Here is a 144,179-nt window from a genome sequence, read left to right on the forward strand (position 1 = left end):
AAGTCAAAAGAGTTGGTGAAAAATTAACTGCTAGTAATGCAAACTTTTTATAATTTTTTGTAATTTAAAAAAGCTCAAGCCTCAAAAAAGCTTATACGCTGGCCGCTTTGCACTGTTACCCCAGCGGTATATAATCGGAAATCTACTTTTTAGTTTTAACCGGTCATTCTTGAAAATTGGTCCATGTCTAATATTTTCCGTATCTTAAAGAGTTTAATATTTTTCGTAACGTTCCCTTGTCTTAAAGTCAGTTTACTTTGTAACAAAATTTTCATTTGAAATGTCTCTTCCCTAATGGGCTTAACTTACGCTTTCGCAATAATGTTAATTGTTACAACAAAAGTCTAGAAATAACAAGACATATTATTTTTATTTTTTGGTTTAAGGAAACGATTTAACTTCTCTTACATTCTTTGCCCATATCTATACATTCATCCGCCTGAACCCTTTTTAAGAGAGCTCTTCTAACAAAATTTTAATAATTCTAAGTCTAAATTAAAAAGTGAGGAAAAAAAATCATTTAATTTTAGTTTAAAAACAAATATAAGAAGCAGTTTCGAAAAAAAAAAGTAAAAACAGACTATTTCCGCTTTTGCAGTCTAAATTCTGAGTATATTTGCTAAAAGCAGTGTCAGTAACGTTAAAACGTTTGAAGTCATCCTTTCGTTTACTTTTCAAATTACTTCCCGCAAAACTTTCATTCAATACATAATCCCATTTCCTTTGTGAGATAAAGATAATGTTATAAATGGAAAAACTTCACAATAAGACCTCCCGAACTACAAAGTATTTAAAGGCATTACAAAAAATAGTTGTTATTGAAAAGAACTTGAAATATAGCATATTGAAAATGAGGTGAAAATTATTTTTTCTATCAAATATTTTAGAAGTGAAAAAGTTTTGAAAGATTTAAAAAGGCTGATAATAATTTTATGGAAATAGAGAAAATGAGAAAAATAGTATAAAATAGAAAAATTAAATTCGTTTTTTTATTGTCTTATTTTCGAATATTAAAAAATCAATAAATTTTTATCTTATTTTAACAGAATTGATGACAATTTATTGAAATGGAAAACACTCCGCTTAAGTAAATATAAAAATATGGAAAATATTGGTTTCAGCGATTTTTCACTAAAAAATAGTGATTTCTTATTTTAAATGGGGAATTTGGGTTAATTGATTTGTAAGGGGAATGATTGAGCACAAAATTATTAAAAATAAAATAAAGTTTTCGTTTCGTATACGGTTGTGTTTAAGTATTTTTATATTGCGAATTAAATTTACGTTTTGTTTGGTAAGTTTCCTTATACTGGCAATTAGTCAATTCGGGATTGCTGTAAAATTTTTCTTGCTTATAAATTGGTTTTACGTCTTCTTTTTCAATATGCACATATTTTTATTTATTTTTCTATTAATCGTTATTTTTTCACAATATTTAATACGCTGAACACTGGCGTCCCCGGCTCGCATAGATGGAGAACAAAGATGGGGACAGGTTTATCATGTGATATGAGTTTGAAATTTTGTTATAAAATTTTATGAATTCGAATTATTCTATTTGATATTGGCAATTGTGACAGTATTTTTGTGACGGTGTATTTGTGAAGTGTCAAAAGTAAACAACAAAAAAAGATCGCTCTTTATTAAAAAGAAATAAATAGACCCCTGTTCGGGAAACAATCAATGAAAAAACACATTGGTTTTGGTCTGGTTGAATACCGACTTCATCTTTGTTTTGTTTTTTTTATCGGTAATAGTTTTGGCATCGTTCAACATATTAGCATTTGGCACATTGCTTCCTTCTTCGGCATACTTTAATATTTCTCTTCCGCCTAGTTTCTTCGCTTTCTTTTTGAGTTGAAAAGTTCTTTTTTTGTCATTTATATAAATTATTGACATGCACTGATTATTGCTATCCTACAACTGCTTAAGAAAAATATGTAGATATGTTTTAAAAAATTTTACATAATTTTTAACAAACTTTCAGTTTCGCTTCATATTTTATTCGAACTATTGAAGTTTTGTAAATTCACAAAAGCATTGTGCTTCGATTTGAAAAACGATTAGAGAATTATAATACGTATTGATATTTTATTCTGACTACTTCTGAAGGTTATAATACGGGTTATAACTTTTATTTCTTTGCACATGCATATTATATATGCGATGCAACGTAATATTCGAGTCACATGTAAATTTTGTCCTGTCTATATGCAAACTCAATTTTATAAGAAAATTTTTCCAGATCACTATTGAGTGCAGCAATTACATATAAAATATTTTTATTAAGATTCGTCTGAGATAAATGCAGAGATAAAATGAACAAATAATAATGAAAAATATTGATGGACTGTTTTGCTTTTAAAAGAAAATTCAAATTTTTTCAGTTTTGTTGTATGTTGTTCGTTTGTACATGAGTATTTATGCATATCATTTCCTCTTCTTTTCTTTTTTTGATAAATTATTAATGTAAAAGACTTTATTCAACTTTGTCAAGCATAAATTCAAATATTTACATTAGAAAATGCTTCATCTATTTTTATAACACAATTTAAAAAATAATAAAATAGTTAAAAGAAAAATAAAATGAAAACCTCTACCACAATATTGACAAGATGTCCATATGTTTAAGGAGTTATGAGGTTATGATATTTATGAATTTTGTTATATGTAATATTTTAATTTTGCTTATACATACTTTGATGCAAGAAGATAACTTCTTTTTCAAAATAATTTGTTACAAAGGAAGAAAAAGAATAAATAAAATTTGTATTAGAGGATAAGCTTGTAAAGTAGCATATTTTTCTTAAATTATCGAAAACTTTTTTTTTATTTTACAAATATCTAATGTGGCTAGCATGTAATCGACCGCAAAGAGTATTTTCTGGTTTGGCGAAAGTGTTCCAAATTTTTGCTTTTAGTTAACAAAACTAGAAAAAGAAGAAATTAAATCTTAAGCTATCTGAATTTCTGGAAAAGGTCACAACTTGTTTCGGCAGCAAACAGAACACAAATATCAAATTTAAAGAAAATCTTCCATTTAGTTTCTAAGATATAGATAAGAATGTGAAATCGAGCCCTGGTAAAATTCTAATTTTCGCCCTGTGGCATTTCCAAAAAAATTAGAGTTCTTTGCTTTAACGCATTGAGTTAGAATATTAAATTTCAAGGAAATTAATTAGTTATTTTTTTTATATGCCAAAAAAGTGTTATTTCATTCGGTAATAGAAGACCAATTGGTGACACCTGATTTCTTTAAAAACATAGGTGACTTATCATAGTTAATATCTTGAATATTTTTTTAACAATGATCAAATATGTCCTGTCCACAGAGAGGTACAGTTCTCGAGATTTGATATATCCCAAAAATTGACCAAAACTTTAACATTATGAAAATAAACCCAGACATAAATTCTCACGAAAATCGATTTAGCTAAAATCGAGATACACGCGAGCACATGCAAATCTGCAGACCTATGTATATCTGGTTAAGAATAGTTTATTTACGCTTAGGTTACCTCTGTCTTCTTAAAAGTATGGCATACTTTTAGGGACTGAAACATGCATGAATATTTTGATTTCCACAATGTACTGCCAAACAAAAAAAATCTTAGAAATTTAAAAAAAAAAATTGTAACATTTACTTACATATATATCAGTTCACACTAGAAGAACTATAGGTATACATTCATAGTTATATTTTTAGTTTATTTTAATTATTTGATAAAAAAGGTAGGTGTGGGTAAGGGGAAAGAATTTTTCCATATAGACAGAATAGATCTATTAAGCACTTTTTCTTTTAAATTTTATAGCAAAAAAAAAACTGAATAAATTTGTTTTGGATCAAATTTTGATTTATTGGAACTACATTAAAAAGTTTATTAATATACAAAATATTAAAGGGCGTTGCGACGCTTCTGGTTAAAGCTTATAAAATTCGTGAAAATTCGTGAAAATTATTGATATGTTTCTACGTCATGGAAAATAAGGGCAATTAATAAATACTGGAACGACAGTAATGGTATCAACTAATTTTATTAATTGTTAATAGATACTAAAACCTAATTAACACTTTAAACTATCCTTTATTTTTAAAGTAAATTTCTATTATATGGGTAATCGTGTGAGTCTGAAATTAATTTGCATTTAACAAATTCGCAACAGCTAGGTAAATATTTTATTTCGTTAAAAAATTTCTCTCTCTCCTGGATTACTACTCTTCCCATCAATCACGTTTTTTCTTTGACACCTTTCATCGAACTTCTAAAACTTAATATTACAGTAACAATGTAAGTTAAATTGATTAGCAATTAAGTCCAATCTTCTTATTAAACCTATAAAGTTCGACGGGATCTGTTATATTTTTATGGTATGACCTATTGTGATATTATTAAGCTATCCCTTTAAATCCCATAGTTATGAAGTATAAAAGATATTAGAGAAAATTTTTTTCTACTTTCCGACTCTGATTTACTTAGTATTTTCAAAGTGATAATAAATTTATTGGTCCGCCAAGAGTTGATGTAAAATTAAAGTCTTCTTCCATAAAAATGTATAACAGCCATTTAACAAAATAAGCCTTGAAATTAAGGCTGAATTTTAGGCAAATTCACCAAATTGATATAAGGAATGATAAAATGAATAATGTATTCACTTAAATTCAGTGAAGTAATCCAGTATAGAAGCTTTGCTGGCAAACGAACAAACAGAAAAAATTAAACCAATAGCATACTTTGTCTAATAATTTTTTTGGAAAGAGATGAGCCAACTGATCACTTTATCCGATCAACAAACAGATGATTTGATTAAATAACAGTTTTATTAATTTTTTTTTACATTAATTTCAAAATTTATAATTTTGCTCGTCTTCTTCCATTTTTTTTTGTTTTTAAATTCTTTTTTTCTATTTACAATTAATTTAATTTTCTTTTAAGTTTCTACATGAATTAACAAGTTCAATTGAAAATTACAATATTTGTGATTTAAAATGAAATCTACAAAAAAAAAAAAAAAAAATGAACGAAAAAAAATTAATATGAAAATATCAGAAAAGTTAGAAAAAATGTTTACTATACCTGAATAAATGACGGAAAATTGTAATGGATTATGGTTGCAATAAGTGGGTGAATTTAAAAACATGATGTTCGTATTTATAGCAATGTGCTATGGTTATAAAAAAAAATATTTCATATTTAACAGGAGGGAGAAAAACAACGATGGGATCGGTTTTGAATTAACGTCATTATATTAAATTATTTGATGTTGTTTGTATTTCAAATCTCTTCAATAATCATCAGAAGAAAAGCATTGATTTTATTTATATTGTAACTATGCACAACCTTCTAAATATAAAACGTATAAACATGCACACATCCATACAACATGTGTTTTTGTGTATATTTTCATTTTTATAAAAAAAGTTTTTAAATTTTATTAAGATATTTTCATATTTTTCTTTTTTATTATTAAATAAAATGAAATTATATCGAAAACGAAACTAATCAACTGAATTTAATTTAATATTTTTATGGTTGAACAGATTTTGTTGCTTTAACAAACACAAAAACAAAAAAAGAAAATTTATATTTGTGCATGTATATGTAGATCTGTATAGTGTTATACATATAATACTTGCACATATTATAATTTATATACATGTATCCTTATAATATTAAAGGTAAATGGAATTATGGGTAATATTTTATGGTTTAATGGTTGAAAAAAAAAATGTTTTTTTTTTTTTCTTTGATTTATGCAAACAGTACGAAGAAGAAATTTTTTTTTTGAACATTTTTGGATTTCACTTAAAAATTAATTTATTAATCGGGCCATTGAAGTAGTTACCATTATAAAATTATTGTAATACATTTCTTATGATTTAGATATTTGTATGTGCTCAGACAAATATTCTTTAAGTTAAATAAAGTTATTAAATTTTGTTAAAAAAAATCATTGCAAATTATTGAAATAGAAGGTACAATTTATTTTTACCGACCGTATTGTGTAAACAATAGGTAGGTTATGTGATGGCAACAAATTTTGCATATCGAGTTTTCGGTGGGAACGTACTTCTCCATAGTAGGGAAGTGTAAATAAACTATTTTTAGCAACCTGTCGGTCTGTCGGTCTGTCGGTCTGTCGGTCTGTCGGTCTGTCAGTCTGTCGGTCTGTCCGTCTGTCGGTCTGTCGGTCTGTGTGTGCACGCGTGTATCTCAAGTTCGGCTGAACCGATTTTGATGAAATTTTATATGTAAGTTTATTTCCACCATGGCACGGATCGATCAACTTATGGTATATATCAGGCCTCGGGAACTGCACTTTTTAGCGGGCCTGTTTTACATTTTTGAGCATATTGAAGAACATATTCAACCGATTTACTTGAAATTTCATATATAATTTATGCTCTATTGGCGATGAAATCTCCTAACTTTTGGAAGAAATCAGGCGTCAGCAACTGGACGTTTACTACGGGCCAAATATACATTTTTGTGTATATAAAGAGAAATAATCAACCGATTTCATTGAAATTTAATATATGAATTCCTCGTATGAAAACTATGAACATATAAATTTTTTGGAAAGATCAGGGCTGGAAAACTGATTTGCGGGCCGATTTTACATTTTTCACCATTTTGAAGAAAATATTCAACCGATTTACTTGAAATTTCATATATGAGCTTTGTTTGACCGTCCGTGAAAATTCCTAGCTTTTGGAACAAATCAGGCATCGGCAACTGGACGTTTACTACGGGCCAAACATACATTTTTGTGTATATAAAGAGAAATAATCAACCGATTTCATTGAAAATTAATATTTGAATTCCTTGTATTAAAACAATGAACATGTAAATTTTTTGGAAAGATCAGGGCTCGAAAACTGATCTGCGGGCCGATTTTACATTTTTCACCATATATACGGAACGAATTGATGGAGTTTCTTGAAATTTGATATTTGAGTTCTGGTTGTTACCAAAACTAACTGGCGAGCATTTCAGGGAATTCGGGTAGCACAAAGCGAAACTCTACTAAGAGCGAAATTTACATTTTTCTAGGTATGTTAACTATAAGCTTACTAATATCCTAAAAATTGGAAAGAAGTATTTAACAGACATTTTTATAATATTCTGTAACACTTTCACTTAACTAGACAATGCACATTGCGGTCGGTTATGTGCTGACCACATCAGATTTTTTTTTTATGCTGGAAACTCTTAATTCATATCTTATATTAAAATTTTCTTTTTGTTATATTAATAGTTACTGTATACTATCAGTATCCTCATAAAACAGGGAAGCACGTGTATCTACAGCACGCTAACAATTAGCCATGCTATACGAAGGGCACTTATACTCGCAAGATTTCTCTTGCGTTAGATTAAAATCAAATTTGTTTTCAAAATGTATTTCGAAAAAAATTAGAAATGGATGGCTGAAAATTCAAATTCCTTCCGAAAATATTTCTTACCCCTTGGTTTACACAGGGTCATTTCACACGCCAATGGAATAAAATTTTTTTGAACTGAGAAATCACTGACCATTCAATGTCCATTTCCCTCAAGTTTCCTAATTAAAAAAAACTGCTTTAATTATAAATTTATATCACAATAATTCACATAATGTCGAATTTTGTATAAGGAGGTGTACTAATTTTTTTATGTAAATATACAAAAATATGTCCGTTTTATGATTATATGATTACTGTTATAATAGAATGATTACTAGCTGTTATAATAGAAGCTTTCTTTATAATAGAAGTTTGATTGAGCTCGTTGTGTCGAAAAATAGTAGCCCAAAATGAGTAACAACGAAATTTTGTTTAACCAATATATCTACTATAATTTAAGAAAATTATTTTACATTTAAAGCTTTAGTATTTATTTAGTATTAATTGAAAAATAAATTTATTTTTGAATAGTAAATTGCTAAAAAGTTGGATTTTTATAACTTTAAAAGAGTAAGAGGAGGTTGATGTTACAAAATTTTAATGTAGAGCAAATAATTTGTACTTCTTTTTTGCAAATTTTAAACACTTTACTTATTTTATTAAAGAAAAAATTTGATTTGTAATATGCTCTGCAATCATTGCACTCATGGATTCATGATTTTAACCCTGACCACGTTTTTGAAGTGAAAGTTATAGCTTGCATAATATATTACTGTATATAATTTTTTTTAGCAAAGGTCAAAATATCAATTAAATTATTGTGGTTTCCTAAAATATGACTCCTGTTTTTAAAGTTTTATCATCTCGGATAGTAGATATTAAAAGAATTCGAATTGCGTTTACGAGTACTACGACCCTATCGAAAATGATTTGATACCAAAATCAATAAAACATTTTAAAAGTCTGAACCTAAAAAAACCTCCTTTCAATGCTATTCTCATGCAACATTGACTAGAAACGGAGTTAATATATATATTGTAAAATGAGGTATGAGGAATTGCAACGATAATTTCGTTAATTGTAGATATTTCGTATTATAAAACAGTTTATGGCATAGAAACTCAAGTAACGGTTGTGACAGGCGTAACTATACATTTTATTGGTACACAATAGAGCAATGTTGGTCGAATAAATAAATCGTTGTTTCACCCTGAATGATTCCGACTACAGTATAAGTCCTACAATATGAATGAATTGCTCAAAAGAGTTCGAAATAACTTACCATTTTTGCACAAAATTTCGCGAAAATTTCACCATTTTCAGCGATACGGGATCATACTGTGCAAAAAAAAATCTAGAGGAAAACAATGAAGATATATTATTTGGTATGTAATCTACTACTATAATAGGAATTCAATTCTATAGTTATTCCTATAATAGGAACTATAATAGGAGATTGCGGAGTTTACGTTTAGTAATTTACTACAAAATACATTTTAGCATAAGTTGATTGTTTCTACACGTACATGATTTCAGTTTTCAATTCTATAGTTCACACATTCGTAAAACTAATTTTGCTTAAAATAAATAACACTCAACCTTTAGAAATTCTGTCTGCCACCAAAAATCTTCTTTTACATCTAAATTTAAATTAGGTTTTTTTCCGGTAAGAAAAAAATTTAAAAACCAAAATATAAAAAAATGAATTTTAACAAGTGTATAAAGTCAAACAAATCTGTCATGTTATTAACAGACTAAGTAAACCATAAGTAAGGGAAAGAGAAGGAAAATAAACTTGAGAATATTTATAAGCAATCACCTGATAGCACACATTTCTTTTGACTTCATCAATCACAAAAAGTTAACTTTTCAATCTTATAATCAATTCAAATTGGAATGACTAAATAAAATCGTTCAAAGTTATACATCTGTCACAAAATTTGATTTTATATTATTTTTACACTTTTTTTTTGCGAACATAAACTTTGCTAAATTATACACACGTAGATATTGTTTGTAGGAATGCATGTAACGAAACACATACGTACAATTTTTATTACCGACAGAAGGATAAAATTTTTCATTTTTATGCAGGGTTTCTGGTATAAAAGTATTCAAAAGTAACCATTCCATCCGCCATATCAAAACGAACGCATAATTTAAGAAGCTAAAATTTAGGAACTCCTTTAAGAACATCATTGTATATAATAGTTTTAAATTGGTTTGCGTACTCAATAGCGTAATATTGGCTGATTGTGGATTTTAAATAATATTTGTTACCTCAGTGTTTCCGACTATAGTATAAGTGCTATATTACGCATTATTTAATTTTTGCATTTTGAGTATCAGATCGCTAGGCAATTAACCGCGAAATGAAAACAATATTCCAATATAACACCAAAAATTAAACAAAATCCTGTGAATATTTGAGTATCAATCAAAATTGGTGCGTTTTGATATAAAATTTTATAAGAATCTGAAAGTTAGGAAGTCAAACATAGGTACTACTTTTTCTGAGACTTTTTAAGCAATATAAATTACCTATACAAATAATATGTATGTATGTAGATCAAAATAACTTTCTTATGCTCTTTGTTTTCCAATTGAACGCAAAAAATTTTCACTTTCAAATAATGTGAATAAGCTTTATTTTATCCCCACAATGTCGTTTTATACATACATATAAAGGAAAAAGTATATGAAAGAAATAATCTTGCAACATTAAAGAGATTACCAAAATGCCAAATGAAAAATAACTTTTCTTAACTATAAAAAGGTCTAAAATATTTTCTAAATTGGATATGTTTAAATGAATCGTGGGAGTCACATGTGCCATTGTATAGCTATTTATTTCCGTCTTCCTGGTTTATAATTTTAAAGAATGATTTTCTTGAGGAGTGTTTATTTATTATGTACTATCAAGTAAAACAAGAGTACACTGCTTTTTATTTACAGTTAGCATTGAGGTCTAAACTTTAGAAACTATGTTGAAATAATATTCACAAATTATGTAGCTAATCATAATTGATGTAAAACCTCTAATTGTACTTGATTTTGTATTGTATTGACGCCTAATGAGAATAAAATTTTAATTATATCTTTATTCTAATTCGCAAAACATATTAAAGTAATGCGGTAAACATTATCTAACTGAATAGTAGTCAATTTTGTAAAAAAACAGATTTTCAGTTGAGCAACAAGATTTTTCCTAGACAAACTATGTATGTTTTTCATAAACACATGAAAGCCTTAGAAATCAAAACCAAATAAGCATTAACTTATTTTCAAGCCAATGCTCATAACAGGACGACAACATATAAAACTAAGTAAACATAAATATTTTACGCGTGATAGGAATGAAACGGCAATCTAGTTCAATTCATTCAGAAATTATTTTGCCACATATTACAAAAGTACTTCAGACAAAGGTTTTTTGATGAAACTTATTAGATAGCTATCACTTGTAATATCACACATAAATTTAGATAGATTGTACAACCGGAAACATTTAGCACGATTCACGTACGTAGAGGCGATTTATGGAAAAAAAAATTGCTTTTAAGCATTTCAATTTTAAGATTTTCACATGGGTTTTTCCAAAAAAAAAAAAATATTTCTGTATCACCAATAAACGAAATTTCAATTAAGCACAGCTGCATGTATGCCTTTATGTATGATTTTTGGAAAAATGAACAATTTGTTTGTGAAAACAAAAAAAAAACATGTTGTTTCTGTAACAAAAAAAAAACAATGTTCTAATGCGTCGTTATCTTATCCTTTTTCAGCAAAACTTCAACGGAACTATGTATAGGCTATAAAAATTGATTTGTACGTGTATGTATTAATTTGTTGGATTTGCACCATGTAACAATATTTGCTTGCTTATATTATAATATTAACATTTATAATGTTCGTTTATAAACTATGGGCATGGCGGTTAATGTAGTTGGCATTGATATAGCTGCATACAATTTTTTCGGAAATTTTAATTAATCAATTGATATTTCAACTGCACACATTTCTAATCTCAGCATTCGCTTTATTGCCATATAAAAGTTGAACTTTCAGAACGAAAAATTGAATTTTTGCATTTGAACGCAGTTATCGTATTATAGAAGAAGGAATAAGGAAAACATAAATTTTGAATAAAGAAATTTAAAGTTGTATTTAACGAACTTTAGAAACTTTTTTTATGCAAAAACTTATCGAAAGTTAGAATTGATAATACAAAAGTGACAAAGTGTAAATTCCACAAAATACTTGAGTTACAAACATTCTTTAAAAATTACTGTCCTACTCGTTTTCTTACTTACACTAAGAAGAGAAACCATTCCAAATTAAATGGATTAAACAATAATGCATTATGAAACCAAATTATACATGTTGAACTTGTCAAAACTTATTGGTACTTACTACTATTCTTTTATGAAACTTTAATTTTTTAGCAAATAATTTTCATACATAAGAATTTTTACTTGTCATTGGTGCAGATTCCTGATATCTGACATAGTTCCCGATAGACTATGGAGATAATGACAATGTCAAGTGATTATTGAACCAACAGACGCTTAATTATTATCTAAAGAAGATTCTGCAGATGAAGTCTCAGGTAGTCCATTTAACTATATACACATGCATGTATAAGCAAAGCAATTCTGAATACTTTTGTATTTATTATGTTCTCTCAACAACTCAATTTGCCATTTTATATCTTATTAATGAATACGTCATAAAACGCTAAACCTAAATAGAAACCGTTTGCGACATAATGTTGTCAAAATAAAATTGTTTAATCCATTTATATTATAATGTACATTACCGAAATTGCGAACGCCAATGGCGTAGAATACAAATTTCCAATTCCAAGTGTGCTTTTTTGGAAGTAAAAGCATTTTGCACTTAATTTATTGCAACACTAAAAATGTGACAACCTTACCATGTGCTTAAGACTGTTTCATGTTTTGAATATGTCAATCTTTTTTTTCAACTTGTCATTTTCTTCTTCCTTTCATTTGAATACTACTTCATATACAGGCAGTGTTCCCACTCGGTAAAAACAAAATGTATCCGATTTTATCGAGAAATCGGATCCAAAAATGTATCCAAAATGTATCCAGCCACCTAAAGTAGAATTATTATACTAAATTGTCTTATTTTTTATAAATAAACTCATAATTAACATTAATTTGTTTTGTTCAACAGGTTGAGTTTTATTATTTATAGTAACTTTTTTAAGGAATCACTTACAACTTCTTGTGCGTATGTTCCGTAGCTGTAATGAACTATGCGGTAAAGATGATTCAACATGAAAACGGAAAAATTTCTAAAAAATATGTACAGTCAATGCATTTTCTATTACACCTAACTTACACCAAAATATTTCCGGTACGTTCATGTCTAAACGTTCCAAATTTAAAAACAAGAAGAGGCAGTACTCGTTTAATAAAGTATCTTTCCTACTTTCTTCTAATAAATTCAGAAATCTGCTTACAAAAATCAGCAAGTAACATTTTTTGAATATAAAGCAATTTCCCGATATAATATTAGCAGCATTTTAACAGTTTTGTAATATTTATTTAGTGTTTGAGAAATAAATGTATCCACAATTTAGCAAAATTTTCAAATGTAGCCAATTTTTCATTTTAGCACATTTAAGCATCTTTGCATCCAACCTAAATTTAAAGCAAAAAAGTATCCAAATGGATACAATTGTATCCAAGTGGGAAGCTGTTTCCAGGTTTTCTTCAAAAATAAATTCCTTTATATAAGTATGTGTGAAAATAAATGAAGTGCAATAATTTAAATTATGTGAAAAGCTCAAAATTCAATAAATAAAATGAGAAAAAAAATAGCAACAAAGTAGGCTAAATTGCATATTCACAAAACTCCCAAAATAAGTTTGCATATAAAAGGGATGAAACGTATGTATGGTTAACTAGAAAGAAGAAAGTAGAAAAAGAGGAACAGTGTAGAAACAAGGAATGCTGAAAATCAAAATAAAACACAGCGTCCGTTTTTATTTTTTTTAATGATATTTTATCACATTTATTGACTTTTTTATTTTCTCTCTCACTATCTCTCCCTATCTCACACACATAGTACAGTTTTTTGTTTTTTTGCATAATTAAAAGTTTCCTTTTCATACTTATAGTTTACGATTTTTAGTTCATTTCGCTTTTTTTCATAAAATTATATTTTAGTTAAATATAGAAAAATGGGTTTTTTTTTTAGTTTTTCTCTTATTTTTATATTGTTTTTTTTTTAATACTTGTTTCATACTTTTCTTATGTGATTGTCATACAAAACATTTCACATAAAATTTTATTTTATTTTTTTTTACAGAATTTCATACATTCACGCTTTTTAAATATTTTTAAATTTATTGCAAAGTTTTTTCCATTCTCACTTTTTCATTATCGTAAAATTTAGTATATTTTTAATATTTATATGAAAAAAAGGGATAATTGCCAAGTAATTTAATATTTTTAGTATAATCTATTTTTTTTATTAATTTTTTTTTTTATTTTTTTTTTTAATTTAAAATATATTGTTTATAGTACAAATCATTAAAGAAATTTCGGTTGCGGTTTCTTTCTAATTTTTTACCTTTATAGTTCAATTACATTTTTTGTTTTTAAATTAATTGCTTTTTTAAAATAACATGAATTTCTAGTTTATTTTTCAATTAAAAAGAAAAAAAAAAGCCACAAAAATTCATTTATATAAATATTACATTTATCTTATTCTATATAATTATGTTAACAGAATGTATAGACTTATTTATTTTGCAACCAACAGAAGTAAAATTTTGGGCGAAAAATTTCTCAATAACTGTGCTAATAAAATACAATAAGTCAAAAACACCTGCCGAAACAAAATATATATGTAATTATAGAAATTTATTACAACTTTGTAATTTGAACTAATTGCAAATAATTCAAGCTACGAGCTTGAAATTTACTAGATTAAATAATACGATGTTATGGGTTTCATAGGAAAATAAATTTGTGAAATTTTTAAAAATAACCAAAAAAAAATTAATTCCTTTTCGAGAATTGATTGCAAGTCTAATTATTTGGTTGTCATACCGCAATATTTTTAGCTTCATATGAAACTTCTAATTAATAACAATAGAGTAGAAAATTAATGAAATAACGAGTTTAAGTTAAATGAGGGCAATTTAATCAATGCGATTTCAATATAACACTTTATCCGAATAAATTATTTTGTGGATTCTTAAAGTTCTAGTTATAAGTACTTAAGAAAATTTTAAATAAAAATAATTATACAAAAATAATTCCATAATTCGATTGCCTCTTCAAGTTTTTATCAACATGGAAACGTTGTTTACGTAGAAATTGTTAAATAAAAGGCTTGGAAATTTAAAAACTAAAATATGCTTATATGTAGAGGTGTGCAATTGATAAATTAAATAAAACATAGTTTTATAATTGGATATTAGATTTTTTTTTAAATATTTTCGATATTGCAAATTCAGATGAAAAATACTGCTTTTACAATAGAAGAATGTCAGGAAATATTGCTTTTATCCATCTTTGTTTTTATTTTACGTCCGAAAGACTTGATGCTTAATAGAAGAAAAGGGAAATAAAATTCTTTTCAAATAAAAATCATTTTAATAATTTTGTTTAATTTTAAGATATTATAAAATATTAGAATAAAATAAAATTCTCTTTAAAATAAGGCGTTTTTTTATTAACAAACACCTAAATCAAGAGGAACACTTAAAAAATGTAAATGCTCAGTATTTCTTTCGATAATTGCGTACATGTGTTATACGAAATAAGTTAATCATCATTTGTAAATCTGAGGTGTGATTGATTAAGTAAAGTTTCCATGACTTCTAAAGTCCATTATGAAAAGTTTTAATACCGTCTAAACATGCCAATTTACTGCTATACTATCACTTTTTAAGTTTTAATGCTATGACCATATTTTAGAATGTAATTTTTCCAGGCCTTCTTAGTTCCAGTTTATTTTGGAGGTCAAATTTAAAATACCAACAACAATTCAATGAGAAGTAAATAAGTAACAAATTTAAATTCATTGTTTAATAAATTTAATTCAAGCTAGACCATATTTAATGAGATATTTGCACTTGTTTCTTACTTAAAAGCAATTGAATATTTAAAGGGCATTAAAATACGAAAGGCGGCGAGGCAGGGCTGCACAATAATCCTTAGAAGACACATGCGGCCTAGCAGTTTCAGGTTCCTCACCTCTGCAATATGTAATTTCTTAAAGGCTAAGCCCTCTTTAGTACAAATATTTTGAAGGCTAAATAATAATAATGTAAAATGTAAATTTGCATAATTATTTTCATTAAATTACCCTTTTTGCGCTCATTGTGAAAATTTTAATTCACAACTTAAAGCCGTTTTGATTTACTAAAATAAAAAATAATTAATTAGTTTCCATTTTTGAATCGCTTTCGATGGGAGACAATAAAAAAGTTTCAAGGTGTTTTGTTTTTCTATAAAATGGCTATATACTTATTTAGTTGCTGTTTCATTTTTAGTTTTAATTTCTAGTTTTTTTTTAACTTTATTATTAATTTCAGTAAAAATTTTTCTTAATTAATGCTAAAAAATACATCTACAATATTTACACTTAAAAACACAATGATTTTTTTTTTATTAAAATTTTTTTAAAATTAATTTTTTTTTATTTATTTTTACAATTATTTTAATTTTATATTTATTTTTTTTTTCATTGTATTGAATTTCTATTCTTGTGTACTCTAATATATTGCTATTCGAATAATAAGCGTTCGCGTGGGCTATCATCTTTTTTTTTTTTGATATTTTTAAAATTTATTTTTAAATTTTTTTTTTAATAAAAAAATATTGTTATAATATTGAAAATAAAAAAAATTACTTAATTAAATTATAAAAATATTTAAAACAAAAATTATTAATTTTTATAATATTATTTAAAAACTAAACTCATAAATTTTATAATACCTAAATTTTAAATTAAAAATAAATTTTTGTTTTATTTTTTCTTTTTATATTATACGCATATATAACAAGCCGTCGACTATATTTAATATTTAAATTGTATAATGTCATTATTATACTAATAAAATAAGAGTTTATTTATTTTAGGAGAGATATTCTCTCTCTCTCTCTGTCTCTCTCATGCCAAAAATTATAAATGTACATTAATGTGTTTTTAAAAATATTATGTATAATACAGAAGCAAAAATGTTTTTTGTATGTATGTATCTTTTATCATAACCAATGCCTCCTTACTGCAATCCACAAATATCTATTTTGGTATTTTGAAGCTATTTAAAGCACACAATTTTCGTTACTAACTGCCTATTATGTATGCAACATACTATTATGCAAATAAAATATTAGATAATCAAACATTTTTATGCCCGAGATACCTTTTCTTTGTTTAGTGCTGTTTTACAATTCATAGTGAGTTTTGCAATTGCCTTCTGAATTTAAAACTTGTTTAGGTTCATACTAATTGTGATACTAATATTCAATTTCACTTTTTCAACCACCGATATAAATTAGGCAATAACATAACTTTAAGATGCTTGGCCGAAAATTCTTTATTTTCTTCCTGCAGATATTTATGCGTCATTTCCAATAAAATGTACCTAGACGTAAAATTTTTCCTTGAAAATTTATTTTGGTTTGGCCGCTATTTATACAATTCTATTTATAATGGCGGATATTTGACTAGAAATAATTGTTGTAAAATAATTATAAGGATATTATATTTTTAGAAATTTTTATGAAATTTTTATTTCTATAATTATTTTAAAAACGTATTGAGATGTGCGTATATTGAACTTATTCTTGTCAATACAAATGTGGATAAAAATAAAATTAAGAAATAAGAAAAATATTGCGTACCATTAGACAGTAGTTGTCAAAATTTTACATAATTCAATCTTCACTTCAATCAATTGGGAAGTTACTTCCTTCATATTTAGAGTTGATTGGCTGGTTCTTGTTCTTGTATAACAATATTAAATATGCTTACAAATTTTTCCAAAATGAGTACTTTGAATTAAAACTTTTATCATTTTTTCATGTAAACAAACTGTTTGAATTGCGCATTTTAAGAACTCAAGTACCTATGGGTTTTATGTTTTGGACACTTATATTTTCTTAGCAAATATAATAGAAATTTTGTCAATAGAAGATTGCGTGCATCAACTGTGATTTGAATCATCCCCGGACTTTGAGTTTAACACAACTAGTAAAAAAGCATATCTTCTTTTGTTTAGAAATCGTCGACAAACTGCAATTTTGATCCATTAATCCAAAATCGCATAAGTTTAAAATTTTTGCATTTTCCTTTGGGTCTTCGTAATTTTTTTAGTTCCTGTCTAAAATTTTTTGACGAAAACTGTATGAAAATTTTATTCACACACCAACGATTTTGAAGTTAATCAATATAAAGACTGCGTATGTATAAAATTAAATAAGATAGCAAAAAACGGACAACATATTCGGAAAGATCATCCCAGACAACCTGTGACAATGTTCTTAATTAAGTCAAAAATCATGAAAGCGGCGAATAAATTGAAATTGCCCTCAAGTGGCATATATTCAATTTATTTAAATTTAATTATTATTTTATCATCTTGCATAAAAAGTTACAAAACAAAATAAATTTTTTTTTAATTCAAAATAATAGATGTATGTATATAACACTATGAGTATAGCTTGTTAACCCAATTTTGAAATTAATAGTGAAGATTCACATATTACTTACGTGAGTAATTCAATAGTTTTCAAAAAATACTTCCTGAATTAAAAAAGAAATTAAATAACATATATACCTACATTATGTAATTAAACATACATATATTTAATTACATAATGTAGGTATGTATGTTATTTCTACTATTTTCATTTTTTAGTTTCTGCAGTTATTCGTGTTTGTGACTCATGTAATAAAGAGGCACTGTTATAATGACATACATTGTACTGTATTACAATTATATACATATACATTTTTACATGTACATACATACATAAATGTATTTTGCATTGAAATATTTCTAACGGTAATTAATTACTAAAGTTCTGTGAAAATATTTTTTTGTTTGTATTTGTTTTCTGTTTTTTTTTTTCAATATTACTTTAATTAAAGTTCAAATATTTACAGAACAAAATTATTTTATTTCGCTATAAATAAAATTATTATTTTTACTTTATTGTTATTTATTATTGTTTAAAAGTTATAGATCATTTCTAATATACTTACATAGCTATACAATATTATAGTTTTTTTGTTTGTTTGTTTGTTTGGATGTATTTCATTTTTTATTATGCTTAACTGTTAAAATTTTTATAACTTTTATTTTATTTTTAAATATAAATTTTTTTTTTTATTTACATTTTGTTATTATCTTTATTATATTTTATCTATGCTATTTTTTATATACCTAAATACACTTTCACTATTTTAGACATATAGTTTAAGCTTATTTATAAATATATATTTATATATGTATATATATATTTTTTTTATTACATAAAAATGCTATCCAGTTATTGTTTGTTTTTTATATATATTTTTTAAATTGGAGTTGTTTTTGTAAGTTTTATTTCAAATATTTTTAAATTTTATTTGTTTTTACACCAGCAAATTTTATTTTTATTTTATTTTTTTTTTGTTTTTTCATTTTATTAATTTATTATTTCTACTTATATAGTTTTTTGACTTAATTTTCAATTAAATTTTAAATTTACAAAATTTACTTTTTATCATTATTACTTACTTATTTATATTATATACTTTTACTATATTGTAGCTTCGAAAATATAACGAAAGGGGAATATTTACAAAATATTTTAATAAAAAATATATAATTTATTAATATGTTGTATAAGAAAAAGGAAACTATAAAATATTTAACAGAAAGCACAACAAGAAGATAAACAAAATCAAAAACATCAAAAACTGTCAATAACGTAGTTGACAACAACGCTGAATCTGAATTTTTTATTAAAACTTTTATTAAATTTTATTAAACTTTTATTAAAATAATTTTATACTTTGAATGGATCATTACACGTTTCTCTAGGCGGAAATTTTTAACCATCATTTAACTTCTAAGTTGTCTGTTTACCCTATAGTTCACCTTATTTATGTTAACTCCAGTTAAAATTATATGACTTGAGTTAACATAAATAAAGTTGAGTTCAAGGCTTGAAATAAAAAACTTAATAATTTAGAAAATAAAATGTTTAGTAATTTAGTTGGAACAACCTAATGCCCCTTACTCTTCCATTATAAATATTAATTCCTAATTCTAATCCTAAATGTATGCAAAATTAATATGATATAATATAATATGTGAAGAATGTAATTTATCGGGTCCTGGCAATACTAGTGCTGCCAGGTGCAATCTGACACTTCCATTGGAAAGTTTGACATTTTTTAGGACAACTTCACTCAGAACGTTTTGTCATTCGATCAACTTGTTTCGACTTTTGGTGATGAAGCACCATCAAAAACCACTGTAAATCGCTGGTACCAAGAGTTTGGTTTCGGACGCCGTTCGCTCCAGGATGAATTTCGTGAAGGTCGGCCAATTTCGGTCGTTTTTCCGGAAACCATCGATGCTGTGCGCGAAATGATAATGATGGACCGGCATGTGACATACTGTGAGATTGAGGCATCCTTGGGCATTAGTTCCACCAGCGTACATAAGATATTGCATGAACATCTTACCGTGAAAAAGGTGTGTTGTCGATGGATCCCAAAAAATTTGACGATTGCACAAAAGAAGGCTCGTGTCGATTAGAGCAAAGAAATGTTGAAAAAATTCAATCGCGGTGCGTCAAAAGACGTTTATAAGATAGTCACAGGTGATGAATCATGTATCTATGCATATGAGCCCGAAACGTAACAATCGACCGTATGGGTGTTCCAAGACGAGCCAAATCCAACAAAAGTTGTTCGTGGAAGAAGCACATCGAAGCAAATGATCGCGTTTTTTTTTGGTATAACCGGTCATGTGGCCACAGTACCTTTAGTGGAACGTAGGACGGTCAATTCTGAATGGTACACCACCATCTGTTTGCCGAAAGTTTTCGAAGAAATAAGGAAAACAAACAAGCGCCGGCGAATCATTCTTCATCATGACAATGCAAGCTCTCACAAATCAGCTGAAACAATGGACTATTTGAGCACTCAAAATGTTGGGTCATCCGCCGTACAGTCCTGATTTAGCACCCAATGACTTCTTCTTATTCCCTCACATCAAAAAAAAAATGCGTGGACAACGATTTTCAACACCTGAAGAAGCAGTCGATGCGTTCAAAAACCATGTTTTGGAGGTGTCTCAATCGGAGTGGAAAAAGTGCTACGAAAATTGGTTTCAGCGCATGCAAAAGTGTATTGATCTTCATGGGGAATATTTTGAAAAACAATAAAACCATTTCCAATGATAAATGTTTGTTTTTTATTGCTAGACCCGAAATATAAATAGTGACCCTCGTAATACACATATTTCAAAAATATAACGCACATATTTTTATTTGTTCGCAAAAATTGCCCTTCTTCGTAAGCTATTAAATCAAATTGAAATTTTAATAAGAACCGCTAAATAATTTAAGAAAATCTGACGTCAGTAGCAAAAAATCGACAGAATATTTAAAGAATTGCATAATATCATGGAAATATCCCATAAACACTTATTCCCTAGAAGGTAAATTTGGCTAAAATTTCAAAATTCACGTAATTTGAAAAAATGTTTCATCTATTAACAAATCTAAGGAACAAATCAGCAAAATTTTTTGAATTTTAATATTTTTATTATATTTGTAAACGGAACTTAAAAAATTTAAGTAAACGAACGGAAGTTAAAGAACTATTTAGGGAAATTGGATCGCATAAGGTGAACCTATATTAAAAATCAAATTAACATAATTTTAGCTAATTCACCAAAACGCTATTATAAAGCATATACTCATAATCTCGCGCCAACGCTTTCGACAAACAAAGAAATTGGTTATGTGCTGACAGTATTGAATTTTTTCTTAAGACATTTCTCTATTTAATCTATCACTTTTATTTTGCCTTTATTAGTAAGCTTACATTGTTTTAAATGCTTTTTCTCATACTTTGATACAGTGAAAATATCTGCCTCAAAGTCTCATAAACATTTATATAGTAGAATATTTACGCGGAAACAAACTACATCAGTTGGTAGTCAATGTGCAATCTACAACTACCTCATTGACAGTTCAATGTTAAATACATACAGGATGTTCATATGACATATAAAAAAAAATAAATAAAAAAAATAAAAAGGACATAAAAATTTTATGAGATCTTTTTCAATAACTTCTTCATTTTTTTTTTAAATTAATTTTTTTACTTTTTAATAACAAATATAAAATTTGAGCTTTTCACTTTGTCGACTTAATGATTAATTAAAAAATGGGTGTAAAAAAAATGTTTTCTAAAAAATTTTTTGGTTTTTTCTTTTTTTTTTTTGTTGTGTTTACAAAAATTTCTAGCCTAAATACTCTTTTTAGTTTTTTTTTGTTTCAATTTAAATTTCCAAATCACTAAAATTAATTCAATTTTTTTTTTGTTTTTTTCCTTATTTTTTTCAATAAATTTTATTTTTTTTTTTTAATATATTTTTTTCTTTTTTTTAATTTTTTTTTTTAATAAAATGTGGAACGTGACATGTGCTCTTTTTTGGTGAAAAATTTTGAAAGTTTCGTTTTATTTTTCCTAAAAATTTACAATTTTTCGAATTTTGAAACAAAAAATTTTATTCTATAAGGATTAAAAAGGATATTAGAAGAACTGAAAGTATAACAAAGCTCAAATAAAATGAAATAATTTTGATTTTGTGAAATCTTCCTACACAAATTCTTATATAATTTAATTATTTTTTAGAATGTTTTAATATTAAAACAAATATTTGCAAAATATTGGCTATTTCGTTACGCAATTATTGAAGCAGATTTTTTTTATTTTTAAATTTTTGAGCTGATGTTTTTTTTTCGTAAAATAAACTTTTATACTTGCTATTTTACATTTTAAAATTTCGGTTCTATTTTACATTTTTAAAAAGTAACTTATTGGTTCTTAGTATTTGTAGTTTTTTTTTTGTTTTTTTTTTTTTTAATAATATTAATAGCATTTTTCATATTTTGTGGCTTAATTAAAACTCTGTTTTTTGTCTAGTATTACAATAATAATAAAAATTATAATAATAATAATAATTTGATAAAAGATAAATTAAAATATTGTCTTTGAAAAGCTAAAATGTCAGTCTTTTATCAAACGATGACTCGCCTGTAAAGGAAAAGAATACAATATAGAACTGGTTTTAAATTTAAAGTATGTTGGGTTTAAAATAATTTTAATATAAAAAATTTTGAATGCGAGAATTAGAAAAGATTCTTATGATAAGCAGTAATTGGTCTACTTTATACTCGTATTTTTGAAATGCAATATTACATGGCGCTTTAAAGGGGTCACAACAATTTTGTTAGAAATATAAAATTTCGAAAAGATTTATAAAATTTATATATTTTTTTTTTGAATTACAGCCTTTCGGAAGAAACTTCATTTTCCGAAAGTCAAGGAAATCCGGCAAGTTTGTTCAAGTTATGAGGAAACAAAAAGCTCTTTTTCGAATCACTTAATACCAGTTTGATTCGATGTTCCTGGAAATCTTATTTGTAAGTGACATAACAAATGTGTATTGCAATTCAAAAGATGGGCTGGTTTTTGCAACAAGAGTTTTTATATCACTAATTACAATCCGTTTTTTCAGCATACTTTAAAATAGGTACTAGAAAAATTTTTATAAGAACTTACCTTTAGGTCAGACTATTTTATCATCAATTATAACATCGTTTATGTGTTTGACACCTTTTTTGTCTTTTGCGTGACATTGCTGTGGAATAAATTAAGATTTTGTTGAATTTTCATTTTGTTTCGTTTGAGAAAAAAATATTTAAGATTAAACTAAAATGTTTTAATGATCTGATCTTTTGGTATCTAAACAACCTTGTGCGCATAAATTGTACATAAAACTAGCTTTTATCTAGCTGGTGCAAAAACAAAAATCAAATGAAAAAATCAATTACTTGGTAAACACTATATTTAATTAAAATTCGATAGTTGCAATATTAAAAATGCAACCATAAATACTAAATACAACTGACAACACATATACCTAAGTAGAATTCATCTAATTTTATTTTTGGCACCTTTGTAATTGTAAATTTTGCCGCAATAAATAAAGCATGAAAGAAATGTACTCGATAAAACCTATGGTTTCTAAAATGGTACATTTCGCTCTTATAATTTACGTCAAGAACCTGCATTTTTATTGTTATGGAAATATTTTTTTTACAATTGGATATAAATTTGCATAAATTTAGGGGCAGTCAGAAAGTAAAAATTTTTTAAAAATTAAACTTATATTTTAATTAAGCTAATTAATAAAAATTAACTTGTTTATCAATTAATTTAATTTAGGCACAAGGCTGCCCAAAAATCAGTTAATTAGGAATAGGAGTCCCTATACTTTCTCTTTAAAAGCGATGATTGAAGTTTTGAAAAATTTAAATAATAGTTCTTAAGGAAAAAAAAAATAAAATTTTCATATTTCTGAGTTTGCATAATTCATATACAAATTAGCTTCAATTTGAACGAAATAATTTGTCAATAACTAACAATATATTCACGATTCTAGGAGTTACAACTAGAATGTGAAGGAATGGTTATAATATCTACGCTACAGTATGCAGATCACAAATTAATTTTATATACGAGTATGAAGTGTTTTTACATGTACTGACTAAATGATTTTCCGTTCCATAGAATAAAAAAGCAAAAATATTTTAAAACTGCGACAGACAAAGATTAAGATCGCAGAATCAAATTTCAAGTTTTCACTTTGACTTAACAAAATAAAAAAAAAAACTGATAATATCGTCACTAATTACGCGAAAAAATTAAACACATGTGGAAGACTTATAGTACTGCAATATACGTATACGGGACTTTATATACGTAAATAATGTACTTAGACATACATAATACAGGTGTGGTTGTCTGTATATGTTTACATAATAAAATTTATGTATACGTATATTCGTTTAAAAACATTAATATTATTACTGTACTAACAACACTTCAACTGTCATTGCTACCTATTATTAAAATCATAGACCACTTCAAATTCAAAACAATAAATCACTTACCTCTTGTTTTTCCTGCCATTGTTTCATGGCTGATTTATATTTTTCAAATTCATTACACCAATGTGAATAAATTTTTTGGTAGTCATTCTTTTTAGTTGGCGGCGTACACCTAAATTGACATTGTCATTAAATCCATATATTCGCATTTAAGTCAATCCAGACACCCATACAAAATCAGAAAAGAAGAAAAATAAAAAATAATATTAGAACAATAACAATAACCGAACGTTGTGAAAATATGACAGAGGCATAAGCAAGTATGTGTATGCATTTAAATGTATAAAATATGTGTGAAATTTATGTATATAAGTAGTAATATAATAAATATTTTCGTATAATATTATTCACATATAAATTCATACAATATAGAAACATACTCGTTCAATATAAATAGAATTATTCTTTTATACTTTCGTATGTAGCACGAATGACAAGTTGCACAACTTGATATACAAATAATATTATTTCTATAAATGTTGTATGATTGTGCCTATAACATACATACATATATTTATTTTAATAGCACAGACATTATAATAAAATAAAAATAAAAAAAACAATAACAATAAAAAAATTTAAGTAGAATACCAAAAAAAAAAGAAAAAAAAAGACAAAAAAACAACGTCCTTAATTAAGGCATATCACATCAAGGATAATAACGTAGACTGGGAAGATATTGAAGTTGTTCTCCTTTTGCTTTAATTTTTTCTTTATTCCTATACAACATCTACCAAATATAGTCAGTGATACTCAATTCAGGAATACGAGACTTAAAATATTAAAGGAAAACGTTAATTTTTGTTCCCTTTATTTTCGTCAAGAAGATAAAAGTTAACTTGAGACATGACATACTAAATGATATTGAGAAGTAAATATACATAAGTGTATATACATATATAGAGTATATACACAACTAGTATCTTATACATAATTTTCTACATATTTGCACTGTGTGTTTATAATAACAACATAAAGTTGAAAGGGGTGATTGTGAACAATTTAGTTTGAAAAGAAAAATGCAATCACTAAATTAACCCAAATTTTTTTGTGTTATTTATAGAAAAGCACAAACTGTCGAACTTCTTCCTATGTTAATTATTCAATCAAGTATCTACTGGAACTATTTCGCTTTTTCATCTCACTCTGTATTCACTTTCAAATCAGAATTCTCGGTTTTTCTAATGGATATTTAATTTTTCTAATAAGATTGCTCATTTTTTCAATCGGATTTTTGCTTTTTTTCCCATGTAATCGACTGAGCGTCTCACCTTCAAAAACAAAGTGAATACATTTTATATATATTTTAGGAAAAAGCGAGATAAGCAATTCGGAATAATTTTTCTCACTTGAAAGTTGCATTATACAAGTATCATGATAGTTACTCACTTTCTTCTCACTTGTCGAGTGAAATAACAAGATATACGATCTGGCCATAAATATATTTTCTTACATTGCGATGCATTATTTTGCATGTTGGGTTCCCAACGGAAATGAATTAAAGAATCCCAAAACAAATCTGTGCTTTTTTATCACGGCAATTAACAAATAAATTACTTTTAGCTAAATTTTGATGTTTCGGTATGCTTGTATTTGATTTGAGTATCTTAATTTCGAACGAGCCGATTTTGTTGAAAAGTCGTTTGACCTTGAAGTAGATATTTTAGATCTTAAAGTAATAAATTTTAGGAAAATTTATTAAAAGGAGTTTAATCATTTTTTTGAATACGATTTGTGATAATACGACGAGTTAGTTAGCTTGTTCTATAGTTCAGAAATAATTAACAGATTCTCTTAAAATTTAAAACTATTGAACAAAACAAGGTACAAACAAATTTTTAACGAACATCAGAGCTGGGGATTTAAATCTTCGATTGCTGTCTTTAAAATTTATATTTAGAATTATGTAGTCCTAACTGGCTAATACAGCGCTACTTTTTACATTTTAAATTTTTGCTTCTTGTAGTAATCGCAATTATTTAAAAAAGAAAAGCTTTTTGGTTTTTTAGAAATTTCTGACGTAATGTTTACTAGGTACACATAGACACAAAACAAGATAGATAAAACGAAATCTTAGAAAAAACTCTGCTTTAAAACCCAAAAAAAAACCAAAAAAATTTAAAATCAAATAGAAGAATTTCTCCTCAAAAATTTTACCATAGTATAAGATTTTACATGTAATTCTTTAGACTATACACTTTCAGTTTTGAAGTTCTTTTGGAAAGAACGAATGAATTTCTTGAATAGGAAATCTTTTCTGGTGTAGGAGAACCTTCCTGTACAAGTATTTCTTTTAATATTTTTCATTTTGACCTTTTTTTTGAGAATTTTATTATAACTAGGAACATGAATGTTAAAAGTTACCCCATTTAAAAATTACTGTATTTTTTCTATGAATTTTTTTTTATCTTTTTGTCTTCGAAAATGTAACCTGTTTATGTTCAAGAATTTTTATAGCGTTCATATATGCACATACCCATATTATTATAGGGTACTTCTTAATTTTTTTTTTCTGTTGGTTTTTTTTTGCTTTTCCGTTTTCTCATGTATATTCTAAGTGTGTAATTAAACCATAATCCCAGCACCGATAAGATGACGCGCCTTATTTAAGAAACGAATAAATTTGTTATTATTCTTGGGTTTTTGTTTTTTTTTTTCAATATTTTCTTCATTTTGTTTTTTTGTAGCTTAAGGATATATAATAACAATATTGAAGGAATGTTTGGTAAATTAGAATATATATATACACATACAAAAGAATAGAAATCAAAAGTATTGGTATAAAAATGTCTTTTTAGATAAGAAATTGAAGTTATACACATATAAACATAGAGTATGTGTGTATGTATTTATAACTTATATATTTAATGTTTAATATATCCGAATTATGTACACAAATTTTATTCCTTCTTATTAATAAAAGATTCTTTTTTTTTCTTCTGTTTTGCTTTTGTTTTTTTTTTCCGTTTTGTAATAAAACCCACCTGTGAGCATCAACGTTAACACTGTAACTACATAAAAGTGTTCCATCCAAATAGCTATCATAACGTCCTGCATCTCCTTCATTTATTGAAATTACAACGAGGCCACCCTCAGATGTTTCTATATATTTTGATGGTGTATAGTTGATTTCGTATCTGTAAATAGAATATAAAGCACTTTTAGATCCTTTTTAACCATTATTTTTCTTTTTTTTTCTTGTTTTTTATTTTCATTTACATTTTTTTTTCTTTATTTGTTGTTTTTTGTTATTATTTTTGTGTTTTTATATATTTATTTTCTATTTCTTCCGCTTTTTATTTAATATTTTTTTCTTTTTGTTTCCTATCTTATATTTTTGTGATTTTAAGGATATATCAGGATAATATTAGATTATACAGTTTTAGATGGAAATTTTGATATTTTGGGAGCATGGATTTTCTTCTATTTAGAAAAAATCTAAAATTAAAATATAAGCATTTAAGAAAAAAACAAAAAAGTGTAAACAAAAAAAGACGTTTTTAGGAAAGAAGTTGTTGTGCAAAGAGTAAGAAAAACAAAAATAATCAAGAGAGAAACACGAAAGAGACGTAAAATCGTAATGGGTAGGTAGTATAAGAAAAATTTTTATGTTTTAAAGAAAACAAAATTTAGATTTCAATTTCTCTCTGTGAAAGATGAAGAGACGACGTTTTGAACAGTTAATTTTATATATAGTATACTAAATTATTGCTATATACACACAATGGATACATATTTATATAAATAATATTTGTATATCTATATAAAATGTAAACAATTTTACACGTACATAATATTCAAAAATGAAGTGAGAAATATAGTAGATATAGAGCCTAAAGAATAGAAAAATTATTATAGAAAAAAAAGAATAGAAGGAAAATAGTAAATAGGGAGAAGAAGACGGTGTTTACAAGGAAAATTTAACAATGAAAGAAAATTGTTTTTCATTAAAATAGGACATTTGTTGCGTTCACAAGCAGTTATTTTAAATGGTATTTTAAGCCAGAAGCTACAATATTATGATTGTGACGGTGGTATTAAATGAAGACAGTTCAATATATTTCATTTTGGTTCCCCCTCACTTCTACTTCACGGTTTTCTTCAAATTTTCATATTTTCATCCTTATTTTTCATTCGATTTTATTTTTATATATTTGTATCTTGATATTTTTTAAATATGACGCGCGATAGATTGAGTATTTCAATTTTTTTTATTAAATATTTTTTTTCTCCTTTTTTTCTTTAGTTTACGCTTATTTTGAATGTTTATGCTGCTTCCATTTAAATCCATAAAATGTATAAGAAAATTAAAATGTTTTCTTATTTTTTATTGTTTTTATAATTTTACCTTAAAAATTAATTTGATTTGTTTACTTTTATATACAGAAAAAGAAGCAGGTATTTTATGATGCTATCTATAAAATTGTAGGTACGTACATAAAGCTCTCATATATATGCAAGAGCTTTATAAAGTACGAGTATATACTATACACTTCACTTTGAATGCTTGGTAAGTTTTAAAGTTGCATAATACAGTCTTATGGTAAAATTATAAGAGTGTTATATAATATAACAGAAATATATGTAAATATATTTAGTACATAAATATAAGGATATAATAGTAAAAAAAATAAAATTAGAATGAGAAAATATTTTAATGTGTAATTAAAAGATTTTTGTCATTTTAAAAATTGTAGAAAGGATTAAGAGAAAAAATATAAAGTAAAATGCGATAGACAATATTGTACACACGAAAAGTACCATCATATTATTATATTATATAAAAGGTTAAAGAATTTGAAATTAAAATTCTAAGTTTTATGATACTTGTTATACGTTTTTATAGAGGAATTATGGTAAAATGAGGAAAAAAAAACAAAGTTTAGTAAAAATTTGGAATTTAAAGCATGAACTCTATATACCTAAGATTTTCACATAGAGATTGTATGATGTACATAGTATTTTAATTTCTAGATCATTGTTAAAGGAAATTAACAGAAATTGCTTTTATTATTTTAGCAAAAACAAAAAATTATTATAAAACAATGGAATTTTGGCAGTAAAATACGTCAAGTGCAATTTCCCTGATTCCTTATTTAAAAATAATATTCTAATAGCAAGGACATTTTACTTAAATTAATTTATAAATTTAATTATAAAAAATTAAAACCAGAAAGGTAGACGTATAATTTTAATTCGATTTTAAAAACCTGAAATCTTTAATACGATTTTTTTATGGCATAGTTTCGAATGTGAACAGAAAATTACAAAGTAGGGATGGCAAATAGAGGTTCTGCATACTTATGCAGTTAATGCTAAAATACGAATTATAAAAACTTTTCAGTTTAAATTGTGTTACCTGAATTTTTAAAGATCTTATTTTTTTCAAGTATATATTGAAAAATGTTGTTTACCACATTAAAATCGGGAATAATAATCTTTTGGTAAATACCACATTAAGATTCCTTAACATTTTTTGGTTGTTGAAATTGTGAATGGGGAATTTTGTTTTAAAAGCACTAAAGAAAGCAAAAAGGTCTTTTCGAAGTGGCATTGTATTTCAAGGGAAAGTATAATAAGGACTTAAATCAGGCCTAAATGAAATGAAAATATAAAATATTTATGGTAGATTCGGTCATGTTCTAATTAATTAAGCATAAATGAGTTCTCATTTATTGGAAGTATTAAACAATTGATTAGTTTGTGTGATTATTAGTGGTGTCCTATATTTTTTAAATGCTAAATCATAATTTTTCCATTCAAAAATTTTATTTTTTCTTACCTTCCTTTTTCAGCTGAATGATGAAACCATCTAATACTTTTTTGTCGCAATACTTCTGGTACACGAACAAAACATGATAAATGTAATGTTTGCCCATATGAGGCTGTTATTCTCTTTTTAAGGACACTTGTATCACATATGCCAGATGTTTCATTTCCAACATCCTGTATAATAAAAAAATTGTTGTCTTATTTTTTGTTTAATTATATAAAAAACAAAACAAAATTGTACATGTAAAATTAAATCAAGGTCATGTCAAAAACATTTTTATGTACACTGTACACATATCTACATCTAAATGAATGTATGTATATAATATTACGTTAATTGAAAAATGAATCATAATTTTGCTATTAAAAAGATTAATCTTAAAAATTGGTTAACATTAGGGGAGATAAAAAAAATCAATTGAATATTGTTCAGTTGGATAACGCTTTGTATCTTGTTTCAGATGATTTAATTTGTCTTACGGGTATAGATTCCTATACTTACTATTAGTGAAGACAAAAATATTGATCAACTTATTTTATTCGAACGCGAAAAATTACAAATCTTATTGAAAATGTCATAGAACTCATGCGAATATTAATTGTACATACAGGCAACATAAAAAAAAACATTAATCATATTTTTAAAGTTTATGATAAATCTCACCTGATATAAACCTAATTGAAATGGTTTACAAGCACCTGTATCTTTATCCCAACCACAATATGGATCTTGTATACAACGATAACAGCTATCATAACGGCGATTACACATTGCTAAATCAATTTGTTTGACACTATGATCCGTTGCTATATATAGACATCCTGTTTTCTTACTAATGCCCATTTCTCGTATTGGTTCATTTTTAGCTATATCCAATATATCCAATAAACTGGAGTGACGTTGACCAAATTTTGTATATTGTACAATTTTATATATGCTGCCAGTATTTGTACCAACAAAATACACTAAATATTCTTGATTTAATTTATCGATTCGAATCCTGTAAAATAAAAGTAAGAAAAAAAAAATGATTTTTCTTTTATTAACAAGTTTTAGATAAAAAAATGTTTTAACTTTTTTTTTTTTTGTCAACCTACAGAGTATACAGAAAATTATTCAAATGCTCAACATTTAAGAATGAATAAATAAAAACGAAATTCTATAGTGAGTTGCAAAAAAAATTTGACAGGAAATGACTTTGAATGATTTAGGTATCAGACCAAATTTTTAAAAATTATTTCTCATAAACAAATTTGGAATATTGTCTTGTTCTCCAGTTTGCAATCAAATATCTAATCGCATTACGTTTATACCATTTGAATTTTCAGATTTAATTTTGGATAATTGTAATTAATTTTAATTGAACTCTTAAATTAAATATGATTTCTACAGTGAAATTTACTTTTGACTTATTTTTTTAAAGAATTATTGAAAATCTCAATTGAATCAAACTCGAAGAAAGTATTAAATGGCATTTTATGCCGATTTACAAATTAAAGTGTGAAAGCAAGGAAAAATGACTGAATTTCTTCAGAAAGTCCCACATACCATGCAGTAAGTAAGTTAAAATCATCTCTATACTAAATTTACCAATTTCACCATAATGTAAACAAAGATAAACCATAATGTAAACAAAAAATAAAAATTTACAAATTATGCGATCGGCGCTTGCAAGAAACTTGTAGTTTGCAGGACCAACTCTTATTTTTTAATTTCACTTTAAGACCCAAATTTAAAATGTCTTTTAAAATTTTCATTCTCCTCTAAGGCCATTATTTGTATGCAAATTTTTTATGCTGCCCAACATGTTATAAAAATTAAAACTTCTATGATCTCTTATTGGGGGTTTTTTTATTTCAATTTAAAAGCAATAGGTTAATTTATAATTTGAAACAGATCTTTCAAAAAAAAAAAGGTTTAGATTAAAATATTCATGTTCATTACGATAATGCTACAAAACTCGCCTACATTATATATTAAAATATTAAGAGTTAGGGCAATATTCAGTTTAAATTTGAATTGTTACTTGTAACTTTCTTATTTCATCTCACTAAAGTGGAAGAAGATTGTATTTGATTTGAAATTTTATGGTTATAATAGATTTTCACAGCTAAGCCGCCTGTTATAGAACTATTATTGAAATGCTTCCTAAAAAAACGCGTTTCATTGAAGACTTAAGTTTTTGTCTGGAGAGGCGATTATAATGTTAGAAGAATAAATTATCTATGTGGAATACAAAAACTGATAAAAATGAACCAGTTTCTTTAATGGCAGCCGAAAATGGGAAAAAATGAAGTATGTGTTCTTGAAAACTATGGAAAATTATTGAACAAACTGCATTTTTTAGGAAAATATGAAAATTAACTTGTTTTTTAAATATTTGCAATAAAATTTAAGAACATATGGAACAATTTGCTCTTCAGAAATTATTTCATGATTAAGTCAACTCTTTAGTTAAATTTTATCGGAAGAAAATACAAAATATAAAATTTTTCGAAACTATTTAAATAACGGCTGTAGCTTCTGCCTAATTCGAAGAGCCGGAAGATGCTAATCTTTTAATTCACTTTTAATCAAATGAATTTTCAATATAATTGTTTGAAATCTCTAAAAAAAAAGTAATGTTGCCATGAAATAATTATAAAAACATGACCTACATTGTATTTTTTATAACAAAAAAAAAAACAGAATTTGTGGTAAATTGAAGGTTTGGAGTAGGAAAAAAGCAAAATTACTAGTATATGTATGTAAAACACCACATTACACCACATTATTTTTGTGCAAATATTAATTCTGTTGCAAATTCCGATTACTTTTGCTCATCAAAACTTCAACTGTTTTCATCAACTTGTTATCAAATATTTTCTGTTGAACAGCATTATTGAATTTTTATTAAACTAGATCGCTGATATAAATTTTTTTTTGTTTTTATTGGAAAATTATAGTTAATTGATGACTATTCAAATGGAAATTAGTTTGATAATTTAGTTTTAATTACATTGTGTGTACGTATAGAGGTGTGTGGGCATATTTTATCAGTGATTTTAATGGTTTTATAATTCAATTTTTTTGTTTCATATATGATTGTATAGTAATTATTATTTTATTGTTTTATATATCGATTTGGGAATTTAAAATTTAAATCATAAAAAATTTATGTTTTAAGGAAATAATACCAAATTAAATTTTAAATTTTCCAAGTTATTTTTTTATGCTTTCTGAATAACTATAAAATTGTTAATTTAAATATTAATTTAAAAAATTCTATTCTGTACGAGCGCATGTATTTCAAAAGTCAATTTTTTTTTATATAAATTTAAAATAAAACAAGGGAAAAAGTTTATTTTGGTCTTTATTGAAATTGAATCACGTTGGATATAAAAATGTTAGCCTATCATAAAAGGAATATTTTGAAATTACTCCATAAAATAAAAATTTTATTGAACTACATTCTTGATTATTCTTGAAAAATAAAGCACAAAAGAATTTAGGCTCAATTTTTTCTCTGAAGAAAAAATTTTCTGACCATATCTGAAGAATTTTCGTTAAAACTCCTATCTTGGACCTCGTACGGGAGGTATAGGTTTTAGTGGTTCAATTTTTCTCTATTTCAAATTATGTTTCTGTGCATATCTTTAGATATTTACCTTGTAAAGTTCTCAAATGAGCGGTCAACAACAGATAAACAGACGGAAAGACGAAGCTACATCGTGAATCTGAACAAGAATATAACTTACTTAGCTGAAAACTTATGATTAAAAAAAATGTAACAATCGAATGTAGTTTTGATGAAATTGTGTTTTAAGTCAAGGCATCAGGTCTTAATATATTCATCGTCAAAATTGGGAGACGACATAATTTTGTAGTTTGTCTAATTTTGAACAATATACCCGGCAAAACTTTCTAACACTGTACATATTTAGTGACAAATTGAATATACTTGCAATACAGTAAAGACGAGTATAAAAAAAACTGTATTATCTAATTTAATATGCGCTATAACCTTTGTTCAATGTAAGTTCCATCGCGCCTCCGTCAAAAAAACTATCGATCCCTTCATTTAATGGGACACGATTCAAATAAAACAAGAGAAGGATGGTTCTTCTAAGAAAATCGCCCTATTTTTTTTCTAATTTCGAATCATTCTGACTTATTTCAAAATAAAACTTATGTGTATATACATATAATATTTATAGAACCTTACCTATCAACAACTAATTTTGTTAAAATGACATCCCTTTTGAAGAAAACAGGTTGCGCGTGTTCATGATCAACGGCTTTATCCATAAGCGGATGTTTTCGAATAAAATTAAGTACTGAATCTGGGAGCGTTGATGTATCGTTTATACAAACTCCTGGTCTTGGATCAGGAACCTTTGAATTAAGTACCGGAAGCCATGCTGAATTTGATGAAACTTGTTCTTTAAATTTTCCTGTAAGAAAATCAAATTTAAACATTTAGTTCCTTGGTCTTAAAATAAATTAAATAAACAAATTATTTCAAATTTTTTCAAACATGTATAAAAAATTATCGTTTTTTAAATGTTTTGTGTTATTAAGAAAATTTAATTTGGAATAATAAAACTGAATATGCTTTTGTATTTATGCAAATATTCCAATACTATTTTGCTTCGCTAACAGTGTGTTAACTACTCGTATTAAACTGCTGTTAACGTTTAAATAAAGTTTTTATTTTGCCGTTATTTCTTATTATTTTTCAGTTTTCTTCATGATTACATTTATGTACAATATGTATATGTACCTGAATATATTGTTGTCAGAAATATTTAGGAGACAGTCACATATGTTTCTGATTTACTGTCGAATAATAATTTGATTCAATAAAAGTGATTTAACGCTGAAAGCAATATTTAATTCAATAAAATTTAATTTGAAATCAAATCATTTCATATGTACTCGTATGCATAGTTTTTGTGCTGGAAAAAATATTTCATAAAAATTCTTAAGAAATTCTTTACTTTAGTCATCGTACACAATTGTACCATTTCATCTATGGTGTATAGATTGCTGTCATTCTAATATTTTCAATAATATTATTTTTCAGGTATGTCAAAATGGTAGCATTTACCAGTCGGGTTTAATATAATATAGAAGATATTACCTTCTAAATTTATTTATGTATATGTATATTCCATATAACATGCATGAATGGATAAATGTGTATAAAACGATTTTTCCATATTACTTTGTGCTGCTGGAATAAAAGTTTTTGTGTGCGAAGCATTCATAATAGATATGGTAATGGTACGGTGTCCAATTATCACATAATGAAAGCCTGAACATATTTTAAAAAGTTACATTATTCCGGATTACCTTACATTAAACAGTTTCGACCTGAAAAACACTTTGCACAAATTTTTATATAAATGTGTTTTATTGTGAATTGTATCGATTAACCAAAGTAAAAAATAATAGCATCGCGAGGTGTATAACGTGAAACCGTAAAAAGACCATGCAAGACAATGCACTTTCTGTTATAATAAAAGAATTTTGAATATTCCAAATAAATTTTTCAAAAATTGAGTTTATTAGAAGACCTAACTTTATACGTTCTCCTTTTCTTTCTAATTATAGTTCTTTATAGTTTGGAATTGAAATATGTAGGTATATTTTTAACGAAACTACTTTATTGTCATTAAAAGCAAGTGTCGATTCTGTAAACGCAGAAAGAGGAGTTAGTTTTAGCTTACATCAGAAAAATCGGTAAGGATATTACAGGCTGCTGATTTCTCGCCCCAAACTAGTTTTGCTTTAATTTTCCGAGTATTTCCTAACTCGGCTAAGTTTAAATAGAATCCTGTATTCATTTTCTTAAAAAGTACAACAAAATTTTAATTCCAAAACTATTTAGATCTTGTTTTTTTTTTCCAAAACTCCAAAACTATTTCAAATGGTAAAATAAAACGAACAATCAAGAAAACATCATCGTCAAGTGAACATAAATTTCTCAAAATGTTTAAATTGAGGGAATTAATTAAAACGTTTAATTACAAGAATAAAATCTTGCGTGATTTCTCACAAAAATGGAAATTTCTTTTACTTCCATGTACGAGTTAGGTAGCATAGTTCTTATATGCCACATTTATATATAAAATTTGTATATAATATGTGTGTACGTACATATTATATGAAATAAATATGTTTTTTTTCTTCTTCTTATTCACATCAGAAATCCTTCTTCACAAAATTTCAATAATGCATGATGGAAATTTCTCTAAAGAGTCTGAAATAAAATTGTATTGAATTTGACATCATTTATTGAATATATGAGTGAAAAAAAAATAAAAATAATAATGAAGAAATCATATTTTTTTTGCTCAATTCAAAAAAAAACTTTACATTTCCGAAAATTTTATTTTTATCCATCATCAAACCAAAAAACGTAACTTCAAAATATCATAACCGGAAATATGTGATCCAAAAATAATACCTATCATATTTCTGTCACACTTACTTTATAAGAATTTAATCAAATTTTCAATTCCATTTTATTTTTTTTTAACTTTTTCTTTTAATTTTTTTCTCTTTTATTTTTTTGGTTTTGCTCATCTGTATGAGAAAAATTGTTAGAGGTTTAAGATTTCCGTGCGAAAAATGAAATTCCTGTAATAATTTTGACAGCTGTACTTCATACGCTCAACATTAAAAACAAAATATTATAAATATACATACACACAATCTTTAATAACACAATTACACATAAATATATGTATGTATATTATGTATAATTTGTATATAATATTCAATACATAATTTTATGTACACGTACATTTATATATATTTTTTTGAATTTTTATTACATATTTTTATAATATACGATATTATTATCCTACTCAAGTGAAATGAAATTAAGATCCAAAATTGTTCCCCATAAATTTTGTACGTACATTCATACGAGCGTGCTTGTGTTAGTAAATTATAGTATTATTAAAATATCACTCTGTGTTATCATAAAGTGAGTTGCCGAAATATAAAACTCATCTGATGTCAGCACAGAAGACGAGTTGATCATTGCAGTAACACGTTTTGGGAAACATTTTTTCAGCAGGTATGCTAAGTTTTAATATACGAAAAAAATTACAGAGACTGTTTTCTTTCTGTTATTAGGTTGTAATTAATTCATAGATTTTTAGCAGTTTTAGAAGAAATTTTTTACACCTCATCCGCCCCCAACCCCTTATCAATTTTTATCATCCTGAATGTATGCAATAATTTGATATAATTTAGTGAATTAGTGTTAAAGTACTTGAATAAAATATTTGAGAGAAAAAATATGAAATAATTCCAATAATTTTGAAAATACTGTTCCTACGCCTTGTAAATTAAAGCAAGTATGTTTTTAAAATAAGCATTCCTTACCTATTCGTTGCACATTAGAAATATTTAAGAGGAAGGGGACTATCTTTTAAGAACAAATTTAAGACATTCTGCCAGTTTGAAAATTTAATATTTTAACTGTGACTTAAAACTGTTTCTTTAATTTCGCCCAAAACTTCTAATATGCATTTTTTACTTTAAACATTTTCAACTTTTATTACAATTTATCATAAAAGATATTAGTGAAAATTATTAAGAATTTTATAGAATTTTTGGATTTTTCTTTAATTAAATCGAAGTTTTAGGAAGTTTATCACAAAAATTACATGTATTGGAAACATACGTAATATTTAAATTTCAAATTGGAATAATTCAAAAAATATGAAGCACGTATTTTCATACTTCCCAATTTCAAAACAAATATAAAAGTAATAACGGCAAACAAATATCCAGGAAGGAAATGGTATGAGAGCAAAATTTTTATTTTCTTGCATTCTTCATTTTTCCAACTATTTCAATCATTTCTTCCCAAAATGAAGATGTTAAAATTAGAGATTTTGTCGTTTTTCTGCCTTTTGCTGATTTTCTTCTTAAAGATACCATATTGTGTCGAATCAAATATTTCGAACAACAATAAAGAAGAAAATGTAATTTTGTATATAGGAAAAATGGCAAAAGGAAATGAACAGCTAAGTAAATATCGGTACTAGCACACAACATAATACATTTTACATATATACGCATCCTATAGAAATATTAATAGAAAAAAAGGAGAAAACAAAAATTCAAGGAATCAACCAAAAAAATATTATTTTATCCAAAAATATTGGGTTTTCCAACGAAAATGGGAAATCGAAGATTTTTTAAGGTGATTCAAAGTTTTATTTTATGAATTTTTATGTGTATGTGTGTATATAAGACAGTATGTAAATACCTTTCGATCCTATTTTTCAAATTTTAATAATTTGGTGCCTAATCGTTGTAAATTTTTCTATATTTTTTATCTATCTATATATGTATGGCTAAATAAGCTGTTAAATAAATTATTTTTAGGCATAGAGGTTTCGATTAAAAGGCAAAAAACAAACTTTTAAAAAAGAAAATTAAATAACTTTATGGTTAAATGTGAAAATTTTCAAAGTATAAGAAAAAGTTTTAAGCAAATTTTTCTGCTAAAAATTGCCCGAAGACATTTTATATAGGCACGTTTCTGAAAAACCAGATATTTTAAAAATAAATCGATGAAATTTGAGAAATACTTTCTTTCTTCCTTAAATATAAATTAAATTAAAGATTTCTATACCAGTTGTCCTTGATCCTACGCGCATATAGTAATAAGAAATCCGAAAAATTATATTTTTGTGTATATTTAAATTTTCATTTAAAAATAGTAACGGTAGCTTTTCATTTTTGTTGTATCTTTGTTATTTCATTTTTTAAGATTAAAATCTTGACTGCAATCATGAAGGATTTAAAAATTTAATTCCACGCCTCTAGTATTATCTCTCTAAAAAAATTGGTCTCTAATAATAATCGATTCTTCAAACAGCCAAATCTAACTTTTGCAGTGACATTAAGTATTCTGTTACTGCCAACTCTAGTAGTTGGTTTAGGTTCTTCTTTACCCTTTGTCTATTTTTTTGAGTTTTAGTTTTCTTAAAAATCACCTTCGTTGATAATAACAAATACAAACTTCTTCTATTTCTAAAACAAGAAGTTGTGGATACCTGTCACACTTCATCTCAGCTTTTCCCTGGCTATTTGATCAATCATCTTTTGAACTTACCTAACATTAATTAGACAAATATAGAAAACTAATATTACGATTTATTTCATGCCTCTGCAATCCACTCAATTAACCAATGACTATATGTCTATGTAATTAATGGAGCAAGTTATTCTCAACCATTCATAAAATTTTCTGAAACAGACTGTTATATGACATTTACTCAAATAAATTAAATTAAAATGTATACTCGTAACATATGCAAGTATAGTTCTTTTACAGCAAATTTTATTATTTATAGCACATAAAAACACAATATCACAATATGTCAAACAATTCAGAATAGTTAAACTCTATTTCATTTTGTAACACACAGTGTTGAAGTTATTGGGCCACAAATTTGGATAGAAAATAATAACGTAGAAGGAAGAAAAGCACAACAATCGACAAATTTAAGTTTAAATAAAATAAAGTTATAAAAGTTTGTTATAAACATGAAAATAATCATAAAAAATTTTATTTCTGAAATAAAAAAATGTAATGTGACAAGCACGAAATAATTCCTTTGAAATAATATTATATTCCTCGAAATTCGCTCTTCTCTATGTTGCTGATAGGGCAATTAAACTAAAACAAAATAATATGCTCTAAAAAAAAGTATACCACAATAATATGTTAATAACAATTGGTTATATGAAAATTTTATAGATGTTTGTAGCTAAATATACTTTTTATATGTTCATTAAAAATCTAACGAAGCATGTTAATGTTCAAGGTTTTTTGTTAATTGCAACTGAACCTTGAACAAGTACTTTTTTTTTATAATTATAATAATTCTAAAAATAACCTTCAAATAAAAATTTCATTAATTTTAAATGAAAGTAGTAAAAGTTATAATTTATTTATTACTGAACGTGTTACATACAAACATTTTTAAATTCAATTATTTATTTTTTAAAACTTAAAACAAAAATCTTTTCCCTTTGAAATCATTGGAAAATAAAAAAATCTGAAAGTGCTGCTTGAGATTATAAAAATTTTTTTTTATATATAAATTTTAAATTCTATAAAAGGCTCACTAGGCCTTTAAGTTATTGTAGTTGGAAAAATGTAAATTTGGTTCGTAGTAGACATTTATTTTCATATGTAATCCAATTACTCTGCCAAGTTTCCGAGTTAGTTTTATCAACAATCGATACTGACGTATTAAATTTGAAAAAATTACCTAAATTAGTTTAATACGTTAAACTGATTCATAGTGAAAGTTATTATTTCGAGCCCTAGTATTCCAAAAAAACTACTGGTTCGTTTGTTTAATTAACCAGAGTGAAAATTTGAAGGAAATTGGTAACTTATTTCTTTGTATATTAGAGAAATAAGCCAGCAATTAAAAATAAATTGTAGTAAAAATTTATTTGCTGAAATCGAATTTCCTCGAAAAGCTCATCGAAACAAACTAATTGAATTTTCTTAAAAATAATCAGAAATATAAAATCAGTCCGTAATAAAGATGCGGGTCCTGAAAACATACTCTAAAAGTAAAAAACTTATTAAAATTACATTAGTTACAATTTTCGTGAAAATCGGGTAAGGTGATCATTAACAGGTAGCCTTTTTTCTTAAAATTCTTTATTTGCGCTTTCGTGGTATTGAGAAGTGTGTTTTAATCGGAAATGCAACATTTAGTGAAATCATAACCTTCCTTATTATATGCAAATGTGTACATAAAAAATATTTTGTTAATAGTACGTTTTCTCAAACGGATAAAGTAAACTAAGAGGCAGTTTTTAAAAATTTGCCATACCAAATTGCACAAATTACATAAAATGTGTGTAGTTTCAATAGGTGCTTCAATATTATAATTTTAGAAAAACATTCAAGAGTGGTTGTTTAACATTTGTTAATAAAATTATGAGTTTTTAAAGTAGATAATGTGAAATGCCTTTTTAAAAATAAAATATTCAAGTGCCTTTTCTTTAATTTCAGTTTAATTTATATTTTTTAGGAAGCATAAGAGTATTACTATCGTTAATAAAATCGTTTTCTATGGCTGACATAAATATTTTTTGTAATGTTATGGTTCAAACTATTCCGAAACAAAGCTTATCTGTTTTAATACTTCTTTAGATTTTTGTTTTGTTTAAAATTTTTCAATTTTTTTAATTTTAGTTCGAAAAAATGTAGTTTTTCAACTAAATGAAACCTCTTTTTTCATACCCTACACGAGCAGTCAGTGGATAGCATCTTGATAGATGAAGAACAATTCAAATAAAATGTACCCAATATGTGCTTTCTAAATCTTGTGAAATGCAAAATTTACACAAAATCAAATAATACTTAATTCTAAAATCAATACATTCTTAATTCGTTTTACAATTTCTTTTCATAAACAGGATTCGAACCACAAAAAAGTGGTCTAACAAAAGTTATGGAGCTCGGCAAGTTTTAATGATAGTTCTCATTGCTTTATTGTCAAATTTTGTAACAAGATTTGCAAAATTTTGTAAGAATGTAAGGATGAAATTCTGAATTTTCTTTTAGAAAATTGCTAATTTTTTGGGATGGAGGTGGAACATTACTTCTTAAATGATATTTTTGCAGAATTAAAATTGAAACCCGTTTTCTTAAATGTTACTAGAACAAGACTGAATACCAAATATTCAGAATTAACGCAATATACTGGTAATTGCCAGAGACGAAAGTATAGTAAAGGAAACTAAAATATAATTAAATAGTTAGAAGCCTTCTTTAAAGAAAAGCACATCTTGCATCATGTGTTGCGAAAAGAAGAAGAGAAATAAAAACTGTTTTCTTGAAAATATTGCTTTACAAATTTTAAATTCTAATGCATTTTTTGTCGTTGCAGTTTCTTCCATATTTCCAGAGACTTTACTTTTCACAAGAATACGCAGAAGTGTTCTTATTTGCTATGAAATATTATTCTGTTTAAAGTTACTACCGACTTATAAATGACAAATTTAAAGAAATTCTATACTTAACTGGGACAACTCTCTTTTTATTATAAAAATATTAATTCCTTCTATTTGTTATTTTACTTAAATTTTATGGTAATCGTAAAATGCGAAAAGCATCCTTTGAGTACAATTGCAATTTTAAGCATTTTTCATTTTCTATGAAATTTTCAAAAAAATGTTGTTTCACATTTGCATTAAGATCACATACGTCTTGTGCATACATTGCTTTACATGTATCACGCTAACACAATATTAAGCAATAGAGGAATTAATCTAAAAACAGAAGAATTGTAAAATGGCACTTCATATGAAATGTGAGGTTATCTCTGGTTTATAAAGGATACTTTGAAAATCAGAAAAGTAGGAAGTAATACATTTTCAAAAACAAAACTGTACAATAAATACCTAGTGTAATTTCCCACCTGAATAAAAATTTCAAATTTTAAGAAAATTGTTTAGAAGTTTTCTTAGGTAAGAGATAAAAACATAAGCAAATCATACAAAATATGTAAATTTTAAGATAAACTGTTTTACTAAAAAATAAATATTGTGTGCACTCCGACTTGAATACCAAGGTGCATGTACCTATAGATTAAAAAAATAAGTACAAAATGGAAATTTCGCATAGTAGTCATCTTCACAATAAATAAATGCTAAATCCATTTTAAAATATGGTGTTTTGCTTTCAAAAAAAAGTTTTGGAACCGAAATTAAATTAAAAATCTAATATGTGAAAATATATTAAAAATTTTGAGAAGCGTCTACGAACAAAATTTCGTAAATGTACGAGGATTTCCCCAAAAATCGTATAGAGAAAATATTGCAATTTTGGCATAATTTAAAAAGACTGCGTTATGAGTTGATTTACTTTATTGCCAACAGGCCTACAATTTTAATGATTGAAATTTTTTAAAAAATCGGTATTGCAAATCTGCGTGAGATATTACCGTATATTCCAATTTTTTTGAAAAAAGTTTTTATTGTTGCAGGTGGAGGTAGTCTGAATATAATTTTTGCACATTCGAATAAATTTTAAGCTGATATACGTTTTATTCATTCTAAGACATATTAAAGACGTCTAACTGAAATTTACCATTTCTAAAAATGTGTCTCAACTCTACTTTCCAACAGCATCTTCTTGAACTCTTTCCAACAATACCTGGTTTAACCACATTTGTTGAGCTTCAACTTTAACAGGAGTAAAAAGAAATCGAAAAATCAATTATTTAACTATCACGTCGATTCGGCGATGGGTTTTTAAAATTTTTTTTTGAAACATTCGCGGGAGTTTTCTTGACAATTTTATCGTGAAAATTTGAGTTAAAAAAAGCTCTAATATTTTTCACAAGGCAAGAAATAACTAAAATTGATTAAAAATGAGGTTATTGAATTATGAAAAAATTCCACAAAAATATAACTACATACGTCATAACAATAAATTTAGAAACTGCACAAAAATTTGACTTTAGCCCTCTTTATTATGTTAAAACAAATTGTAGACTGACCAACTACATATGCGCATATTATAAATATTTTCATGCTAAAAGTTTATTCAATTTCAAAATTTCAAAACAAAGATCTGCTCTATAAACACTGAATTTAAATTGAATATCTTACTCTATTGAAAAACGCAATATGGCTATTATGTACATGCAATGTTGTCTAATATGCAATATAGTTGAGCATAATAAAAAATTTTATTTTACAAATAATATAGCTACCTACATTGATGAAAATTTGAAATAACATTAAATAGATCCGGAAATTTTAAAAACCTCTTCATATTATTAAACTTCACTAAAACTTTAATTCATTATTTTCATTTGGAACTTTAAAAATATTATCCTATTATACAACTATGTGCACACTATTTCTTATATGCAAATATACAAAAACTCATATTAAATGTGTTTTGTTATAAATACTATTATATATTAAATTAATGTTAAAAAATTTGTAAATAAAACAAGAGAATTTACTTACCATCAAATGCCGCATTTATATCACGTATATCATAACTACATATAGCTGATCCAACAATACCATGTGTATTTGTTGTAAATGTTGCATAAAATTTATTATTATCATTTGGCATTTTATAAACTGATTGAATTTCATTGAAATAAAATGGAAATTCACTTGATATACTACAATTTATTCGTGCTTTTAAATATGTTGCCCAATTTTGTCCAATAATATTATATTTGCCACCTTTATCATTTTTACACACTCTGGCAATACGTGAATAAATTGCTTTACCACAATTTATATATTCAACAGCACGTTCACGAAAAAAGAAATACACATATTCTCCAATATCAAATGAGCCAACGAAATTTGGTTCTATATCATCATATCATCATTATCATCATCATCATCGCATCAATAATTGAAATAGAGTCGCGAAAAAAGAAAAATAGAAAAATAAATTTTTATCAATTATAAATAAAATTGAAAACAATATTAGTTTTAATAGTTGCAATTAATTTATTGTAAAAAAATGTTTGACATTAATTTGATGAGTTGGAAACTATCAAATTCTTGCTATCTATATGAAAACATGTTACAAATAATATTATGCACAGTAACAAAAACTTGGGATTTATGTATACCAAATGGAAAAACATATTTATTTAAGTTTTAAACTAAAAATTTGTATAAAGTTCAAAAATGTCACAATGACAATTTTTGTTAAAAATAAAAATAAATTAAATAACCTTCTCAAATTGTAATTTGATAGAAGAAATTTGATAATTGATATATTGCTTTTAATTTGTGCAAAACCTATTTTATAAAAAAATTTTCAAAAGAGTACATTCCATTAAGAAGTGAGAACAATATGATTATTCTTTTAATTCATGTTCTCTCATTGCATACTTTTAGGATTAGATAATTAAATATAAGATAATCAACACTTAAATGTCTACAATATAAATTTTCGTAATAATATTCACAAATTCTACAATTATTAATGAATGCTTACGGCATTTTGAAGCCCAAAAGTTCTGGGAAGATGCATAGAACCACTATTTAAGCAAAGACTAATGAAATACAAAATTTCGAAAAAAATCCGTTGTTTATTTCTTTATATTGTTGCCAAAAATATAAATTTAGCTAACAAAGGTTCGTTCAGTCATTCTTTCATGATTTCATAAAGAAACTTATCTGTCCGTAGTAAACATTAACTTGAAAAGAACAAAGCTTGACTTAATAATATATCTTGAAAATCGTGCCCTTTTGTTATGTTTAATTTTATAAAAGCGTTGCATTTCCATAAGTCGAACTTGAGGCACTTGAATGCAAAGAGTACTGTTGCAATGAGAACCAGAATCTGGAGAAGTTTGCTTTACACTTCACGAATGTATCAAATACAGCACAACATCATAAGTTTAGTATGAAAACAGCTTTCCTCGCTCCTTATTGAATGCAATAGAAACAACGTTTAAGTAAAAGTTTTAACTTACAGTGTCAAAATTAAACAGGTGATCACAGATCAATACAATTACATAATATATAATTTTAACAAGAAAACATAATTCCCGCCAAACAATCTCTAGGAAGCTAGTTTTTATTTTAATAAAAATATAGAAGAGTTTACAGTTTCGGTCTTAAGTTTTTTGAAAACTCTTTATATGGAGAGCTTCAAACTAACATGATTTCTCTTATTAACGTTCTTATTTAAATTTAAAATTTTATTGATGCTACTCTGATCAATTGTTTCTAAATAACAATCTTTACAATTAATGTAAAAAAATTATTTGCGTCTTATACATACATTTAAGCGCCGTAATCTACGTAGGCTCGCAGTTAATCATTTTTATTAATTGTTCCTTTTGTTTTCTAATTCAAATCATTCATTTGTTAATGAATTTCTAAATAAAGGTAAGAAAAGTGATTTTTTTTTATTACAATTAAGAAGTTACAGTAGTTTTCCAGTAGGTTTCCTGTTTAAGAATGAGTCAAAGAAGAAAAACAAAAAGCTTCTCTGACTATTTTTTTAAACACTTTAACAATAGGTGTTATTGCTGGATTTAAAGGAAATTTCTTATTCTTTATTGTAGTTAGTACATAAATGCTTTTGTATAATTTAAAGAACTGCTTTTTTTCTATTTTTACTATACTTTTTAACTGACAATTTAATTTCCTATTCTTTTTTCTCTTTTTATTCTTTAACATTATTTCCATTGGCTGTCAATTTACCTTTTTGGTAATTCATTCATATTTTTCATTTTTTTTTCTTTTTATTATTCTCTAATTCAGAAGTTAACGCTTGGTCCAATGAATGACACATCACTTACTGCAATACAAAAAGGAACAAACTGAACAAATAAATAGAAAAAAAATTGAACAAACTGAACAAATAGAAAAAAAAAGGTTACGTTCTAAAGATTCCAACCGAAATCAACTAAAATGTTGTAATGAAAAAATCTCAACCACAGATAAAATCTTATGATGTCATTAAATAAACTGTTATTTTGTTTTTCATTTTTCCTCTTCTTTTTTTTTTTGGTTCATCCAAAATGACAATCACTGGTTTACCAAATGAAGGTAGTATATAGAAAAACTGAAAACGATAATGATTACCCAAAAGTAAAGAAAAAGTCATAATAAGAGGAGAAAAATAGTAGAAAATAATTTTTTACACAAATACAACGCTTGTATAACAAAAAAATCTGAAAAAAGGAGAAGAAATATTCCAAATATTATCCTTAAACCTATTTTAAATGTTATAATTCAGTGATGTTGTACCTACAATAGGGTACATAATGTAATGGTAACCTCTACAAAAGTCATTCATATCGAATGTTAGATCACTTTTTATTATTGCAGTGTTTTTACTGTACTAAAAACAATTGGTAATTAAATGCTTCTAAAATGCTTTTAAATAATTTTTCCAATTAGGTACGTAAGTCAACCAATGATTATAGAATCAATAGATAGATAATAATTGACGAATTTATAAATCTTTGTGCTTGCTTGCGTTAAATTAAGAAATTTAAACTTTCTGTAACTGTCATAAAATTTATGCATACAAAGAAATAGAAAAAATGATAACTACATCCTAATCGCACGTTTAGAAAATGATTGTATCTGTAATAATGTTAATTACAAAGCCACTTTAATTTATTTGAATATTTTACTATGAACTTTGGCATCTTTTGGGAAATTGAATAAATAGCAGAGCAATATTTAGCACAACTTTCGGCTTCAAGCTGTTGATTAAACATAATGTTGATCTATAGTCATAAAGACTTTTTCTGAGAATATGTACATAGAAATTATTGATTCATATTTAGTGATGAAGGTGTATAAGCAAATAGTTTATAGGGCCTTTTAATAGTACAGCACGAATCTTTAAGTTGAGTGGAGAAATAAGCTTCATTAAAAATTATATGAGCAAAATTTTGACTTCAAAGATAGAAAATGTCATAAAATTTTTGTTTTCTTAGATCAACATCAAAAGCTTTTGCTGATCGTTAGGTCATTAGGTGTGAAAGCTATGGCAGTCACGGTGGCAGTCATTAGGTGTGAAAGCAATGGCCAAACGAATTTGGTTTTTGTTAAAATTTTCACATTGCCTCCTCCATTTTTTTATTTCAATTTCTTATCATTTCACATAATTGCAATAATTTCAGTAATATATTCAAGTAGTAGTCCCATCTCACTATACATGTACATAAGTATACATACATAATTTTTAGGTATACATAACACATAATGTTATGTTCTCTTAATTTTCACATTTCGGTATAGTACAATATACTCATCAAAAGAGGACCTCGCAAAAAACAAAAACAACACAAAAATACAGAATTCAAAACGAAGGAAAGAATAGAAGTTGGAAAAAAGAAATAATAGAAAATATTATCAAATGAAAAAGCAATCTATACTAAAAAAAAATTTCCGTACAAAACCCTGCCTTGGGAGAAAATAAAAAGAACATTCTTGTATATATAAAGAAGATAAAAATAATACATTTATAGAAATAACAATTTACTTACTGTCAAGCCATTTAGAATCGTATTTGAGTGTCCTTTTGAAATTATGCTCCTTCCGGCCGGATGTTAAATTATACAAATCAGACCTGAAAATTACTGAATCGGCTTTGGTAAATTCAGCATTTGTTCCTGAATACTGTTTGTTATTTTCCATATATGATCATTGTTGTTGGACATAGCGTACATATATACAGAGTTGATGTTTTATGGGAATTAAAATATAAGAAAAAAAAAGAGAAATATATTTTTCTTCAGTTTAATATTATAACGGATATACAAACACACATATATACAACAATTGCACACTAATGTATGTAGATATAAGAAATTAATGTGAAAATTTTGTTTATTTTTATAGGTTCATACTATTCTTATACAGAAATATATGAGAATATAATCACGTTACAATTTACCCAAATTATAAAAATTTTTTTTTTCTTTTCAAAATTCTACCGATAAAGTATTTATCCTTAATTTTGCATCGATTTCTGTACTTTAATTTACATGTGGAAATTTTTCCAATCCTACTGTACATAAGCTATTGTACATCTAAAATTTAGGACAAGCTACTCTTTTTTGAATAAAATAAAGACTAAATTTAAGTAAAGAAGTTTCCAAAAATTTTTCGTGTTTCATATGTGTAGATCAATTGTGTCGTTCCAACACAAAACAAATACAAAGTTTCAGTAATTTAGTGAGCCAGAAATTCGACAAATAAATACGAAACTATTAAGTTTAACTGTTACAATTTAGCAATTGTATTGGGTATTACTTGGTAACTGTATCCGAGCTTTACTACCCTAGTATTAATTAACAGTTCAAAACAAAATTTCACATGAAATTTTAATTTTCATGGTTGTTGAAATTCTACATTTTCAAATTTTCGCTCACTAATTCATATTGTGGGACTCAAAAGCGTATATTATACTACAATAACATTTTATTTTATAATTTTCCAGGACTTAAAATTACTATTAACTCTTAATAATACTATTAGTACTGATTGTTTTATAGCATTGTTTTATAGTACTGATTGCTAATATTGCTAACTGTTTCAATTGAATAAGGCATTATAACCTGAAAAATTAATAATAATTGTCACATAATAATTATGTCGACCAAATTGATTTTTCTTTCAACTTAATTGATTTTAAAAATCATTTCAATTTAGTTCACCCTAAAGGCATGAATACAAATAATTCATAAGCATGCTGCATTAAAGAGGATACTAGTTTTTTCATCTAAAATAGCAACATCTATACATATTATTACTATATTGTGTTTATGATTAATAAAATATATTTTAATACATTGTATGAACCTACATTTATATAGGATTTATTAAATTGATTTTCACGCTTTATTTAACAACATTTAAATTATATTTTGTTATAAACTAAAATGTTATGATGTTGTATAATTTTAGCCTTCAAGGTATTTATTATATTTTAATATACAATATATCAGTAGATATATGTATATATAAAATATCTCTAAATATTAATAAAATGTACAAAATAAATGCCTAAAATAAAATTAATTAAGGTATTTATGGATTTTATTAAATATGTGCCCATGTGTATAATATATATACGTATATTTATTTAATATTAAAACAAAAAAAGAAAAAAAGAATGAAAAAATCATAATTTTGCACTTACCAATCCTGGTAAATCATTCGGATTACCATGTTCAACCCAAACAGCTGTTGAATTATCTAATGGATCGTAAGGACATTTACCAATACCTAATCCAATACCCGGTACATATTCATTCCTTGGTAAATGTGTTAAATTGGACTAAACAAAAAAAAAAAATTTAAAATCAAATTATTATAATTTTATTGAAAGAAGCCTAAGGGTTTATTTTCCATAAAAATAAATATTTTTAAATAAAATAATTTCAAAAAAAAAATTTTGATTTTTTTTCATAATAATGTAATAAAATACTTATGTATGTGTATTTTAAAAGATTTATCATATAATATGTATATGTACATAATATGTATGTATACATATATTACTTACATATATAACATAATCCTTAGGGTTATGAGCATTCGTTCCACATATGTACAATTTTCTCCCATGGTCCATTGGTTGTATTACTCTTATGTGATTACGGCATTCAAATAACTAAGAAAAGAATATTATTGATAACAAAGTTACACAATAAATATAAAATAATCATAAATTCATACAAAGCAAAATGATATTCAGAATTTGCACAAGATGAAATTTTGGACAATTTGCTTATTTCCTTACAAAATGAAAATTTTAAAAATATAATTTTTTCTTATTAAAAAGAAATCATATTAGAAGTTTATAAGTATTAATGTTGTTGAGGCAATAGAGCCAACAACTTTATAAGACAATTATTGATTTTCCACAATTTTTGACATTATTTTTCTTTTTATTTCATAGAAATTCCAGAGAGAGTTGTAACTTTCCATTAAAAAGTAAAAAAAAAATATTTTCTTAAAACAAAATATTTCTCAATTGAGCTGTCGTATCTGAATGCTGTACTCAGTTCAATTTCCCAAACAAACTTCAAAAGAAATTTGAGAGGAAGTTTTTAATCATCAAAAATATAGACTTGCAATGCTTTATCTGATTTCATCAAAACTTTATTTTGTACTTTAGAACTTCATTTTAAATGTAATATTTATTTAAAATATTGTTCTCAGATATATGTATGTAACCAGACGCGGCTACAAAACCTAAATTATAACACATTCTTTTCAATTTTGAATTATTTCATTAAAATGTTTTAAATTTAACTATCTTGAAATCGGCAGAAAAAATTGAAAAAATTTATATATGAAGATTCTTCCTAGAACTCTATATAATCCGTTTGCATCCATTATAGACATTTTGTCGATGACTCTGAACCCTATGCTTTTTGATCCTTTTATAGGATATCAGGTATTCGTTTCAATCTACAAATGTTACATACTCGTAGTTCGTACGTTTAAAACCGATCTGCCTGGAGTTGAGATTGTATCTGGGCAAATTTAATGTCGCCACGTTTTTCAGTTAAAATGTTTGTGTTTTAATAACAGACGAATAGATTATATGCGAATAATCTCTGTACCATATATAGTCGAATATAAAGTATGTTTTACAGTTTTTAATATGAAAAAATAAAAATTGCACAGACTAGTTGCAACAAACATTTTTTAATTTTGGAAAATTTTATATTTTTTCACATTTGCATTTGGATTATTAGATTCTTTGTGAAAACCCCTTTTAACCTTCAAAAAAATATCTTTTGTACAAAAATTGAGCTTAGCACTATTCTTTTATTTTTATGGACCATTTCATAATTTTTCAAATTTTTAATTTCCATTCCATACAGTACGAAGTCTCTTCTAACTCAAAAGTAACCTCCCAACAGATTCGCTTCCCAAACTTTCGAGAATTGTTACAATAAATTTCGAGTGAAATCTATATCGCACCTACATATCCATTATAATCTTTTGTTTTTTTTTAACCTTCTATTTAGGATGGTAGAGTGCGTCGACTCTCAAAAATGTTGCTGACTATAGAATATAATATAAAAATATATATATATATTTTTCTTACTCCATTTGTGAGTATTAGGACCCTCCACTTGACTGTAGAGTCAAGGATCAGTTTTACAAGTCATTGGAATTAACTAGGTGACCAGTCTGCCGTTAGTTTTTCATCATACTAAATATTGGAAGTTGTTGACATTAATTATTCATTTTTGTATTATTATTATAGGGTTTGAACCTAACGTGCTTCGGTTAAAGGCCTGGAGCCATAACCATTGTACAATTCATCATATTGGTTCTATTTGTTTAATATATTTCAGTAAAAATTTATTCCACTTCAGAAATTGTTTTTCCAATAAATTTGATTCTCATATTTTCCAAATTTTTTTCTATTATAATTAGAATTCTAACAACCTCAATATTCAGCAACTTTTTATTAACATTATTTAACAGTGCTAAATTTTCTTTTATCATCACAATCTGATTTAAAAACAAAAAGGATTTTCAAATGAATGCAAGATATTAAAATTCTATATTCGAACTCAGAAATCACCACTAATAATTTTATTTTAAATTATAAAGTTTCTTTACGACAAAATATTGACAAAAATTAACCTAACCAATATAAAACTTAAAGAGCTTTTATTCCAAGAAATACACAAGTACATACATAAATGTGGTAACTCCTCAATTTAATTGACCTCAAAAATTATGTTTCGAATTCATTTACTAATTTACTCCATTTTTCAGTTTTTCACAAAAATTCTAAATACAAAATTATGTGTGTAATTGCGTAAGTATGTTTGAAAGCGCAATAATATTTTTCCTCTAAATCAAGTTTTATGCCAACATATCTATTTATCTATGTATATACAATGTGTATTTTTAACAAATAACCAATTTGAAATATAAAATACCTGTAGGTAAAAGTAAAGGTCTACAAGACAATTTAATACGCTCAATCATCAAATATCAAAAAGCGTCAAGGAAAGAAAAAAAAAAACTCTTTTCGTATTTTTATTTAAGATTTTTTTTTTCTTATTTTTTTCCTATTATTTTTCTTTTTCTTCTGTTACTCCCTTTTGTATTTTATTTTAAAATCCTTCCATAAAGGAAAAATTTATATAATAATAAAAAAGAAGAAAAAAAAGAACAAAATCAAAACACAAAGAATGAAATCCGATAAAATCATGTTTCATCACACTATCAATTCACCAATCAATCATTTATTTCGGAAAAAATGGAAAAAAAACGAAAGAAAAGTATTGAAAATAAATAAACGAAAAATCTTAAAGTTTTTCCCTTTATTTTTTCGTTCCATTGCTTAAACATTTACAATTTTTTTTTCTATTTATTTTGAATTTTCTTTTATTTTATTTTATTTTTTAATATTTTCCATTTCTCAAGTGACGCATGAAGATTATTTTATCCTTTTTCTTTTTTATTATATAAAGCGTATCCTTCATGCCTTAAAGACACACCAAAGAAGAAAGCAAAAAAGAAAACTCTTTTTCCTCAAAAAATAAGGAAGAAAAAAAAAATAAACGAACTTTTCGTTTGGTATTTAATAAAAATTGATCCTTTAAGGATAAAAGTGTTCCATATATGCTTTTTATTTTATTTTATTTTTTTCTTGTTTTTCTGGTTATTTTATACATATTTAATATGTTTAATGTCTATAAATATCAAATATAGAAGAGATGGAGAAAATAATATATTTGTTTAATACCCTTTTTTTTTCTTTTTTATTATTTCTCAAACATATGATCTAAAATTACACGGTTATCTTTCGAGTATTACATGGATAGATCTAGGATTTCATTTTTTTTATTTTGGTTTTTTTTTCGTTCGATTATGTTTCTTCTTATTTTATTCGTGTATTTTTCGAGTGATATAGAATTCATACATATTACAGTGTTTATTTATTATTTAGAAAAATATATGTACGTACATTCTCTTTTTGTATGTAAGTACATATATATATACAAATTAATAGATATATAAAAAAAAAATAATAATATACTTACTTCTCGTTTACCCTTTGAGACACAATTTAGGATATCTGATCCTGTTGGCTCCAATATTACAACATCCTTTTGATTCTAGAATAACAAAAAAGAAAAAAAAAAATGAAAATAAATTTGAAATGTGTGAAATAAAAAATTAAAAAGTTATACGAAAAGATTACATGTAAATCCATAAATAAAATTAGTATACATAGATCTAAGAGGAAAAAAACAGAAAATTAAAATAAAAAATGAAGATTTTGACAATGTTTCGACATTTTATTGTCGTTCTTGTTAAAATACATCAAAAATTTAATTTCATATTTAAAACATTTTAAATTTAATTATAGAAAATTTAAATTTTAACAGCATAGGTGCATGAAAATTGCAATTATTGCTTTGTAATATTATTAAATGCGACATTTTATTAATGGCTATTCTAAATATTTAAAAGTTCATATGAAAATAATTTGAAAAAAAACTCTGAAATAGATAGGTAATTTGAATTTAATCTCAGGTCTCCAAAATTATAATAAAATTTCGGGTCCAAAGTGAAGATTCGAAAACGATGTTAAGTAATTTATTTCATTAAAAAAATTCTGAAATCATGAAGAGAAAAATATTGCATACTTTCAGGAGAGGAACAAAAATTAAAACGAAACGTTCTTATAATACACAGTTGAATTGGTAAATTATTTAAATTATTACGATAAAATATTATATGTATACTAACTATGAAATGTCATCCACCGTTGCTTTCTTCTTTTATAGCATTTTGAAAAAGCTAGCAAGCTGAAAATTCAAATTTTATAAATTTGGAAAGAAAATAATTCAAGAGAGGAGGAAATGAAATTTTTTTTTTTTTGCAACAGGATTAACTGTCTTTAGTCATTATAAAGTGTTAAAATCTTAACACACAACAACGAGCCATTATTTAAGATTTGCAGCCATTTTGTCATTGTAATTATGGGATAAAGTGTTTTACAATAAAACGAGAAAAAAAATAGAGTTGACCTTGTCAACTCTGTGATACCCGTACGAATTAGTTATCCTACGAATAACTAATGTGCCATAACTAACTATGGGGCAGACTATGACTTTAAGTTGCCGTATTACCATATTAATTTATGCAAAATTTCAGTACTATGTGTTATTCAAAATACTGGTTGTGCCAAACTACTATTGATGTTGTATGGCAGCTACCAGAAAGAGCCAAGAAATTTTAGCGAATTTTATCAAGCACATCGGCCCTACTAATATATTCACTTGTGTGAAATCTCAATATCACAGCTTTTATAGTTTCTGAAATATAGTCAAATAACTTTTGAAGTTGTATGGCAGGTACCAGAAGGAGCCAAGTAATTTCAACGACTTTTATGTGGCATATTGGCCCTACTAATATATTCGTTTGTGTGAAATTTCAATACCATAACTTTTATAGTTTCTGAGATATAGCCAAATAAATTTTGAAGTTGTATGGCAGCTACCCGAACCGGTACCCCGATCATGTCCAATTTAAATAGGATTCTGGCACTTACTACAATAAATTATTTGTGAAAATTTGGTGAACTTAGTTCAATTAGTTTTTGAGTTATCGTTCGGATGGACGGACGGACGGACGGACGGACAGACAAAGCTAAATCAACTCAGAATTTGACGCTGATCAAAAACATACACTTGAGTCTATATCTATCACCGTTATTTCTTAGCGTTACAAACGGTAAGGCAAATTTGGTATACCCTTCGAACATACGTTCGTACGGGTATAAAAAGCAGGGCACAATATTTTCTGCGTTCACTGAAATGTTTGTACTTTCAATGAAATAAATTGTCTGAATTGCAGCGTTAAAATTCAATGTGTTGAATCATGTAAAAATGAAATGATACAATAGAGAACCAAATATAATACCATTTATAACTTTTAAGGTTGTTTGGGCTTTATTGTAACGTGTGTGTACCAGTCGGGCCGAAGACGTTAAACTGTTTAGAAATTTTGTTAATAGATGCACCATCTATCGGACGGATAGAGTAAAGCTATTAAGTACTTTTTCCAATGTTGTCAGAAAAGCCGTCAAAGTATGTAATTTTTGATAAGATTTATTAAAAATTTCACAGGTATTAAAGCAACGAGAAAAGATAACAAATTTTTGTTTTGTTATAAAGCAAAAAACTCTTTTGAGTAAATTGAAATAAATACAAAATAAATATGGGGTCAATAACTATTTACGAAAAAACTGCTTTAGTAGTTCCTCATATTACAACAAATACGATTTGAATAATAAATTTTTAATTTACTCCTAAAGAATTTATTAATTAAATTTTTAAATAAAAATAAATTAAGTTTTCAATGAGTTTTGTATCAAATTTTGAAAGAAATTTTATTTTTAAATTAATTATTTAATCAATCTAAAGGAAACTTTTTATATTGCAATTTAATAATAGTCTTAAATTAAATTAAATAAGCTAAATTTTTTATCGAATATAGTTGTGTTAATCATTAAAACATTTTGGCAATAATCGGTAGAATTAGAATTGCAAAAAATTTAATATCACGCTCTTATTAAACGAAAATTTGCAACACTACCCAAATCATGGATAGTGGTGATTCCAAATTGAATATTTCTTTGCGTAAAAGTTTATTTGAAAGTGAAGAAGATGGAAAAATAAACTCAGATGTTAAAGTTTTGTTATCTCAATCTAATTTGAGTTCAATTTTAACATCATCTAGTATTCAAAGTACATTCGATAAACAATCAATTTCAACTGAAAACGAAGAGTTAACAATATTTGAAGATAAAATTCAAATGAATGAAGTTTATACAAAAGGTCAAATGATTGTGAATTTTCAAAGTTTTTCTATCAATTCAATTATTTTCTTTTCATCATTTTTCATAGAAATTAAACAACAAAACGTATTTGATCAATTTAAGGATGAAGTGAATTATTATGGCTACCCTGCTATCGGGTGTATAACCGAGATCTTACAAAAACATGTTGTTGAATTGGATTTAAGTGTAAGAATAGAAAAATGTTTACTTAATCTTAAAATCAATAAAGGTAGTGGAAAGGATTTTTTTTTAAAACATAGCAAAAACTACTGCATAAGCAAATGTTTTAAACTAAAAAACTAAAATTATTTGGAAACGTTTGGATGTTGTATGATATTAAAGTTTTTTCCATGTTATTTCAGAACTATGCGGCTGGGGATGTTGTTCTATATAATCTGTTCAAAGTATTGTATGAAAACCGAATAAACCACTTGTTGAAGCTAGATTTAAGATATAATTTCTTCGGAAAATCAACTTCTTTAACACTATCATATTATCTTGAGTACAGTAGGATACAAGAACTGAATTTATCTCATTGCCAGTAATTTTACCAATATTTACAATTATGTAAAATTCATAAGCTCGTTTTATATAATATAGGTTGATTTTTTTACCTTAACTTCAGTTCTTTTAAACGTGCATAATTAGATTAAATTAAAACTTAATTGATGTGCTGTGAAAAAAATTTGTGAAAGCTGAGATATGAATGAAGAAAATTAACATAAATCAATCCTTCTATAAAATCGAGTTTTACGCTAATCATAAAAAAATATATTTCCCTTTTTTTCTTTATATTTGTTTTAGAATTGGTTCAGAAGGCATAAAGATATTGGCTGACGGCTTGAATTTAGCCCAACAATTAAAAATTGTTGATTTGTCTTACTGCAATTTATGTGATAATGGTGGATGTGCAATTGCTGATATTTTACAAACTAATGATTCTATTTATAAACTTAATTTAAAACACAATAAATTGGAAAATCAATTTGGTATTGAAATGGGGAAAGCATTAGCATTAAACTCAACTTTAAAATATTTGAATTTATCATGGAACAATTTGTATTTTGAGAAAGGATTTAGTAAGTTATGTTCGGGATTAAAAAATAATGTTTCTCTATTACAAATTGATTTGAGTTGGAATGGATTGATAGGAAAATGTTCTAATCCACTAAGCAGCGCTTTAAAATACAATAAAAGTCTTGAAATTGTTAATATTGAAAATAATATGTTTGCGGCAGTTGAATTAGAACAAATTGTAAAATGTTCAAAAAAATCAAAAACGATTCAAGAATTTTCTTTCGGAGGAAATTTAATTAATGAAAGCGTTATTAAAACTTGTATGGAAGGTACTACAAATATTAATTTTTTTATATTCGGAAAATTGCTATAAATTAATGATTTGAAAATGATAAAATACGAGTATTTAAAAAATTTAAAATCTAAGTTTGCAAACGCACCGAAGTTTTCAGTTACCAGACTCTTTATTTTCAATTGAGGAAACATCGGATGTGAGGCACCTTAGCATAAGAAGTTTTATACTATTATATTGAAATTTTTTATATAAATTTGAAAAATTTGATTTAACAGAAAATACACCATTCAGAAAGAGAAAATAATAAGAATGCAAAGTCAAGGTTACTGCTTAAATTCCAAATTTGAAAAAATTAGAACGATCAAAAAATGATAATTCATAACAAATGATGCGAACTGCTTTAGACTTTATCGCAGCTGAAAATATAAAAAATTTATTTCATCCTCATATCTGTGTAAATGCAGTTTTCTTACTATTCAAAACTCAATAGACGTGGACTTGTTGTAGTTATGCATTAAATCAGAACTATATAAACTTTCTAACATTTCTCTGACATCATAAAAAGCTAGTCAAAGTGTTAGCTTTTTATTAAAAGCGACTAAATAATTTATAAACTTATTAATATTTGTACTGATTAGTCTAGACGCACAATATAGAGCCAGTGAACTGCCCAAAGTCATGGCGTCGCCAAAACAATATTCTAAACTTTACAGTTATGTGCTACCGACATTTTTACATGGAGTTATGGTAAATATACTTACATATAACGCTTGCCTTAATCTTTAGACAGTTTAATGTGCATATAATATAATGTTCACTCATCCAGTCCATACTCATTGAAACAAAGTGTTTAAATTTTAGGTAGGTAATTCTAACCATGAATTGTGAAGATACGAGTATGTATGTGTTTATTTTCTTTCTGTCCGTCCATCTGTTTATGTCTCTGTTTATAATATTACTTTAGTTTTAAGAAAGCAAGCTACAATTTTATACACAAATAGATCCCAGGAAGTCTTTCTCAAAAAAATGATTGCAAACTCTCTCTGCGCCATTATAAATACAACACTGTTGTCGAATAAAGTTAATTCATGTAAATTCACATTTGGTTATGGGTAAAGTGGAATGGAATTTGTATATTGTGCATAAAAAAAATATACAATCACACGTAAATTTAAATTTTTTTTTAAAAACCTTCATACTTCTTGCAAAATTACCTTTTAAAATATAATTTTATCACGTGCGTTTAATAAAAATTTTTCACTATTTTCAAAAAAAAGGAAACTGAAGCACTGAAAACCTATATCAATCTTTAGATATAGGACTGGTTATGACTATGAGCTTAATTTCGTTTGCAATGAGTTTGCATGATTCAACAGATATTTGAACGGATGAATCGAAAGATCAGCAAAGAAGAAACAAAGATGTTAAGCAACTACTTAATAACCACTTTTTTCAAAATTATTTTGGAAAACTGGTAAAAAGTTTATGGTTTAAAAATTTATGGTTTTTTTATATTTATTTCTCAAAATAAGGGTTTTGCCCTTTACGCACAAGTCGCTAATAAAAATGAGAAAAAATAGAGTTGATCTGAGCTGATCTGACTATGTCTGATACCCGTACGAATGTTTTTCAAAAGTTATTTGACGGATTTACAAAAAAAATTCCATGCTAACATCTTTCAAAATGGTTCTAATAATAACCTTGGTTGTACTTAATTTGATGAAATGAAAGATTGTATCACAGCTACTATAAAAATTTATATATTCGAGGGTACACTTAAGCCGCTTAGACTTAGGACTTAAATCGGTTTAAGTCCCTGGCATTTACTTATATAACTAAAACCAAATTTTATTGAAATGGTAGCCCTATACTAAACTATCATTACGAGATAACATCTCGCAATCATCAACGAGATCAGCTGCCTATCATCTATGCATGAAGTTAAGTTGCATGGCAGCTATTGTTGGAGCTTAAGCAATCAAATTTTAATGATAAAAATTTAATAGCGTTTAAAAGTATAAATGATCAAATTTAAATAGTGACCTTGTTACTCAATTCATGTTAGCTTACAGTGTCCGATAGACGGGTAAATTATTTTTAGAGTTGTCGAACTTTGATTAAATTCGAATTAAATATAGTTCTTGCGGTAACAACCTGTTATTAATTAGTGAAAATTTGGTTATCCAATCCTAATAAATTTTTGGGTTATGGTTGTGATGCACAGATGGAAACACGTAAAGATATTGCTTAATCAAGTCAGAATTCGACACTCATCGAAGACATATACTGACGTCTGTATCTCAGATATCTATATTATAGCGTTTCATACGGAGTGGTAAGATTATAATACCCTTCGAGCTTTCATTCGTAACAACTTAGTCACTATAATATGGTGAATATTAAATATAATACAAACTTCCTAAAATATAATACTAAATCTTAATTCACAAAACTGTCAAAGTGGTGCGATATTCTAAAAGTTTAAACGCTAAGAAAATCTTGTGAAAATACACTTTACCGTTATATTTAATATTTTGCAAATTCAAATTTTCTTTCCCTTTAATTTTATTTTGAAAATAGCAAGAATATTAACAATTCCAAATTTATCATTTTATTTTTTCTTTATAGTAAGTGTAATACCCATGTAATACAAGGTTGTCCATTTTCTATTTCTCGAGATGTGAAAAATTTCAACTTTTAAATTTAACCCATGGGTTCAAGGTAAGCAACAAATAATATTTTCTCTGGCTTGGCATTAAATTCGTAAAATTGATGACCTTGTTTTGAACTCTATAAAAGAATCCTATTCTTTACAAAAGAAATTTATTCTAATAATAAGGTTGAGTGCTAATGGGACCTCCTGTTTTATACACACCTAATATACATTATTGTTTTGTAGTGTTATGTAGATTACCAGAAATATTTTCTACAAAATTGTGCAAAACACCTTAATAGCAACATGTTGCATAAAAAATGTGTTTGAAAATTAGTACAACAAATCATTTACGTGTGAAGTATAAAAATAGCAAAATGTCAGAAAAAAGAATAAGAATTTCCTTTTTCGACACAATAAATAAATCGTTCTTTTTCATAGAAATTTTAATATTGTTGCTGTCTTATCCTGCTATAATATAAAAATATAATTTAAATAAAAAATACGTACGAATTTGAATGTAAAATAAGTGGTTTATTGCCCTTTTCTATTAAAAAATGAGGGATGCCAGAGGTAGTTTTTTCAAGCGATTAATATTTAAAGAAATCGAATATTTAAAAAACTGAAAATTATAAAAATCTGTTTGTCAAAATGAAGAAAACTAGGAGATTACTTACTTCATAGATTTTTGAAAGTTCATTGAAAATTGATAGCCAAGAGGTTTTGTATAAAATTAGGAGCAATATTTCTGAAATAATTCTGTTCTTTTTATTCAATTAAGATATTTTGAAATTTTTAAATGAATTATTTTGGATTTTTCAGAACTGAGTTGAATTATTCAATGAGTATCCACGACATTTTTCCAAATAAAACGCTCGGTTTAAAAACATTTGCAAGAAAAAAAAATAACCATTTTTATTGAAGGTTTTTCCTTTGGCCAAATTTGAAAATCTTAAATTTGTTTTTATTTTTGAATATAATAAAGGAGTTTTTTAACTAGTATCAGAACAATATAGTTCAATTTGTGAACAAGTGCAGCAATACTTTCACGCAGAATATTTTAAATTAAATAATATTTCGAAATAGATGAAATTTCTCACTTATCACAGAAATTCAGTGCAATTTAAGAATTTTTCTTATTTTAACGCAATAAATTCAATATTGACATGCGATTGGCAACTTTAAATTATAATACAAAAGGTTTTGTAAAATAAGCGAGAAAATATTTACTTTTGTCTCACATTTTCCTGGAATCTTGATTTTCTAAATTTTTTATATTTTCTTTTTTCTGAATTTAAACGAAATTTACTATGAATACATAATTTTCCAAGTGAAAAAAAAAACTCTACATGAGATGAGAAAAATGATGAGAAAACAGAAAAAAAAACTGATGTGATCAGCACATAACCGACCGGATTGTATTATGTAGCTTTAGAGAAAAGGTTGATAGAAATATCTTTATCAAAATTATGAAAATATATTTTGTACAATCACATTAAAATTAATTACATCCTTGAAGTGAACACACTCACAGATCTTAGAAAATCAAAAAACTAACAATATTTTTAAATCTGAAAAGTTTAAGAGTATTTTTAGTTTCTTATGTTCAAGTTAGTCTATGAAGCTTATGGCCCTTTCCCAGTATGTCAAAGATTTGACGATCATGTCAACCACGTCAATCGCTTGATTTAGCAAATGACAATCACCTGTAATTTGAGCAATTTTCAAACAAATCACTTAAGCATTAGCCTTTAAAAACATGCGAAAAAAAAACTAAAATGACAATCAATTGCGTTAGCAACATATGTTGGAATTTATAACGCTAGCGTCATGTTGCCTTGGGATTCATGACTAACGTCAGTTGCATGCATTTGACATTACTGGGAAAGGCCCTATCTCCCATGAAAACATATGTACATATGAGATGATCTTATGCATTATACCTTTGTAATGTTTATATATTTACTCAAAGCTCGGCATTTGAATTTCGTGGATTAGGAATACTTCTCTTATTGTTTATAATGCAGTCGGTAGTAAAATAAACAAAAGGAAAACATCGTGATCAATTGAGTATTATAATAAAAAAAACATATCTATAACCACGCAGAAATAATATATACCAGAGATATTTTATATATATGTATGAATGTAGCTATTTCCAGCAAAACTGAAAAGATGCACGATCCTTTTTTGATATTAAAACTAACATTATAAAAGCTCCAGCCGTAAATTTATTTTAATATGGAGTAGCTATTGATCGTTCTTTTCCACGATTTGCCACTACTTTTTAAATCTTTCAAGTTATGTTCCAAAAATTATAATTTTATAATTAATAAAAGAGGTTGAAAAATTTTTTTTTAAAAAAATCAGTGTTAAACGAAATTTGTCATTCTTTGCGTTGAAATTCGACATTTCCTAACTGTATACATTAATAAACACACAACGTAAATAAATTCAATAATGTGCTTCTATTTTACCCGTTTGTGTGTAGATGACACATGTAAAAATTGCAGCCGCTTTGCTAAGATTTCGAACATTCGTTCATACGGGTATAAAGCACAAAAAATGTAAAAATTTAAAGCAGAGAAACATTTTATTTTTAGAAAGATGCTAGTGTACCTGCCTCTGTCCTAATTTTTTCTGGTTTAAATCGAATCGATTGTTTATTAAGATCTATATCAGGATTGATTAAGCTTATGAATTTATCAATATTCGAAGCATTTAAGAGTTAGCAAATTGGACCTATCTATAACTCACATAGATCATATATTTTTGATTATTTTTTTTAAAATAAGGAAGTAATAATCTTTTAAGAATGAATATTCGAAGAGACTCATGTCCTCGTATGAATCAATGAATAGGATTTAAAAAATTTTCTTTAGTGGAACCTTTGAGAGGTTAATTTCACTTTTCCGACTACGTCACAAAAAAGGCTAATTTAAAACCATGGAATTTTCATGAAAAATGAGCTCGCGAAATCGAGCCCTTACAATTTTCACAAGTTTTTGCAGCTCTTTTCCTCAATTAATAGGAATAAATTAGTTTACGTTTTGGATATGTTACAAAGAAAAACCCCAATGCAGACATTAGTACCCAATTTTGTTTTTAAATTAAAAAATCTACTGGTTTGCTAAAAATCTACTGAAAGTTTTTTAACAAAAAATTAATATAGACTTTCAATTTAAGAAAAAAAATAAACCCATGTTTCAGAAAAAAATTGATTTTTCTGGTATCGAAAAAAAAATGAATTTTTATTGAGATTCTTGCATATTTATCAAATTTGAACAAGCCAAAACAGAAAAAGAAAACATAAGAAAAGCCAAAATACATTTTTCACACCTGAGTAGATTAAAATTTTTGGTTACTGGTTTTGAGGGGCAAATGGGGGAACTTGAGCTTTTTAATTTGCTCAACGATTTTGAACAGTTATTACTTTTCTTTTCCATTTACCGTTTTTGTTTTGTTTTTCAGTTTCCACTGAAGTAAATGAAAGTAAACAAAGAAAAAAAGAAAAACAGCACAAAATTTTAATTTTTTATTTTACTTTTGCTTAATGAAGCTGAACGAATTCATGGTTTATTAAGAAACGACGATAAATTTTTCAAGGATTAACAAAATGATAGAATGAGCATTGAATTACTGTTGTTGAAATTACATAAAAAAAACTCAAGGGTATACGAGGTTGGTGCGCTTAATAAAGAGGATCTACTTGAGTTAATTAATTAATTCAAAAACATTAAATTTCATAATTCCTTCAGAATTATGAGTTTAATTTTATTGATTTTTAGTTTTAAATACCTTTGTTGATATGTGTATGCCCGTCATTTGGAATACTGTCAATGACATGGTAGGAACCTTTCTGCATCAAAAAAATGCCATGAGGAAGAAATATCGGAAATTTTCGCCCATATCAGTATGCAGATTTACTTTATGATTCAATTAAGCACCTTTTAGTGATTACGAATGAAGAGCAAAATTTACAATGCTTTTTGGAAATTACACACAGTCATAAAAAATGTTATGAAGAATAAGTTAATTTGGATTTATTTAAATAATTTATGGATTGTTTGATTTATTTGGGTAAATTAACTTACAAATTGGGTAAGGTTAAAATAAAAATAAATAGAAGTTTTTATAAATTTTTCCTACGGCAAAACTGAAGTAACAACAGAAATCCTTCGAATTCGGGAAATAATGTTCATATCTGTATTTATTTCCGCTTCGATTAAAATAATCATTGTTACTTTCTGTCAACAAAATTTTTTTGTTACATAGACTTTACAACTATATGAATTTATTTGAATATGTAGACTATTGAATCTACGGAATTGTGAAAAACCTCAACAAAAAAATTTATTAATAACATTTTCAAAATCAATGAACAAAAAATCTAAACTTTAAAAGAGAAATAGTTGAATGATAAATGCCAGAGGTCTTAATATGTAACTAGATTTTCGAGAAACGATTTTCGTATTCGGAAAAATGGTATAGTAGTACCAATCAATTTTTATGGTACTACTATTCCATTCTAATCACGAAAATCGAATTACACAGTAAGGCCCCAGGTTTCTTTTTCAAAATATGAAATGTAAAACTGGTGGCCCTAAGTCCCGATCTTGGCAAGAACAAGAAAATAATTTTAAAAGCAAAGATTTACTATATTTTATCCACTAGAATTAGAATCAGGAATGAATCATGTCAGTTATGTGTAACCAAAAGTTAAGCCATAAATTTCAATAAATTCTACTGAATTCAATATCTTCGATTATTTTTAATTTAACAGAGACTATAAATATTTATAATAAATTTTTATGTGAATGCACTGATATTAGATTTTCATTGTCTTCTTTTTATGTCTAATAATATTTTCTTTGTAGACCAATCTTTCCTTTTCCTTTTTCATATTCTTAAAATTCAAGACTTGATCAAAAGAAATTTATTTGACTTTGATGTCGCTATCAATTTTAAGTAAAACATAAACAAAAATTGAAATAATTCAATAAAACAATTTGAAAATCTAAAAATTTTCTTACTTTTCTAATATTGAGAAAATAAAAAACAAACTAGAAAGAATTAAAGAAAAAAGTATTGGAAAAGTTTGGAAATAAAAATTTTCTTTGTAATATCATTCCCGGCTTTTTCTTTCATTTTGTTGTAGTTTCGCTCTTTAAAGTTTTATAAAAATTTATTTCCTATTCTCAAGATTCTTGTTTGTTTTTTTCTATATTTTGTCTTGATTTTCTCGTATTCGTGTCTGATAATTTTAAAAACTTGATAAAAACGGGCGAACGATATTTATAAAAATGAGACAATAACTTTGAAGTTTAAGTTTTAAAAAATAAAAATAACGAAACTTAAACAAACATATGGTAAACCTTGAAAGAATCCCAAAAGTCTTCAAAACCGTGTACCTACATAGAAAGATCAGCAAATAGTTTTGGGAAATATTCGAAACTTTTTAATATAACACAAAATTGTGACACATACTACAAGAAATTAACTTTCATGTACGTAAACAAAGTTAACAAACGCATCTTGTTTCACATTAGAGAAGTTCTAAAAATCCCTCCAAGTGTATGAACGTATTAATTTCATAATGTCGTGTTTATATTGATGTCAAAAGAATTATTATTCAAGAAAATAACTTGATAGTCGTTTTCAAAATGCCTGAAATAAAAATGTCAGAATTATTTACACAAAATAAAATTTCAATTATTCTAAGTAAAAAGAATCTCAAATGGTTGTACCGTTTTGTAATTTAAAAAGTCAACAAGGAAACGCATTATTATTATGGTGTACGCTTTACTTTCAAACATTTCAGCTGCAAAAAATAAAGAAAGAAAAGCAAAATTTCTAATTTTGAAAGTTCCGTTTTCGCCGACTGAATTCGTCGCGATAAACCGGAAATAGAATAATAACGTAAAACAACTTCTACAAGAAAAACAAATACTTTCAGCTCTTCTCTTTGAGTATTTTCCTGCGAATAAGGAAGGTATTGTTTTAGTGCCAAGATTCATGTGCCAGTAATCGCTTTTGAAAGCCACAATTACGTTTTTGTCCACTTATATGGAAAATATCAATAGGTTTCTCTTAAATTTCATAGCTATTCAAATTCCGGCTATCGAAATGAAAAAAATAATTTTCTGAGGATATTCACGCTTAGACGTTTAACAAAAATTTGAGTTCTTATAGAAAATTAGTATCCAAAGAGTAATTTTTTGATTCTTAGAACCGAATTTGCATACTACTTAGTCGTTTACTAATTTTCTAAAAAAATTGAATTTATTTCACTTGTAAATATTTTTTCTACAACCTTGCAAAATTCTATCGCTTAGCTTTTAGATGCGTTGAAATTTGACGGTTTCACCAAGAATATTGTCTATATTTTCTTCGTTCGGTTATACGCCGAACACATCAGATTCTTTATTAACTTTTATTATTTATTTTCAATATTTATTCTTAAAACATTTTTTTTATTTTTTTCTACCCTCTTATATTCTCTAATTTTCTTGTTCAACATTTATAGTATTCGAATGTGAACAGATTTTAAAAACTTCACTTCCTTTTAAGGAAATCAATTTTATACTTTTTTCTTGTCCTAAAAGGAAAAAGTTTTTAACAATTTTCACAAAAAATTTTATACCGTCACATTCCAATTGCAATAGAATATTATTCTTATTGAGTTTTATGGTTCTTTTTCAATATTTCACTCATAAAACCTACACGTCTTCTCTAATTTTTAAACATTTTGTATTGTTACTATAAAAATCGATGCGAAAATTGAAAAATTGAATCGAATAGTATGTATGGAACTGCATCCTGTGCAAATAACAATTGAATGAAACCACAAGTTAGACTATACAAAATTTAAAAGAGAATTTGACATTTTTGTTAATAAATAAAAATATTTTTATTCTATTTATGCATGTGGAAAGCTCTTAAAAATCACACATACAAATAAGTATTGACAGTTAAATTTCTCAGAAATTTTTAAATTTGTTGTATTTCTTTTTTTCAGTTTCTTCTTTTTATATTTTACGTGTACATAAAGTTTTTAGATGGTTTGTGATTATCAGACTATGGTGGGTTGTTGTGATTTTTTCATCGACAAATAATTTATTTGAAATACATGACGTACAATAGAGATATTACACGTTCAATAAGGTAAATAAGGCTTTTCGGCTTCATAGTCCTTTTTACTGCCTAAAATGTATTTATAATAATAATATTACAGTTAGATGTTGGTTAAGTCTATATTATTAAGCTGTGGCTACAAAAGCCGGATAGTATCAATCTATAACGTATTGACGTACAAAAGCAAATTGTTTCATTAAACTGGAAAAAGCCATGAGAACGGGTTTATGTATAAAATTATTAAATTATATAGTTGATGATTTTTTATTCATGATGGCTTGTAGCTTTTCATGATGGTGAAGAAACAAAAATTTTAAGTTCATTGTCAGGCAGTTTTGCTCATTCAGTTGATTATAAAATAGATTGTGAAAAGTGAACTGGTGTGATCACATACGAAAGGTACTAAAGTGCTTTTGCAAGTGTTGTGGTTTCCATTTTTCAATATTTATATTGAGAACCTAATTGATTAGTAAAAAATTACCTACAGCCTTAATAATGATTTCCAAAAATTTCTTCGATTTTATTGTTGTAGACCTCTTCGACACCTTTTCAATTGTATTCTGCAAAGTTACATTTTTTTGTTAACTTTTTCATGGCCTTTATGATTTTTTTCGGAATTTGGAACGTCTTAAGGCTGATTTATGAAAGAATTTCCGAATCAAAGTTACAAGAGTTTGATGATTCTTGACTGCGATCAAATTGGGCTGTGTCAAACTAGCTCATAGTTCTCGAAAAAATGAGAATTTCAATTTAAAATTTTAAAACTATTTGAATAATTTCTTTGAACAACTGTTTGGGTGGAAATTTATATCTACTGACTTATTATTAATTCACATGCATTTATGCATAAATACTATTGTAAATTTTGTATACAGCCATAATTACAAATAGAACTTTTCTATAAAATTTATAAAAAGTTTTTTGTAATTTACAATTTTGGCAACAAATATTTCGACTAACACACAATATTTTCTTTTACTGCTTTTTAGTTGCATCAGCTCAAAAATTTATGATTTCGGTAACAAACACAAAAAAAAAAAACACGTAATCCAGAAAAATCTTAAAATAAAACAAGCAGACCCGCTTGTTAGATATTTTGGCATAAAAAAAAAAAACAGCAACAACAACATCGCAAACTCTTTGTAAGCCAACTATAAACTTTTTGTTCTGTACAATATGCAAGTATATTACGCAAAAAAAAAAACATAATTCAGACTTTATTAAAAAGTAATGTAAAATTATCAAAAGCAATAAAAACTATAAAAGAAAAATCACAAGAAAAATAAAACATGGAAATGATAGCGAAACACAAAATTCTGTGACTAAAGTAAAATTTCGCTCAATTTTCATCGTACGTGTAAATTTACCGTTATCAAAAATTCTTTTAGCGAAAATAATATTATTATCCTTATTTGAAAAACGTATGTAAGGTTGCTCTTTGTTTCTGTTTCTTGTTTTTCCCAGCATTTTTTTTTATAATTTTGGTTGGCTGAAATCTTTTTCGCTCTTTTTTTTATTTCTTCATAAAACTTGACTCTTTTTTTTTATTATTACCTTAATACCTTTTTAAAAATTTGATTTCAGTATTTTGCCAAAAAAAAAAAGAAAAAAAGTTTTTCGATTCACGTTTCGTTTCTATATTCTTAGTTAAAAGTTTCTTTGCATTTTCCATACTTTGTAACGATAATTTTAATTTTTCTTTTTTTTTCTGGTAGAACTTTCCTTTTAACTTTTACACGTCATCTTTATAAATTTCAAATGAGAAATAAAGTCCAAAGTGTAAAATTAGAAAAAATAAAAATATATGTACATACATAAGTTCACACATACATTAGGTACAGCCATAAAAAAATATTTTCAGGGAAAAGTTTAATATTTTCTAATCTTTTTTGAAATTTCAAAGAAACTTAAAATAATCAAAGAAACCCAAAATAAATAGGAGAATAATGAAGTTAATATTTTTCACAGTGTATTTTTAATGGTGGAAATTTTTTTTTCTTAGAAATATCGCGAAATATTCCAATTTTACAAAACTTTTAGAGACATAAACATGTGCCTTAAAATTTCATTTTCCATAATATAAGTAAGACTCAATCTTACTTAGATTTTATTTGTCCAAACCATAATTCACTCATTGAATTGGAGTCCCTAATGTAAACAAAACGAATACCACAATGTTAAGCGATGAAATTTAAATTTATTTTTGTATCTCAATTTTTTTAACACTAATTATTATTTTGAAATCATATTTTTAACATATTTCAGTGAATGGGTAATTACAGTGACTATTATTATTTAATCTTATTTCTAAAGTCTCAATTCATGTTTATTTTGCTACAGAAATCTTCAAAAACAACTTTTGAAAGCAAGTTAATCTCTAAATTTATACGGAATTATAGATACAAAACTGAAAATAAGTTGTAAATAAGGTTTTATTAATTTTAAGATTCTATAGTTTAGTAAAAATATGCGTAAAATCGGAGAATGTGAGCTAATACTCTTTACCAGAGTCTCGACTTCCTTGGCGGGAAAGATATACGCACATATGTACATATGCAATATAATCATATTTTTGAATGTAGTGAAATTTAAGTGGTATACTCTCATTTTCTTCCAGCTCATGTCAGTTAGCCTATATTATTAAAATGAAAAAAATATGCCTCATGTCGTTATTGCTATAACACTGCACAAGAACAAAGAAATTTATCAAAAAGCGAAAATTTCTGAACAATTGAAATAACAGCACCAAAGTTTTACGCATATTGACATAAATATAAATGATTTACTAAATTAAACAAGATGGGAACACATTACTATTTACTGATTTTCATTTGAAACGCTAAAAAAAGTTAATCACTTATTAAACTTAATTACCAATGAAAAAAAAAGCATGTCGTTTAATTAAACTAGCTGAATGACATTTTTGGAACTGATGTGCCCTATTATAGCGCAGAAACATCCTAGAAGAAGTTTCAGTAAAATGGCATTCTAGACTCACTCAGGTAACTGTGATACAACAAGAAGAGGTAATTTTTGATATTGAAAAATCAAATTAAGGTAACTCTATGATATTTGGCATGAAAGTGTCAAATTATAGTCCATTCAGCTCCAGGTTTTGATTTGATAACCAGAATTTTAAGGCATTAGGTATAATTCAGTTGGATAAGACTGAAATGTTAATACACATACGTAATGTATGTTCAAACGATTATAATATTTATGTTTATTAAATACTCGTATGTATGTAACTATTTTTTAGCAAAAACATTAAAATATTTTAGTATATGTTTGTGTATGATGAATAGAGCAACATATTAAAAAAGCTGATGTGGTCAGCGCATAACCGAGCGAGAGTTTAGAGAAAATGTTGCATAAGATTATGAAAATGCCCTTAATTACTTCTTTCAAATTATAAGGACGCTTATAAGCTTTTTAGTAACATACCGGGAAATAAGTAGATTTGGCTTTTAATGCAGTTTAATTTTTGTAGTTCGGTTTACGTGAAAAGTTTGTCAGTTTCTTCCGGTAGAAACTGAAACTCAAATATTAAATTTCAATAAATTCTGTCAATAGCTCTTAAAAAATATAAAATCGACCCATACTTCGGTTTCAGAGCCCTGATATTTCCAAAAATCTTAGAAATTCATTGATTTAACATCCTGAATTCATGTATTATATTTTACTTTATAGTTGGTTATTACTCTTTATTGGCACAAAAATGTAAATTTGGTCCGATTTCTACCAAATGTTGGGTGCTATCTTGCAGTGTCAAACGAGTCTTACATATAAAATTTCAAGCTAATCATTTGAATATTTTCTTTAAAATTACCAAAAATATAAAATCGTCTAGTAATAAAGAGTCTAGTTTCCGATATCTGACATATCACAAAAGTTGATCAATTCGTGACATAACCAAAGTCAACTCAGGCATATATTTTCATGAAAAACGGTTCAATCGAAATTTGGATACACATTGCACGACAGATTGACAGACAGACTGATATTGCGACAGATCGACTGTCTGATGTACCGACAGACATTTCTCTAAAAATAGTCTAGTTACGCTTTAATATAACGGAGAAGCGCATTTCCCTCGAAAACGTAAAATTGGTACCATCACATAATCTCCTTTACTGTATGCAATGCGGTCAGTAAAACGAACAAACTTAATAGAAAAAAATTTTTCTTGTTATTGCAGCAAAGAATTTCTTTTATAAAGAGGGGGAAATATACTAATAAAATTTTTCTCTTTTTGTATCCGCATAAGGATAAAAGAGAGCGTGTCACGAGATTTGCTTTAATAATTTTTACTTTTACAAATTATTTTATATTTTTCTCTTGTTTTGTCAAAAAATTTAAAATGTCAATAAAGTAACAGATAGATTTTTTTCGAAAATAAAAAACATGTTTGAATTTTTAAAGAATTTTTCTTAACTTTTTAATAGAATCAGACAAATAGAACAGAGAAAGTTCGAACTCATGTACTCATATAAGCCAATTTAAAAGTTTTATCACATTTTCACTTCTCCCGGATTTTTTTCTACTGTCTGTAGTATTTTAGTTCATTTGAAATATTGTATTTGACTTGATTATGCAAAGTAAATTATTTTTTTATGATATTAATTTTAACATAATCAAAAATAATTCGTGGGACTGAATTGAATATAATTTTAAACTATTATGAAGGGTGGTTGCAAGGCATACAATTTATGTGTTAGAGAAACTATAATGTACGTATAACAGTTTCGATAAAAGTTTGTGAATATAGATTGTAGGCGAAAAACTGAAAATTTCAACAATAATAAAATGTACTTACATCGCACAGAGATTGACTGATGTTTTGTAAATTGAGGCGAAATACTCGATCCCTGAAATAAACGAATAAAAAAAGGTTATAAGTTTGTTTTAAATTTTTATTTAATTCAAGTAAAATAATTAAATTTAATCGTTAATTTAAGTGAAATCAGATATTAATGAAATTATCGCAAATTTTTTTTATAATACATCAAGAAAAATTTATGCAAATCATTACTTTAGTTATAAATTTTAGATTCTCATTTCACATTGATTGTTTATTGGAGTAACAGGGTTGCCAAAGGAGGAAAAAAATATTTCACAAAGTTAAAAAAAAATATTGAAATGTTAAACAGCGCGCATTGATCTTATTTTCCTGAAAAATGCGTCAGTTAGTTGAAGTTGAGTTTCAGAGCGCACAGAAGAATATAACGCATCTCGTTAAAAATATTTTATTGCGTCTCTCGGTCACGGAAGAGTTCATTCCTGTTGAAAATTTGGCATTCGAAATTGGATGTCATCACGTGTATGCAGTATGGTACCCGTGATGACACCATTCAGTAGTGGTATTATATGTTTTCAGTAGGTATATAATATATATATATCAGTAACGATACATATGGATATATGACTATTTTGGGCAAAAGAGAAAAAATTTGCTCTCAACTGCAGTGGAATTTTTACAAGTAAGAATTTTTCACTTTTGATAGAGAATGTATTAAAATGGCACACGAATCTATTATGTCTTTTCAGTTATTTTTTAACATTTACACTATTTATATTAACAACAACAAGTAGGTACTTATCAATCGAGGCAAAATTAAAATTAAAAGTTAAATTGCTTAGTTTTTCTGCATTTCATTTTGTTCATTTTTAATATTCAAAATTTCTGCTATAAAAAAATTAAAGAACAAAATTTTTTAGAAAATTTATTTTTGTTACAATGTTGAAAGCGAAACTGTTCAAAAAGCCTATAATATTTAAAGTTTTAACAACTTTCTATTAAATATTTTGTCATGCAATTGTCTACCAATAAATCACTATAATTCCAGTTGTTGTGTCGTAAGTTACTTAATTTAAATTTGATATTTTCAAAGTCAACTCATAATTAGGTGCGTTTACAAAATAAAATAACCTCGTAATTTTGCCTCTGTAATCTGCCAATTTATTTTACGATTATTTAGCTATATATTTTCCCAAAAATATTTTTTTTCTGGAAAAAATAAAAAAAAAACAAAATCTGACGTGATCAGCACCTGACCGACTGTTTTATTTATTTTCTAAGTAATAATTATAAATTCCAACAAACATGTTCTTAGTTCACCTCCAAACAGAAAAGTGCATTTTTCTCTTTCAGTAAAGCAGCGTTTCCGGGAATTCGATATTCATGACAAGTTTGCAAATTATGAGCACAACAACTGTTGTTAAAAATATTTTAAATATAAGAATTCGAAAAAAGCCCGTTCATGTTTTAAAAAATCCGTCTTGCTATAAACCCGATAGATATCTTGTTATTAGATGTAGCTAAAATTGACTCGACTTGTTATTCTCCTACATTCTTAGGAAAAGTGTGAATGTTGCTGTCAGTCTGTCAGCTAATGTTTCAGAAAAAATCTTGTCTGACAAAATTTATAATCGTATATAAAATTTCGACAAAACCTGTTAATTACGATCAAAAGTGTAACTCAGATAACATTTTTCAACAACAGACAATATGAAATAGTTGGTTAAGGTTTCTTTATCATGGGCAAAAGAATTTTCATTGAAATATTGACATGTGAAATAAGATGTGAAGACAATACCTCTTTTGTTGTAAGCAATGCGGTTGGTAAAAATGCGTGAAATTTTATTTTACTTGTCCGTCTTTTAATTTTTGTGGTTTGTTTTTTTTTTATAAAAAATTTTAAAATAAAATTAATGGTGTCAAAGTAACTAGAAAACAGTGAGTTGTGTTTAAAGTTAATAAAATAAGAAAGATTCCTAGTAATTTCAAAGACCTTCCCTTAAAATCCCCTTTACCCATTATAATTGCTAATCAAATATTATTAAACATTATGTGCTCCTACATATTTTTTTAAGAAAATTTCACTACCAAGAAAGTTCTCACCCCATTTTTAATAAAGTGTACGACAAGTTGTTTAAGTTCAGTTAAAAGAAAGAAAAATAATCGAAAAAAAAATACAATTTGTCAAGTTATAAAGAAAAGAGCATGACAAAAAATAAGAATAAATTTTTGACAAGTAATTCATTTATTTTAATTCTTTGACGTTCTTCACATCGCGCGTTTGAGTTTTTTACTATGCTTAAGCATAAAAAATATGACTGATTTTTTAAAGCAAAGGCATTGAAATGATTTTAAGAATTATTAAAATTAAAAATGAAGGAAAGCTGTTAATATTTGTAGAAGGTTAAAGACAAGGTCAATAAATATCTATATGAGATTTATTTAATATTGATTGATATGTCGTTTATGCAATAAGATAATATCATGGTGATGGAGGGCCCACTGAAGTGGAAAATATTTTAATTAATTTTTATTTAAAAATTTTTATTTCTTGTCCTTTTATATACTTTTCTTTATAGCTAAACTCGAAAAGAATAAAATAAATTTGTTTAAAGCTTTAATATAAGTTTTAAATTATTTTCTAAGTGTAGACAGTTTTGGTTCTCGTTTTCAAAAAACACTACAAAAATTTTAAATTTTTATTGATTTTTATCGATTTCCTTAAAAAAAATACTTTATAAAAAATAGACTTCTTTGTTGGCAAACTATGGAAGCCATATTTCTACTTAATATTTCAGACCAAAGGCCTTATGCAGTAAGAATAATGTATAATAGAAATACCTGAGCTATAGACGTTTAGACTTCTCAAGATATTCAAATTTGTTGAAAATTTATATCTCATGTGAGTAGGGTATATCTCGTGGGAGCAGAACGGAGTAGGGTAGACGTATAGGATAGGCCACTCTCACCCTAATGCCCTTAATCTGTAGTCCACAAGTTATATTGAGTTACTGACTGTCAATTCTAAATTTAGAAAATTAAGCAAAAAAAAATACTTCTATTTTCTAAGTAAAGTTTAAATTCGTTGTATAAATTTCAAGAAATACTAAAATAAAATTCCAAAAAATTATGTATAAAATTAACTATTTTACGCGATTTGGTGCTACAAGTTGTTTCTGTGAAAATTGTTGAAGAAATCTTTATTTTGAAAAATATTGCCTTCTTTGTTTTGACTTTTTTTGGTTTTTAAAACTGAGGAAACTAGGTGTTTCTAATGGCAGGACTAATTTTTTTAGTTCTTACGCGGCAATATTTTATAACAAAAATATAAACTGAATTAGTATGAGGTGCAAAAATGAAATATTTCATTTTAACAGCCTATTTGTAAAAATATTTTTGGTACTACAATCTTCATGCATATTTTAAATATTCTTCGACAAATAATAAAATGAGTTTTGCATGATTTCCACTGAAGTGTCGATATAATTTTATATTATTCTTAAACTTTTTCCATAGTTGTGCTACAACCATTTAATTCCACCACGTGTAAAATTTTCGAAAATATCACGTAAATGTAGAATAAATCTTTATATTATTAAACTGATAAACCAAATGAAATGGAAAAACTCCAGTACTTTTTTTAAGATTATAATATCTAATTCAACTCTTGGAATAATATTGCCTCATTTCAAAACTTACAATACATAAAATAATTTGTTTATTTTTGTAGTAGCAAATAATATTATGTTGTCCTTGAATTAACTTTTATTTAATTACAAAGTTTGCAAATATTGTGATTCCAGGAAACTTAATCACCTAATTATCAAATTATTTCTGGGAAATATGCTAATGGATTTTACAAATTATATTTTGTATCATTACATTAGAGTAGACATATAAAAAAAATTATATTTATAATATTAATCCTATAGGAAATATTGTGTTGAACTCATCCAACTAAAATTGATTACCTATGTTATAATAAAATATTCACTTGTTCTATCACTAGGTATGCCAGGTTTATATTATACGATAGCTTATGCTATGTAGCATCTGTTTTCTTAAAAATTCGTTTAGAAACACTTACAAAGCAAGCTTTTTTTTCAACAACAATTTTCGTTTCGGTGGTTGCAAATATCTTCTCTTTATGTCTCATAACTGTAAGAATTTTGCCGTATACTCGTAGTTTTTTAAGGATTACGTTGTTCGTTATTACATTTTAATCTGGTATTTGGTTAATAATTTTAAAATTTTGAATTTGATCTTCAGGTGAGACAGGTTAAAGATGTTCATTTCAAATTTTAAATTTTATTAATTTAATTCTCATATAAAATTTCGTTTAATACTACAGTGCATTTTTGTTTAGATCTATGTAGAAATTTCATAGGTTATTTGACGATTTTTTCAAATGCATGTTTACTAAGCCTTCATAAAACACTTTTTCTTTTAACATTTGTGGTATCCCCACATTTAAAAGCGATTTCTCAAAGATTTCATCTAAATGTCATTTTTTATCACACTGCCTCAATTACAAAACTATATAGCCATTTTGAACGCTTTATAAACAAAAATGTGAATTGATTTTCACTTTATTGAGTGGAAATTGATGGACTTAAATAAATAATTCATGTAAATTTTTTCGTAATCTGAAAAAATTTAAAATAAATTTAAAATAAGTAAAAACATAAAAATGTGTTTTTTCTTGGATTATTTTCGCATTAATCCAAATTTTATTATACGAAATATTTTCACATAAATTTGTTATTCCTTTGCCATTCATAACATTTTTATTTAAATTATTGAAAAAATTTTAAATTCAGTCTAATGCAAACACGACAATAATGCAACTTTTGTGATGCAAAGGAAAGTGGCATGCGATTTTTTTATTTAGCAAGTTTATGAAAAAATTCAACAATAAATCCAAAATCTCCTCAGGCTCAAAAACTAAAGCACCCAATCAGCCGCCAATATGAAATATGGTATTTAAAATTGGGTATCCCAAAATGTACATGTCCAACGGCGCATTAATAATTTTGTTTTTTCTTTTTTTTATTAATTTTGAACATAAGTTTATTTATTTATTTTTATACTATTAATTTTCTTTTTCTTCCCTTTAAGCTCTGTGTTTAGAGAGCCTTAGAGGTTATCTTAATGTATTTGCTTTAAAAGCAATCAATTTAGATTTGAAAGAAAATAAATCAAAAATAAAATTAAGAATAAAGAAAAGAAATAAGTGAGGAACAAGGAATCCTATTTTTGGTTTACATTATTACATTTTTTTTCTGTTTTAATATGGTAGTGATGTTTGCGAACCATTAAACCAAAAATTTTATTGAGATTTATTTCGGTAATTTAACATAAAATTAAGTATGAAATTTATTGCTTCATTATAAATGACTTTTTCCTTTCTTCCTGTTAAATTTTTGTTATATTTTATAAATATCATATAATTGCATATTTTTGATATAATTTAAAAAAGTTTACTTGGCAGTATACCGTGTTCCTACTAAAAAGGATGAAAATTATTGTATAATAAAAATATTTGAAATTACGAAGTGATTTTCAAAATAATTTTTTAGATATTAATCATTATAAAAATTTTGATATTAAGGAGAAACACTCTAGAGAGAGAGAAAATTTAAAATCATGTTAAGAAAATATCAATGTCTTAAAATTTCAGAAGTATTACAAGAAATATTTGCGAAAAATAAATAACCATAATTCAAAATATGGAGTGGTTTTTAATTCTTATCTCGGTGAATTTATCGACTTTGACTAGTAATTGAAGTTGGCTTTAGTTACAAGGTGAAGGTGACTATAGTTTCTTTGATATTATTGTTAAGATTATAGTGATTATTGAAATATTAGTGTAGAATGGGAATTTAGGTATAAGCGGAAATTTTAGATAAAACCAGTGGTTAATAAAGAAGCACTTTTCACTTAAAAAAGTGAGAATAGTTTTCCCAAAAACAATGTACTAGCTATTTCAATTACTTTCATTTAAAATACCAAAATATTAGCAATTTTATTAAAAATATAATTATTAGGACGAGGCAAAAAAAATTGAGGAAGATGTAACAGAAAGTTATGTAAATTTGTAGATAAACAACTAGACTTTTAATACTTCGATCTTGTAGAAATTTGTGGAAAAAATTAGAAAAAAAAATCTGATGTGATCAGCACATAACCGACCGCAATGTATATTGTATAGATTAGTAAAAGTGTTCCAGAAGATTATGAAAATGCGTTTTAAAGACTTCTTTACATTTTTAGGTTTTTAGTTAACGCACCTAGAAAAATGTGAATTTGGCTCTTAGTAGAGTTTGATTTTGTGCCGTCCGAATTATGCGAATTAATAATTCGTCAGTAACTTCTGGTAACAAGTAGAGCTCAAATATTAAATTTCAAGAAATTCCATCAATTCGTTCCGTAGATATGACCCCCAGATCAGTTTGCGAGCCCTGATCTTTCCAAAAATTTATAGATTCATTGTTTTAATACCTAGAATTTAATAACCAGTTGACTGCTTTTCATTATATAAGCAAAAATGTATATTTGGCCCCTAGTAAACGTCCAGTTCGGGTTCAATCTGCCACCTGATTTCCTCCGAAAGTTAGGAGATTTCACGGACGGTCGAGCGAAGCTTATATACGAAATTTTAACCAATTCTGTTGAATATTTTCTTCACGATGCTCAAAAATGTAAAACAGGCCCGGTAAAAGTGCAGTTCCCGAGGCCAGACATATCCCAAAAGTTGATCAATCCGTGCCATAGTCGAAATACACTTACATATAAAATTTCATCAAAATCGGTTCAACCGAACTTGAGGTAAACGCGTGAACAAACAGACAAACAGGCCGACAGACTGACAGACCGATAGACCGACAGACCGACGGGTTGACAAAAATAGCTTATTTACACTTCCCTACCATGAAGAAGTACGTTCCCACCGAAAACTCGGTATGCAAAATTTGTTGCCATCACATAACCTACCTATTGCACACACAATGCAGTCGGCAATATGTGTGATGATCTATTCTACTGGGTAGATGAATCCGACAGCGTTGCTTTAATGCGCTTTTTAGCCCTTTTCCAAAAATTTTTTGAAAAAAGTGCTTATTAGTTTCACTCTGTCCATCCGTCCGCCCATCCGGCCGTCCGTCCGTTTGTCCGTGGACACTTTTTTTGTTTACAAAACTTCTACACCCTTGAAGATAGAAAGCCGAAATTTAATACGTACATAGATCTTTACTAGAAACTTATTTCCGTAGAACAAAATTTTTACCTATCTCTTCCCCTCTAAAAGTTATACCCCCCTAAAATCCTAAAAATGGCCTTTTTTTAACTATTTGTTGCATTTTTGAAATATTGCAAACGCTGAAAGGCTTGCTTCCCTTATACTACTGTTAAACTTTAAAAAAACAAAATGGCCGTTCAAATTTACCGTTACCTAAAATCCATTTTTTCAAAATTTTTGATGTCGTTTTTCTTCTAGGGGTTGTAGAGCCCGAAATTTTAACAGCTTTTAGATACTAATAAATAATTTATTTCGTTAGAAGAAAATTTTTTTCTCCACCCCCTCTCAACGCAATAAGTTAACGGTTAATTCCATAACATTAGAAAATATAATTATTTTTCTTAACTCACGCAATTAACCCTTAAAATCGAGCATTATGTTAAGTCCTCTTTAAATTAATTTTTGCTTGCATAAATGAAACAAAGGGACTACATAAATCGTTCATCCTAAAAAATATGCAATCCTCGAAATAGTTTCGTATATGAATGAAAATAATTTTAATAGTGTGATAGGTACATATATATAGACTGTATTTGTTGAAGGGAAAAGTGCTACAGCACAAACCATCGGTTTAACCGAACTTTATTCATTTTTGTGTCATCCTGAAATTATGCTATAATTTACCACGAATTTTCGAATATTATTAATGATAATATCGTTTTCTAAAAGCAATTGTTTTCTCTTATGGAAATTCTTACAAACTTATAGTTTGATCCCAACTTATTAATTTTTTATTACCGACCGTATTGTGTAAACAATAGGTAGGTTATGTGATGGCAACAAATTTTGCATATCGAGTTTTCGGTGAGAACGTACTTCTCCATAGTAGGGAAGTGTAAATAAACTATTTTTAGCAACCTGTCGGTCTGTCGGTCTGTCGGTCTGTCGGTCTGTCCGTCTGTCGGTCTGCGTGTGCACGCGTGTATCTCAAGTTCGGCTGAACCGATTTTGATGAAATTTTATATGTAAGTTTGTTTCCACCATGGCACGGATCGATCAACTTTTGGTATATATCAGGCCTCGGGAACTGCACTTTTTAGCGGGCCTGTTTTACATTTTTGAACATTTTGAAGAAAATATTCAACTGATTTACTTGAAATTTTATATATAAGCTTAGCTCGACCGTCCGCAAAAATTCGTATGTTTTGGAAGAAATCAGGCATCGGCAACTAGACGTTTACTACGGGCCAAATATACATTTTTGTGTATATAAAGAGAAATAATCAACCGATTTCATTGAAATTTAATATATGAACTCCTCGTATTAAAACAATGAACATGTAAATTTTTTGGAAAGATCAGGGCTCGAGAACTGATTTGCGGGCCGATTTTAAATTTTTCACCATATCCACAGAACAAATTGATGGAATTTCTTGAAATTTGATATTTGAGTTCTGGTTACCGAAACTAACTGGCGAGCATTTCAGGGAATTCGGGTAGCACAAAGCGAAACTCTACTAAGAGCCAAATTTACATTTTTCTAAGTATGTTAACTATAAGCTTACTAATGTTCTAAAAATTGGAAAGAAGTATTTAACAGACATTTTTATAATATTCTGTAACACTTTCATTTAACTAGACAATACACAATGCGGTCGGTTATGTGCTGACCACATCAGATTTTTTTATATATTTGTTAATTATTATAACATTAAAACTTCCTTTGCAATGTACCAGAAAGTTAAATTGTGAATTTTGTACAGTCTTTTATTTTAACACAAAACAAAATACATTGTATACTATAAAATATACGGGTGTATTTTATTGTTAATATTGAAATTTCTTTTAATAATTTTCAAAACAAAATACAAGTTTAATTTTATTTAATAATTTCTTTCTTAAAATCCTCTCATAAATCTTTAAACAAATTTTTATGATATGTAAAAATAATATTTAAAAATAAATTTTTATAAATAGTCGAAGGATTCACATTTTTTCCCATATATTTTATTTTCATTTTGCATAAATTTTAATCAGAAGAAAAATTTTATATTATTTTTTGTCTTTGAACAACTGAGACAAAACTTTAATTATTATTGAGAACTCACAGTTTAATATTTATGGGATCTTTTTTTTTTTATTTCATTTTCTTATAGCTATTAATTTTTTGCTTTTCTATTTTAAGAATATTGCTGCTTATTTGAGTTGCTTATTTGTACAGGGTGTGCCATTTTGAATTTTTCGTATATTGTCATAGACCAAAAAATGTAAAAAATATTTTCTTATTAGTCCTACTGTCTCTATATACGGTTGCAGGTCCGAAATTAAAGAGCTTATAAATAAAGCTAAAACTTTCTTGGTTAAATAAAATTTTTAAGTATTCATAAGATAGTATTTTTAAGTATTGCCTTGAAAAAACAGATTTTAAAAATTTTAAAAATGCAAAACTCTAAACCAAAAGGATTCTGTCAATTCTACAGACGCACAGGAATTGCAATTAACTTCTTCTACAAGAACATTAAAAATGATAAGCCAATGTGTTTCTTGAATTTATTCTTCACATTTACAGTTGTTGTCGCAAACTACTTACTTACTAATTTCTTAAAATAATTTTTCTTCTACACGGAAATGCTTTGCCAGTTTTAAATTAAATAATTTATACAGTGTGGTACAGTGCAGGTTCTACGGATTAACTAAAAATTTTTTTCTATTAATTCCACTGATGGTATATTTTTATACTATTATATGCAACTACATAACATTGATAGCAGCCTTTAAAATTTCTTTTTAATTCGTACAAGAAGATGAAGCGGCTTTTAGACAACCTTTCATACTATAAAATTACATTTTGGCATCACAAATGGCAAGAAAATCGTTTAATATTAATAAAAACTATTTTTTTTTCACTTATTCTACTTGCTATGCTTAGTTCAAAGTCAGATCTATATTATTTACTACAATTATCCCGTATAAATATTTAAAAACATAACAAAAAGAAGAAGAAAATTTCTCTATGTAATATAGAACAAAATTTATTTCCTTTTATGTATCATATTTATAGTTTAAAAGACAAAAAAAAATTAAATAGAAATTCAGCTCTAACAACAAAAAAAAACAAAAACAAACGACAATATTATGTCCTTTTTTTTAAGGCGAACAGTTATTATTTATTTTATAAAGCCACAGACCCCTACTTAACAGAAAACTTTACAATAATAATTAAAATGCTTTTAATAATAATGATCATAAAACTAATAAAAAATTTTAATATATTTGTAAGTATGTTTGTGTTAATATCCAAACACATTTCCATTCAAAATTTATGAACAGATGTATATAGACCGCAGAAGTTATTAAATAGGAGTAAAAAAGAAATAGAAAAGAAAACAAAAAAAAAAATTGTTGCTTGTTAAGAATGAATAAAAAATTAAAAGGATATTTACAAGTTTTTTTTTATTTTTGTTTTTGCTTTTAATGTAAGAATGTGTGAACACAAACACAAACGAGTGTGTGTTTATGAAATATGAATGAATAAAAAGTTTTGCGGAATGTTCAATAAACCAAAACAAAAAATAAAAATTTTTAATAAATTTTTCTTCAAGTAGAACGTATAATAGTTTCTTGTTAATAATTTCATTTAGAAAATTTTTCTTTCTATTTTGCCTTGAAGTTATAATTGGATTTTTTTTATTTTTCCTCTAGTTTAAATTTTTTTCTTCAAAATTAAAATTGTAAATAAAAAATAATATTATTTTATTTAATAAACTTTATTAAAAGCTGAAACAATAAAATAGGTTATTGTTATCTTTTTAATATATTTTAAAAAGATTAGACATTTTTATTAAAGAAATTATTCATGAGAAGGAAAATCTTCAAAATCAAAAAGAATTGATTGAAATTCTTCGGATAAAGGGTACTCAAAGGAAGTGTTTCTAGTTTATATGAAAAGAAATTTTATTTTGTTGAACAAAATTATTTTATTTTTATGAAATATATAATTGTTTTGTAGCTAAATTGACGAAATTATCAAACATTATTCATGCAAAATGTATTCGAGAGGCGAACGTCTCCAATTCTTCAAAATGGCGCCCAATTTTTATACATATATACATATTAAGAACATCACCATCATAATACTTGGAATTAAAATACATGAAAAGGCGGATACTACGATAAAATTGTAAATTGCGTTTTGAGTGAAATTTTTTTGTCAAATATTCAAAGAATTCAACAAATCAATTTTCCAGTAAATTTTCATCAAAGATAACATAAAATCTATAAAGCGCTTGGAATCTATAGTACAGTAACACTTTACCGCATAATATTATAAAAATTATTTTTATAATATTCTTGCTCTTCTCATTCTTATTTATACATAAATATTTACGTATTTGTAAGTTCATTTGTTGATAACACAAAAATAAATTTTAAGTATTTTTCCACGACTAACTATTTTAGCCTAATTTTAACTTTTAATTAAAAGTTATTCAAATTTGGATCGAAGAACATTTAAATTCCATAGGATCATGACGAAATCATGGAATCATTTTCTCTTTTATTATAAATTTTTGACACAATTCCAAAAAAAAACATTTATAAATAAGCCCATTAATTTTATTCTTTCTGTCATCAGTCAATAAAATTTCGGTACCGTTCGAGATAAATAAATAGATCTATGTGAAAATATTATCCATAGAAACCTTAGTTCTTCCAATTTGTAAAAATGCTTTTTAGGAAATTATGAAAATTTTTGATAAACTGTTGAATAACTGTTGAATTGGCCGTGCCCCTTGAAAAGTATCAATAATTGCTTTTTATAATAAAAAGAGTGATTTTATTTTACAAAAGTCATTCTTTCATCGGTTCCATCATTGAGCTTCTATCAAAGTAAGAAAGTAACAGGAATCTTTCCATTACCTTAGAGGGTACAGTTAACTACTAAGTAACAAAATAGTCAAGTATAATAAAAATGTATATCATTACTCATACCTAGAGCCCCGTGAACACAAGTTCAAAATTAACAGTGTTAAAAGGACACTTAATAAGGGATTGATTTGATCGACTACATTTTTATATTTAATTTTCGGTAACGACGTTTCTATATACGAGTACATACATAAAAATTGTATGATTTTTTAAACTTAATATTTTATTTTTCAATGCTTTAAAGTCGTTTGACATATTGAGATTCTGAATCTTATCTATCCTATGAAGCATATTTTAATTAAATACCTTATCGAAAATAATGTTGAAAGGGTATAGATTGGCTTTTCTTTTTAGTTCATAATATAATAATAATCTGCTTTTATTACTTTTTGTCTTTATATGTTCTGCAAAATTTGTTTCTATATGTAAATATTTACTTGCCGCCGGCAGTTCGAAAATTACGCAATCTTAAAAGTTTTAAAATGAAATTGTTTTACAATATCTATTATATCAAAATAACAAACGTTTTATAATAGCAGAAAAAAAGTAACTAAAAAAAGTTGCCTCTTTCTTTTGCGAAGTAGAATAGCCAAATATTTCAACAACAAAATGGTCATCTAGCATTAACCAGTATTTTTAACCCGTTTTTTACCATCGATCTAAGACAAAAACGGTATTTTTCTAAACTCAATGATTTAGCTTAAAAATTCGTCCATTTTATCAACGATTCGTTTGATTTGCTTTTTTAATTCTGCAATTTCTTGTGAGGATTGCATAATTTTGGGGCGCAACAAAATTTTTTTATGCGTACATAGCTAAGTAGTATATTCTACATTACCTAGAGTGAATTTAAATCGAATATTGTTGTTCAAAAAATTTAATTTTCCCAGACTTAAGGAAAATGTACTAATTTACAAACCAATGCTTTGATCTCAATTTAAAAATATTATCATTTCTCCTTTTCTTTTAATTTTCTCTATCGCTGTCCAGTGTACCAATTTTCTTTGTAACAGTAAAGCTTATTACAACTTAAAATAAATATAAAAATTGTGTGGAAAATGCAACGAAAACTAAGTAAGATCAGTAACCCACAAAAAAATATTTTTTAAGAATTGAAAGAAATGGAAAGATGGGCGGCTTTTTAAAGTATCAGAATGTTGTTATCGAAAAAACGGATCCAAAAAAAAAAGTGGAGTAAGTAATAAATAAAAGAGTATTTTTAAACCTCAAAAAAAAAGAGAAAAAAAATAAACTTAAGATTAATGGACTTGGATGAATTTTTTATTTTATTTTTGTCTTTTGTCTTGATCCTTAAAAAAGCAAATAGCACAGAAATATTCAACATAATATTGTTTTATAAAGGCAAATGGGTATACGAAGAACATAAGTTCTTTTTTTTATTTTATTTTTAAATATGAAAGTTTTCGCTACCCAGCTTATGTTCAAAAGATGGTATGTAGTTAAATGAGGTTTGCTTTATGTACACTTACTTTACACCACACATACAATGAGTTTGTGTGTTTAAAAAAATTAAAACTGTCTCGGCTTTCATAAAATTCAATAGGTTTTTAAAACAATGTAAAAAGCTTAAAGTAAACTATTATGTTATGCATGTGCATATACAAATAAAAACAAAAAAACCCATGAAATTTGAAAAAAAAAACACACACAATATTGATATTGAAATCTTGACGGGTACAACAACACATTGTATCCCAAACATTCTTTCTATTGTACGAAATAGTTCCTTTTTCATCTACTATGTTTTGATTCAGGAAACTGAATATAGCAAGAGAAGTTATTAAAAGGATTATGCTTTCAAATAAATATTATGCTTATATTAAGTATGTGTATTACTTTGTACAGAAATTAAAAAAAAGAATAGAATCTATACCTTCAAATAGAATTTAGTTAATTTAGTTTTCAAATAATTTTAAAAATAGAAAAGCAAGAGAATGAATATGCATGTTTATATGAGTGTGCATAGCATTTTTTGAAAAATATTCACAAAATATGTACTATTGTTTCATTTATAATGAATATTTTAAATATGGTTGTATGTAGGTATAAATTTTTAAATATACTCATACTATATTACTATTATGTCATTGTTAAACAGTACAACTAGGCTAAAAGAAACTCAATTATCCGAATACTACAGACAATTTTTTAATTGACAATTTTTTACTAGTTCAGGTATGGTCATAAGTCCTTTGGATACCACCTAAAACGAGCTAAATCTAAATTGATTAATTAATTTGAAAGATTAATTCTTAAAAGAGATTAATTGTTACTAACAATCACTTAAAGCGGTTTTTGCAGTAATTGTAATATAAATTTTGCAGTATTTTGTAGCAATATTGTAATATCTCCCATTAGAAATAAATATTACAAGATAATTTGACATAAGCCGGCTTATATATTATGTGTGTACATATGTGCGATATTATTCATATATTGGGCTGTTTTTTATTATAAACAGAAATGAAGGTGGCCCTTGCCAATATCGCTAAAGCGAATTAAGTTTTTGAATTCGAAAATCAATTTTTCGCTTTACGCTTGACGAATTCAAATTAATTTTTTTTAAATTTTGTCAAAAAATTCTATTTAACAATCAGGATGAACAAAAACAAAATATTTTGATTAATCAGAGTATATTTACAGATTACGACAGTGTAATTTTTAATTGGCTGGATCTAGCATTTTGGATCTAGCAAATGAAATCATTCATCTTACACAAAAGGGCTCGTTTGCAAGGGAACGTATTCAACTTATTCATTTATGAAAGAATTAATCTTAAATGCCTAAGGTGTGTTGCAAATTGGTTAGTCAATACGAAGATGTTTCAAAAAGAATTGGCGAAACGTTTAACCAGCTAAATGTTTCTTTGTTGAAAATTCATCAATAAGAGAATCATTCAACCGCACTATTTTGAATAAGCAACATTTTTCGTAAAATGAGTTCGTTTATGTATCAGCTAAATTATTTCATTATTACCACATCGTGCTTTTAAATGATTATCTGATATACATACTTTTATAGCTACATATATTCTGATCCCAACATATAAGATTATTGCTCAATCGCGGCACTAGAATTACTATAGAATTTTTTAAAAAGTTTTGCTTGCATTTCTTGTTACTATTTAATTGTTCATTCTAACTGAATTCTACTGTTATTTTATAATGGTTAGAATTTGTATTACGTAAACCTATGGTTCCCTGTCATAATATTATACTATTAGTTTAAATAGAAATTGGGTTTGTTGATTTCGAAACTAAATAAAATTTCTTTTTAAATATAGTAAACAATGTGGGTCAACTGGTGCCATTTCTATATCAAACTTAATGAAGAAAAGAAACTAGAGAAAAAAGAAACCAGGAACATAAAATCTGGGACAATATTAAAAACATTTCTCTTATGTTTCAAAAAAAAAAAAAAAATTTTTGTTGTTTTGATATTAGGGTGTGATTCTATTGTTTCTATTCTATAAAAATTGTTTTGATTTTTATTTTTTAAATTTCGAAAACATGAAAATACAATTTCGGGTTTTTTGTTTTCAAAATATTCAAGGCATAAAATACATTTTCTAAAATGATTTTTAAAGCCAAACCACGGGTCTAAACATTTTATTTATACAAAGATTTAGATTCAAAGATAATCTTCATATTGTTTTATAAAAATTTAATCAAAATTTTATAAAATACCCTAATCTCAAATGCTCTTTGGGTTTTTTTTTCTCTTCTTCTTAAAAATCCTGGTAGCTATACATCCTATAAATGTTATCGTTGTGGTTTATTTTTGTTGTTTTTGGTTTTTAGTTATAAATTTATAATAAAAATAATATAAAAGAAGGATCAAATACGGATAATTGAATTTAGAAGTTTTATACCTCTTGTCTTTTTATAAAATGGTAAATTTTACCATTCTAATAGGACTTTAGTTAAGGTTATTGTCGTAGACGGGTTTTTGTTGTTTTCTTTTTTTTTTTTTGCTCCTTTTATCTCACTAGAAGATCATTTCAAAAGCATAAGTAAAAGTAAGAAAAATATGAGATTAATTCTAAAATTTCAAATGACCAGGTTTATTCTGGAAAATCCTTGAATGTAAAATGATCCTATAATTTTTAATACATAAACAATTATATAGAAAAACAAAATACATAGCCATATATAAATCGTAATAATGTTTAAATAAAACTTAAATTGATTGTATATTATTAAATTAGATAATATATTAGTTAAAATAGCTTCTCATTTAATACATATGATGTAGAATAATTCCGGGCGGTAAGAAGCAAGAGAAAAGTTAGTTTTTGTAATTGTCGCCTTTATTGTTAGATTACAGGCACAAAGAACCAAAGCATTAAGCATTGAAATTGTATATTTTTAAAACTTTCTCAATATGATTTGAAAAAACTAGTTATTAGTTTCACTTTGCCCGTTTGTCAATTAATTGTCTGACCAAATCAAGAAAAAAGCTAGAACATTGTACAAACAATATTAGTTCTTAAAAAAGCTGTGATAAAACAAATTAATTTTACTCTTATTATACTTAGTAATAGCATTATTTGAAAAATTTTTTGCTCTTTAGCTCTATTAACACATTTTCAATTACCGATTAAAGCACATATGCATTTATGTACACAATATGTGTTTGTTTTACATATTAAAATCTTTGTTTGGCAATTAAATGGCTTAATCACCCAAAACAATTATAATGAATGATAAATACGATATTAAATTGTTAAGAAAGTAAGTTGTTAATGGTATTCTATCCCTAAAAAAGCTGGAACTATTGAGTATTTCGTTCTTTATCGTAATTTATTTCCGAAGTATAGCTTAAAGAGTACAGGAGATGATTATATATATGTAAAGAAAAGTATTACTTACATTGCTCCAACATATATAACATTCGTTGGCTCATCAATATAAAATGTTTTATAATATAATTTCCCACAACCAAAATCTCGTACATGATCTGTAAAGAAATAGAAGAGATTTAATTTAATAAAAGGAATCAAAGTAACTTATTTTATAAAAATCGTATTATTTATAAAGAATAAATTGAATGATTTTAGAACAAATAGTTATTTTTTAAGTAAATTTGGGTTTTCATTTTAATATGAATGTTATGGTAGTGAACACATTCTTCTTTCGAAATGCAGGATTTTGAACAAATTCTGCTAATATTTCTAAAATTCAAATTTATACCAGATATTCGATGTGAACAATATGTTTCAATTGCAGTTAAGTATCAAAATACTAATAACACAAAATGCAAATATGCCACTTATTACATTCTTAGGTGAACAACATCCTCAGTATAATGAAACGGCAAACAATTCAAATTATAACAAATGCACGTAAAGTGTCAAAAATAATCCATTTCATAATTAAAACACATTTTCGAAACTAAAATATTTGCCTAACATATTTTCATTTTGTATATGAAAACTAAAATGCGGCGTATAATATAACAAATTGGTTGCCTTCTTTCCAAGATAATTTATTGCAAAATCATTTTTATGGTATTTTTAACAAGGACTTTAATTTCATTATTTGCAACACTTTACTCCACTTCTGTTCTAAATTTTAGCATTATAATTCTATATTGTAAATAAGACTTTAAATGCTACACCACATACAAAATTTTACTTTCATTTACGTATACGCAAGATAATCAAGTATTCAGTCTGTAGTTCGCACTTTTTCTAATTATTATACAAAATATGAAAATAAATATGTACATAAGTATATTATGTAAGTACAAATTATATATGTATGTACAATATAAACAAATAATATTTCAAAAAATTGTGATTTCTATGAAAAAAAAATTTTTGTTTATTAAATTTATTTTAAGAAAATTTCTTTAAAAAAAATTCTTTTGCAAAGACTCGTTTATGCTGCTTAAAGTCATTAACAGACACACTTTACGAATTTTTTTTTTCAACATTTGTTCATAAACAGATTCAAGTCCTTGACTGAAATATAATTTTCCTTGAATTAAAATATTTAATATTATTTCAGTAATTTACATACACGTACACGTAAAAATGTTTGTATATTATTTTCTGTATATAGTTATGAAAAATACATAAAGGATATAAAATATCAAAAGAGGATATAAAATATTAAAAATTAACTTTCAAATTATTTTCATTTTTTTTTATTTCATTTTAATATTTATTGCGTACACATATTTGCAGTTAATTTCATATTTTATATTCATACATTCTGTGATATTTAATGTAAAATATAATTATTATTAATTTACAAAAATTTTAGATTGATGTCCAACATCGTCATCGTTATTATTACAGCGGAAACGGATATAATAAGGAAATAATCGACATTGAAATCAAAAAATAATCTCGAGCTTCTTTATGTTTGCATATACGTATATAGCTTAATATATAGTTAAAATAAGTCAATACAAGAGTATTATACCATGTTATATACGTATATGTATATAGGTTTATGGTAATCATTATTATATATTAAACAGTACCTATATACATTTTTGTGTATTATTATTATAGGAAATTGAGAATAATTATATTTAAAGTGTATATTCCTGATTTTGACAGCAATTATTATTACTGACATTACTATAATGTATCCTTGTGAATATTTTATGAGAAGGCTAACGGGGGTGGGTTGGAAACCTGATTTTTGTTTTCGTAAAGAATATTATGGATAAATATTGTAATCTAAATAATATGGAAGTACTTTATAGTTTATTTTCCTGGTGATTATAAATTTGTAACGAAGAAAATTTAAATTCTATAATTAATTTTCTTCTTTGAAATTAATATTTATTCAAATTCGTTTACATATAAACAGGTTAAACTAACATATAATATGCTTCATAATGAAAGTCCTTATAAAAGTTCAAAAATTTTAGTTCAACAATTAATTTTATTAAACACTTTATGCTCTTTCCAGTATACTATTGAAATAATGATAACCATTTACCTATTTTGATAACCACATATAGATTCTATTTTAAGGATTTAAGAATTTGTAATAATTAGAACATGAATATCATTTTGCTATTAGTCTTAGTATGTCTTTTGTTGTACATTACAACATTTCATACATAACATTTCATACATTTGTAACATCCGTATCGATTTAATAATATCACGAAAAGGAATAATATAGAAATATTTGCTTATTTGATTTTAGAAAATTCAGAGAATAATTGTACAAGATATAAGAAAAAAGATCTAAAATGGTCAGAATATAACCGACGAAAATTTAGGGAAACACTTACAGAAGGTTATGAAAATGCATTCTAAAACTTCCTTACAATTTTGAGAGCAAAAGTAAACTTTTAGTTAACTTTCCTCGAAATATTTAAATTTGGCTCTTGGTAGAGTTTTCTTTTGTAACATTCGAATTTCCTGAAAACTTCTTCAGTTTGTTTCGCTAACAATCAGAGAAATAAATTTTTTGAAGAAATTGATTAATTATTTTTCTTTATGTGGTAAAAATGTAAAATCAGCCCGAAAAAAGTCCAGTTACCGAAGTCAGACATATTTCAAAAGTTGATCAATCTGTGACATGTCCGAAATAAACTCACATATAAAATTTTGGTTAAGTGGAACTTGGGATTCATGCGTGCACACACAGACTGACAGACAGACAGATGGACAGAGCGACATCTCTGTAAAAATAGTTTAATAGCAAATAATTTACGCTTCCCAACAATGAAGAAGTGAGTTCCCGGCGAAAACTCGACATCCGAATTTGGGAGCCATTGCATAATCTGCCTTATTATATGCAATGTAACAAAGTGTCATTGAAATTTGCACTAAATTGTTAATTAATTCACTAATCCTACGCCAAATTTTAAGACTGCCACTTTGTCGACCATTTGCTGAAATATTTTATTATTTTTAAGACATCCAAAATACACTAAACCTGCATTACCACCAATTTAGAAATTTAGACTCATATAAGCTGAATTGTATTACTGCATTTTGGGCTTCATCTTGTGTATTATCCGTACAAAAAAAATTAATAACAAAAATTAAAAATATTTTGTTTTAACTTTTTTTTGAACTTCGAAATCGTTCTTTTGAACTTTTCGGACTTAAAGATAAAAAAACTTTTTTTTTCCCATTATCTTCGAAACAAAAACTGAACGCATTTCCTGTTGAATATTATTTCAATTACATCAAATTCATACCAATGACATACCAATGAGGCACATTATTAATTTCAATAACATACCAATGAGGCACATTATTAGAACACTACTTTGTAGTTTGTTCCTAAAGGCATAGAAAATATTATAAATTTAAATACCTATGAAGCAAATCAAAACTCAGCATAATGCAAATAATGTATCTACGTCTAATATCAGCTGTTAATATGTTCAAGGCAAATAAGAACTTACTATGTATTATTGATTTAGTTATGTATTCTCATTTACCGCATACGCCAATAAGACTAGTCGCAAAACAAGAAATAAAAAAATTAAAAAAAGGAGCATACGAAAGCAAAAGGAGCATACGAAGCAGAGTTCTCACCGAGTGTCTTGAAAACTAAAGTAGACATGACAATTCGGATAACAGTAAAGGAAGAGCATGCCTCAAAACCTTTATCAAACCTTATACTTGTATTTTAGTGATAACGCAAAAACAAATGGGAACTCAAAATTTTTAAATTAGGATATTAATTCCAAACAGTTCCCTGACGATTTTAAGATGTGTTTTGGTTATAAAAAATTTACGCAAATTTTCAATTATGACTATGGTAATACATAATTGGGACTTAATGTTTTGGTTCGTTTTTTTATCCAGCGAAATATTATATGCACATCCCATCGAAATATCCATAAAAATAAAAACGTTCGCAATTTTTTAAATTAATTTTGAAATTATAAAATAAAATCAGTTTCTTACCATTGAAATCATTATTCATGAAAATTATTCAAAAAAATGTGATCATTTATTCAAAATTAATTTTATGCTTTTAATAGTAAAAATATTTACGAAGAGATGAGTGCATTAAAAATTCTTCATAATAAATTTTCATTGCGTAAAGTTTTTTCTTAATGAAAATCCTTTTTCAAAATATTTTTTATTGTTCAGCCATTGCAAATCTTCTTAAATTATTTTATTTATTGCATACATGCATTAAGTGTATAAAACAAAAAAAACCTAATTTTTTAACGATGAAAATTCTGCATTACTTTAATAGTATTAACGAAACGCCTAGAAATCATGTATAAATGTATGTATGTATGTAAAGTCGGGGCTTAAGGATAGTACAGGCATATTATATTGTTAAGAATCTTTGAACAATAAGTTGCAAGTGCACATACATGTAAAAACCAATGTACTGATAATTCATACATTACATACATACTCGTAGCATATACAATGTATGTAGATTAACACATATTGTGTATACATAAAGTAAAAATCAAATTTTCCCAAAATACTTTGAGTCTCAATTGTAAAACAAGTTTTGATATCACCTTTAAGCTAGATCCGAAAGCTTGATACACAACCTGTAGCATATAGATGGTTTCATATAATGACTTCATTCTTTGTGACGTCATAACCAATGAAGAAACATAAAGTTTTAGTTGAACAAGTTTTGGTCAAAATTTCCTTAAAAGTCAATAAAGATTTCTTCAAAAATAAAAATTTTTATATTTCGAAAACGTAGATTTCTTAAACCAACGATATAATTAGGGTCAACTTAAAATCAAAGTAGAGGTTCGTAAGTTGTCTTCCATATTTCAATAGAACATTTCAACATTCTGCTAAACGATTTCGAAGATTTAATGGGTTGTTTTTTCAAAAATTAATATTTAGTCGGCAAAGTAACTTTTTTTCATTTCTCATGGTAAAGTTTTATAAATTCAGTCAAATTATTTCACAGCGTATCAGAAACGTTTTTTACAATATGGAGCTCTAGAATCTTTTCATAATAGTAGTAAAATGCAATATGAAAGCATAAAAAAATTTAAGTATACGATCACACATATCAATATATATATATTATTATAAATGTATATGTATATATATATATATATATATAATATATTGCGTGTCATGCATGCATTCAAAATTTTGTAATATATATAAGGATTGCATTTATTTGAAATCATCTATAACGCACAAAGTGTAGATTTATAGTGACATTGCAATTTTTTCAATTATATCGTCTTGATAAGTCATGGTGATAGATCTCTCATCACAGTGGACGGAATATCTATTTTTTACCAAGGAGAGATATAGGTTTTTGACACATATTTTTTAACGAAAACAAAATTGATATAAAAATGTGTACACGAATTGTGTAACTTTGATGCAATGTGAGTTTTTAAAGGAACAGTTGGTATGCTTGTACTAATTGTGATTTGCCCGTATCCTTCTGCCAGCTGGAAAGTATTTGCCAATGAAAACGTTATCTAGAAATTATTTTTCAATTGTTTAAGAAACACAATTCAGAAACTCTTATAGCCCTCGCCCCTTCCTTACCAGTTATATCTGTTCAAAGTTATGAAAATGGAATTGCTTCAAATTTCCTTAAAAGATGAAAATTCTTTAATATAGCGAAGATTGTAATGAAATGTGGGGTTGTTGAGTTGACTGTTAAGTAGTAATTTGAGCCACAAAAATTAAAGAATAATCTTTGGCTTCCAATTGATTAAGCTTTCTTTTTAAAAAAAATTGAATAAAGCTCGGATAAATTCGAATAAGTCGGATAAGTTTTCTACTAGATCACAAATTTTTTACAAATCTTTGAAACGGGTTTATAATAAATGAGTGTTAGTTAAATAAAACTTCATTTTCAATACGAGTATATAGACCGAAAACTAATGTTTATTCACCGATTCAAGTTTTTGCACTTCTACATTTTTTCGCTTATCAGTGGATCTGATTTGCAACTAGTGGTCTAAAATCGTTTACTTCATAAATTGTAAGTTATTAAACATTTAATTTTCACAACTTATTGCTCACTTCACATATTACTACTCAACAATACTGTAGTTATTTTCGAAAAGATTTTCTTATTTTATAATCTGATAAATCGTCCTGTGACATGTGCATTTTTCCTATTTTTTTTAATGAAGGACTTGTTATTTTTAAAAATATAGTTCTCATTTACATAAGTTTTAAGCTGAAGACTAAAGCTTTTGGGAGTGTGACCGTATAAAATGATTTCCTATTGCTTTTAACTCTTATTGAATTGTGTACGTAGTATTACGGTGCATTACAATCATTACATTTATATCCTTAGCGGCCTCTTTCATTCATCATAAGAAATATTTTATAGTAGATTTTTTTTTTCCTTTCTCATTATCATTTATTTTTTTTCTTTTCATTTTTAAATAGATTTTATATGGAATATCCTTGCAGTTATTCTTCATTTCTATATAGTCTTTTTAATGATGCTCTTTTGTTTTGTTGCTGCATAAATTTTTACATCAAGTGTATTTAAAGTGAAACATATGAATTGAAAGAGATAAAAATCATTTTAACGTAATAAATAAAGTCTTGAAAGAAAAAGAAGAAGAAAAACAGAAAAATTCATAACTAGGTTATAAAAAAGAAAAACAGAGAAAAGCATTCAAGAAAATTATGGACTTTGCTATTCGTGGTTTCTTTAGTTTCTATTCTCTTTTTGCTCTACAATATAATGTATAAAAGATTTTTCAAAATGAAGTTGAGATACAAAAATCTTTTACAATACAAAGAGCATGGAAACATTGGATAGGTTACATCTTTTTTTTTTGTTAAGATGAATTGAGTGTGAATCAAGCATGCTTAAGGAATTAATAAAAACATTTGCAATAAAAAATTTTTTCAAAGTTAAGAATTTTTTTTTGTTTTTGAAATGCCTCAATTTTTTATATTCTTTTATTTTGATCCTTTTCTGTTCTATATTATGGTTTTCTTTTTGTAGTAAATTCTTATAACTGTAATAAAGTCTGCAGTACGTATAGCTAACTTGCATTAAAATATAGGTAACTGGACAAACAAAAGAACTTTAGGTTTGAGATATTTAATAAATTAAAAACCTTTGTACCTTTATACTTGACCATTAATTTGTTATCATGGCTCTTTAAAGAATTAAACAAAATCAATGATTGCAAGGATTTGTACGCATATGTTATGTATATTACCGGGGCTTTGAGGATGTGTCCAACTGCTATTATGAAGGTAATTTTGAGACCTACTCCACCACATCTCCTTAGTAAAAAAATTAAAACTAAATTCCTATAAACAAATATTCACAATTATTCTATTGTTTATTCATATCGATTGCTATATTTTTAATTTTGTCGAATTTTACAAATCCATTGAGAAAATTTGAATTGAAATACTCAATAAATTGTAGGAAAAAAACTAGACACAGCTACATTGCTATTATTTGAATTAAAATTGCTATTACTTAAATTTCATAAAGGTAAAATAGCAAATAATATACGAATATGGTCTGTAAAACCTACCTATGCTTCATAAAAAAATATTAACACAATTCCTTTTAACGACTAAAATCTTGCACTTCCTTTTGCATATAGCTTCAAGACTACAATCTATTAAAATTAATAATTTTTTATATTACCCAATTTTAAGCTATTAAATTCTTCTTAGTAGTTTATATTAAATTTTGCATAAATTTGGGCGAAATTCTGCAAAAAAAATATGTAATTCATGTTAAAAGTGTATTAGGCTGATAAAAGTTAATTTGAAGTCTTCGAATTGAATATGATTAATTAATTAATTAATTTTCAAATTTGAAATTGACTACTATAACGAAATTGAAAAAATTTATTAAGTTTATCAACAACAGAAAAGCCATTCTTTATTATTGAACAGATACCTTTATGTTTCCAAAGGGGAACGGGTACTGTCAGTTTCTTATAACTAAACCATTTCTAGCACTTTTCCAAAACAAAAATTTGAAAAAAATGCTTGTTAATTTCACTCTGTCCATTCGTCTATCCGTGTGCCTGTTTACAAAACTTCTACGTCCTTGAAGATAGAAAGCTGAAATGTTACTCTAAAAGATATAGCCCCTCAAAAGCCTTTGATACCGTTTTTCTTCTAAACTGTAGGTTGTAGGAATCTTAAATTTAAGAAGCTTTTAGATATTGGTAAAAAAATTATTTCGTTAGAAAAAAAATTATTTCACCTCCACTACTTCTCAAGTTATCGCCTCTTGAAATTTGGAAAATTTGAATTTGAGTTATCACGGCAATAATGAAATGTGAACAAAACCATTATTTGAATATAATCATCAACAGTTAAACTTATAAATCTTATTCCATCTAACTTCCTTCCATCTATTGTAATACAACACCGAGCATCTTGCTTGTAATCCCAATGGGAGATCATGTAGATGCAAACAAAGTTTTAAATCTATTTATTTACTTATTCATTTTAACTATTCCCTTCGAGCATATATGCAATGTCCTAACAAATAAAGTCTCAAAAAGTATGTCTGTTATATTTTGAAATTATTGTTAAATTTTAAAATTGCATTACAAAGAACATGTTCGGTTCTCATAAATTTAGATTATTCCAAAAAAAAATATTTTGTAAGGCTAAAATGTTTCAATCCAGCAACCTGCTTTTTGTACATTAAGAAAATTTAGTTGCTGAAAAATAAAAAGAATATGTATGAAATTTTTTCCTACACCTGGCGTTTCAAAACACAAAAAATTTACGATCCAGACAAAACTAGTAAATGTTTTTCAACATAAAAATAAAATGTAAATGAAAAACGAAATTAATACAAGTTTGAATTGCAGCATCTTATTTTTTAAAAATATTTTTAATGTAGAAATTTCTTTAACTAAGTAAAGGAAGATAAATGAAAAGTTGCTTTTTTTTTCCCAAAATAATTTGTTATTGCTCTAAAATTATTAAATTCCATTCCATTGTGCATTAAAGTTACTAGAATAGAATAATAAAATCATAAAAAATTAACAGAACATCTCTGAAATTGTTGAAATTTTTCTAATTGTTGAAACTGTTTCAAATTTTCATTGAAAAGCTTCTAAATTAAATAGGCATATACGACAGTCAACTTGTGTTAAGTAACCCTTGCCAAAAATTAGATTAAGTATGATTGGGCTTACTAAAGCAAGGTAACCCATAATTCATCGATTTTAAAATAAAACTAATATGAAAAAGTAATCTGTTTCGATATTTCTACTGCCAAAAACAATGCTATAAACAAAATTTTCAAATTTTCTTGTTTCTAAAATGAGGTACGACCATTTTTTCGAAAGAAAACTTTTTCCAAAAATAGTTTTTGTGCTAAGTTATTCAAACACGGTGAATAAGAAATAGACGGTGTCGGAAACACGGTTTAGACCTCTTGTCTTAAATTCGAATTTGTACAAATCTTAATCGTTCAAATGAATACAAGCAAAAACTTACATTAATACATTCTGCAGAACATGACTATACTACAAACAAAATTAGGCCCATAATTTTAAGAAAAAATTTCTAATCCTGAAAATTTCAAATGTGAGTATCACCTAATGTAATTTTTGCAAGACGATTTCTAAATTTTAAAGATTTTTATCACTTTTGAAAAAAAGCTCTGTCCAATGCTCATCCTAAATTTATGCAATTTTGAAAATAAAAATAAGGGTGTTCAAAAATTCACTTAAGAGGTAATTTTAACAGGTTTGTAATTAAAAATTCAAAATTTTTTAATTAATATTAACATATCCTAACCCTTCAGAAATAACCACCTTACTAACTTTTCAGGGAAATTAAGTTCCCGAAAGAGAGTCCCTACTGAGACTCTACTAAGAATTTTTGGAAGTATATGAGCAAAAAGTTTCTCTATTATTACATATTATTAATTGTGGCGGAAGATGCTATGTAATTTTTAAGTTTTTTAACATAAATAACTTTTACGTTATTTTCTCTGAGTACATTGGATCCTGCTATCGAAAACGTGCAAAAAGAAACAATTGTACATCTTTCAATTAAAAATAATAAACATTTTTTCATTATACGTTTATAAATATTTTATACATTTGAAATTTCAATTACAGTTAATTGAAAAATTTTAAGTGTGCATATTTTGAAATCACGAAGTCAAAAATGAGAACAATTTCCTCCTTCGCGAAATTAAATTACGTTATTTTTGAGTAGGATTCGAGTGTTTCTATTTATTCAAGAAAAGTAAATTGCACTTCGTCTTTTTATATTTTATTTCCTTTTTTATCTTTTTAATATTCTTAGTTGGAATTGTGTAAACACTAGTTGGAATCGTTAGGGAAATAAGACGTTTACAAAAGATAACATTGTTGTTGAAGTGATGTCAAAATTATTAAATTTCAAAAAATTTTGAATTAAACCAAGTTAAGTAAAGTGTTTTGTTTAGTTATTAGATTATGAACTAATCGTACTAGCACAATTTTCAAATTCAGTGTGAGCAATTAGGTATTTGATAAATTTTCTGTCAAAGATTTCATTAACTGCTGAACTTTTGCCTTCTTAAATTTTGTAATTTTTACAGACAATTCTAATTTGCCAATCGTATTCTAGACCAGACGTTTAACATATTTTTTTATCAATTTTAATTTGCATTTATTACAATTTTAAACAAAATAGAAGAAAATTATTTTTAAGTCAAAAGTTACATTTTTATTTTCATTAACAATCAAAACTGAATTTTATAATCCTGTTCGTATGCTTCGTCTTTGCAGAAATTTGAATTTTGTTATGTATTTCAAGCAATAATATTATAGTTAAAATCTACAGTAACCAATAAAATTTCGATTGTGGCCAAGCGCTTAAGTTTCACGTAAACATCATCATAATCGTAGAAAGGAGAAAGGCATAAAGCGATCGATTTTGTTGGCAGTTACAATAAACCCATATAGTCAGTACCTGAAATGTATTTGGTACAAATAAATTTTAAAAATGAATCCAGGAATCAAATATAAAAATACCACGATATGCAGCTGTTAGAGAAAATGAAATATATAACGATTTTCAGAGGAGATGCAATTTGGCGATTTTTGATAAATTTTTGTAATTTTTGAACACATTGCATCTTAATTATTGACCCTATATCGTTCGTATTCTTAAAAATTTTACCAGACAACCAGAGATCAACTTAAATTTTTAGTTTGGCCTAAAAATTTCAGTTAATAGCCAAACATTGAAATTTCGTGTTGGTCACCATTTAATTAGTAATTGAAAATATAAGAAAATATAGGAAATTATCTAACATTTGAAATATAAAATTTGAAATTGAAATTTCGAATTTGGTATAAAATCTTTTTGTGTGAGCTGTACATCAACGCCATTTTCTATGCCGATAAAACAAAATTATTTGTTTGCAGACCATAAGAGTTTTGATTAAAAGGGGTTGTTCTTTAAAGGTTTAAAGGCTCTTAATTATTCTTAACGTAAAACCAGGTATAAACAGAAAAAACTGCATTGCTTTCGCTATGGTTAATGAAGGAACCGTCGTCTAGAAAGTTACATACATAACGTATGTTAAGCTTTATTTTTTCAAAGAAACTTAAATATTTTTTCAGCTATAAATAGAAATGAAAATATTAATTAGGTCAAAAGAAGAAGCAAAATTTAAAGTAAAAAAAAACTTAAAGTAAAAAATGGTGTCTTTCGAAAAAAAAAGTACAAATGGTTATGATATAAAATATTTTTTTTTAACATGATGACCAACTTTTTTAAGACTTCCCCTAAAGAAAAAATGAATTAAAAAGTAATTTGTCCAAATCTACCCACAAAAAGGAATAAAAATTCCTTTTATATAGTTATTATTTTATCACCACAGATCCCACAAATCTAAATCATTGTTTGTCGCCTCTTCGTATAAGAATTTATTAGAGAAACTTTTTGTTTTGCTTTTGCTTTCTGTTTGATGGCATCCGTCGTCTTTATAGCATGTTTTGGTGAACACTTCTGTTATAAAAATAAAACGTACAAAATGTATTAAAACAAAAAGAAAACACATCCTTCCCAACCAACATCAAAAATAGAAGAAAAAAATTCACGAAAAAAAAAAACTGTAAGTAAATTACAAATTTATATTTTCAATTTACAATACAAAAAAAATATATCTAAAGGACACCAGAACTCCTTTTTCAGTTAAACCATTTTCTAAATAACTTTAAGTTTTGTCGTTTATTTTTATCCCACAGAAATAGAAAAAATAAAACAAAACGAGATAATAAAAAATGAGATCCCCAAAAATCCCTTTAAATTATTAGGAATTGAAATTATGTTCAATTCAGACTAGCTTCTTTCTCTTGTATATCTTTTACCTTTCATATTGTAAAGAATTGATAGAAGTGGAAACTACATATGCAGTATAAGCACCGTATGTATGTATGTATGTATATGTAGTATGTACATACATGTATAAGTATAATACATTTAGAAAATGTTTCTTCCTTCAATACAATATGCAATCTTTTTCCTTTCTATAATGTATACGGTTGATAATGATGACTGATGCGGCGGCTATTAATACTCAAGGCAGACGGAGTGATAAAAAAATTGCCGAACTCCCTCCTTCTTTATAAAATATATTTTTTTTCCCCGCATTTTTTATTTATTCAGTTTATTTTTGTTGAATTTTTTATGCTTTTTATTTTTGTTATATCCCAAAATTCGAATATTATGTATGACAGAAATGATTCTATATATGAATGATGTTGATAGCGAAAACGATGATGATTATATGATGAATTCCTGGGGAATGTATGACAGTTAAGAAATTCCTTTTAAAAAAAACATAAAAAAAAACAAAACAAAAAAAAAGAAATTATTTGAAAAAATGAATTCCTTGGCTTTCGTCATCTCAAGCAACTAAGATCTCTTTAATGATTTTATCATAACAAAAATAGAATAATAAACCCAAAGGAAAAAAATCATATACAGATAAAAATTGAGAGAAGGAAGTCGATTTGAGACCCTTTTTTTTTGTGTTTCATCCATCTGATGTTTGCTCGTTATATGACAGAATGTTACGACATTTTTAAGTAAAGTGTACATTAAATGTATTAAGGTTAGGGTATATAGAAAAAATTAAGGCAAATGAAAATTAGAAAAGTAAATTTGCACTGCAAAAAAAAAGAAAAGCAAAAATACCAGATTAAAAATATGACACGTCAATAGTTCGTCTTTAAAACAGTCATTCTAGCAAGGTATTATAATATAAAAAAGCCACGTTACAACGTCATGAATGCTTCATCAATACCTTCAATTTAGAAAATGATTAATAGTAAAAATTTACAGAGGAAAAAATGAAAAGTTCAGTTTCGAAACAATTGGTTTGATTCTTATGCTCTCCGGTTTAAAATTGATTTTCACAACAATCTAAATTAGTTTATACTTCTATTTGCACAAAGAGTAGTTTCCATCTTAGGTATTTTGTTTTAATTAGCTACTTTTTTTATTAATTAATATTTTTATTTTCAGATTTTTGCTTATTAAACAATTTGATGAGATGAGATTTTTCCCAAAAATTTTGTATCAAACAAGAGGGCGTATAAGGGCAATTTTAATGTTTAAAAAGAAATGTTCTTTTCAATAATGCTGTTAAAAGTCATGGAAAGACAAAGATAAGCGAACTAAAACTCTCATCAAGCCTATCAATAGTGCGGAGTTTAACACGATCTAAAACGCGCCTGGATGGTGGTCATAGACTCCTAACTCCTAACAAATCATTAGCTTTGCTCTATCGTCTTTTTGTATCCACATGAGGTGTTTTTTTGTGTCACAGCACTATAGGCTAAGTCGAAAGATTTAGTTTTAGCTTCAGTCTTTTTGTCCAAGCCCTGTCCGTATAAGTCGCGTAACATTCTATTTCAAATGCGCTCTATGATCCATGACACAATTTCTGATTTCCTCACTTACTTGGAGAACACCCAGATCCTTATGAATGTCACTATTGAAACAGAAATGTTGATGAAAATTTTGAACTTGTAATCGAACATTTGCTCTTCACGTATATTCTGCTGAAATCAACTCTAGTTTAGTAAATACCAGTGACTTTTTGATGCTGTGGAAACGTAAATATGCTATAAGCATGTATGCTGTCAGTTAAATCTTGTGCAAAATTTAATTTTTGTCAATTACAACGTAATTTTGTTTTTTCCGGATATTTTTTCATTAAAAACAATCTGTTAATTTTTTATGTTTATCGATAATACAAAAAAATAAACTTTTTAATATTGCAAGCTTTGAATAAATTTCAAGACAAACCGTTGTTCAATTATAAGTCAATTAATTTAAGCTAACCCTTTGGTAAAATTTTTGGAATGCTTTAACAAAAGAAAATTTTGACTTTCCTTCCAAATATTAAAAATTTTTGCATATGCCGCTTTAAAATCTCTTTACTTATATTTTTTCGTGCTTTGAGCTTTAAAAAAGATTATAATATTATGCGGAATATTCCACCTTCCTTTTAGATGTTATTTAAGGATAAAAGAAAAATTTTACTGAAAACAATCTTTACCCCCAAGTGAACTTCCAACTTCAATACAGAAATCTGTAAAATATTTTTAACGAAAACTTTGACAAGTTTTTTTTTTAGCATTTATGTCTGCAATTTTATAAATTTCACTTCATTTAAAAGTATAAAAACGCGTATTCATACTTCGAAACCTTATGCGAAAGAATTTCATAAAAACTTTTCAAGACAAACAATGTTCATGACTGCTGATGTAAGTATTTAAATTTATATATGTTAGGGAACCGTTCATACATCTGCATGTACATATTAAAAGGCACGATGTAAATACGAATGCATGCGTAAGTTAATAAACACTAAAGTTCAAAAGTCTAATATTGAAATAAAAAAAGGAAAGTTAAATATAAAATATGAAATTTAAAAATTTGGCTGATTTTTTTTTCATTTTTCATCTTAGTTTACAAAAAATTAATAAACTTCATCTTATGATACATAAAACTCAAATTTTTTGCTAGAATAAACTTTATTTCCTGTTTGAATATTTGATGGGGTTCCATAAGTACCAATGGTATTTTAAAATGGTATGTTCAACACAGAACCGTATACGATTACAATCGGTATTTTCTGAATAAATTATTAACAGTATCCTTTTGAACGTAGTGCATAAAATAAGTTAAGATCATAACGTATGCTATTTCTGTTAGACTGTTTCTTAAATTAATAAGACTTTAATTTATTGATTTATTGTAAATTACTTGTAGGTTGGTACGACGAGGAAAAATGGCTTGATTCTATATTTTAAAAAATTTTTGACAGTTTGACATCAAAATTGAAAGTATTGATATAACGGAGAGAATGAATCTTAATCTTTTAAAACAAATTTGAAAAAAGGAATATTACTTAAAAACTTTCACTTTCATCCGGTAGTAAATGTCCCTGTTTATAACGCTTCCGTAGAATATTGCAACTTATTCGAAGTATTTTGTCACTAAGAGGTTAGGATATTTATCGTAAAATTTCAAAAAAAATTACTTATAGACATGGATCTTTGCGGGAAAGCTATTTATTTACAAGAATATTTTGTCTTCTCTCCCCTTCACCCCACCACTCCAAACCCAATTTTTTTATATCTCTTCCCTTCTAAGTAATCGTTTGACAAAATTAGTAAAATTTCAATTTTGCTTTTTATATTTCCGAATTTTCAAGCTTTCTCTCATTTCTATAACACCAAAATAGTAACGGTAAACGTCTATATCTAAATAATCACAAAATATTAGTATTTACTTTAAGTTACGTAATTAACCACCGAATTTAATGTTTCTAATTTTGGTTTTTTTTCTAATTTTTTAAATTATATAATTTTGCCACATAAATTAAATAACATGATGTAGTACTGCAATATTTGAATTATTGATGATTATTGTAAATTATTATTTTAAAGAAATTTTTAAATTTGTTCAAATATTGTTCAAGGAAAAAGTGGCATATTTTGTAAACCATTGGTTCGATGCAAATTCATTGATACGTATGATTTGAAAAGTACACTCTACTGTGTGTGTATAGACATTATGTAAAAGCTGTGATAGATATTGAAATCAAAGCCACCTTTTGAATTCATGTTCCTTTTCAATCATTTCGCATAGAAAAAATAAAGAAAATCGAATAGGTACATAATTAAAACACTTTAGAAAAAATAGAATGTGAAAAAAAAACATTGTTAAAAACAAATAGGAAAACAAGTATTGTAGTTGAAGTTGGTATGCATATATGCATGGGTTATTAAAGCAGAGAAAGCAAACAATTTTTAAAAATAAGAACGTACAAAATGCGATTTCCTAAAATATAAATTTTATTAATTTAGTTACAATCCGAATCAATCTAGATGGAGCAGAAGCAATAGATTGACATAATTACATGCATGTGTACGTATACATCAATCGGAATATTTGCACGCCTAAGTAATAATATTGCTATACCATTTGGAGTTTCTATGTTTACCAAAATTTTTTCAATGCTAAATTCTACATTGTAATATCGTTAAAATTCTTTTAGAAATTTAAATCTAGCAAAATTCCTAAAAAATTTAGGCAGTTCGGGCAGCAAATTCGAGATTTTCTTTTTTATTCATACTTGATTACATAGAAATGATTGAGTGCGATATAGACTGAACGACATTCTTTTTATATTCAACATAGTCTGGCAATAAATTATGATTGTAACTTAGGAATACTAAAAACCTAAGATTGCAAAAATCTATGCATGCGATAGGATCTCCGACGACGAACGAAAAAGCAGATAAGTCCCTAGTCTGTTGAAATAAATTATTTGCTACAATGTGTAACGATTTTTTAATCGTCCAAAAGTTGCAATTGCATCTGCAACTCAAATAATATAATAAAAGTATCCTAAATACTCTTTTAATATTCTCAAACACAAATTACACTTCGGAAATTCTTTTGTAATACCCAATATTGCTGTAATTGCATATTTTCTTACATACATAACAGTAATCAAGAAAATAATAATTATTTTACAAGCTATTCTTACAATCATCCATAAAACCAATATAGTTACCAAAACGGACTGTCAATGATATGAAATAACCTAAGAATATAATTTTCCCTTTTTTTTGTTTTGGTTTGAGAAGAAAAATAAATTGAAAAATACAAAAATATTTTCATCGATGAATGCAATTGAGTTTTAGATTTTATATTAGAATTGGTTAAAGTTTTCTTTATCCAGCATTTATTTTTGTTGTAAGTGTAGTTACTAATTTAATACAATGAATGAGAACGAGACTGTAAAAAAGAATACTTTGGAGCAATACTTGTGGATAAAGTAATAATTTTTGCTGCATTGAATTCTATTTTAACAATATTTTAACAAATATGTGCTTAAGTTTGTATGTGTATTGAATATAATGAAAGTTTTATAAATAAATAATGAAAGAATGGATTTCATTGAAAAAGTGCAAGAATAAAACATAAATGTAAAATAAAAAACTGATGGGATCAGCACATAACTGAGCGCATTACGTACTTTCGGAAAAATATATTTAAAAATTCTCTAATTTATTGTTATTAACCCAGTGAAAGAGTAATACAAGTAGGTGAGAGTGCTTTTAATAACCTAGTTTTGAATTCATAGAAAGTTTTAGAAACATATATTATTTGAAAAAGGTCTAGAATTAAAAAATTTAGCGATCGTAGAGCTTCATATTTTAGAGTCAGATTTTAACAAGAACAGAATTAAATTTTTAGGGATATTTGTTTGTAATATTGTTTTAGAATATGTTACGAATGTGAAAGGTTATCCCAGTACAGGTGCTGTTAAATAAATCTTATAAACTTCCAGTCAGTTCTTTTGCAAAAACTTTCTCTTATTATTTCTGTTAAGCAGTTCTCTATTATTTCTGTCAACAATTCAAAATGTTAAATTTGATACAGTAAAAGTACTTCCCTTTTTGCATCCAATATGATTGGTAAAGAGAATGGAAAAATGAAAATTTATTGATCATATATAGAAGATTATCTGAAGTAAAAGATATTTCATATTGTTGTGATTTCTAAAACACTTTTAGTTATCATTCATTATTGATATTTGAATACAAGGAATTCTTAGCATTTTTACTATGAATTGAGAATTCCTTTTTGTGCTATGTAAAATAAATGTATATGAGGAAGAAATTTAATATGTATAGAAAATGAATAAAGGACTCTAGAAATTTTCTATTCGCTTTAAGAATAACACGACTTTAAACACAATAATTATACATTGTATGTGTTGACAATTCTATGACTTTTTCTTTCTTTTCCAATATTTTCGGTTGCATTGATTCACTGTAATTATTTTAGAAAAGGTAGGTACTTTTAATTGTAGTGCTAATAATATTTTATATTAAACAATAGTTTCAAGTACCAAGAGTTTATATCTGTTTTAATTTTCAAATCAAATGAGAAAATTTCATTTTTCAATTTTGCTTTGTTTTTAATTAAAAAAGTATCAAAGTTAACTAATTTTTATCCTCTTTAATATTATTATTTAATATTGACCCCTTTACAAAAAAAGTTAACATAAGTATAGAAATTTTAACGGAAATGTATTTTTTCATTGAAAATGAACTGCTGTTAAAGAGATTCCGGTATGTCTGCCTGATATACTCTTTGGTTTGCACAATATAGACAAATTATATTGGACAAAAGGATTCCTAAAACAGTATTAAACAGAATTATTAATCATTTTATGGAACTCGTTTATGCGAAATTTGAACACTTCAGTCTTCATTTGAAATTTATCCAAATTTTGCAATTTCGTGACGAACTTATATTATCAAGACCAAATTTCATTGAAATATTGAAACTTCTATCAATTTTTTTTTAACGACATTCGAACCGTTAAAATTTTTTCTAACTTATGTGTCGCAACTATTTGTGTTTTAGTTAATTTTTTTTTATTTTATCTTTCAATTTAAGCACTCTTCCAAAAAAATTTTGAAACAAAACATCCTTATTAGTTTCGCTCTGCCCGTCCGTCCATCCGCCCGTAGACATGTTCACAAAACTTCTACACTCTTGAATATAGAAACAATATTTTTACCTATTTGCCGACCTCTAAAGAGTATAGCACCACAATGTCCTAAAAATGCCATTTTTTTGGTATAATTGTTGTAGCAAAACCAGAAAAATTGCTCAAATTCTGCAAACGCAGAGAAGTAGGTGCTTTCCTTCTACCGCGTCATACTATATTTTAACTTAAAAAAAAACAAAATGAACCTTGAAATTTAGCGTTATCCAAAACTAGTTTCTTCTAAATTTTTGATATCGTTTTTCTTCTAGACTTCGGGTTATAGGAGTCTGAAAATTTAGTAGCTTCTAAATATTCGCAAATAGTTCATTTTGTTAGAAGAAATTTTTTTTTTAATTCAACCCGCCTTTCAAGTTATCGCCTCACCAAATTCATAAAATTTCAGTTTTTGACGCCTTATATTTCCAAAACTGTATGCTTTTCTAAATCTCTATGAATGCATAAAGCTAACGGCGAATTCTATGTCATTAAAAAATATAACTATGTTTTTTAATTCACGCATTTAACTCTTAAGTTCAAGCTTAATGTTAATGCATCATAAAATATTTTTTCTATTTTATTTCAAAGATGGCATACATTACTTTCCCAAAGGTATGCAATTTTTGAAATATATTCGAATATGAATAAAATTAATTTTAATAATGTAGTGCATACATAGATTGTTTCTAGTTAAACAGTTAGTTTCTAGTTATTTTCACTTGTTGAAAGTAAGAGTTCTATATTAAAAACCATTGGTTTGACCCAACTTTATTTGCAGTAAATTATTGCTAACTTTTATCCTCCAACCGTCTATTTTAACCTCCAAATTCTTTCATTTTCGACGGATCCCTTACCCCACTTCAACATCATTTCTATGATTGAATTTTTGGCCTTAAATAATTTTTGTGCATTAATAGTATTTGTAAGAAATAGGAGTAAAACGCAATGCTTTCATATTTTTATTTCGTAAATATATTGATGCAATTTAGTAATAAAATTTAAATTTCGTTCTAAAATCTTTAATTATGAGTATGAAAATAAAAAATATCTTATTGGTAAAGAAATTAAATACATAAATTGAATGTAATTCAAATATAAAAAAATATCTATTTCATTTTGAGTTTTGAAATAATTTTACTCTATTTAAAATTTCTTACATCTACCATCATTACACAAAATATTTTTTATTGAAAAATATGAAGTACACTTTTGATTTATTTTTCATTTAAACAATCCTTCAAATGAAAAAATAAGCAGAAATCTACATTTTTTACTTTAACATTTTTCAATATTATATTTTATATCACAATACGTACTTTAGTTCGCTCCATTTTGTACAGGAATATATACATATACATACAAAGGTACACTAATATTCTGTGGCACAATCTACAATCTACGTACATACATACGAGTACGTAAGCAGATATACGAACGTATATAAGTATGCATGCATATTTATTTATCGATTTATACATAATCAAAACACTTTAACATAATATCCTTGAAATAAAAATAAATAAACTGAATACGCAAAATGAAAAAAAAAACAAAAATTTAAATAAATATAAAAAAGATGAAAATGTATCATCAATGTAAAAGTACTGAAATTTTGGTTAACACACACACACTCATTCGAACATAATATTCATGTAGGTACATAATATGCACACTTAAAAAATCGTCATTGAAATGCTATCAACATTTTCAAAAAAAAAAAAGAAAACTTAAGTTTTAGACCGGAAAGAAAGTTTTACAAGATTTAAATAAATATATTTAAAAATATATTATACATTATGTACGTACGAATGTATTTTGTTTAAAGTAAAAGTAAACATTTAAAAATATTTATATGAGAACCAAAAAGAAAGGGAAAAATCTTTAAAACCTTTAAAAATTTACGGTCTTTCATGAACAAATAAACAAAATGTTATAAAAGTGTTCATCACATACATATGTACATGTATGTATGTAGATATGCACTTTTACTCTGTTGACAAATATGGGAATGGTAAAAATCGTATTCTAAATTCGATTTTCTCAAACTGGAACTGGAATATGTTTTACCTTGAATATAAACCGATGTAAAAAGGATAATAAACTTTTTCCGAGGACTTTCTAAATAAATGAATTCAAAAAAATTATATAAAAGAAATAATAAAATCAAAAACAAAAGAATTTTTTGAAAAGAAAATCATGAATGAAACAATAAAAATATTACCATCAAAGAAGTAGAAAATGACAATTCAGCAATAAAACAATTTGTGTAAAGGTAATGATAGACCGCATATTATCAGAAATATTGCGTAAGTATATGAGTTGTAAGTGTTTTCGATTAAATTAAAAATAAGCATAAGGACAAAATTTAAAAAGCTCAGATGTCGTAGGATCAATTTTTAAATATTTTATTAAACTGAACAAAAGTTGTGAAACTTTTCGAGAATTCTTCAAGCATCTACCGCAAAACTATATTTACATAAGTTAAATAAGACATGTGTTGTGATCTAGAATCTTGCAAGATTAATTTCCCTGAAAAACCTCTAAAAAATTATTCCTGAACTGAACAAGAATTTAATAGGAATTTTGAATTTTGTAAATATTGTTATGAAGGCGAAATAATATCGGAAGTTTGGCAGCAATTATTATCCGATTCTTGTTTTAAAAAATTTCCTATTTTGTAAAAAAAATTTTTAGAAACACTAATTCTTTATAAATCAAATACATACATACCTGCTAACATATAAGCATATAAAAAGCATCGACAATTATTAAAATAGTATTGAATTTGAATTAAATGTGTAGAGCTTGTAATGTATACCTGTCCATTTTAATATGCATAATTATAATATCGTATACATACAATAACGTTATTTAAAATAAATTTTTAAAATACTTTTTGTATGGTAGATTAAAGGTAGATTTTCTTTTGAGCACTTTATTTGGATTTGCCATAATATCAATATTTTTATCAGCTTAAATAAAAAAAATATAAAAGAATAAAAAAGAAAAAAATGCTTACTGCTAGTAAAAATATCAAAACAAATGGAAAAATTTACAATTCAGCTTTCTCCTGTATCCTTCATTTTCTTTATTTTTCATACATTTTCATAATAAACATTGCCAATTTTCATTGTTCCCTCAACACTAGTTTAATTCAGTTCTTGGTTTCTCATTCGTATAGTGCTCAAATATTGTTGTGTAGGTGTACATTTGTAGATGTTTTTACTTAAAAAAAAATTGTACATAGCTATCATAACATGTGTATAACATCACATTCCATACATCCTATGCTTCCAAAATAAATATCACAAAAACTCGCATGGTTAAATAAAAAAATTTGATGTGATCAACACATAATCGACTATACATTTAATCTGAATTTCATTCTTAGAAGAAAAATATTTTATGGAATCGGATTTTTCAGAAAAGTTATTTTCGTTGCTATGTACACAATAGCTGGAGAGAAATTTTACAATTCTAAAATTTCACATAAGTATTTTGAATTTTATTTTTTATTTTGTTAAAACAAAGCTCATATATATTACGGGAAATTACATTAAATAGTAACCGAGGTACAGTTACTGAAACCTGATAATTAAAAAAATCGTTTCATCACATCTACTACACAGGTCCACGCTCATAAATAAGCTCATAATACAAAATTAGGAAAGTTATTAATCTCTTTAATTTTCTTCCACTGATTTAATGTTTTTTATGGTGATACGTATTCGTACCTAATTATTTATACTTGTTTAAAGTCCGATTATTCTTTACAATAGCAGTGAATAGAAAAATGTTTACAAGGGTGACAGAAAATTCATCTTACAAAGCATAATACATATGCACATACACAAATATATGGACATAATATCCTTTTGCGTATTGTTGCGGTAAAGAACCCACTTTTATAGGTAAGTATAATAACAATTTCTCTCATAATGGCATATTGTTAGTTTAATCACTAAACGGACATAGCGAAATTCAGCAGCACATATTCTCAGATCTATGAAGTTGGCATATCATTAAGTAGAAACGCGAAGAAAAAATGAGAGGCGAAAATTCTGACTTTCTCTCAAAGAGTTCGGTAATTTGCTATAGATTAAATAAATATTTATGACTTACAAACCACCAAAAACATTATTCCAATATTGAGACTTATTCGACTTTTGTTCCAATGTTTTGTTTTAGAAAAGTATAGTTATAATTGGAAAATAACCCTAATTTTATTTCTATGATATATGTATGTCATGGGGGCCTTAACGTTTTAAACTCTAAAGAGTTCTAGCCCTTGGATATGTCCGTAGTTTAGAGAAATAAAACTGTCTAAAATTGAAGTTTAATATAAATGAAAGTGAAATGACCAGAAAAAAATAAATAAATATGTTTTTGCAAAGGGTATTGATTTTTATAGATTAAATAAGTATGCCCATAGAAATTAAAAAAGATGTTTGACAAAAATATTTTGATATCTGAAATTATTGTAATTAACTTGGTAATCTCTACAGGAAAAATTAAAATATTACAGATACAATTACTGGAGCGTTTATATAATACTTATGTATACTTATATCCATTGAACTTATTGAGTTGTCTTTATTTACCTACCTATAAATGACCCAGTTCATAGATTATTCTCATCTAATAATTACAAAACAACTTGAAAAATCATTGCTCATGGAGCTTAAAGTAACTGGATAATTAATGTTTTACGAGATTCTCTGATTAGAATTAAAACAATAATTGGCTTCGTTAGTTAATCTTATCGAATTTATTGAATTTTATCAATCTTACAAGAAGCTGGATCTAAAAGTTTTATTAATGTTTAAAAATTTATTGAAAAATTGTTTGGATGTGAGTGGAACAGTGTTCTTGCTATCCTATTATACATTTTTGGATAATAACAGCTTTCCAACAATAATAATTTTCATAATAAAGTGCAAGACCAAATATTCATTGAAAGGAAACAAAATTTCTTGTAGAATTCTGAAATTATAGGAAAAACCCTTTTTAGCACTTTTCCAAAAAAATTTTGAAAAAAAGTGCTTATTAGTTTCACTCTGTCCGTCCATCCCCCTTTCCGAGTGACCCTATAGCTTCTACACCCTTGAAGAAAGAAAGTTGAAATTTTATACGTGCATAGATTTTTACAACTAGAAACTTATTTCCGTGGAAGAAAATTTTTCCTTATCTCCCTCCCTTTAGAATTTATACTCCCCTGAAACACTAAAAATGCCATTCTTTAATTATTGACTGCAGTGAAACTATAAGCATTTTTTAAATTTTGCAAGCTCAGAAATATAAAGAAATATTTAAACTTTAAAAAACAAAATTGGCGCTAAAATTTACCGTTATCTAAGGTTCGTTTTTTCCAAATTTTTGATTCCAATTTTCTTCCACACTGTACATTGTGGGAGTCTGAAATTTTAAATTTTAAAATATAATCACCATCATAAAAAATTGGTTAGATGATCGAAAATCTCAAGGGTTTTCGAGTTTCAGGGGTTTAAACGAATTTTCACGAAATTTCTACTTATCCAGGATGCTGAAAAAAATAGGAACTTCAAACAAATCTGAAAAAAACCATAAACAATTTTTACAAAACCACATTTTCTTCACATTTATTTAAAGCTTGTTTTAACTACGTTTGAATGCAGAATCTACAGAAATGGTTTTAACTTATACATTCTAAGCATCAAAGTTATGACAATTTCTGCATTTTAAAATTCTACTCATTGAATCAAAAAAGAAACAAAGAAAAATATAAAATTTTAGTTTACGGATTTAGGGTTAAAATCGAAAAAAAAATCAAGAATAAATGTATCTAAAGCGTATTTTAAAAAAAAAATTAATTAGGGATTTTTGATCCGAGTCAGAAAAAAGCTGTTCTTTGAAATGATATGTATACATGGTTGAAAGAGCCTTTTTCCGGTTGATGCAACAGTATATACAATTCTGTATCTTTTTCTAGGTTGGAAATCGGCATTCCAACTCAGGGAAATACTAAAAGCAAATATGATACATAAAGAACTAAGTTTTACAATAAGATGTTAAAAAATTGTCACTGGGTTTGACGCAGAAGCAATCAGCAAAAAATGTTTATGAAATAAACTTTGAAAAATTTACAAAGTTGTTTTTTTGAAATTTTCAAACTAAAAGCACACGTGATTCAAATAGAGGGTTTGAACCCTTGAGTACAGGTTTCAACTGCAAAAGTCGAAAGACTAATTTGTCTATAAAAAGTAATACAGAATTTCTGAAAGCTTATAAAAGAAATTCTGCTTGTATGTCTGTCCTTTATTTATGCTGGCGCTTGGACGTTAAAAAAGAAAAATTTTCTAATGTTAAACATTAATAAAATTTTCGAATATGTTGTTAAACCTCCCAGTATTTCACGTTCCACGTCCTGTTAAACCCAAACCATTTTGCTTGCAACAACAAATAAGATTTTCTTCACACCTAATCTTTTATTCTTATATAAAATTTTCATATTTACTTAGAAATTCTAACAAATCTTTCAAAACATATTTTGTATTTTTCTTTTCCTCTTATATTTCCTGGACTATATATCACTTGTTTCCAGATTTCTTGTAACCTATTAAGTTTTCCGTTATGATTGTTGTAAGAAAAAAAAATATTCTTTTTAATCTTGAGACAAGATGGAAAACCTTATATTTTCATAAAAAAAAATGTTTCTTTTTTTTTGTTTTCGTTAAATATTTATATGAATTTTCCGCTGGTTAGTCTCTAAAGAACGAAAAATTTCAGAAAGAGAAAAAATGTTTTTTTATTATTTTAAAAAAGTCAAGACGTTTTTTGTAAAGCAAGAGGCGAAAAAGAAATGTAGACATTTTTATTTACATACATCATTTTTGTAAAAAATTAGAAAAAAAAATAAAGGAGAGCTAAGAGAGGAATGAAGGAAAATATGTGTGGCATGCAAGAATTTGTTTACTTCTAAACCATTATTATAAGGGAAGAGTTTTCCTTGAGAAGAATTTTAAAGTGAATTTAAATAATATTTTTCGTTTTTATGTGAAAATTTTATATGAATAAGTAAATTTTCACTTTTCTCATTCTTATTTATCGCTCTTTGTCGTTTTTTTTTGTTTTTTTTGGAAATTTTATATGTTCCTTAATATGTTTTTTTCTCGAAATAAAATTATAATTTTATGTATTTTTTATTTTGAATACACACATAGTTATAACTTAATCAACCACATACCATGATAAATAAGAGTTTATGCAATATAATCTAAGATAAAGTTTAATTTGACTCGGTAGTTTTTGCAGACTGGAGTCTACACATTACCAAAATTATTCTCGATGCAACATAGGTGTACCATGTTACATAATGCTGCACATATTAGGAAATCTGTCTATGGGAATTTCTTGAAAATCAATGTGAAAATCATGAAATATTTTACACATACATTTATGTGGTATGTTAAACCTAAAATTTTAGCACAAACTAAGCGCGAGGAAAAATTGGTATTTGCATACTACTAATCAATTTATGGCTCCTTGTTAGTTTATGCCAATTATGGTGCAGTTTTAGTATATATGTCAGAGTTGCTGTACTACATACGAGAAGGCATTATATTAGCTTTAATATTTTCAATAATAATTGTGCATTTCAAGATTGCATACCTTTTCAATGAGCAATGCATTAAGTCTTTGAAATAAAACAAAAAAAAATGTTAACATAATGCTTGAATTTAACGGCTAACTACGTCAGTTAGGAAAAATTGTTATACTTTTTAATGGCATGGTATTTACGGTTGGCTTTCTGTATTTATAGAAATTTAGAGCAGCATGCAGTTTCGGAAACATAAACTGTAGCAAATTTAAATTTTACAAATTCCGAGAGGCGATAACTTGAGAGAGGGTGCAGTTGAAAAAGATTTTCTTCCAACAAAATGAACTATTTATTAATATCTAAAAACTGATAAAATTTCAGACTCCTACAACCTGCGGTCTAAAAGAAAAACGATATAAGAAATTTAAGAATACAGAATTTTGGATAATGGACCATCAACTGGCATTTTGTTACTTTAAAGTTGAAATATGGTATGCCGCGGTAGAAGAAGCCAACCGCCGCCATAAACATTTTTCAGCGTTTGCAAAACTTGAAAAATGTTTATGGCTTCACTAAAATAAATAGTTGAAAAATGGCATTCTTGGGGTTTTGAGGTGCTATAACTTTTAGAATTGTGGAGATAGGTAAAAGTTTCTTTCACGTAAATAATTTTTTTTTTTTTTTGGAAAAGTACTAACACAATAATCAATGTGTGCTCATACATATACATAGGCAAATAATTTTGACTTTATTCTTCAACAATTTAAATTTTCTTTTATTATACCCGTATGAACGTATGTTCAAAGGGTATACTAAATTTGCCTTACCGTTTCTAACGCTAAGACATAATGCTCTTAGATAATATAGACTCAACTGTACGTTTTTGATCGGCGTCGAATTTTGAGTAAATTTAGCTTTATCTGTCCGTCCGTCCGACACAACGATAACTAAAAACTAATTGAACTACGTTCACCAAATTTTCACAAATGATTTATTATAGTAAGTGCCAGAACCCTATTTAAATTGGATATGATGGAGGTACTGGTTCGGGTAGCCATACAACTTCAAAAGTTATTTAGCTATATCTCAGAAAGTATAAAATCTGAGGTATTGAAATTTTGCAAAAGCAAATATAGTAGGTAGTGCTTGGTTCTTTCTGGTAGCTGTCATACAACTTCAATAGTAGTTTGGCCATATCTTAGGAAATATTGAAAACACAGTACTGAAATTTTGCGTAAATTAATATGGCAACTTAAATTTATAGTCTGTTCCACAGTCAGCTATGACATACTTATTCGCACAAGGGATATCAAATTCGTACCGGTATCACAGAGTTGACACGGTCAACTCTATTTTTTCTCTTTTTTAAATAAATTTAAATAAACTTCTTTTATTAAGCAAATCTTTTAATAAAATTTCGGACAAACAAAAAGAAGTAACAAATGAAACCTAAAAGTATGCAAATTTCAATGAATTTAATTATACACACCTTATAAAACCCGGAATTTTTAAGTTCTTGTAAACATTATTCTCAAACAATAAAAACATCAGAAAGGAAGTAATACATTTTTAAATTCAATACTCACATTTTTGACACCAGTATTGAGTTTTTGCAATATTTTGAACATTGTTTTAGAACAGCCAGTGTTATTAGTTAATTTAAGAGCAATCAGTTCGTTGACTATGGTATTCATAAAACATTTTTTTAACTTATTCTGAGCTACATTCCATATAATTAGATAAAGTTAGAATAAATTTCACACGAGCAAACCTAATTAATAGTAGAGGAATGCCGCACACTCAAATGAAGAACAAATTTTAAGGCAATATTGCCTAGCTTCTTAAATAAAATTAGCTCGAATATATAAATTAATACACCTAGTATCACATGTGTAGGCTTAGCCATATTTTTATACAGCAACTTATATAATAGTTTTTATATAGAAAATAAATTATAAGCTTTTATTCCCCAAGTTGTTAACCTTATCTTTATATTGCTGCAAACAATTAAAAACTAAAACAAAAACGTAAGAGAAATAATTGTAAAAATTGATACCTGTGTTATGAAAATTCATTTTTCTTTTCTGGAAAAAGTCAACACTAAAATGAATAAACAAATATAAATAAAACACGTCATTCCATCCTTTTTTCGGTTTAAGTGTCATTCACCTTATATAGGAAAAATGTGAATAAAGAATAGGACATGGACGTGTAATTCTTGTTCTTGTTTTTTTTCTTTAAATATACTCTTTTCTCCATATATAGATATTGCATTTAACTTGAATTTAATATTTAACTTTTATACTTCACATACCGTTATGTTATTATTCAACTTTTTCATTTTTCATGTTGTTATACATAATAAAGGTCGACGTGGCAATTTTATTAAATTATACCCTATCGATATTATTAACTCTAATGATCATATACTACTTTTTCCATACCAATATACCAACAAAAAAAAGAAAAGCAAAAAATGAAAACAAAAACATTCAAATCAATTTGAAATAACTTTATAGTCCTCGTATACGTATAGTCTATATGTATGTGTGTAGTAATAGTTGGAAAACACGTAATAAACGTCGAAAATGATTAACAACTTTAATGAAAATGAAAAGAACAATAAAAGTTTGTATAAAGAAATTATTATATAGAACCCATATAGACATAAACCCTCCAGAGTCTATAACTATTACGACGCTACAATATTTTTTTAAACAAAAATACCAAGTTCTAATAAAATTATATAGGTAAAAATATTATGTCTTATTACCGTCATCATTTAAAAAAAAAAAAAACTTCAATATTGTAGGATTCACGAACGTTTTTCTCTACAATCATATGCTACTAGAAATATTTATGTGTATAAGTATAGATTAGTGTCAAATAGAAGAAACGTTTTAGAATTCAATGAACTCGTTTTTAAGGGAATTTATCAAATATCTTCAAAATCATTTTTCAAAATATTTTTGGTTTCAACATCATGAAATTGTTTTTTCAGAGCAAATAATTTTTTTTAATATAAAGCATAATTATTTTAATATGCCAAATTGCCTTTTATAGTAGCTCTATAAAATTTTTTGGAGAAAAAGATCAGGTTACCGAAGCTTCGCTTATTGTTATAATTAATTCGCCATAATAATGTTATATTGTATACCATCCACACAATATAAAAATATTCCTTTATCACATATGATTTTAGCTAATCTTTCGACTTTTTCAGAACAAAATTTAATCGGATGATATAATGTTGAAATTATAGTTAGAGGAAGTGGAAACATTTTCGAAACCGCACCGCATTTCCTGTTAGAAAGAATGGAACTGGTTTTAGAATCAGTGCTGCAATTTTCATCAAGAAAACTGGAAGCACTTCTAAAACAGTACTGAACTTTTTCTTAAAAGAAGTATGGATGCTCACTTAATAAGAGATGAGCAGTGCAATTGTATTCGGAAAAAATTCTTAAAAATACTTTTTTTCAATTGCAATTTTTTTCATTCCTTTAAGGATTTTATAATTTTCTTAAAAAAATTTAATCTACTGACTACACCGAAACAATACCTTAACTATTATTATGGTATACTCCACATCTACAATTTTACATGCTATTTATTCTGAAAAATATAATAAAGTTCTAAAGAACACATATAACGAAAAAAGAATTTACTGTATGTACTAAAAATAAAAAAAAAAAGAGAGATGAAAAAAAAATAAAATAACCTTTGAGACTGAAAAATTGCGAAAATAAATTTTTCAAACGAATTAGAATTTTATTTAAAATTCTTAAGGAGCAGAAAAAATATTTCCGTCAGTATACCGTACAGTCTAATACATACATATATATACATGAATGTCTTCTGTATAGGGATATGGTCTTATATTTATTATAATATTATATACACAGTTACATTATATTTAAACCGAATACATGTATTTGTGTGTTAATAACAAAAAGGTAAAATAAAAGACGGTAGTTTTCTTTCTTTACGAATATTTCAAATACACAAACTTATGTATTATAAATTATTTAATATGTATATCTGCATATGTGCAAAACTTTATTGGAAATAATTTTTGGAAAGTGAATAAAACTTAAAAAAGTTTAACAAACTGCATTGTTCCTATGGGCTAACAATAATGACCTTCTTTAAATTTGCTAGTCTGATAATTTTCCAGAAATATTATTCAGCTCAGATATTTAAGTCAACAAAATTTGAATTAAATTACAAAATTTTGAAAATTTCGTGCTTTTTCGCTTTTTACCTTCAAAGTGTTACTAACAGTTGACTGTTTTAGAGCTTTAAATCAAGCGAATTTAATAAAGAATTGGATTGTGAGCTGAAAAATATTTAGTCAAAATCTCGTAACAAATGTAGTGGCTTCATTGGTTTTAAAAACCACTTTTTCCAATTATAAAAAGTTTTTCTAAAGTTTCACTGCAAATGCTCTAAATAATGTATGAAGAAGTGCATGAGCAAAAATAGCAACAGTTGCCGAAAACACATTGGAAGGTATTTTACTGCCAAATACCAAGTGTAATTTTAACGATTTAAAATTTCGTATAATAATACCTATACATAAGTACAAATCACACGTGGAGAGGCAGAATAATTATATACATTTACATACATATTATTATAACGTAGAGCACACAGAACATCAACTGTGAATTCTATAGTCTTGCTGAAATAAATTTTATATAAATTTAAAATTTGTTAAAGTTTAATTGTTTTCAAAGTGTATGTATATTTGTATGTTTGTTCCTTAGCGTATGTATATGCAAAATCGTTCTTTAGTGCTTTTTGAACACATTGATACATTTTATGCTAAACCAAGTCTGTAAATAAAAATTCATAGTAGACACTTGCAGTCTAGTGTAAGCATTTCTTAGATATCACGTAAGAATTGAAAATATTTCCTGAATTTTTATATAATTGAATTAAGTTGTGATGTATGCGCTAGATTTACGTTTTCTTTATGTATTATTGTCTTTCTATTATTCTTTTACAAATTCAACAGAAGGAGATATTCCTGTACATATTGTAATGTACATTCATAAGGTGCAACCAAGTGCATATGTAATTTTTTTCCTTTCACAAGTGAGGTTTCCGGAAAATATGGAAAATGTTTTGGCAGTCATGCACAAAGTTAAAGTAAATGTGTTGGTATATACTCAAATCAAATACCAAATTTTAAATATTTAATGAAAACTCAGTGTAGCAGGCATATTAACTGTTATAAAAAATAAATTGTTATAAAAATGCTTAAGAGCATTTAGAATGTAAGAAAAAGAAACAAATTTTCTTGGTCAACATCAAATCTTCAAATTAATCAGCTTAAATAAGAAATCTATATGCTACTCAAATTATTTAGATATTTATTATATACGCAATCTTTTAATAATATATGTATATCTTATTATAAACTTGCGGCAGCTCTTTGAAAACCCTCAAAGTTCTAAAATATTTCATTTCCTTTTCACACTTCTATAAAATTAATAATTTTACCCTAATCTCTTACTTAAGATTTAATTGGCTCTCTTACCCAAAATAATACCCTAAATATTTTGAAAAACGTGATTATTAGTTTCACTCTCTCCGTGCATCTACCCGTCTGTCCGTGTGTCTGTTTACAAAACGTCTACACCTTTCAAAGCAAAAAGGTGAAGTTTCATATGTAAATAGATTTTTACTAAAAACCTATTTCCGAAAATTTTTATCTATTTTCCTCCGTTTAAAAGTTATAACCCTTCAAAGTCCTAAAAATGCCTTTTTTTTTACTATTTACTATAACGAAACCACAAAAATTCCTTTTATTTTAGAAGAAAATATTTTTCGACCTCGTTCCCTTCGCAAGTTATCGCCTCTCGAAACTTGTAAAATTTGAATTTTCGGCTCCTTTTATTTCGAGCTTTTCCGAATTTCTGTAACTCCAGAACGCTAACGATAAATATCATGACACCGAAAAATATAATTAGTTTTCTTAACTTACTTGATTCAATTAAACCATTTTGTTAATGCTTCTTTTCATTTTTATTTTTTGCTCATCCTAATTGTATACAATAGTTTTATACATAGTTGGGTATATCATTGAAACTAATTGTCGTAATCAGTAGGTTGCTTTTAGAAGCTCAATTTTCACTTGTTAAAGGGAAAAGTGCTTCATGACAAACCAGTGGTTTGACGTAACTTTGTACTAATTAAAAATACAATCAGTTCTTACGTTGATAACAATTTTTTTTAAATTATAATTTTAAGTTCTAAATTAATTCTCCAAATTAATTTAGAACTTAAAATTATTAGATTTAATTTTTAAGAAATCGTAAAATTGTAGAATTTTACAAACTGTGGATTTGATTGAATGCAGCTTTATTTAATTTTTTTGAGCAAAACTCGTTTTAGTAGATCAAAGTCAGTGTTTTTTTCGTTTATAAATTTTGTTATTAACTAAGAAATTCTTTTCTAAATACTATGCATATTCCGGAGTCTAGTAATGACTGCTGATACTATAAAAATTTATTATATTAAAATTTTTATACTTTTCAAAAGAAGTTGAATTTTCACAGCACGACACTTTATTTTGACTACTTAAGAATCTTTAAATTTTTTTTTAACAATCGACCTTTAAATCAAAGCAAAAAATTTTCAAATTGCAGAATAAATAAATTTTGTTAAATAAGTTATCGTTGTTTAATAGCATTTAAGAGTATTTTTCAAGTATTTATTTTTAATTCCCTTAGAAAATAATTTCAATTGCTTTTTATTTATCTAAGAAATTAGACATTTCTATTTAAAAAAATAATTTCCCCAATATCTCGTTTTTCATTTTTATTGCAAATATTACAAAATTATACTTATATAGATAAAAATGTAAGATTTTAATGTAGAAGCATAAAAAAATTCTAAACAATCTTATTTCCCTTCAACCTTTAAGCATTAATTTCAATTTTCCTCCTGAATTTTCTTTTTTGCTTTTTGTGATGTTTTATATCCAAAATAATCTTTAAATTTATACACCTCTAATGTACCTTTTTTATATACTTACCTTACCTCCACCATAATACAATAAATTTGGAGAAAAAAAATGTAAAAAAAAAAAGAATATTTGTGCGATGTAGATGTTAAAAAATATAAGTAAGAAAAACTTTTTACCACCATCATCCCTTAAAGCAAAAATTTATTCGTGAAAATCATTTTATATTCATTAAAAATCTTTAGATTCTCTGTCTCACTCTTTTCAATTTTCATTTCTTTCTACATATTATTACAAAAATATCTCTTCTACTCAATGAACTACAATTCATATCTCTTCATCACTTATCATTTCACTTGTGGTATAGGTACATACATATGTACATTATAAATACATATACATACATATATATATATTATATGCCTATATATATTCTGGTATTATAGAAAATTGTCGTTTGCTTACTACAATTTTTTTCTTTTCTTACTTTTTTTTGTCTTTTTCGCTTACATAACCGTAAATGAAAAGATACCGACAATAAAAAGAGCCTCCAGGCTGATTTAATGCGATTTCATAAGGCGATTACATTCAATCTCAAATATACACAATAATATAACTAGTGTGTGAATGTGGAAAATAAAAATTTAACAGTTCACAAATAACAAACGAGCATATAACAACAAACAGCAACCAAAAAACAAAAAAAAATATCAAATACAAAAATGATAGTCTGGATGAAAGCTTTACTGTTATAAAGTTACCCCCAACCTACATTACATATTGTGTAGTATATTAATATAGAAACGATATTATATAACAAAATAATAAAATAAAAACAAACAAATAAATTAAATGCCCACATTCATACATACGTACGTGTATTTTTGTTTTGGTTGTTTTGTGATTGAAAAAATTTCGCACTGTTACTTTTTTTTTGTATCAGAGAAACTAACGAACTATTAATTCGCTATAAAAGTCTACATATATACAAAGTAGCAGACATACAAATGGCCATTTTTCAAAAACTTCCCTTAGGGCTTAAACACTTCTGTATGTATATGCTATTTTGTGTACTGTTTACTGTAATAATAATTATATATTCGGTCACGATTACTGCAGTAACCAGAGTTCAATAAAAGGTTTACAAAATTGCATTTATTTTAAATTGCATTAGGCAATTTTGACGGCTTCTTATTTGTATAACTGATACAATTGTTTTTTGTAGTTGTTTTCTTTTTTAAGAAAAACTTAAGATTCCTTTCATTTATTTCGTTCAGTAATTTTAAAAAAATTTTCTGTGTTTTTAAAAATGACTTTAAGATGTCCTCTTAAAGAAAAGGAAAATTTTCATAACATTGATTTGCCAGTGCGTGAACAATCTTAGTATAATTTTCAAAATTATAATGATTATTGATATAAAGGAAATTTCTTTGGGAAAACTGGAAGAATATGTTTTTCGGCGTAATTTACTTTTAGCTTCCTGACATTGTTTTAATTAGTTAATTATTAGCTTCCGAGCCTGAATCTTTATCATGACATAGGCTGCCCATTATAAAATAAAAGTGAAACTTGAAAAATTTAATATGTCTGTTCAGTTTTCCAGATTTTTAAAACATCCATTGCAAATTTAAAATAAAATCTAGAAAAAAAAATTTTTTAAGCGAATACCTGAAATTAAGAATATTATAAATGTAGAATACAATATTATCTTTTGCTTATTTCAATTCACAAGTTAGCATTCTTAGTTTTCAAACTAGAAATGAGATTTCCACAGGAAATTGTCAAATTTGGATTGAAAATAAAAATTGTAAAATTATGAAGCATAGATTTTCTCGGAAAAAAAGTTTAACAGAGGTTTCACGTATAAAAACTTTTATGTTAGTATACTTTTAATATCAGTACATTATTTTATTACAAAACAAATTTTGCTTAGAAGCCCTTTATGGAAGAATAATTCTCCTGCCCAAATTTTTAATTTAATTTTACATTTTCTGTCAACAAAATCAAAAATTATACACTTATATGATTATTGTCAGATCAACGCCTAAAAATCATAAAAATCTATTTTGAATTGAAAAAAATTCTAATTTTAGATGCAAGACTGTTTAGAAAAGCAAAAATGTTAGCCAGCATGTACTTATTACTTCAGTAGTTTCAAGGCATACAGCTCTCTGCCAAAATAAAGAAAGATAAGTTAGGTGCCGAACTTGGGTATGTATCAGAATAACATTCTTTCATAAAAAAAATGTATGTTAATGTAACAATAGAAGAAATAGTGTTCGAAAAATCACACATACAATTACTACATTATTGAGCGTATACAAAAGCATAAATACATTCACTTTTCTCTCTTTATGCCAAGTTATCTAACATGTAAAAAGGACTAATTCAATTTGTCACATGTTGGATCTGAATTGATCTAGCCATGTCCATCTGTCTTTCCGTTGACGCGACTGCTGTTGAGGCCGCCATCTGGGAATGCTAAAGATACTTATTTTTACTGTATGCAAATCGGTACTGTAAATGATAAGATCGATCCCCTCACAAAAAATACTTCGCAGCAAAATATGGTTATTTTTACCTTGTAATGAAAAATGTCTACAAAATTTGTTTGGTAACTTTTGAAGACATTGGTCATGCAAATTTTCAAATAACAGAACATGTCCTTGAAAAGGTTTCACAAAATTAATCAGTTGTTTGGTAACTTTTTTGAAAATTACTACAAGTTCGGAAAGGGTCTTTAAAACTTTTTTTTTGTGACACGTTTTCAAAATTGCTCCACGGTATCTCAGTTTCCGAAGAAGATTTCGAATAAAGATAGTTAGGAATTTTAGAATAGATCCGTATTTAAAAACTAAAATTAACTCTTTTTCTCCTTTTACTTTCACTTTTCACCACCGCAATTTGTATTTTAGTTTTTGTTACTCTAGAGAGCAATAAAAATTGCAGATAACCATCAATTTATGAATATTGAAATTTTTATGTAAAAAACTTTCCAACAAAATGTTCTAAGAGACGTTCAAATATTTGCTCATGAAATAAAAGTAACACAGTAAATTGAATTTTAGGTTATAAAATTATCACCTAAAGGTAAAAATTTCATAAAACTTTTGTAAAAATAATGCTATAAAGGATCAAAATCAATAGTAGCATTGTGTAAGTAAATGACATTAAAAACAAATATCGAAAAACATTAAGGGAGTCTACAAATATTTAAAATGCCTATCATTTTGTATCCTGAATCACGTGAATGTTAATATAGTCATTAAAGTTTTTTTTTTGTATACAAATATTACGTCTACCACAGTTATATAAATTTTTTCATATTGCTTTTTTGGTTTCTAAGTTGTTAACAAATATTTTATGATTATTTCTGCATTTCATGTATGTGCGTGTATGAATACAGAAGAAAGTGTAACATTAGCGAGTAATTCTGTTGCATATTAAAATTGAAATCGTAGTATATGTAGTTGTTATACAATAATTGAAATGTGTAGTGGAATGGTATTTAAACGAAATTATGGTAGACGCACTTCAATTGAAATGCATTTCTCCGAGTTTATACAATATTAATATTAAAATTTGACAATGTTCTTAAACTGGGGATTAGGATTTATTTAGTCACATAAAATGGATATTAGTGAACTTTTATCGTTGACATCAATATAATATCGTTGACAAGTTTTACAGCATCACTATGGTTCAGTTTTACATAAGCATTTGAGCATATTTGAGATAGCAATCAAGAAATTTTATTGAAATTTCGTGCTTATTAAAAGAAAATATCAGAGATTTTTCCTAAAATTGAATTTTTCTCTCTTGCAACTCTTTCGCTAGATTACTGCAATTGTAGTTTTGATTGTATATGTAATTTTGATTCGTGGCACACAATTTCTTATGTATAATACGATTTTTTCAATTATCATAATATTTTGGGCTGGAATAAATTTATGGGCTATACACGGGGTTTTGCGTAAGATTGCATATAATTTCAGTGATGATTAATAATAAAAACATACAAAAAATGCAATTCAAAAATTCTGTATAGAAAATTTTGCTTGTCAGAATTTAAAGCGAATTCCGTAAACTACCGATTACAATTAATCAATTTGAAAATTAAATTTAAAGCAAAAAAATTTTAAATGCTTACAGAAATCATGAACTTTTTGAGCGCGAATAGTAATTTACTGATTCCAAAATATTTTCAACGCATTTAAGAAACATTTAGAATAGCTCCTTTTCTTTATGCTCTCTCAAAAATATTATAATTTTTTCCTTTAAAGCTTCATTTTTACTATGTCTGATTATATGTATAATCAACGACATTTTCATTATTATTTTTAATTCCCTGACTTAATTATCCTCTTATATGTATAACAACATGACTTTGCAACAAAAATCTTTAAATTATGTACAATAATAATATTATAAGAAAAATCCTTTTTATTGAAAATATCTTAAATACAAACATAGCTATTATTGTATTCGCTTTAGTAATTCCTTTTCGAATTTTTCGAGTTAGGTTCAGACAAAAGACCAAAACAACAAAAAAGAACAATCAATAATAGCTAAAAAACAAAAAAAAAGAAATTAAAAGAGAAAAAAATTAACATTAAATGAAAGGATATAAATATCCTGTGTGAAACATGTTATAAAAATTGTTTGCTAATCTAAACGACATCATAATCATCATCATCGCCGCCCCGTTATTATCACAATCATCGTCATCAACATCGCTCGCGTTTAATATATACGCGCGAATGACATGAAAATTTATTTTTGTTTTCTTTTTGTTTTCATTTTTAATGCTTTTTATTTTATATTGGTCGATGTTATGCTCTTTTGTTGAAATTAAGTTGTAATCAACTCCAGCATATTATAACACAGAAAAAACAAAAATAAAAGGACAGACTAAAAATATTAAGTTATTTGTTATTTTTTTTTTCATTTCCCTTTTATTTTTTTGTATAATGAACAAAAAAAAAAGGATAGGGCCAAATGAATATTAAAATAAAAAAAGAAAATCTGAATTGAAGTTGGGTTTGCTAATTTTTCGTATTTCGTTTTTTGTTTTGTTGCTACTCGTTCCCCTAGTGACCAGTCGGCTATTAAGAGATTTCACTGACGGTCATTTCGGATCCCATTTTACATTATTAAAGCTTTAGTTAAAAATAACACAAATTACGCGAGTTTCATTTTTAGATTGATATAATAAATTTTTTCTGCTTTTACTGTTATTCTTTTATGTAATTTTGTTTTTCTCTTCTCTTTTTTGTTCTTGTATTTAAAAACAACAACATAAGCTATTTTGGGAATTTAATTTAAAATGTATAAAATGTAATATTAAAGCATATTGCATAAGCATGTATAAGTAATAATTTTTATATTTTTATTTAATACTTTAACGTAATCATTATATTATTTACTTTGAGAGGGCTTTCAAAGAGATTTTAGTGCTCGTGACTTGAAAGGACTCATTTAAAAAATTATTCCAATATTAAAAAGTATTTTACTTTGAGTATATATGGGTGAAATTTACAAAAAAAAAAACGAAAAAAATCATTTAGACCTTGACTTAAATATTTTTCACTATGTTGTTTATGCCAAAAAAATATTTACTGGAAAAATTCTTCAAATTTTGTTTTTCTTTTTCTCTTTTTTAATAATTTATGATCTTGTTTCTTTCTGTGTTGCGAATTGGGACACTTACCTGAAAATATAAGAAAAGAAAAAATGTATTTTTTATTAAATGAAAAATTACGATAAACATTAAATTTTATTTATTTGCATACATTCTTATTAAATTTACATACAATATAGTACATACATACAAGGTGCTTACATATATACATATATGTATACATATACAACACAAACATAATTTACTTGAAATTTACAATGAAGGGTTTCCATTTGTAACTCATTAATGAGAAAAATTAATTTAATGAGAATCATTGAACGTACGTATTTTAAATGATTTTTCTGCACCACAATTAAATTACATTTTTATATGAAAAATACGTAATTTTAAAAAGATATCCTATATTGGGCCAAACATGTAACAGACACATTGTTTAAGAAACCTGTTAAGAGTATAGAAATTTATTTGTTTTGTAAACAAACCAATGTCACGAACAATGTGCCGTAAGAAATACATGGGTTGTGATAAGAATAAATAAGCGTCTAATAATACAAGCGTTTGATATTTTGGAAGTAAATTTCTAATACTGTATACTATAGCAATGGAATTTTAATAACAATTGATAAATTTTGACGTTCTTTACACTGTTTGTCACAGGAACTAAAAAATATTTGAAAACTTTTTCTTTCGTTAACATTTATTTTTTGAATTTTAAAGGTGGGCCAATTAATTAATGCAATAATCAATAATTTTCTTTGACAGTAGATCTCTTTGTAAAAATAAAAATTTTGCATGGAAAAAAGTGCTTATTAATTTCACTTTTAAGATTGGAAGCTGAATACAAATAGATTTATACTAGAAATTTATTATTGCTTTAGAAGAAAATTTTTTCTTTTTCCATCCCTTTTAAAACTTATAGCCCCAGAAATTACTTAAAATGGCATCTTTCACCACAGTTAGTTACTGGCTTCTTTTACTGCAATTTGTTTTTCTGAACCATATTACCGAAACTAAAAGCTTTTAGAAATTTCTATAAAAGCAAAAACCAAACGACAAATGTCATGCCGTCGAAAAATATATTCATTAAACTTAACTCACTTTGGTAATTAACAATTATTCGTATTCAACCACTAATTACACTAATTAACAATCGAATTCAACTACTATGCTAACGTTTCTCTTAATTTTTTTTCCCTTTATCCTAAATGTATGCAATTTTTCGATTAATTTTGTTTCATTAATTAATGAAAGTCATTTAAATTTTGTGATTTTAAACGAGTTGAACTTATATGAAATTAAGGCTTATTCCAATAATTTTATATAGATTTAATTTTATATAGATACTATAGTTTTAACTATATAAATTACACTATTTCAATTTTAATTAAGTAAAAACATCACCTTACTAAGGATTGAAAAATGAATGGTTCTAAAGTAGAAGAGGCAGAACGTGCAACATGGGAAAAATAAAATGTGAGGGGATTCTTAGGAAGTTTTTCGAACTTTCAATTTCTTTGTATCCTAGTTCAATTCAAAAATTTACCTTTTTTGTATTCTAGAAATTAGAGCCCAAACTGCGATTTTATAAAAAATATGTTAACAAGAAATGAAGGTAACGGCATCCAAAACATACAAAGTGCTTTAATTTTATTAATAACAAAACCATTTAATTTTCAAATCAACTCATTTGTTCTTAAAAATAATTAATAAAATCTTTGAAAATTTATTTTTTAAAACACACATAAATATTATCTACATATACAAAAATATATTACTACAAGTCGCCATGATTGATTTACACGGCCTTACATGATTATTATTAAACGTTTCTACATTAGAATAATAAAAAAAAGTATCGTTAATCGTTAGAAATTTAACATGACGTAAAATTGCTTTTTCCATTTTCTGTAATAATAGTTATGTGTGTGTATATGTATGTATGATGTAAACAACACTAAAACATTAATAAAAAAAAGTCTATATTATAGGAATGACAAATTATTGACAGTAAATTGTCTTTAACCTCGAAAAGAAAACAATATCATTAAAAAGAAAAAGAAAAAAAAAACAGAAGAGAAAAAAAATAAAAAAGAAAAAGAACAAGTTCCTTAAAAATTATTTGATGACCACCAGACCATAATGATAGCCATAAAAATTTAATATGAGCATAATACAAAGGAATTGTCCTTTTTTCACATATTTTGACATTTATACATTGTCTAATGTTATTACGAACAGGATGTACCATTGTTGATTCGAATGTCGATATATACGAGGATTTGTGAATTCATATAGGTATTCGAACATAAGATCCACAAGAATTTATTTTCTCCACAAATCTAAACTAATTGTGTGAAAATCTTCCAAAAAATAGACCATGTGCTGACGGGCCTTCGTAATATACTATGGTAGCGCACAAATTTAGTGACACCACTTTCGTGGCCAGCAATTTCGTAAAGTGAATTTTGCTATCTTATGAAAATCATGTACCATTAAAAAGATCTTTTTTTATTCAAACGCTCCTAAATCTCCTCAGATTCCTTAGATCACATTACACTGTTGCATATATAAAACAGCATAGGCTTTATTGGAGTTGATTGACAGATTTTTGAGGTCAGGTAATATGGTTTCTAAATGATCTAATAGGTGAAAAACTAATACTCTACCTGACCCAAGTGTTCCACAGCATTCTATTTTGGAGCCCTTTCTTTTTCCATTTCATAATAAATAAATATCAATATACATAGACCTCCCTTAATTGTTGATATTGTACTGTTTGCGATTGAAGCGAGTTGCCTTTAAAATACAAAAGTAGAATTCCTCAAAAACTCATATTCGTCTTCTACCAATAATGTAGCTTAACACTTTTCTGCATACAAGTAGCTACCATAAAATTGTTTCGACTTATCGTTTCAGAATTTTTAGCTTTCCTTGTATGTACAAATACGTTGGCTTGCATTTTGTTTATTTATTAATTGTAGTTAGTGTTTTGTTTTAGTAGTTTAGCTTAAAACCACTTTCAAATTGATAACTTCAAACCATTCAAATTAATTTATTTAGTCCCCTGTAATACTCTCAAGGTAATGGAACAATTACATATAGACCATCTAAGAATAACTCAAAAAGGAATATTGTATTTTGTACACCACTTAAATACCTTCTAACGTCCTTAAAAACTTGTTGCAAGGTGGGTCTAGTATGTCATTTAAAGCGCAAAACAAATGGGACACTTGTTATTTACTACACCATATTAAATTATTACTCGTACAAATTGTGTCCTTGTATCAGATAAACGTATTTTAAAAATCACCATATAGGTAAAAGTTTCCTTAAAATATATTATATAAGTATGTATACATAAACACACGTATGTATAGAACAAATAAATAGTAACAAGATTGAGAAAATTGAAAATTGAAAAACAAAAACAAAAATTTTTTTTACACACATAATAAGTGTCCATCCTAAATTGTACAATAATTTCAGGTCTATTATTTTTACACTTACCATTACCGATATTTTATACCTGGAACAATGTATATAAACCTACCTATATGTATATATAAATATTAAATATAAAACAATTTAAATTGTTTTCCACCTATTTATTTCAATTTTCACCACCCATACACTTACTTAAGAATTGTTGTTGCCCTACTCTCTGAGAATGTATTTTCGGGTGTAAATGTGTGTCGTATCGTCTAACATGTTTCAGAGATCATCTAAACGAAAATTATTATCTATTTTGACCACAAAAAATTCATCAACATCAAGAAGGTTGTTTTTTTTTTCAGAAATTTTTTTAGTTGTAGGACTTGAGTCCTAAGAAGAAGATGAAGAATAGTCTTCCAATGGAAAACTTTTGTCATAAAAAGAAAATTTCTCAAGTATTTTTCATATTGTATTTTTCTGTACTTTGTTATATTTTTATATAAAATTATGTGTGTGCGTGTGTTTTTTCTAATATTATTTATTTTTATATTATTAAACTAAAATTTTTCTCTTAAATAATCAAGGACGAGTGATAAAAACAAAAAAAAATTACCAAATAACAACAAAACTAGGTAAAATAAATAATAAACAAAACGATAAAAGAATGAAAACAAAAAAATTGTCCTTCATATATTTAGGTAGGTTCTATGTATACATATATTATAAAAATGTATGTGTTTATTACTCTTTACATATCTAACTTTTATCTTAGCAACCATAGTACATACATGGGTCATGGAAAATATAAGGAAATATTAAAATACTTCTTTAATAATAATATTTTTGGTATATCAAGTTTGTTAAAGGAAATGTAAGTATACATATATATAAATATATATATACAAAAGGACTAATATATTTTCTTTTTCACATTTATCAATAAGGTTGCCGTCTATTACTTCTTAACATTTGATATTTGTGTCATAACCAAAACTATAGCCGATCAAACAAATGGTTTGTAAAATAACTCGATTTCTCTTTGACAATTTAAGCCTAAATTCCGTTAGATTTTGACTGTAAATTTGATTAAACAAAAGTATCGAAGAAATCTTACAAAAATTTAATAGTAAGTCTATAATGAACAGCTAAGTAGGCTTTTTATTTACAGTGCATTTTAATCTCATGTTTCAATTATAGGAAACCTATTAAGAATTTTTGGATTTCTAATAACTTACAATCATACTTATACAGAAGCGCACTTGCATTAAGTAAAACTAATCTCAGCCATAATGCTTCAAATGAAAATTATGTTCTAAATTTTTATATTTGTTATAAGAACTAATTTTTTAATAATTTTTTGATGATTGGTAATGAGGTCAGTAAAATAATTTTTTCTTATTAAAGTTCTTTTTAAAACCCATAGAACTTGAAATGAGATTGAAATGAGTCTATAAACAAAATTAATTGAACAAATTCTGTCGAGCAAATCTCATTTACAATGACTGAGTTATTGTGCCACTATGTTTATAATCATTGCATTACTATGCTTGATTGGCTTCATTGCCTATGATATACATCAACTGCTCTTGAATTTTATAAAATACACCACCTTCTAACACGCAATAAAACCATAAAATTTATAATGTAATGTTCACAAATGTTTGTTTCTTAAACGGGCTAAAGTAATATAGAGACTGTGTTTTAAGCTTATTATAAAAATATTTCTTGTATTAATTACTTTATAATAATAAGATAAAGGGATCTGAACTATATCTGCAAGTTCACCTACAACAAGTAAATTGAATACTTAATCTGACCTTATCTCACTTACATCCTGTAATTATAAAATTTATATTCTAAATTAGAAGATTCATCAGCTGGGTACTCAATTATAAACTTGTAATAAAGAATTTAAAGCCTAGAAGCAAGTATTAATAATACCCCTAAATTCCTTTAAGATGAGAAAAATAAATAAAACTAAAAATAAATAGAATCACTGCGATTTAAGAAAAACATATATAGCCTATTTATATAAAAAAAGAAAAAAAAAAGGAGAAAAGGACAAAAAAAACTAAAATACAAAAATAATATCCTTAAGCACAAAAAAGTAAAACAAAAATTGAGAAAATTATCTGATCTTTTTATATGACCCCATAAACAATATCAACACATTTTGACCACCGTCCTTTTTCTATACATCGTCCTCATATACCTACCGATATTTTCTATATATTCTCATAAAGCACCGTACTTCTTGTGTTCAGTAGCATTTTTTGTTGCTTCTATATAACGTACGATTGTATGTGCATTTAGTTTTGTTCATTTGTACAAGAATTACTATATTTTTTTCGACCGCGTTGCATACCATGGGGAAAGTTATGTGATTGCACCAAATTTTGTATGTTGATTTTCATAAAAATTTATATCCGAGTTTATTTTTGATATGGGATAGTTTAATCAACTGTTGCGATATGTCACATCCCATCACCTTTAAGAAAATATTAAACAGGTTTGATATTTTATATATAAGCTCTATATGCAACAAGTCGCCTAACTTTTCAAAGAAATCGGATTCCAGTAAGTGGACACTTAATACTAACCGAATATACATTTTTGCATATAAACAGAGAAACAATCAACTAGTCTCCTTGAAATTTAATGTTTTAGCTGTAATTATTGAAACCAAAGCATTACTGCCTTTGAAACCAAACGACATTCTCATAATCTTATGCAACACTTTAACAGTCTTCTTGGTTAGGTGTTGCTCACATCAAATTTTTCTACTAAAATATGGTTTCTGTCTCTTTCTATGTTACGGAAAAATATTTTTGCTTTTCTTATAACTAATTATATATTTGTCAAAAGCGCAAAAAAAAGTAAAATATTTGGATAGGATTTTCCTATTTCAGTTATTTTTATTTTTCATATACTTACTGAGATATAAGAAAAAATAGGAAAACTATATAAGACCATGGTTTTAACCACGTGTATAGTAGTGGAATGAATGTATTATATCTTGATCCTTGAACGCAATGAAATGAGATTTTCTTTGAGATTATGCTCATTTTTTATGTTTTTAATTTTTAGGACAAAAAATTTTCCTCTTATATGTTGGTTATTAATGTTCTCGTTTTTCCTTTTTACACTTTTTTTTTAATCTGTGTATACGTAGTTCTCTTTATATAAACGAAAAGAAAACAAGACGACAATTTTTATGCTACACTGCCCTATGTTGCTGTAGAGGTAGGTATATGTACACTTTGATTATATCAAATATAATTACTTCTGAGTCCTGTGACTTGTGAAAATTGTTGTTGGTTTGGTTAGTTAATAATTTGCTGTTCTATATTTTTGGTGTATTTTTCCTTGCTTTGATCTGCTTTTTGTTATTATATAATTTATATAATAATATTTGGGTAATGAAAGATTTTGAATAGGACAATACGAATTTCATTAACCAAAACTTTGCTATTTATAATAAATTTAATAATATTATTGTGAATTTTTCTGGTTTTTGTTTTTGTCATCCATCTTGTATTTTGTCCTTTTTACGTCTTTCCATATTATTCTATTTATTTGACAAAGCGCTTTAATATTACTAAAAATTTTGTTTTTGATAAGTAGAACACAAAAATATTATGTTATTGCAACGATATTGGGAGAAAGTTCAAATTTTTAATAATAACAAGAGATTATTAAACAAAACTTATTAAGTGATTCTCATGTTGACTTTCATACTCTTCAGACGTGTATTTAAAGTTAGCTATTAAAAAAAGTAAAAAAATTTTTTGAAACAGTGAATAAAAACAAGGAAAACTGTAAAACTATCATTAATTTTTTTTCTTGTGTCTTTACTATTCACAAAGAAAAAAAAACGTGGTACATAAATACTTATTAGCCAAATTTAATGGTGCTGATTGCATCCTTTAAGCAATCATGCCATCAAAAAAAGAAAAGAAAAAAGCGCTATTAAAGGATTCAATTAATGAAAAGCTGTGTGATTTGCTCGACAAAAACGAAATAGAAGCCAAAAAACGTAAAGCATTTGAAAATCGTTTGGAGGAAAATGTTTTGAAAAAAGAATTGGATAAACTTAAAAAAGAAAATGAGGAATTAAAAAAATTACTACAAAAATTTTTGCCATCAACATCAAAACAAAATGACGAAGAAAGGGGAAATCGTTACTCACCTTTAATGGATTTATGTAACGAAGATAACGATCTAGATGATTTAGAGAGCATTGAAGAATTAAATAATGAAATTGATCCTTATAACCTAAAAAAGCCAATCAAAATAAGCAAAGAAAAGAAAAAAGCTCAACACACTCAATCAGAGATGTCACCTGAGGTATCTTCAGCAAAAAAAGAAAACAAGATCACCAAAAAAATGCCACCCATCAATCTATTTAATACTGATATAAAGAAATTGAAAAATTTAAATAAAAATAAATTGAATATAAATAATTTCCTTGTTAAAGAACACAATGATACACATGCTACAGTGTTTACATACAATATTGAAGATTTCAACAAGGCACGCGGATTACTTCAAGAAGCCAGCATTGACCACTATACATTCACTCCGAAAAAAGAGAAGAAAATCACATATATATTAAAAGGTTTGAATAATTCGTACACTCCAGAAGAAATATTACAGCTCCTGAAAAATTATGAAACTGAAAACACAAGGTTCGAGAAAGTAGCACGGCTAACTACAAAATATTCCTTAAAAAACGAAATAAAATTGCCACATTATATAGTACAAGCTGCGCCAGGAAGCCTGCTTGGTGAAATAGAAAAAATACGTGGCCTTGATCACCAAATGGTACGCTGGGAAAAAATATACAAACAAAATATTTTACAATGCACCAGATGTCAACGATTTTCACACTCAGCCGCCAACTGCTCCATGCAATTCCGATGTGTGAAATGCGGAAAAAATCATCCAAATGGGCAATGCACAATAACTCCAGAAGACCCAAGAGAAAAACTATTTTGCATTAGTTGTCAGAAATACGGTCATCCAGCATCCTACAAAGGCTGTCCAGCATACAAAAAACAAATTGAATCCCGAGAAAATTCAATAAAACATATGAAGCAAAAAATCGTAAGTAAATATAATTTGTCACAAAACTTTATTAACAAAAATATTTCATTTGCAAATGTAATTAAAAATAATTGTAGTAAATCTAATAATGTTGATCACCACAAAGATAATTTGTTAAATATTAATAATTCTAACAACACGGATTCAAATATTAATATATTACTAGATATAAAAAACACTTTATTAATATTTCACTCTAAATTTAACAATATTGAAAAACAACTTAAAGAACATTCTGAAAAAATTAGTTTTTTTTTGCAATATACTCGAAATGACACCTAACCAACAATATAACTAATATAAACAATAATTATTACAGTCTGATATCAATTAATGTAAATTCTTTAATATCCAACAACAAAAAACTTTCTTTTATGCACTTTCTTGACAATACTGCACCTGATTTCATATGTTTGAGCGAGACAAAACTAAATGAAAACAACAATTTAGTAATTGACAATTATGACATGATCAGACGTGATCGACAATGTCTTATTACCGGTGGTGGAGTTGCCATATGCATAAAAAAAAATCTGTCATACAAAATATTTAGGAGCGAAGTTTTTGATGAGTTCACATGTATTGAACCGTGTATAATATATGCCGAATTAGGGAGAAATAAAAAATTATTCATTATCTCCATCTATGCACCAATCCGAAGTTCGAGTAATTTTATTGATGAATTTGATAAAATTTTTGAAACGCTGAATCTTGCTAACAATAATAATTTTTTTATAATTGGTGGTGATTTTAATGCCAAGCATCGCAACTGGTGCAATACATATAATGACGCAAGAGGTGTACAGTTAAATAATTGGATACAAAATAAATGTATTCCATATAAATTAATGGTACATAAAACTGATGGACCAACATCCACACGTTCTGACGCATATATTGACTTAGTATTCACTGATATAAGGCTAAATATAAAATACCACGATGCTGGCAACAAATTACTTACAATACCATATGATAGTGACCACAATGCTATTAAAATAGAATTTTCTGTACCTAATAATGAAATGTTTTTAAGAGAATTGCCAGACAATAACAACTTTATGTTCAAATGTACTAATTGGAAAAAGTTCAAAAAAAATTTGGATATAAATTTTGAATTACAATATTCAAATGATATTAATAAGATTTTCGATAATTGCAACCTAAGCACGAAAAGTATTGATTATCATATAGAAAAACTTGATAATATAACAAAAAAAACAATTGATGAAGTGGTACCAAAAATGCAAATTAATAATAATATGAGAAAATTTTATTCTGCAACCTTAAAAAGGCTTTTAAAAAAGAAAAGCACTTTAATGAACGACATCCATAAAATCAAAAAACAAAATTTAAATTTTTCTTCGCAATAAATACAGCTTATGAAAAGCTTGTTAAATAATGTTAACATTTTAATAAGGGAACAACTGAAAAATGAAATTAATAAATATTGGCAAAACAGAATTAGTAAAATATCTCCAAAAAAATCCTCTATGTTTGCAGAAATCAATAAAATATTTAAACCAAAACACTACTCAAATATTAATCAATTACATGTAGATTCACAAACATTGCTATTATCAAACGATATCGACTACACAAAACTTAAAAAAACTAACGACAATAAATACATTCTTAAAAATCAAAAGGATATATATAACTTATTAGGTTCATTCATCGAAAATACACACACAACTACAGTACCTAACGACAATTTGCATAATAGAATAAAAAATATAATTGGCGAATTCAACAATCGTAATGAAGCAAGAACTGCAAATAACATTACTCTCACGAATTTCAATGAAAATAATAAAGCTTCTGAACAGAGGGAAATAAATAGCTATTTTACAAATTTTAATGAACTTAAAAACATAATTAAAAATCTTAAAAATAAAACTTCATTTGGAATGAATGGTGTCCCTAATATAATAATAAAAAACTTGAGCGACAAAATTATAAATAAATACGTGATTCTGTTCAATAACGCACTTAATCACTCATATTTCCCAAATTCATGGAAAACAACTAGAGTAATAATAATAAAAAAACCAGGCAAAGATCCAACAGATCCTAACAACTATCGCCCTATTAGCTTACTACCAAGTATAAGTAAAACATACGAAGTTTTAATCAATGACAAAATTAGTAACTTTATTCGCGAAAATGACATTATGCCTGAAAATCAATTTGGTTTTAGACATAAACACAGTACGATACATGCGATTACGAAGTTAACTTCTGATATATGTTGGTATATAAACAATGGTTCTGCGATAGGAGCTTGCCTCGTGGACATTGAAAAGGCTTTTAACTCAGTTTGGATCGACGGATTAATAATGAAACTTCTGAATTTAAAATTCCCCCAACATTTGGTTAATCTAGTACACAGTATGATAAGCAACAATAAATTCTATGTTACATCAAATAATGAAGTAATTGTTGGTAATGTTAAAAAAATACCTAATGGACTACAACAAGGTGCTGTTAATTCCCCGATTTTGTTTTCTTTATATATATTAGAATTATTAAATATGCTTAACAGATTAAAAGGTTCTAATTTCACAATTGCTTTTGCTGATGACATTATAATATATTCAGCTAATGACAGAGTAGAAAAAATACAACTAGAAACACAAAAAATGATTAATATAATAAAAGATTACTGCAAAATATGGTTGTTAAAAATAAATTTCACAAAATGCCAAACAATATTCTTTCGTGATACGTATAATCATTTGAATTACAACCTAAAAACTAACTGGAAAAAATTCAAAATAAAGGATGTAAATAATGTAACAATAAATAATAAAGAAACTGTAAAATATCTGGGTGTTTATTTACAGAGAAATCTAAAATATATAGAACATGTAAAAAGAACCTTGCAAAATGGTAATAAAGCATTTTTCGCATGCAAACGCTTATTTTACAATAAATTTGTTAGTACAAGGGTAAAAGTAATAGCATATCAAACCCTGGTTAGACCGACGTTGACATATGGTATTCCTATATGGTACAATATAAGCGCTAGCTTAATGGAAAAGTTCAGGGTATTTGAGAGAAAGTGCATAAGAGTATGTATAAACAAATCAAAAAAGCCGGAGACTGAGTACAAACATTTTTACTCCAATAAATATTTGTACGAAGTGTCAAACATAAACAGAATCGATAGTTTTATGATAAAACTAATTCGTAAGCATTATGAGAGAGCATTAAATACTTCAGAGAATGGTTTAATATCACATATATTCTACCACAATGAAGAATACATTAAAAAGACGCTGCTCACAGGATTTATTCCCCCTGAGTACTTTATCTACTTGGATAGATATGGTTTTATACAAAACCAAATGCATGTCCCTATTCTATATCACTATAGAAGACGGGCTACATGTAAAATAATTGATTATGACCCGGCGAATATTAACGGAGAAAATTTGAAGTATGATATGAGTATACCTGATAGGGATGCATTAATCACCCGAAGATATTGGTGGTTAGAGGAGTCATAACGAGTGTTGTCGAAGAGAAATTGAATTAATTAGTTTCTAACCAAAGATTAATAATTAACCAAATGAAATTTTATTAATAATTTAACAAAAAAAATTTTTACATTTTAAATGTTAAAAAAAATATAGAAATAAACCTTGTTTTTGTTAACTTTATTCTAGGTTAAGATAGACTAAGACTTTATTAAATGTGGTAAATAAAAAAAAAAAAAGTTAAAACAAAAAAAAAAAAAACTTATTAAGTTACATTGTGTTACTTTACTGTCAATAGAATTTGGTCAAGGACAATAGAATCTCATATTCGACAAGAATTCGTTCTGCTAAGGTGATCAAATATTTAAATTATGTTAAGAACTCTCTTAATATGACACCGGCTTATTATAATTATATTAATAGAAAATGGTTATTATTGAACACTAATGTCATTGTTCAAAAGTTTATTGTTAACTGCCTGTTTCCAGAGTGCTGCCGTAATTTAAATTATTGAGAAATATGCCTGTTTGAGAGATATGCCGTAATTCAAATATTGAGAGGTGCCGTAGGAAATTATTGAGAATTATTCTTTTACTAAAGCAGAAGGTCATGTATTTATAAAGGCGTATTTGAACTACAAAATTTTTAAATTATGTGAGAAAATCTGTATTTTTGCGACCAATATTATTTCTTATGGAATTGTGGCAATAATTTCTTTTTTATTGCATGAATTTTTAATAAATTTTAAGCAGTTTGTAAGTTGGCAGTTTTTGCAAAAGACATATTCGTCGGGAACTCAATTCATCAACGGAACAAAATTCAAAACAGTTCTTGAAAATGGAATGACTTTGAGTGAGTGTTGCATTTTATAGTTCTAAAAAAACAGTCTTTCAAAAAAATTTTTGAAATATCTTAGCGTGATTCCTGCTTCTTTGACATATAAATGACCAAGCTTAGGTTAAATATAAAATTTTTATATAGATAAGTTTTGTTAAAAGAGAAATTCGAAACTAAAAATCGGATACATAAAAAGCCTACAGTATACTGGTAAACGCAAACTACTCATATTTAAAATATTTTATTTATTATTTTTTTTTTATATTTAATAATTATATCACGAGATTCAATTGCTATAAAGGAATAAATACTTATGTATATGTATTTAAAATTTTAATTTATAGACAACCGCATGTACGAAGGAGTTTTACCTTTTAATTCAGTAACAGAAATCAAACACCGGCACCTATGCACAATAGAAAATAAGTATAACCCAAAATTTAAGATTTATTTAATTAATATTAATGTTCTATAATTTCAAGTCTTGTGTACATTTTAATTTTATTTTAAATTTTAGAGATATAGGGGCTTCGTGAATGTGTGTAAAACCTATTTAATTTTTAAATAAAAATTTATGTTAACATTATTATTTTTCACATTTATTTTACGCTAGATAATCTTCACTGTAAGAAATTAATTCTGACGTTCATTACACAAGTATGGTAAGTTTAATTTATTTATATGACACCATTAAATATACACACATTCAAAAGTTTTTTCAAATTATTTTTAACACCTTAAAATTGACACTTTGACATACTTAACATCATTTTATATCTATTTCATATTCATAAATACACACATACATTTTTATGTTTGTATTAATTACATTGAGTTTTATGTTAATATTCAATATACACATACAAATAAACATACATTAATATAATAAATTTTAAGTAGTTACACATTTGTATATATACACATAGGTATATATGCATTGCCATTATGTAAAGAACTATATGAAGACGTTTTTGAAGTTCAGTAAATAAAAGAAAAAAAACAAAGTTTCCTTGTTTCCCTCTGCCCCTAAACTCTTCTCCAATCAATGGTTTTGACTTTTCTTTTCCATTGTTACTTTCAGAAAAAGTTTTGCTAAAGCAAAAATAAAAATAAAATTTCTCCACGTTACACACTACACACCAATAAGATAATAATATTATATTAAGGACATGACATTCTATCGTAATTCCATGTCATTTAGAAAACACCTAATTACGTGCGGTGAAGATTCTTAAATAACTAATTCAAACTTTTCACTTCGTTGTGTTGTAATTACCAATCGAATTGCATAAAATATGGGAAGTATTGCAATGTGATGTTAATCTGAATTCATATGTCGAATTTTTAACGGATATAAAATCATTAATGACATAGGAATTAAAATAAAATGCTTTTGGCGAGATGGGAGCGCTGTTAGTCTGCAGTGCCCTCGATTATCTCAATTGTGACAAAGCTGATTTTGATGAAAATTTATATATCTGACTTTATTATAGATGGTAGGACAGAGCAATTGACTTTTACTAACCAAAAATTAATTATAATGCTTTAGATCAGTTTTGCAAATGCGATGTCATATTAAACCTTTTCTAGAATTTCAACAGACAAACTCCAACCGACAAAAAAAGAATTTATCAAGATTTTCGACAAAACCAAGAACAAATATTTGCACTTTTACTACAATCAAAATTAGTATTTTTAACGACATAAGAGTATAAAAAAAGATCAACAGTTTTTTCAGTAATTTAATACTTTACCTATGGTTTCTAAAGCCGTCAATATTACAATTTTTTGTAAATATCAGGAGGTCAAAAATCGAGTTTTCAATAGGCTACCCTAGATTTTATATTGACTTTATCTAACAAGTTAATTAGTGGACTTTCTCTATGTTTATTAACTAAATTCTGTTAAACAATGAAACCAAAAAAGATTTTAAAAAGAATGGAGAATTACAAACGAGTCAAAACATCTACCAGGAACTGGAAAATTACTGGCTTTATTAAAATTTAATACACGTAGTTAGAGGACTGGTTTCCATAATTTTGAACGGCTCTCAATATTGTTGGTTATGTGCTGACCACAGCATATTTTATTTTATCGTATTTTAACGTTTTAAAGAACAACAAAGTTTTAAGTTTAAATTTTTGGCTTTTTATAATACATAAGTACATATGTAATTGTTTTTGTATATTTATAATAATATGCCCATGGAACTTTCATAAGTGGAACAGTTTATGCTGGGTAATTGCAGCATGATTTTAAGTTTTTTATTTCAGTATGA

The 144,179-nt window shown here is 26.3% G+C and overlaps 1 protein-coding gene across 1 annotated transcript; it reads right to left on the minus strand.

Annotated features, from left to right (window-relative positions):
• Positions 1-22,383: 22,383 nt before the first annotated feature.
• LOC129610822 (semaphorin-2A-like) lies at positions 22,384-108,942 on the minus strand. The gene is made up of 15 exons (XM_055523568.1): positions 108,891-108,942; positions 89,736-89,823; positions 72,699-72,750; positions 53,977-54,051; positions 50,460-50,567; positions 50,094-50,231; positions 48,436-48,568; positions 44,417-44,776; positions 34,599-34,827; positions 31,058-31,394; positions 30,404-30,567; positions 27,606-27,758; positions 24,625-24,733; positions 23,231-23,309; positions 22,384-22,702 (listed from the first exon to the last, which is right to left on the minus strand). Exons 1-14 carry the CDS (start codon positions 108,940-108,942, stop codon positions 23,238-23,240), a joined length of 2,070 nt encoding a protein of 689 aa, XP_055379543.1. The 3' UTR covers positions 22,384-22,702; positions 23,231-23,237.
• Positions 108,943-144,179: the final 35,237 nt, after the last annotated feature.

The sequence above is a fragment of the Condylostylus longicornis genome, unplaced genomic scaffold, assembly GCF_029603195.1.
Source record: "Condylostylus longicornis isolate FDR11 unplaced genomic scaffold, ASM2960319v2 ptg000048l, whole genome shotgun sequence".
Taxonomy (NCBI): Eukaryota; Metazoa; Arthropoda; class Insecta; order Diptera; family Dolichopodidae; genus Condylostylus; species Condylostylus longicornis.

Bases quoted from the DNA above. Each gene is read 5' to 3' on its own strand.
- LOC129610822 (XM_055523568.1), bottom strand. From the start codon at position 108,942: ATGGCATTTTTAGGACATTGTGGTGCTATACTCTTTAGAGGTCGGCAA. The intron at 72,751-89,735 runs GTAAGTAATACT...CGTTTATTTCAG, and splicing joins GTTATATATGTTGGAGCAAT to GGATCGAGTATTTCGCCTCA. The intron at 24,734-27,605 runs GTGGGTTTTATT...ATGTCAATTTAG, and splicing joins GTTAACGTTGATGCTCACAG to GTGTACGCCGCCAACTAAAA.